Genomic DNA, 144179 nt, shown 5'->3' with positions numbered 1-144179 from the left:
TGTGAGGGCAGAGACCTTGACTTTTAGGGTTGCTTGCTCACTGCTGTATTCCAGTGCTCTGGCCACTGCCTGAAACATAGTAGGCATTCAGTGACTGTTCATTCAATGGATGAATGGGTAAATGGACCCCTCTGATCAGATTGGATCATGCATGACAAGTAAAATGTCTGACCATATGCACCCAATGAGCACAGATATGCACACACACACACACCCACACACAGTGGGTAGTGAGGGTTTGTGAGTATGACAAGGATACTATTAATTCAGATACACATGTCTAAAAGTCAGCCTTTTATGTGCCACGGATTGTGCTAAGCGTTTATGAGCATTGACTCAGTCAATACTCCCAATGTCTTGTCCTATTTTAAAGCTGATAGAACTTTCAGAGAGGCTACGTGACTTGGCAAAGTCAAGACTTAGTTAGGAGCAGAGCTGGGATTTGAAGTCAGGTCCATCTGCCTGTAACGTCCCTGCCTCTTAAACATGCTGCTTCCTCAAAATCATCTTTTCAGTCAGTCATTCATTATGTTCATCAGAACACTATTAGATTATTATTATTTGAGTATTCATGGTTGCCTTATCTCCATTACTAAATTAGAACTTCCTAGAGTGAGGGACTATGTCTTACTTCTTTATTATGTTCCAAGCAAAACCTAGTACTCTGACCTGCATATAGTAGAAACACAATCTATGTCTATTTCATTAATTAATTAATATAAGCATTGAGTACATAATAAAAGAGAAGCCAACCACAGATGACATCCAAAGAAAGAAAGAAATTAGAAGACGGAAGTGTCTTAGAGAAAGGATTCAATAACTGGTTACCAAAATGTATGGTTAAATGATTTTTGCTGGTCTAATAAAAATGTTTCTTTTATCTAGACAGGCACATTTTTGCATTTATTATTTCAGTTAATCCTTATATCAACTCTATGGAGTAATAATAATACAGAAAATTAAGGGGATGGCCTGGGAAAGAGGGCCTTCACCATTCTGTCTAGGATTTATCTGTATTTTCTAGGTAAAGAAGCTGAGCCTCTGAAAGGTTAAGTAATTTCCTTAAGGTCCCACAGAAATAAGGGGTGGATATATGAATTGAATTGTTTGACTCCAAAAGCTTAGCCAAGATGCTTGGTCTTGCCCTGTCGGCTCCTTCTGGTAGAGGTGTTGTGTCCTGACATCAGGATAGTCCTGGGAAACCCCGAAGCCCCACAAGCCAGCTACTGGAAAGAACTTCAGACACATGGACCTCAGTTTCTGTCCTCCCCAGTTGTCCCACAGCCAGAATCTTCCCTGAATCTTTCCCTCCTTGGCAGTAACAACTTCAAAGTATGGGAAAGAACACACACCAATTGAGGGCTCTTGGTTCACTGAGGTGCCCAGTATCCAAGTTCTTTGCTTTCATTATGTAATTTAGGTCTCTAGAAAACATACGAAATAGATACTGATCTTATTCCCATTTTATGGAGGAAGATGCTGAAGCTCAGGGAGGTTGAGATATATGTCTAAGTTCACACAGCTGGTAAGTGGCAGAGCTGGGTTCGAACTCAGGTTGTCTGACTTCCCGAACTCTTAAGCACCATGACTGCTTTATTTATATTTACAGTGTTTAGAAACTACCAGTTAAGGCATTACTATTGATATAATAATTATAACCACGGCAATCATGTAGTTATTGTTTGCAAGGCATTGTTCTGAAAGTGTATTCTTTATTAGATCCCACTGCTAGTGTTATTGAATGAGTAAAACACCACATTTTACTGACAAGAAACTGAAGCTAATGCAGGGAAACAACTGAAAGGGCTGGGAATTTGAGCCCAGACCTGGATAATTCCAACCCCCTCCTGGTAACCCTGCACTTACCCCTTAAATTTTCTGGCATTCCTATTTTGATGTTACCCTTACCCTTGAAGTTGTACTGCACACCTCATCTGCTCTCCATGTCTTGTACTGTGTATTTCTTGGGAACTACACTCAGGAGGATTACAGGAAAATACGAAGACTTGATGTTGATGCCTCAGCCCTCTGCCTTCTACTGCACCAATCAGCCTTGGGTGTCTGCCCTTTTCCACAAAATTATTAGGGCTCCACTCTCACAAGTACTTTAAAATAGATGGATCTTGGAAGGATGCTCCTGTTCCACCAGAATATATTTGGTTAGAAAAAGTGTGATCTGGGGCATAGTCTCATTAACAAGCAGAATGACTTCATTAAGTCAGATCTGAAATCATCCCTTCAAGAAATGACTAAGCAACAGAAAGAGAAGTAAATATATGTACAGAGTAAGAAGTGCAGATGCTAAGTGGAATGCCCTTTAGCATGTAGGTTTAGACCCTTTCGAATGTTACAAAGCCTATAAAAACCTGTTGGAAAATGAATAATTCAAAGAGATGCCTCTGGGTGTTTTCCAAAATAAACGTGTTTTGTTGTTATCATTAGAATTAACATTGTCAGAACAAGTCTTGCACATTAATTGAACTAGCAAATGCTTCTGAGTATAATTTCAGCAATCAGTGAATGGTATTAATAACGCTTAACATCTGTATGAATTTACTGCATGCAATATTTTTTCACATATATTATACTGTTTTGTTCTTACTCCAACCCATTGAGTTCTATTGGATTTCCATTTAGGTAGAAGAAAACTAAGGTTCAGATTTTGGGTTTCTTGAATTCAAATCCATTGTATTTGTTTTTCTATTACTCTTAAATGTAATAGTAATAGTAATAATAATAATAATAATAATAATGGAAATTAAGGGAATAGCCTGGGAAAGGTGATATTCCCCCACCCCCTTACAATTCTGCCTGCGTCTTGCCTGATGTATTGTCTTCTTGTATTTTACCAAGGATAATGAAAAGTGAGTTAAATAGATGTGATTCCTCCCTTCTGGATAATTACATTTTGACAAGACAATAGTGATGCCCATCTAAAGAGTATGTATCTATTCATTCATCAAATACAAGGACATAGGGCTTTGCTGGTATGTAAGCAGCTCTTGTGCAAATTACAAAAAGGTTCTTCACTTTCTGAGGTGATATGACCCTAGATAAAATCACAACTACTGACCAGCACAGCACTGGCCAAAATTTTAGCCCCGACTTGTCCCTCAAGCCGGATACCTTTGTCCAGTGCACAAATTTCACAACCAGAGGCAGAGACTCAAACTTCAGAGAAGGCAAAGACATATATAAATAGATCACTATAGTGATGTGACACATTTCATAAAAGAACTTTGAAAAAGACCTCAAAGAGGATAAACTAGGAGTTCCATTCAGAATTTTACTTTCATCTTATTGCTAAGATTTGAGAGAATCCAACTAGGCGTGCCCTTTTTCCCTGCCTCAGAGCCAATTGAGAGACAAAATTTAGAAATAAGCTGTTATCAGAGAATGTGACTTTAGGTCTATGGATAAGTAGACTTCTTCATACCAAACCCCAGAACTGGACCAATTTGCCCACCTGGTCAGTTGCAAGCAGTATCAGATGTTCACTGCATACAACCCACCTGGACCACACAGGGGCCGGGCCACGCCAAATTCAATTTTTGGAGAAGCCAGGCAGAACGTGTGCTTCCTGCAAAGTGAATTGTATGCCAGAGAAAGAGGGAAGAAAATGTTGAGACTCTCATTCCCAGTTCCCTATCCTAAATTCACAACTGCAAAAATTTGGAAGGCTGGGAACTCTAGCAGAGCTTCTCCTCCACGGAAAGAAGCACCAGATGTGAGGACAACCTCCCAGCCTGCCCCCACTGCTCATTTAACAAATAGGATGATGTATTCATTCCTATTCCCAGAACCAGACCACAAGCAGGTACCATATCTGTGCCACTATCCATTTTATCTCCATGGTACCTAGTAGGAACTTATTAAATATTTGTTTAAAAAAAATGTGTTGACTGAAATGATCAGAAAGGCTTCCAGAAAGGAAATAACATTTAGGTTGAGCCTTAAAGAATCAGTAACCAAGAAACATAAGTGATTACGGGGATTTGCAAGTCATTCAATAGGGACACAAGATTTTGCGAAAGGGGGAAAATCGGAGGTGGCACAGAAGAAAGCAGGTCATAAAAGGCCTTTTGTGCCAATCAAGCAAGTGTTGGAATACAAAGAAAAATAAACAAGGATGAGCCATGGATTCATGGAGTAATGTCTGGGTTCACATGACAGTAACTTACGGGTATGCCTCCTCCAGACCTCCTATTCAAATGCCCATGGAGATGCTCCAAAAGGTAGAAACATTTTCAACACGGTGAGCAAAAGATAAGGAAACATGGTGAAGTACATAGTTCCTGGAAGTGATACATATGGTGGGAAAAAATGAGGAATAAGTAAAACAAGGTAAGGGAGTCAGAAGTGCTAAGTTGTAGGATGGTGGGGATGGAGCAGGTTGTAAGTTTTTCCAGAATGTTTAGGGCAGGACTGCCTGGGGGTAGCATTTGAGGAAAGATTGGAAGGAGCTATGGGAATGAGTATTTAGGGGAAGTGTTCCAGGCAGAGGAACAGCCAGGGCAAAGGGCTCCATCAGGGTGCGTCTGGACATCCCAGGAACAACACAAAGTCCAGGGTGGTTGGCATAGAGTAGGCCAGGGGAGGGTGGGAGGAGAGAAAGACAGGTTGTGAAAAGGGATCTCACTACAGAGGCCTTGAGGGCCCTTGAAAAGCCTTTGGCTGTCCCTGTGCAGGAAACTGGAGACTTTGGGGTTTTAGTAGATAGGGGTGTGATGTGACTGAGTCTATAAAAGGGTCACTTGGGATGCTGTACTGAGGATAGACCATGGGGGTCAATGATGGGAGCAGTATACTATACGGGAACCCATATAGGGAGCTATCACAGTAATTCAGTTCAGAGAAGGCAATGGTTTGGGCCATGGTGGAAGATGAGAGATGGGCTTATTTTGAACCTATTTTGAAGGGACAGTCAGTAGGATTTCCTGATGGATTGCTTAGAGGTGTGACAGCAGAATCCTGGATGATAACACCATTTGTGGTCTGAAAAACCAGAAGGATAGAATTACTATCAAACGACTGAGTTTGGGGCAACTTTGAGGGAACAGGTTTAGGAGACAAAAATGTAGTGAAGTTTTGACACGCTGAGATTGAGAAATCCATCAAGCATACAAATGAAGATGTTGGGTGTGCAGTTGGACATTTGAGTACGGGGTTCAGGGGAGAGATGTCTGGGATGGAAATTTCAATTTCAGAGTTTTCAGCATGTGAGTGGCATTGAAAACCATGAGGCTGGATGAGATTATCAGGGGGATGAATGTAATCAAGAAGAAGACCAAGTCTGAGTCTTAGAACTCTTCAACAGTAGAAGAGTGAACATCAGGGGAAATAGAATGAACAGCCAGCCAGACAGTAAAACCAAGAGGGTGGTACTCTGGAAGCCAAGGAAGGAAGTAAATTGAGAAGGAGAAAGTGATCAGCTGTGTGACATGCAGTTGATAGGCCAAGTAAGATAAGGACTAAGAAGTGACCCTGGGATGTGGTCTCAGGTTAGGCATCTGGGACCCCAACCACAGTATTTTCAGTGGGACAATGGGGCAAATCAGAACGAGCTTAAGAGAAAGTGGGAGAAGAGGAGGTGGACACAGAGTATAGACACCTCTTAGAAAGAACATAGCTGCAAAGGGAATCAAGAACAGAAAGGCTTTGGAAAAGTAGGATCACGGGAAGTTCATTTGTTTTTAAGATGAAAGGGATTATAGCACGTGTATATGTTGGTGGGTTTGATCTAGCAAAGAGCAAATTGATAATGTAGGGAAAGAGGGGAGAATTGGTGGAGATAACCGTCGAGTGATTTGTTTTAGATTAAAGCCCGAGTAGCACATTTAGTGTAAGGAAAGATCTGGCAAAGAAGGTGGGAGTGGACGCTTGTATGGCATGGATGGCAGGGAAGGTTGGACATAGAGTAAAGAGTTGGGGATTAATGGGAACACTAGATAAATATATTATGGTATTTCTGAATAACCAGTGTACATATTTAAATGGAAAGTCCAAATTTATAATAAAAAATAAGATGTATATGGCTTTACAAAAATATACAATATTCTCAGTGAGGAGAAGAAGAAGCTGGCTCTATAATTCCAATTTAAAGTTGAAAAAAAACTAGGAAATAAGTGGCAAAGGGAGGCAGAAAGTGAAAAGATAAACAAAACTCCTCATGGATTCAGGGATTAAAAGCAATGGGCTCTCAACTCTGGTAATTAGAGAAACATGGATATCAAGCATATTTTACAGTTTCAGAGATAACAAAATCTGTAGTAGAATATAAAATAAGTATTTGAAATCTGGATGCCCTAAAAATCCAAGAAGTCTGATCACTTGTTCCTATAAGCCACATGGGACAGGCCAAAGCCACGCCCAGAATGAGGCCCCAGGAGTTCGAAGGCTCTGCTGGAGAAGGAGGAGCTAAGTAGCTAGGCAGCCTACTTCACGTTTATGTTTCCTTCCAGGGGACACAAATCATTTGCGAGATTTGCAAATTTGAAGGCAAGCAGGAACCCCCACATATCCATTGAGTAAACAAGGACAGGTTCTGTCACCTGAAGCCACCATCAGTGTCATATGGATCATAATCTTGGGGCATCTGCTGAGTTTGGCTGCAAGAAGTTCTCTGCTCCTTCTTAAAGACAGGAAGAAGCCCACATTCTTATTCTCTGCATTCTCAGAGAGCTCCGCTCCACCCACCCTCCCTTCCTCTCCTTCTCCCCCACTCCTACCCCTCCCTACACACACACACACACACACACACACACACACACACACACACAGCCCCACTCATTCCCAACACACAAGCAGCTGGGTTCTCATGATTGGAATGATATGCAGTCTATTTATTTTGGGTTAAGAAGAAAATGTTTATAATTCACAAAGTCAATGAATGGTTTCCTAGCAACTTCTTGTAAAACTATTGTGAAATAATATTGCCTTTCTTTCTTTCTCCTTCTCTCTCCCTTTCTCTTTCATATCCTCTTCCCGACCACCAAGGATTCTTTTTTTGTTGTTTTAAATAACAGAACACATTGGGGGTTTTATAAAAACTGGGAATCTTTCTGTAGGAAATGCATGTAAATATGTACATGTTCCCTCGCCAGTCAATTGTGATATACTCAATTCCATACATAATTCAAGGAGTTCATGGAATTCCTGAAGCTTACCCAGGTAATGACCCTGTCCTACACACAGGTAATATAACATTCATTTTTTATCTCTCTTACTCAGACAAGGAAAAAAAAATTGGTTCCAGGTGATTATCCCTGCAAAAATTTGATGGGCTCCACTCACTTCAGGACATCTCTTCCACCCTGGACGTTACACGTTCAAATCCCAAACCAGCAGTGCTCCTGCCCAGAGGGATCTGATCTGCCAGCCAGCTCTTGGGAAATGTGAACACACTTTATGATGGCCTGAGGAGGATTCCATTAAGATAAGGCAACTTGAAAGCCTTCCAAACTCAATAGAAATGGCATCGGTGGTCTCACCAGGCTCCATTCCACAGGTTCAGCCATCACTGGGCGTTGACCATCTGTGAGTGCCCAAGAGCCAAGGCCGAGTTCAGAGGTTGTGCTGCCCTGCTCTCCCTGGCCTCTTAACACAGCCTGAGGTTGACTTCATTCCTTCAAGAGGCCCCAGGGGCCTCATAAATGTCAGCTTAGATCCTTGGTCACATCAGTGTCACCAAGTGGGAACATCTTGATCAAATCCTTTATGAAATGAAGAGGACACTGAACAAAAGAAGTTATTAACAGTGATCTTGCCCTGAATATTCTTTCTCAGATACAACCTTCTGAAGTATCACTTCAAGGAGTCAATATAACGTGAGGATTAAACAGGTAGGCTCTAGGGTCAGAGTAACCTGGTTGGAAACCTATCGCCACCACATATCAGCTGTGTGACTTTGGACACATTTTTTTTAAGCTCTCTGTGCCTCAGTTCCGTCTGTAAAAGGAGAGGGATAATGCTGAAAAGTACATCTGGTATAGGGTTGTCATGTGGATTAAACGAGTCACTATGTAGAAGACATTTGAAACAGCATCTGGCAATAGTAAAGTGCTCAATAAATGTAAGCCACCACCACTCTTCCCATTTTACAGATTAAAAACTAAAGCTCAGAGGGCAAAGTGACTCTCTCAAGATCACACCCCTAAACTGGATCTCTAGGAAGTGATTCTAAGGGCTAGGGCCATAGCCACTCTGCAATGCTTCCTATCTTTCTTGAACACCAAACCCTTCAAAACGATTGCCTTTTTAAAATCAGTCTTTATGACACTGCATCATTCCTGTGATAGCCTGCCCCAAATGCAAACCTGCATCTTATCATAAGGAAACATCACACAACCCAAACTGAGGGCCGTCCTTAAAATCAACTGGCCCATAGTCTTGAAAAATGTCAAGGTCATGAAAGACAAAGCCTGGGGACTATTCCATATTGAAGGAAACAAAAGAGACCTGACAAAAAAGTTTAATACACAATCCTGGATTGGACCCAGAACCAGAAAAAAATTTTTTTTGCCACCAAGGACATTATTAGGCCAATTGGTTAAATTTGAATAAGATGTGCAGGTTAGATATAGCGTTATATCAACATAAGTCACCTGATTTTGATCATTGTAAGAGAATGTCCTTGTTACTTAAGAAAATATACATCGCAGTATTTCAAGATAAAAAGGCATCTTGTCCACAACTTCCTTTCAGGCAGTTCAGGAAAAAAATGATTGTGTGTGTGTGTGTGTGTGTGTGTGTGTGTGTGTGTAGAGAGAGAGAGAGAGACAGAGAGGGAGAGGGGAAGAGACTGATAAAATAAATATGGCAAAATGGCAACATTTGGGGATCTAGAAGATTATAAGGGAATCTTTGTGCTATTCTTGCAACTTTTCTCTAGACCTGGAATTACTTCAAAATATAAATGTTTTCGAAAAAGAAACACAAAGAACCAATCTTCTTCCTGCCAGTGATTGCCCCTGAGCCTACAAAGTGTGGGGTAGAATTTCTCTGCAGCCTCACCTACAGATACAGCTTCATTCCAGAGAAGACTTCCGTGTTGATGTTAACACAGTTGATTTGTTTTTCCAAGAGAGAAGATACTCCAAAACCACCCATTGGACCCTTAAAAAGACATTTCAAAATTAGAAGACATCATTCTCTCTTGTCCAAGAGAATGTAGCAATTTCCCACTCCTGAAAAATGTCCATGGTTACGCTCATCATTTGACACCCACTGACAAAACCCTTTTGTGTCTGCCAGATTTTCACAGGCTTCTAAAGAATGCGGCAAATTTGCTGTGCCTGAATGTGGCTCATTTGCACAAAATTCCTCAACCCCTTTTTCCATTCACACTTTCATCATCCATGCCCTTTTGTCCCATAGGCCACGTAAAAACAGCACCACAGAGTGAGCGGATGGTCAGGGCCTGGAGGACGCCACAGACCACTCAGTCAGCAACAGTGAGCACCTACCATGTACTGCCAACTGAGCCGGCAGGGAAGGAGGCAAGCCTGGCCCACCCTCACAGAGCTTCCACTGGGGAAAGGAAGTGGCCAAAGCTTGGAGGGCGTTGCAGAAGGGGGGACGCAGGGCGCTGGGGGCTGGGGGTGCTGTGGAAGGGGACCTGACTTCCCCTGCCCGGGTCCAGCGAAATCCTACACCACAGGTCGGAGGGACTTGGATGGGGAGTGGAGAGCAGAAAGAATGCTTTTCACTCATAAGAATAAACATTCGTACTTTTTTGGAAACAAAATAGCACCGGGGTAGTAAAGGGAGTGATTCTTCCTTATCTTTTTAACACGCAGGGATATATATTCTTAAACTCTGTGTGTACTTCCCCTCCTGCCTCCCGGCCAGCATCAGGTCACCTGGGCCACACCAGAGCTGGGTGACCAGTGGAAGGAGAGCACTTTGATTGGCACTCCCCAATCATGATTCATCCCAGGGCTGGGTAAGGGCTCAGCCTCTCCAGAGCAGCACAGCCGCCGTTACGCAAAGCCAAATTGTCGTCCTGGTGCCAAATTGTTGTCCTGGTCGTGGGTAAGGTAACAATGGGGTTGCTGGGTAGGAAATCAGAGCCGGCTGCCATGTCCTAAGGCAGTGTCTCCAGCTCGCACAACCCAGTTCCACATACAGCCTCAGGGCAGTGGTCCTCTAACCTAAACACATGCCACTGTCACCCGGAGACAGAAGCGTCTGCGCTTGGCATCCTTCCAGATTTTGCCCTATGTACCACTTCACCCGGCTGTTCATTTGTATCTTTCATAATGAAATGGTATCTCTCATAAGTATAGCACTTTCCTGAGTTCCATTAGGTCATTCTAGTGAAGTTTCAACTGGGGGAGGGAGACAGGGGTCATGGGAACCCCCAAATTTATAACCGCGTCAGACAGAAGTGTGGGTAGCCTGGGGACCCCACTTGCGGCCGGCATCGAAGGCAGGGCAGCCTTGGTGGGGACCTTGCCCGTTAACTAATGGGTCTGATGCTAACTCCAGGTGGTTAGTGTCAGAGGTGAGTTGAGTTGTGGGACACACACTCTCAGAGATCTGGTGTGGGAAGGCACTCATTTAATCTTTATGTGTATTGTATATTATTATCCTCAGTTTGGAGATGAGAAACGGACACTGAGAGGGTCTCACGTTCCCATGATCACATAGGAAGCAGTGGAGCCCAAACTGAAACTCGGATGGTAGTCTCTAGCACCTGAGCTCTAAATCCAGGTGACAGTTCAACACAACGCCAGGGGTACCATGTACCTGTTGTGTATGTGAATGATGTTCCGGTGTTGCGCAACATTGAGCCCCACAGCCACCTCCCTCCCCAGTGCGGGCCAGACTTGTCCAGTCCTGAATCACCTGGAGCATTTGTTAAAAATAGGGATCCCCAGGCCCTTGCCCTGAAGGTTCTGATTCAGTGAGTTTGGGGTGAGCCCTGGGGACTTTTATTTTTAAGAGGCTCCCCAGGCGGTTCTGACAATCAGCCAGGTTTGGCAAACATGGTGCTGTGCTGCACTTTGCAGCCTCCTTCCTCAGCCGCCAAATAACCGTGCCCTTCTGCTGCCCAGTTTTTGTTCGAGTACCTGCTACATCCCTATGCAGGGGTCCGGAGAGCTGGATATGGTCTCCTCGAACCTCCACACTGGCCCAGTCTTCCACTTGGAAGAATTTTAATCAACTGGGCAATACGAAACCAACGTGACATGGCCAAAGCCAAGCCCATCCACAGCCCCACTCTTGCCTCTTGCTCTTCCTCCTACGTTCTCCAAGTCAGCAAATGACTGGCCATCCACCTAGATGCCAGAGCCCAGAATCTCTGGCACATCCTTCCTGCACTTTCTCCTTCATTCCTCAACTCCTGGTCACCATTTTCTAGCCATTTCTTCCTCCTCATACAAATGAGCTCATCCTCTACTTTCTCCCTGCCTGGATGACAGCCCACTACTCTATTTTTCACCCGGACCAGCTTACTCACAAGGCTTTCTACCCTCGTCCTTTATACCTACCCCATATATGCACCCTCTGGAGGCAGATTGTATATTCCAGAGATGATTACAACAACATCTCCAATTTCACATGCTCTTCTAGAATCTTCTCACTATTCAAAAAGAGGTGGAGCCTAACTCCCCTCCTCTTGAATATCAGTACATTTTTGTGACTATTTCAATCAAGGGAGTATGCAGAAGCGATGCTACCTGACTTCTGAGGCTAGTTCCTAATGGTGACTCAGATACCCTTTTGCCCCCTGTGACACTCACTCTTGAGACCTTCAGTCTCCACCTGTGCCGCCATGTCAGCAGTCAGCTGCCCCGAGACTGCTGTGCAGGGAAGAAGCGCAAATTAGCCCACACTCAGAGACCACATGGAACAGCCCTGAGGCTACATGAAGAAAGAGAGATGCCTTGGGGCGCCTGGGTGGCTTAGTCGGTTAAGCGTCCGCCTTTCGCTTAGGTCATGATCTCGCGGTTCGTGGGTTCGAGCCCCGCGTCGGGCTCTGTGCTGACTGCCCGCTCAGAGCCTGGAGCCTGTTTCAGTCTGTGACTCCCTCTCTCTCTGACCCTCCCCTGCTCACGCTGTCTCTCTCTCTCCTAGAAATAAAGAAAACATTAAAAAAATTAAAAAAAACAGAAAGAGAGATGCCTGACAGGCTCTCAGGGGCTCCAGCCCCTTCAGCCACCGTTTGGCTGCAACCCCATGAAAGACCCCAAACCAGAATGGACCAGCTGAGCCCCTTCCCAAATTCCTGACCCAAAGGAATTATGAGAAATGACAAAATAATTGTGGTTTGAAGCCAGGAAGTTTCTGGAGTGGCTCTTATATGCAGCAGCTGCTCACTGGAGCCCTCTTCAACGGGCACACAGGGGCCAGACTGTATGAAACTGGAGAGCAAACGATTTGTTATCACTCAGTGTGGCTATTGAGAGGGAAGTGCCTTTGACAGGGTGATTTCCTCTTCGTTGAATCTTGTCATAAAAAAAAAAAAAAAAAAGCAGCACTTGAGCTTGTGCTTTGTCTGGATTTGGGCAGACCTTGGGTCAAAGAAACCACTTTGGCTGAGTTGGTCAAACACCCCCCTTCTTGGAAACCGCACCACATTGAAAGAATGAAGAGAAGCCATGGACGAGGAAGGTGAGGAAAAAGCACACCAGGCGGAGGCAGTAGTATGGGGGGCAGGGGGAAGGGTCCCTATATAAGGCAAGAAAAAAGAGCGAAATGTTCTCAGGACTGCAAGACGGTGAGGTGCCTGTAGACAAGTACCCACTGTGGAAAAGCCTGTTCCAGGGGCTTAAACAAATCAAGGTCTATTTTTCTCATTGTATTAGAATCGTGTCCATGACATGCCCACATCCCGTTGGCACCGGATGACGTCTGTGCACACCAGCCAATCTTCAACTGCCCAAACTCGCAACTGTTTAGGGGCTTTTTCCCAAGTCACAGAAGGTCACTCTGCCCTTGGGGAGGATAATTGAAGTATGTGTTCCACACTGGCTCTCACAGTCCCCTCGAAGGATGAAGCTCCAGGTACCCACAAGGGATTGTACTTCATGACTCACCCTTTATTGCCTTGGTCCCCATCCTTGTCTCCTGTCTCCTCTCCCTTTTCAGCATTTCCTGGGATTATTTACCAAATAAATGACTTACATTGTGAAGCTAATGCAGCAGAAGCAAGATGGGGAACGGGAGGAACTAATGCAGGAAAAGCAGGCAGGGACCAGAGAGGCAGAGAGGCAGGGACTTGAAGAAACAAAATCACAACTTACAACTTCGGTGGTTCTTCCAGCAGATGACCTCACCTGAATCCTTACTTCTCATGGCTTCATCCCACCAAGTAGCACCCACCACAGAGCATTTCTCTGATACTGAGACTATCGACAGACCAAAAGATGAACCAAAACAGACTCAGTAGAAGCTGGGAGTGTCTTACAAGTACACCCACATCGGTCAGCTTAATGTGAAAGGAACAGCTCTCCAAGTCAGATTCTGCTCAGTGCATGCCTCCTCCACACACTAGCAATGTGGCTAAGGACAATTTTTGTATCTTCTCTGTGCTTCCTCTGTAAATACAGATACACTCATAATGCTACCTCACTGGGTCATTTCAAAATAAAATGTACAGCATGGACAGGTGCCTAGGTCATGCCTGGACACAGTATACGCTGGGTAATAGCCAGTCCCTCTCATCTCTTCCTACACATTCACTTTTTCAAAACAGAATGAAAGATCAAGTAGAGGTGTATTGGCCAAATAATGGACTCCATTTGTCTGGCATTTCTTAGCCCAATAGCTTCACCTGATTATTTCTATGAGGCTAATACCTCATTACAATAACACTGCACTCTAATACCAGTGGGCCCATAAACAGAGGCCCCACTAAAATAAAACCATTATAATCAGGGCTCAGATTTAATCACTGGCTAGTGGGCTCCCCTGTGGTTTGACCAAGAGCCAAGCAATAGTCAAATAATCAAACTGCAGATGCTGGGATAGCAAATCAGCTTCAATTTAAACAGTGGCAGAGACCCAAACTACAGTGGGGAGAGAAAGGAGATGAGGAGGGGGAGATGCAGGCTTGCACAATGTCGGAATTTCCCTTCCCTGGCCTCCCAAGTTAATTGGCCCGTAAAATAACTGGGCTTATTAATGAATAATAGTCTCGTTCCTGAGAGGCATCTAGGTCAGGCAGTCACTCCGGGCCTGTCTGCTATTGACTCTGCTCTTAGAGGTGAAAGGGATCCCAAGGGTGAAAGACAAAGGCATTATGATCTCCATCCTACTGGTTGCTTATGGGCACGTGGCTACTTGGAAAGAGGACCCTGAATCATAGAACAAATAATGGGAGGGAAAGAGAGGCAGATCAGTTTTAGTGGGAGCCCAATTTGGGAGCCCAGTACAAGAAAAATAAGACTGGGTGCCTGGGTGGCTCAGTCGGTTAAGCATCCAACTCTTGATTTCAGCTGAGGCCAGGCAGGATCTCATGGTGCATGAGGTCGAGCCCCACATCAGGCTCTGTGCTGATGGTGTGGAACCTGCTTGGGATTCTCTCCACCCCCCCCCTCCCCGTCACTCAAAATAAATTAATTAATATTTTTAAAAAGAAAAAGAAGACAAGCTGCACATAAAGTGCATATAAAATGTGTTCAACCATCCAAGACCACCTTGCATGAGAGAGTGATCACCCCAAAACCCAAGGAGAAGTTTGAAGGAGGGGAAATGGAATGGGAAGAGTTGACAGTCTTAGCGCACTGCAGTTCAAATATCTCACAAAAACATAGGGCCATGTGAGCATGAAGCTAGAGCCTAGCTAGCTCACCTAGATAGGTGAGAGGCTCTAAAGCTTCATTAGCTTCACAGTAAGTCCACGGCAGTAGGGACTGAAGACCATGAACTCCTGAGTTTTTCCCATTTTGCTTCCTGCTGTCATTGATCAGACCATGAATGCTGGTGCTGCCTAACTTCAGAGATGGGCTGCCACTAAGTGCATGCTGAGCAGAGCTTATCCCAGGGTGAGCGTCTGAGGGAACACCAGACTCTTTCCAAAACCAAAACACCAAGTGTTTCTGATTCCTCAGGTTGCTATGCTATCCGTGAGAAACCGTGTGTTTAAATACTAGGTGCTTCATGAAATAGGTAGACATGGAAACCCGAGTTGTTTCAAGGAACCAAAACATTCAAAGGGGATTGCAGTTCAGACCCTCACCAGGCAGACTGTCAGTGGCAGGAAGCATCACGGCTAAGACGAAATTCAGCAGATTTGGGTTCAAGTTTGGGCTTGGCCGCTTGTTAGCTCTGTGATCTTAGGTAACTTACTTAGCCACCTTCGACATTGATTACCTCTTTTTTTTTAAATGTTGTATTTATTTATTTTGAGAGAGAGAAAAAAAATCCTAAGCAGGCTCTGTGCTGTCAATGCAGAGCCCAACATTGATTACCTCTATGTAAAACCGAAGTAATGATAATATCTGTTTCATGAGGTGGAAAAGGCTAATGAAGATAAATCACGTAAGTCACTTAGCCTCATTTCTGACATATAATTATAGGAGACCAAGATTCCCTGGGATTAAGAATAAACCTACTGTCCCTTTCCATTGCAGAAGGAATGTTTATTCACCCCCGCCAGTACCCAAATTCATACCCTGCCATTCCATTCACCAGTGTGGCCGTATTTGGAGACAGGACTTCTATGAAGGTAATTAAGGTTCAATGAGGTCATAAGGGTGGGTCCCTGGTCCAACATGATTAGTGCCCTTGTAAGAAGAGACACCAGAGAGCTCTCCAGCAGGTAAGGACACAAGGAGGAGGCAGTCATCCGTAAGCCAGGAAGAAGGCCCTCACCCGATGCAGATCCTGCCGGACTTTGAGCTAGGACTTCCAGCCTTCAGAACTGCAAGAAGAGAAGTGTCTGCTGTAAAGTCACCCAGCCTGTGGTGTTTCGTTACGACAGCCTGAGCACATAACACACTTTCATATCAGTCCTTTGCAGCCAACATTGAACTTTCTCCTTGCAAATGTGATCAGACCAGAAGGAAAGCACCATCCAGAGACACTTGAGGTTGGTCCTTCCAGATTGGGTTCTCAGGGTCTCTCGGTCTCAAGAAGGAAATAGACATGCATGAATAACTTCAAATGATGGTCTTCTTGCAAGGATCCTTGGAAACGTGAGGTGGAGGGAGAAATGGCCGTACACTGTACATCAACATTCTGGTGGCCTCATCTTGTTCTTTTACTTTGCGATGGCTTCAGGATGATGGCAAGAGTTGCGCACTGAGGCTCAGAAAGCAACTCAAGTGAGGGGACCCATCCTCCCTAAACCGAGCCTTCATTTGTTCTTCCTACAGTGAACATGGATTTTGATCGCTCAGGATCCCTTCCATCCTCCCCACCCCAACTCCTCTCTCTGGGGACTGCCAGTCTCCTGCTCCAGCTCCAGGATGACGACAGTCCGAAAACTTTACTTACCTCTCCAGCCACAGTGATTGCACAAGAGGTGGACACTTGACCTGAGCCAAGCAAGCCAGTCTTCACTGAGACTTTTCAGCTGAAGCAATCTGGGAAGAATGGCTCCCTGTTATGGGATTTCTTGAGAGGATGTGAAGTCATGGTTTCAAGTGGCTGTCTTCCTCTGTCACAAAAGTTAATCCGTCTGTAGGAGAGAATAAGCACAATGCAGAGAAGGAGGGAAAAGGGCAAAGAGATGAAGAAACAGAGTACACTTGGAAGATGCTTGAGGCCTGGATCCAGCTATGCCTGAAACCTATGTGGACTTCCCAGTCATGCAAGCCAACAAACTTTATGTTTTCTTTGAGCTATTTGACTTGGTTGGCTTGGTTTATTGTTGTTGTCGTAGTTGGTTGTTGTTGTCGGTTGGTCACTTATAGCAAAAACAGTCTTAATACATTTCCCACGGTCCCCAACCTGACTAGAAATTGCTGGCACCATTTGGTCAGGTGGGTTGCTTTGGGGCGGCAAATTTCTCACATGACTTCACACTCAACAGGGGCTAGACCCCCTTGCAGCCTCCTCTATGGCTTTCCAGTGCTCAGCCACCAAGTGGCTTGGGAGGTATCACACCTGCAGCTACCCACACCGCAGCATTTGAAGCAGGAGGGGCAGAGTGGAGGCACCTTTAAACCTGCAAATCCAGTTACCTGAGGGGGAGTTAGTGGAGTCCGCCAGCCAAGCAGGGGCAGCAAGGAGCAGCTAAAGCTCTCCTGTCACCCAGGCAGACGGCTTCCAAAGCTGGTACCACACGTTCAGTGTGTGCTCTGGAGAGAGAGGCAGCTAGTCTGCCGTGGCTTGTCTCCGTGCCACGGGAGGGCAGGGCAGGAGGAGCCAGCCCCCATATCCACGGGACACAGAGACGTGAAGTCAGCTTGCATTTGAAGACCATCCTGGCCCTGTGATATATGGCCAGGGTACCAGCTTCTGGAGGAAAGCATATCCCCCACATGTTTATTTGAGCGCCCAGTGCATACAACACGGACCTGCTCCTGGGCTAGCACGCCACCACCCCAGCCGTGTTGGTGATCGCACATCTGGGAAATAAGAATCCAGAGCTTGATGGCATTTCCTCCCCTTCTGACCTGTGAGGGGCTTTTACAGGATTCGGTTCCCTCCAAATTTGGAGACAGGATGGGGGGACAGGCTAGGAGTGAGTCTCTTCCATGTTTTACACGGAGAAAATGAGGTTGAAAGCAACTCGCTTTCTCAAAGCCATATTGTCAGTCCCATGCCTCACTTGCCCGGCCTCAGCCTCTCCCAGCTGTACCTCATCTTGGCCTATGGGCCCATCCACCCGCCAACCTCATGAGACTTAAGCAATCCTGAGGCATCCTGCCTGACCAGCTGGGGTTAAGGCAGAAATTTCTTTGGCACACACACAATCAACCACCTCAACATGCACACATTCTTACACACATAGCTGTACACATGAGCATACACTCACATGTTCTCGTGCATGTACATGTGCACTATACATTCATGCATCTGGCCCATCACAGCACGCACGCAAACGTCCATGCAAATACACAGCAGAAAACCATACCCACACATTCACCTATGGTAGAGTTCCGTACCCTGGCACAGTTTTTAGTCAAGTTCATAAAACTGAGGCCTGCATTCCTCCATTGAGGTGAATCACTGAGCCTGTAAATCCTTCCCCTCCAACCCCCTGATTCCAGTTATTTGATCCAGGATGAAGATTTGAGTTTTTCTTCACTTACAGCCCCTCATGGATGTTTCAAAGATACAGCTCTGTGACAGCTGGAACAAAACCTGTCACTAACATACGTGGAAATGAAACAGAGGAGCCAGGGAAGAGACCATGGACTCACTTGTGCCGAGAGCCAAACAAGGAGAGCATTGGGTGGCTTAGTGGGCTAAATGTCCAACTTCAGCTCAGGTCATGATCTCGCAGGCAGTGGGTTCAAGTTCCCTGCCAGGCTCTGTGCTGTTAGCTCGGAGCCCGGAGCCTGCTTCGGATTCTGTGTCTCCCTCTCTCTCTGCCCCTTCCCTGCTCATGCTCTCTCTCTCTCCCCCCCTCCTTCTCTCTCTCTCTCAAAAATAAATAAACATTAAGAAAAATTTTTTTAAAAGCCATAGTCTATATTCACCAAAATAGATGATAAATTCCAAGCGAATATTACCAGATCAGTCTCAGCACTCTAATAACAGAAATACAAGAATCATGAAGTAAGACATCTATTATTGTAATTCACTCCATTAACATTCAAAAATATTTATTGTATTATTTGAATACTCACTCATTGCCAATGTAGGATTGGCTCCATTACAGAGAAATGGAGCAAAATAGATGGATGAATATGATGAAGCCTATAAATACATTAATGGAATGGGAGATTCTAGAGACAGACCCACATAGAGGGAGAAACTTTAATGGTAAAGGTGACAATTTATTTTTTTATGTTTTTTTAATGTTTTTATTTATTTTTGAGAGAAAGGGACAGAGTGCCAACAGGGGAGGAGCAGAGAGAGAGGGAGACGCAGAATCCACAGCAGGCTCCAGGCTCTGAGCTGTCAGCACAGAGCCGGATGCCGGGCTCAAACCCACAAACCGTGGGATCGTGACCTGAGCCAAAGTCAGACGCTTAACCAACTGAGTCACCCAGGTGCCCTGGTGACCATTTAAATCAGAAAGGAGAAAGGAAAGACCATCCAGTACGTAGCACTGACACAGCAGTTCATTTACAAGAGGAAAAATAAAATTAGATCCTGCTCCACGTCATTCAGAACAATAGATCCCAGATGCATGAACCTTCAGCATAAAAACCCAAACCAAGAAACAGACTCTTAACTACAGAGAACAAACTGATGGTTACCAGAGGGGAGGTGGGTGGGGCGATGCCTTAACTAGGTGATGGGGATTAAGGAGGGCACTTGTCATGATGAGGAGCGGGTGTTGTTGACAGTATTGAATCACTGTATTGTACACCTGAAACTAATATTACACTGTAACTAACTAACTGGAATTTAAATAAAAACTTACCAAAAACCCCACCCAAACTGCAGAGTATACCCAATAGCAAATGAATTCAGATAACATGACACGGGGCTTGGCAATTCACACAGTAACAATGACTCCGCATTTTGAACGATAAGACTTTGGGCCCCACTTCTCACATTATGATGGGGTTTTGGTATACTAGGAGAGAACAGGGAAGAACATTCTTACAAGCTTGACATGGAGAGATGGTCTTCCTAAGAATAGGCAAATCTCAGAGACGCAGAAGGAAGACTGACATCAGAATTTAAGGTTCTGTCAAATGACCACTAAGTGAAAGTTCAAACGTGAAACACTACAAACATTTTTCAATAGAAATATCATGAATATATTCAATTATATCATTTATTATACAGCCATTTTCTGGAGTCTTAAGTAGTGGTTACCAAAAATGATGCAAAGTTGGACGTACAGGTTTGGTAAAATTTCCAAGACATAAAGCTAAGGGTCCAAAACAAGTTATAGAACTGGCTAGATAGACAGATGGATTGCATTCACAGTTAAAAAGTGAATGTGTGTGAAGGTCGCCTGGGTGGCTCGGTTAAATGTCCAACTTCAGCTCAGGTCACAATCTCACAGTTTGTGAGTTCAACTCCATGTCGGGCTTTGTGATGACAGCTTGTAGCCTGGAGCCTGCTTTGGATTCTGTGTTTCCCTCTCTCTCTGCCCCTCCCCCACCACACTCTGTGTGTGTGTGTGTGTGTGTGTGTGTGTGTGTGTGTGTTTGTCTCAAAACTAAACATTAAAAATTTTTAAGTATATGTGAAAATTATTATAAAACCTCATGAAGACTCTTAAAATTTTATTTATTTACTTTTATTTAAGAGAGAAAGAGAGAGAGAGAGAGAGAGAGAGAGAGAGAGAACCTTGAGCAGGCTCCATGCTCAGTACACAGCCTGACATGGGGCTTGATACCACAGCCCTGTAATCGTGACCTGAACTGAAATCAAGAGTTGGACGCTCAATTGACTGAGACACTCAGGCGCCCTAATGGAGGCTTATCAATAGAGAACAAACTGAGGGTTTCTGGAGGGAGGTGGGTGGAAGATGGACTAGATGGATGACAGGTACTAAGGACGGCATTTGTGATGAGCACTCGGTGTTGTATGTGAGTAATGAATCACTGAATTCTACTCCTGAAATCAATATTGTGTGCTGGCTAACTAAAGTTTAAATTTAAAAAAAACACACACAACTTTATGGAAAATGGGCTACACTCATCCGTAATGAAATGTTCATGGTGGTTATCTCTGGGCAGGAGGATGGCATCAGTGGGTGAGGGATGAATCTCGCTTTCCAGTCCATAAGCTTCTGAATTGTTGAGTGCTTACAAAAAGAATGGATTCATGCATTTCATTGTGTAATATGTAAGAGACAAAGAAAATCATAACATTTGGAGTCAGTCGGGCTATTTTCCTGACTCCTGTGTATTTTTAGCTTTGTCACCTGTGGCAACTGACTCCATCAAAATGAGGCAGTAACACCTGCCTCTTAATAATGATATGAGCACTGAATAAGATAAATTACAACTACTCTCTATTGAGTACCTACTGTATACCAGGCTTTATAAATGCACTATTACCTTTTAAAAATACTGTCAGCTAATTTTAGTGATTTGCATAGAAGGAAACTAAGGCCCAGAGAGGTGAACTAACTTCCCCAAGGTCACAGAGCTGCTACGTAGCAGAGCAGGGGGGAAACCTGGACTGTTATGATTCTAAGATCAAGCCTATTTCTCCATGTTCGCCGCTCGAGGTCCTTTTATTTGCTCTCTCAGAAGGGTGCTGGCACCGGCTTAAGCAACAGCCTGGGATCAACCAGCTCCAGCACGGCCCCCAGGCTGGACCCTATAGAAAGGGGACCAGGAATTCCTGACTCATAGCCGCAGCCGATTGCTCACAGGCCGTGTCTGGAAGCGCCCATCTCCCACTTCCTCTGAAATAGATAACAGCTATTTTAGCCTCAAATGCCCCTGGCATAAACACATGAACAGTAATAAATCTGGACTGGAAAGAAATCTCCTTCTAAAATAGCACAGCAGCCAGGGACTTGTGTTATAAAACTCTCCACCCCTCTACAGCTTGCTAGAACCCTTGCTCTGAGGACACCTCCCCACCAAGGAAAGGGAAGGAAGAAGAGAAGATCAGGTGACAGGTACCACAGTCAAGAGGGGCTAATTAGAACCATCAGTAGCAGAGGCTAAACATATGTGAAAGGACAGGAATGGCTAATTGATCCTAATTGTTTAGAGCAACATACACAGTCTGACTTCTCTCTGTGAACCTGAAGTTGCCAGTGAAGCCAAACATACCTACAAACATTAGCTAAGCCCTTTTTTAAAAAAATATTTTTATTTATTTTTGAGAGAGAGAGAGAGAGACAGAGCAAGAGTGGGGGGAGGGGAAGAGAGAGAGAGGGAGACACAGAATCCAAAGCAGGCTCCAGGCTCTGAGCTCTCAGCACAGAGCCTGATGCGGGGCTTGAACTCACAGACCGTGAGATCATGACCTGAGCTGAAGTCAGAGTCTCAACTGACTGAGCCACCCAGGTGCCCCAGCTAAGCCCTTTTAAGGACTTCCTACGTGCCAGCAACTGTTTTAGAAATCTCCACAAATTGGGGCGCCTGGGTGGCTTAGTCGGTTAAGCGTCCGACTTTTGCTTAGGTCATGATCTCGCGGTTCGTGGGTTCGAGCCCCACGTCAGGCTCTGTGCTGACTGCCAGCTCAGAGCCTGGAGCCTGTTTCAGCCTGTGACTCCCTCTCTCTCTGACCCTCCCCTGCTCACGCTGTCTCTCTCTCTCTCTCCTAAAAATAAATAAAACATTAAAAAAAAAAGAAATCTCCACAAATTAACCCATTTACTCCTCCACAACTCAATTGTTGCCCCAATTTTCTACATGAGGAAGCTGAGACACAAAGAAGTCAGGTAAGTTCCCAAAGCTAGTAAGTGACAAGCCCAGAATCACCACTTCAAAACACCTCTCAAATGCTTGGCATGGGGAAATTGTTTGCATTGAAATCAAAGAAGGAGTTGGAAGTCAGATCTGGATTTATGCAGTGCAGAGAGGTTAGCCTCAAGATGAAAAAGACCTTGAAGATGTCAAGACAGGCAGAAGTCTGTAGAGAAGAGAGCTGGGCTGCCCAGAGAATGGAATGAGGTTTCAAGCTGGTCTTCTCTGGATCAGAAGGTTCAGAGACCCAGCTGTCATCTGGGTTGTTTCTGAAAGATGTTACCCTTCTTCTCCCCCAGATGTCCCTTGGGGGTGAAGACGTCCTAAAATGTGCCTGGCCTGGGGTCCTCTGGTCCTTGGCCACTGGATCTCCTTCCCAGATCCCTTCCCACATGTCCCAGTGCTGCTATACCATTGTCCTTGCTTCATATCACTGAGACTTAAAGGGCTGAGTCTCACCTCTGCCCCACCAGCTCCAGGGCAAAATACATCTAAACTATAAACACAGAAGTCAGATGGAGGCTACACTGCCAGCTACATTATTGGTATTGACCGAATGGAGAACATGGCGGATACTCCCTGGCTAATTGGTTTCCATCAACTTTCCCTGAAGTCTAGCCCAGTGCCATCCAACTGAACTTTCTGCAGTGAAGATGTCCTATATCTGCTCTGTCCAATAGGAAGCCACAAGCCATGTGTGGCTATTGAGCAGTTGAAATGTGGCTATTGCAACTGAGCAAGTTAATTTTAAATTTGGACTTAATTTTAATTCTAAGAGCTACATATGCTTAGTGGCTACTGTTTGGGACAACACAGCTCTAGACCATGGAGGAGAGCCAGACATCATGGCAGCAAGAAGGGGAATAGAAGCATAATGTCACTTGAGTTTGTATGTGTTTCCTATTGCTACTGTAATAAATTACCAGAATGTAGTGGCTTCATGCAACACATTGCATGTGCAGAGAGATTCTGGTTGTCAGAATCTCAACACGTATTTATTTCACTGGGCTAAAACCATGGCATCACAGGGCTGCATCCCTTCTGAAGGCTCTAGGGAAGAATCTTTCCTTCATTGCTTGGCCCACAGCCACCTTCCTCCATTTTCACAGCTGCCATTATCAACACATCACCTTCCCTCTTACAGGGATGCTGTGATTACATTGGGTCTGCATAGAGAATCCAGTTCTCAACCCAGAATCTTTAACTAAATCATATTTGCAAAGTTATGTTTTGCCATGCAAAGTAATATATTCTGGGATTCTGGGAATTAGGATGTGGACATCCCTGGGAGCAGGAAGTCATTGTTCTGCTTACCACAGAGCACTACACTGGGACAGTGAGAAATGGACTTCCAGCTTGGCCTCTAAAGCCTGTCTCTGGGGGCCTGATCCAGAGGTGTTTACCCATTGGGGCTGGAATTGGAAAAGAATACAGGCTACCGGCATTAACCCTAGGGGCTACAATTTGTTCCCTTTATGTAAATGAGACCCCATGGAGTTCGGTAGTGGACAACCTGAGCAGTTGTACATGGGGCTCAGGGAGAAAGCTTCTATCCTGCAGACAGGCCATCACAAAAGGAGAGAGAGAGAAACCATGAGCAGATATACTCAATTCCTTCTCCTGGTTTGGCCATCAGATAATGCCTTCTTCATCCCTTGGGGAAAGATTCTGTGAACAGAAGTTAGGAAATGCATTACTTTCAAGTACTTTTCACCTCCTGGAAAGTGGGGTAAAAGTTCCTCCTACAAACATTAAGATAGGAGAAGGTTCCCCTGTAGGACTGTCTAGCTCAAAGTATCCAGATCCTAGCTGGCTGGAGATCCCTCCCCACACCACAAGACATACCCAATACCTCCCCACCCCACATGCTCCTGGACTGACGCAGCCACGAGACTGATAAGACCAAACGTCCGTCACTGGCAAGGATCGCCCTTTACAAGCCCACAAAAATGTCCTGTGACATTTAGCCTTTCCCCACTGTGGAGGACTCGGTGAAACCAGCATTTTTTACAGCTCTCTCTTCCTCAGTCCAGTTAACCGTACCCCAGCTCCCTTAAAGGAGAGGATTTGCAATTTTGGCCCAAATTTTACCTCTCAAATTCCCAGAAGTTCTCTGGCTCCTTTCCCATACAGCTGGGGAAGCTCCGGCTACCACAGGGGAGTTCTCTGGGAGTCCTCAGGGAGGGCTCATGGGTGCTCACCAGTGTCCCCTCCCAGCCACCAGGTAGCATCATCACTGCTGCCCCAGCAATGACATCTCGTGGCCCCTCCCAGGGTCCAGGTGCATCCGGGCCTCTCCGACTTCTCAGATGGTGATGCAGGCTGGGCCTGGTCACAACCTGACCACTCTTTGTTCCAGCTCCTCCCACAAAGGCTACCACCCTGAGCTGCCTTGAGTCCCCAGGGTCTGACAAGAGCCACCAGCATCATTCCCTTCACGTTGCCTCTCCCTTTGTTACCATGGCCTCTTTCTGGGGCTCTGCATTCAGTAGCAACGAGTGTTAAGGAGGCAGTGAAACAGAGCTATGTGTGTGACTTGAGGGAATGGGAGGGTAACTTTAGTCAGGTGGGCACAGAGACTTCTCTGAGGAATGAGATTGGATCCCTCCCTTAACTCGAAGGACGAGACAAAGCAGCCTGCAAAGGGCTTGGGGCGAGAGTGTCCCACACAGAGACCCCAAGGCCAGAGCAGGTTGACTTTTTCCGAGGAACAGAAAGAAGAGCAGTGTGACTGGCACTCAGTGAGTGAGGACAGAGGGCCCAGAGACGAAGGGGGCAAATGCAAGAAAAGAAAGTGGTCAGATCATCCGGGCTTTGTCAGCCAGAGCCAGACATTTGAGTGACTCCTAAGTTGGCAGTCTCAGAAACTGGGTAGTTGGGGTACCATTTACTGAGATGGACATGTGGGAGAGAAGAGGAATGGGCTTGCGGAAGATTGTGAGGTGGGGTTAGACTTTCCATCCTAAGGAGCCAGTAGGACTGACTGCCGGCAGCTTGCTGCTTGGGACCCTTTGCCCAGTGAGAAAGATGATTCGAGCAAGGTGCCCACTGTCTGCCCAGAGATCTCTCTGGAAGCAGCCAAATAGCCTCCTGGCTGCAAAAACAGAATGAAACTCGTAGACACACTGACAAATGACATTGCCACTAGCTTCATCAACCTCACTCTCACTAAGTCAGCTAACAAACTACCCTGTACAAAATAGTAACTCAGCCACAGTTTAAATCGGGTGGTTTTGTGCTTCTGCTGAAAACCTTCCACTGGGTTCCCCTTACATTTAATGCCCCCCATCCAGGTGTTAAGGCAACACTAGCAACCTTTCAGGCACATCCCCAAATCTCAATGGCCAAGCCCAGTAGAAGTTTACTTCTTGCTCCAGACCAAATGTTTGTGTGCTCCCCCTCCACAAAGGCATGTGTGGAGGACAGTTCCCAGTGTGATGGTGTTAGGAAGTAGGGCCTTTAGGAGGTAATTAGGTGCAGATGAGGTATAAGGATGGAGCCCCCATGATGGGATTAGTGTCCTTCTAAGAAGAGACTAGAGCTCACTCTCTCGTGCTCTCTCTTTCCTCTTCCACAAGAGGATGCAGCAATAAGACAGCCTTCTGCAAGAGGGCTGGCACCTGACCGTAGACGTCCCAGCCTCCAGAACAGTGAGAAATAAATGTCTTTGTTAAAGCCACCCACTATGGCTTTATGGGGGGGTGTTCCATCATAGCAGCTCAAGCAGACCAAGACAATCCATAAAGTCCAAACAAGTGATCCTGATGAATGGGCAGCAAGCCTCTGAGTAGTGACTCAAGAATTCAGGTCCCTGCCATCTATGGCTCCACCATCCCAAACTTGTGGCTTCTAATGCCACCATGTTGGAGAAAGAACAGCAAGCATGGCACCATTGGAGGTGCCATTGGCTAGAACACAGTCACATGACCACACCTGACTGCAAGGAAGGCTGGGAAATGTAGTCTAGCTGTGTGGCCAAGAGGGTGAGGAGGACAACATCTAATGGGCTCTGCCCCTCACATTTACAGAGTCCCTCACAATCTGGCTCTTGTCTACATCTCCAACCTCATCTCCCACAATTCTCCCCTCACCTACTGTGCTTCAGCCTTCTTTCTGTTTCTTGAATACCCAAACCCAAGCCTTCCAAGCCTTTTCCTGCCTCAGGACCTTTGCACAGACTATTCATCTGACCTTTCACTGACTGATTCTTCCCATCATGCTCACTTTCATTCAGAAATTACTTGCTAGACCCCACACAACCCCAGCCTCCTGTCAATTCCCAACCCTTCACCTGACTTTGATTTTCTTTACTCCATTTTGCATTACCCAAAACCATATTATTGTTTTGCTTATTTATTGTCTTTTCCCCTATTAAAATGAAAACACCAAGAGTACAGGAACTTTATGTTGTTCTCTACTGTGGTCTCTGCCAGAACACACAGGGGTTCAATAAATATGTGTTGAACAAAAGGATGGATATCACCAGATTGCATCTCTATCGGGGATCCCCTCTGCAGTTTCAAGGCAGCCTGGAGCAGGGCTTAAAGTGTGAGTTTTGCAACCAAGCAGCCTGGAATCAAATCAAGTTTCCACATGGTCTGGGATGATAAATTGACAAGCCTCTAAAGTCTTAGTTCCCTTAGCTGTAAATCATAATTATACTGACCTTGGTTGTTGTGAAGATTAGCAGTCATGTCTCTTAGATGCCTGAGACTTTATAGGTGCTCAATAGGTGGTAAGTGTCGAGAGAAATAAATTTCTATTTTAATTAACTTTTAAAGAGGTCCCACTCCATGCCTGTCACTGCGCCGAGTGAGTGATCGTGGTGATTGTATCATGATCATAAGAGAGGGGTTCCTATTATTCCCACTATGCAAATGAATCGGGTTTCCAAATTTACCAAATAAAAACGTAGGATACTTAGTTAAATTTGAATCTCAGACAAAGGAATGATTTTTCAGCATAAATGTGTCCTATCCAACATATGAGACACACTTTTGCTTTAAAAAATTGAAGCAGAGTGGTACAGCTGTGTCTTACCTGGAAATCTGTATTGTATAATAGATGCCAGGCATGGCCCAGTAAACAAAAGTAGTAAACCAGAATCCCAGCCCTTGAGGAATAATGTTGCCCCAGTTGAGAGCATAGGGATCAGTCTTCTGGGGGGAAGTTTGGCAATGAATATCAAGGGTCTCAAGAATATTCTTATTCCTGGGGCGCCTGGGTGGCTTAGTCGGTTGGGCGTCCGACTTTCGCTTAGGTCATGATCTCGCGGTTCGTGGGTTCGAGCCCCGCGTCGGGCTCTGTGCTGACTGCCAGCTCGGAGCCTGGAGCCTGTTTCAGTCTGTGACNCGCGGTTCGTGGGTTCGAGCCCCGCGTCGGGCTCTGTGCTGACTGCCAGCTCGGAGCCTGGAGCCTGTTTCAGTCTGTGACTCCCTCTCTTTCTGACCCTCCCCTGCTCACGCTGTCTCTCTCTCTCCTAGAAATAAATAAAACATTAAAAAAAAAAAAGAATATTCTTATTCCTGCGGCATCTGGGTGGCTCAGTCAACTAAGCATTTGACTCTCAGTTACAATCTCTCAGTTTGTGAGTTTGAGCCCCACGTCAGGCTCTGCACTTGGGATTCTCTCTCTCTCCCTTTCCCTCTGCCCGTCCCCTATTCATGCCCCCTCTCTTTCTCAAAATAAATAAATAAACTTAAAAAATACGTATTATTATTCCTTAACCAGGAAACCCCACTGCATATGAATTTCTGACATATTAGCTGATTTTCTAAGTGCTTAATATATTTCAAAACTGAGAGGTACACTTGGAAAACTATCAGTTGTTTCATCAAGAAAAATAAAAAAGAAATGATCTGGACTAATGTCCTTATGGTGGTAATCGGGAACTGCTATGGACTGAAGTGTGTCCTCCAAAATAAAATTCTGTTGGAGATCTAACCCCCCAGGACCTCAGAATGTGATCTGACTTGGGCACAGAGTCTTTGCAGGGGCGAACAAGGTAAAATGAAGCCATTAATGGGCTCTTATTCGATATGTCTGTAGTCCTTATAAAAAGGGGAAGTGTGGACACAGAGACAGACACACAGACGGAAGATGAAAGGAAGATAGGAAGAGCCACGGGTAGAAGGTGTCCATCTCTAAGCCAAGGAGAGAGGGGGACAGAACCTTCCTTCACAGCCCTCAGAAGGACCCAACCTTGCTGATGTCCTGATTTTGGACTTAACGACTGATAGGATTGTTTAGGCCACTCACTTCGTGGTATCTTGTTAGGAAAGCCCTAGCAAACTCACATAGGGACATCTTAGCTCATTTCAAATTGTGGTATGAAGCTGATCATACCACATGTTTCTTCCTCTTTTTTTTTTTTTTTTTTTTAATGTGGCACATGATTTGAAACCTGTCTACTCCTTGGGTTAAACGAATTGTGGTACAATAGAAAACTTGGCAGCCATAGCTATGGACAGAGTATTACTATGGCAAGATATTCCCATCTATTGTTAAATGAAAAAAATTTGGGGTCAAGCTGCCAAGATTCAAATACTGGCTCCATTACTTACTGCTGTGACACCATATTTAACCTCTCTCTGATTCTGTTTCCTCATCCCTAAATTGAGGATGATTGTATTCATACTTACCTCTCAGTATTTTTTTTTTTTGAGGATTAAGTAAGCCAGAACAAAAAAAGACATTAGAATATTACCTGCACATAGAAAATCCTCTATAAATATCAGCTATTATAATTAGCAGTGCAGTTTGATTACATATTTGTAAAACTCACTTACATAAATGATATAAATGGTGTCAGAGATAGAGATGTTAGAGAGATAGAGATAGGTAGTGATAGAGATAGAGATAGAGATAAATGTCCTAGGTAAATAACAGCTATTAGTTCTGGATGGTGGGATTACAGGTGATTTCTATTTTCATTTTATCTGTATTTATTAACTTGTACAAGAAGCATGTGTTACTTACATAACACATTTTAAGGAATGTTTTAATTATTTTAACAACATTGTGTCTTTTAACATTCCTAAAATTATATTGCAACACAGTGATGCAGAAGGAGCTGATCAACAACCAGTTAACAAAAGAACATTTTCATCCCTGTGACCTGAACTTGGACTTTCGATAGCGGAGAGAGAGAGAGACCTGAAAGTTTGCCATTGTCAGAGCTGGGGACTGGTTAGCCTGGGGACTGGTTAGCTTCATGGACCACAGCCCATGAACAAAGGGAAGAGCTACCCTCTGTCAGGAGGCGACCTTTTGATGACTGCATCCTCAGTATATGATGTGTGCCTCATTTATTTACTCACATATGTTCATTCTACTTACGTGTTCAAGAAGCATTTATCAAGTGTCTACCACATGCCAGGTCCTATGTTAAGGATGAAAAAGACAATTCAGATATAGTCCATGCCCTCAAAAAGCTCACAGTCCGATGCCAAAGACAGGTGACAGATGCCACACCATGAGCGGTGACAATATGCACCAAGAGCCTCAGCAACAATCCACGCAGGAATGTAAAGGCCGTCAGGAAGGCCAATTAAGCCACAGGAGCTGTGGCCAGAGCCTCATCTCAAGGACTCCTTCGGAGCCTGTCTGGTTGATTCTGAGTTGTTATGCCCCATATCAGATCCCCTGCACCCCTACAGAGGGAGGGTCAAACACTGCCCTTGACATTTTCTTCTTTAATATTTATACAACCAACTGAGGAGATGAACCTAGACATCTGAGAATAAAAAAAATTCCAGTCCCACCAAATGCAAGCATTCCATTTTCGGACACAGGTATACCCCTGCCAGGTTAATAATAGCTGATAAAAACAAAACAAAACAAAACAAAAAACAAAAAATCTGTACAGCTCTTTGCAAATTTGATAAAAGGCTTTGTAAAAGAGCCCAGCCGGTGTTGAGAGATACATCAGTGTTCAATAACTAGCAATAATAACTGGATAGCATTCTATAAACTCGCTCCAGAAGTTCACGTCTCAGGCCAAGAAAACACCACTGCTTCCCGTTATGGTCCCCGGGGCCTTGCCTTCCTCCCAAGGGCTGAGCCATCTCCTTTTAAAAGCTCACTCTGGGGGCACCTGGGTGGCTCAGTCGGTTAAGCGTCCAACCTCGACTTAGGTCATGATCTCACGGTTGGTGGGTTCGAGCCCCGTGTCAGGCTCTGTGCTGACAGCTAGCTCAGAGTCTGGAGCCTGCTTCCGATTCTGTGTCTCCTTCTCTCTCTGACCCTCCCCTGCTCACTCTCTCTCTTTCTCAGAAATAAATTTAAAAAAAATTAAAAATAAAAGCTCACTCTGGGGTGGGGTTGGGGGTGTCTGTTCTTTGCAACAGGTGCTGCCTGTTATCTGAAAGACGCCAGCAAGACCCAGGGAGAGGCTCTGAGGCAGAAGTGGGTCAGAAGAGAAAAAACAAATCTGAACCTGGGAAGGAAGGGGGAGATTAACGAGTCCTGCCCCTCACCACCACTGCCATCATCATCACTGTCACTGTCACCACCATCATCCTGCCCTTGAGATTTTATTGAGCACAAGGGCTGTGCTCAGGGCTACTGGGGCCATGGCATGAGCAGCACAGAGGAGCGTTCTGCCCTTGGGGAACTCCCAGGCTCGTGGAAGAAAGACAGTAAGGCATTTTCAGACATTTCCAGATGATGGTCAATGTTAGAGAAGATAAAGCAGGGGCACCTGGGTGGCTCAGTTGGTTAAGGCCCAACTCTTGGTTTGGTTTTGGCTCAGGTCATGATCTCACGGTTGGTGGGATTCTCCCTCCCTCTCTCTCTGCATCTCCCCTGCTTGCTCTCCATCTCTGTCTTTCAAAATAAATAAACATTTAAAAGGAAGGAAGGAAGGAAGGAAGGAAGGAAGGAAGGAAGGAAGAACGAAGGAACGAAGGAAGGAAGGAAGGAAGGAAGGAAGGAAGGAAGGAAGGAAGGAAGGAAGGAGATACGACAAGGTGATGGGCTAGCAAGGAGCTTGGTAGGGAAGAAAGTTTAATAAGGTGATGAGAGGGTGTATCGTTGTAGATTAGAGCCTAGTGATAAGAAAAAGCCATGGGGCTGAAAACCTGTGAGGAGAATTCTCAGTGCAGAGGGAGCCGCCTGTGCAAAGGCTCCGAGGTAGGAATGGGCATGGCCTGTTTGAGGAGCTGAAAGATGGTATGCTTGCACAGTGGACGACAAACTGCTGGGAGAGGGTAGAAGATGGGGCGGGAGACATACAAAGGGCCAGATGATGGGGGGCTTGTAGACCATGAAGGAGACTGGATTTTGCTCATAGCTTTATTGAGCACCTATTGTGTTCCAGACACCATCTCTTGAAGTCCTCCTGAAGTTGGCGTAATGACCACCACATTACAGATGACAACAATATGACGCAGAGAGGTTACACGATGTGCTTTATGTTGGCAGAGTTAGAACTGATACCCACATTTGTCGGACTCCAAAGCCCGGCAGCTAACCACTACATCACACTAGGTGGAACGATAAGATTTGAGTGGTGACAGTGCTTCCACGGGCTTCCCTCTCCTCTTCACACCCCCCAACTGCCTGCCCCCCCTCATTTCCCCTGCTCTTCCCCCTCAGACACCTGTGGTGTGGGAATAATTGGAGAGCCAGGCAAGACAGCCTCCCTCGAACCTGACGTGACTCTCAGAGCCCAGGACCCTGCATTGACGGCCAGTCCCGGTGCCTCCTCCCATGCAGGGCAGGAGCTCCCCTGGGGCAACTCTCTCAGCTTCTCGGGGCCCCTCTCTCCCCTCCCCCCAGGGAAGAAGAGGTTGGAGAGGTTGGAGAGGTTGGAGAGGTTGAAAGGAAGCCCCTTTCCCTTCCCTCCCCTCCTCTCTCACTTCTTCCTTCCCGTTCGTCTTAGGACCATGTTGCCCACATGGCACATCCGTTGCGCCCTCCTACGTCACGTCAGGCTCTGGCCTCACTGCGGTAGGTGGGCCAGGGCTGCCTGTGGCCAGTGGACAAATTTGTCTATTGCAGGGTTAGCATCAGAACACGCACGAGTCTGCCATCTGATCCACAGCTAGCTCAACTCGTGCTGCCTTCTCAGGAGCAAATAGTGTAGGGGAGCATTAGTGTTCAAGGGTGCGATGCCATTATTAGGCAGCCACTGCATGCCACCATCCTCCATAGGCCTCTGCTCAGGTCCCCTGAGCGTGGTTGGCACAGCAGGAACCGTTGAGTTAATAATCTGAGCTCTGCTCACCTCCCTAAATTGTTGTAAGAACCAACTGAAACAAGCTAGTGAACAACAATGTGGCCCATATTCAGAGACCTGAATAATTGGAGCATGAAACTGTGCTCATAGCCAAGGTGGGTTGTTCAGAAAAAGTCACATGAATCTACTCTCATTCTGAGAATTTTATTGAAACTCTCAAGACGAGGGAATATCTTCTAATTTTGAAGTAGGTAGATTATAAAACTGGAGCTACTGAGGGGAAATATTGTCACTACAGGCAGCCTGATTGAGAATCAGGTCCGTGGGGTAGAGAAAAAAAGACGTGGGCTTGATGACATTTTCTTAACTCCTGGATCTAGCCATACCTGAAGCACAAAACTTTTCCAATGCAAATAAATTATCTTTATTTTGATGAAGCCAGTTGGGGATGTCACGTATTGCTGAAAGTTTCAACTAATTGAGCATTTAATTTAATAATATAGTCCCAGTGCTTGAAGCCATGCCTGGCACTCAGTAGCTACTCAATATCTGAAGGCCAGTATTCCCAAGCTCATATGACTCCAGCTCGGTGATAAGGCCTGAACTGAAGGTCTTCAGGAGGCTTAAGTTAAGTCTGTGTCATAGACTTGCCTCCTGCAAGGAGCCTGTGAAGCATCTCTGATATTGGAGCCTCTGACTACCAGACAAACACTGCCTGCCACGCTAAAGTTCTGCCATTCTCGGGACACTGAAGGGGAGGTCTCACCCCTCCTTAGTCCCCAAAGCAGATCCAGTGACTTCCTTCCTCAGTTATACCTAAGTCAGGGTTTCTTAACCTTGGCACAATGAACATCTGGGCCACATGGCTCTTTATTATAGAGACCTTCCTGTGCATTGTAGAACATCCCTGGCCTCTCCCTACTGGATATCAGTAGTGCTCCTAGAACTACGACAACCGAAATGTCTCCAGGCCTTGACAAATTTCCCCTGGTGGGAGTGGGGGAGGTGAATCATCCCAGCTGAAATCACTGACCTAGACCAAAGCCATGAATGTTCATTCATTCCATTGAGTAAACTTGGTGCTGAAATGTGCAACCCAAAGCTTCCACAATTTTCAAAGCACAAGCATGTGAGGTTAGGGGAATTTAATGGACAGCTTGGAAAGCAAATTACATGATAGTGGTGAGAACAGCAATGTGGGTAAAAAAATACAACAAAGCTTGTAAAGCATTGTCATTGTCATCATCACCATCACCATCATCACCGTCATAATCACCATCATCACCTCACCATCATCACCATCACCATCATCACCATCACCATCATCATCACCATCATCATCACCATACCATCACGAGCCAGCATGTATTGTGTGCTAGCGGGCACTTTTAACTTACTGTCTTTTATAATCCTCATTGAACAGCCCCATAAGAGGCACAAATATTAGACATAAAGCACAGATGGGTAAACAGAGGCATAGGGAAGTTAAGTAACTTGGCAGAGGTCACACAGGCAGCAAAGGGCAAAGGGCATGTCTGAAATTCAAACATAGTCTGACTTCACAGCCCAAATTTTTAACCACGATGCCATATTTAGATTTTGTCTGAGATTCCATCAACTGAGTGCTGAATTTATTTGATAATAATCACAAGTGACATCTAAAGAATTCCTGAGACATAGCCTAGATAGATAGATAGATAGATAATTGATAGCTTATTGATAGATGATAGATAGACAGATAGAAGGACAGAAAGACAGATCATAGAAACAGAACTATGGAGCCAGAAAAGATCTCTGAGTCCCAACCTGGAGTCCTAGTATTCCAACAGTGCTTATGAGATGCTGATTAGAAGCCCTATTATAAAATTCCAGCATAAAAATTCTTGAAATGTGATTTCATATCCAATCAGAAATACCTCTATATCTGAATCATAGATAGCAGGAAAGAAAATTGGTTACTATTTAACAAACAGTCTGCCCGGAAGACAGTATCTCTCAAAACACAGGGAAGAAAGGAATCAGAAAGAAGTCCCAGGCACAAAAAAAGTGTGAGACCCTGCTCCAATCCTATCTTGCTGTTTCTAATGAAGGTGGGAAATTATGTGACCCCATTTGGACAAAACGACAAAACCATAAAAAGAAAAATTCCATTTTCCTAAACTCATAGTCCTGTCATAGTCCTGAGGACACTGTCAGAGGAATATGTACACATACAAATGTATTTTTTTCCCCCAATTATGTGTGGACTGAACTTTCCAAAGGACTTCTTACTATGGCCAGCTAGTTGGCCAACCTTTCTAGAAATGGAAACATTCCCCTAGAGCCTCATAAGATGATCATGTGACCAGCAGGTGGATCTGGAGAAGGCAGAGAACAGAATTTCTAGCCTCCTGCATCCTGCCCGGACTCAAGCAAGAGTCGGAAGAAAGGCTGGCTTGTCCAGTGCCCACAGACCATCCACGCAACACACGCACATTTGCAGATGGAAGCTACAAACCACACTGTTTGCCTATTTACTGATCTCCCTTATAGGAAGACTACAACCTCCTCTTTGTATCTCCAGGGCCCAGCACATTTCTTGCCATACAGTAAGCACTCTGTAAATGTTGGCTGAATTAATTCATTTGAATAGACTAAGGCATTACTCAACAATGATTAATACGAACTTACAGACCCACGGCTCAAATCCTGACTCTAACTGGAAAATTTTGGGACCCTGTCTCAGCCTCCTTGCCTTATCTATAAAATGAGTAAATTTGAAGAGTAAAAACTCTATGCCATGCTGGTGGAAAGGTAAATGACTACAGACATTTCAGAAAGCAACTGGCTAGCCCTAAGTGAAATAAAATGTGTATATATGTCCCGCTGTGTGTATATATCCCAGAGAAACCCTGGCTTATGATAACGGGTGACACTGAGGGGAAAAACAAAGTGAAACTGTGATGAATACAGTCCATGGAAAGCAATGCTGCAGAAAGAAGCAAGAAACTAGACATCCCTAGAGTAACGTGGACAGATTTCAATGCAGTATTAATATGCAAAACAGGCAGCCAGAAACATATGGAAAGACCCACACAAACTAATAATAATAAATAGAATGGATGCAGCCTGAATTTCCAGCAACAGCAAACCGGTGGAGCAGGCGACTGTAAAATGAATGAAGAAGACCTCTATATACCAACTTGGAATAAGTCCAGGATATATTGTCACGTGAAAGAAAAGACAAGCATAGAATGCTGTTTATACACGAGCTACATTTCATACAATAAGAGAAATAAGAATATATAACCTATATATGTAGATGAGTTGCTCTTTGCCAAAAATCATCACCACAAAGAAAGACCAGAAGCCAATGTTAATGATGGTTACTCTTAATGGGTATAGAGGCCAGAAATAGGCTCTATTTCTGGGGTGGGGGAAGGGATGTAAGGAAGGAACCTCTGAGAGGAATTTGTAATTTACTTTTATCTTTTCAACTATGTGGTTTACATACATAGTCAAAAAATAAACCAAAAGGGAGGGGCGGTGGGAGACAAACCTCAAAACTGAAAGCAAGCTTTTGAACACAGTGTCCTAACAGTTCACTCTGAAGTGGGCTTCAGTCTAAGGAGCACACAACAACTTGGGAATTGTGTGAAGAAATCCTAAACTTCACTCAGTAGCTCTATCATTAGTCATAATATTTGTGATTTTAAATAAAAAGCCATAGTATTGGGTGAGAAACTAAGGAACGAGTAGGATTTATAGCATGATGCCATTTGTGAGCATTACAAGCACATACACGGGTGCAATCTGGCAAGGACACACCCCTATTTGAGGATAGAATCGAAGGGAGTTCCCTTTGGGAGTCACGGGCGTTAGGAGAAAGGGGGAAATAGAGCGTGAGAGTCTTTATGGGATTAATGGTGACCATGTGCTGTGAGCTGAGAGGAGTCACTTGCAAGCTTCTTGGAGCGCGAGGAAAAAGTCAGAAGGGACATAAAATAAATGAAATGAATGGCTGGACTGGAGTAAATGTCTGGAGTAATTTCTCCTTGCTCTTATCTAAATTTCCAAGAAAGAAAAATTGGGAAGGAAATGAGCTAGCTACCTGATGTCATTCTTTTGCTCCCAGAACCCAGCACAATGTCTGGCTTGTGACAGGTGCTCATTAAATGCACACGGAGTCGATGCACATAAAATACGAAGTGTGCTTGACTGCCACACAAAAGATAATGAGAAGTAGGCAGTCCAGGACAAGTATAGTGGATCCCTGGTCGTTAGGGTCACAGACATTTACCTTTCTGCTCCGCTGACCCCATCTCACAGCTTTTGTTCCCAAGGTCATTTCATGGTCCAATATGAATGCCAGAGTGCAGGTCAGTTCATCTACATCACAGGCCAGATGAAGGGGGAGATGTGAAAGACTGAAAAGGAAGAAGAATGGTTTGTCCCCTCCCTTTTAACGAAACTTTCCAGAAGTACTAAATAGTACTTGCCATTTCATTTCAGTTGATAGAACTTAGTCACTTGGCCACACCTAGATCTAAGGGTGCAGTAAGGGAAGCTGGATAACATTGTCCCTTACCCTGGATGATGTGTCCGGCTGCAAACTGGGGTTTGTTACTGTGCATAGTGATGGTTACCAGGAATTGGATACGCGGCGAGGAGTCTCTGCCACTAGAGAAGGAAACGAGGCGTTTTGAGCAAAAACATGTGCTGGGTGTTAACAGAATTTGCACACCTAGCACATGGTCATATTGCACGGGACACACTTGTACCTAAAAAACTGTTGTTTATCTGAAATTCAAGCGAATTGGACATGCTCTATTTGGTTAGCAAAATCAAGCAATCCTATACCCTAAGGATGTAGTAAAGGTTAGCAGTGGATTGGGAAGCACATGGCTCAGTGGTAAAGAAAGCAGACTCCAGAGTCTGAGTTCAAATACCCATTGAGGGTATGACCTTGAGTCATTTCTTAGCCTCTTCCTATGCTTCAGATTCTTTTAATGTGAAATGAGGGTAATAATAGTCTCTCTTGGGATGTGGTTGTTAGGATTAAGATGAGCTCTGTGAGCAAAGTACCTAAGACAGAGTATGTCTAAACAGAAAGAGGAAGTGGGGTTTGGACAATGGGCCCCAGTCATCATCGTGCAGTCCCACCTTTCGGACGCCCCAACAGGTGGTGGTCCAGATAACACCTGTTATCACTGATGCTCTACAGCCTGTAATCATGACTATTACTAATAATGGTGATTAATCATAATAGCAGCAATCTTAATCATCTATCCATTGCACTTTGCACGGTAGGAGAACCAGCCCCCTCACATCAGCTCATGCTCTTAGTCTTCATTGCATCATCTATAAAACACCAGGGATGACAGCTGTCAGTGCCTGATATGGCTAGTGAATGCGATCCTGTGTGTTGAGTGCCTGGCGCAGAGTAGGTATTTAGCAATCCGTGTGCTTAATTTCTATACTCTACTGCATAGCCCTAGATGTGAAACAAATATCAAAGGTTTACATACTGACCACTTTACTTTGTATATATGAGCATTAAATGCATGTTTGTTTGTTTATATGTGTATCGAATACATATGTATGTATTAAATATTTACCAGAAATAAATGTCTAAGTGAACCGATTCTTACCAGTGTCGCTAGTCACCCTCCTAGATGACTTTTCTTGGGGTTCCCCTACTGGGAGATCTGAGCGTGGCTGGTTTCCATGTAGCCTGGCCCTCACACCAGTAACTCCAACCTCTTTTGATCAATGGCCTGTACCTGGATGTGCTCCGGAAACTCCAGAAATGAGGGCTTTTTGGTTCTTTCTGGTGTTGGCCTGGGTTCAGAGTGAAGGGGCAGAAGGAGAGAACTGCCCTAAGGTTGCCAGGCGGTGCCCAGGGAGCTGGATGCCCCACTGGGATCCCATGGCCCGTGAACGCTGGGATCTGTGCAGTCCTGCCCAGGCACAGTCCTGGGGGAGTGAGATTCTCCAGACTCCATCTCACTTCCTTTGCAATGTCAGGTGGGGAAGGACAGCGAGGGGGAGAGAGAGCTGATATCTGGTGTGGGTGCGCAGGACAGAGACAGCTGAGCTCTGCTGATGGTGTCTCCAGAAGGGGCTCAGTCATCCCTTGTCTACATTTGAGGTTGACAGAGGGCAGGCCGTGTCACAAAATAAATGGCATCAAAAGGGGACCGACTCAGTATAGATATTAGGAAGCATATTTCACCAAACAGGGAAAATAAAGTTCTGCCATGGTCAGGCCTCCCAAGCAAACAGGACAGGACTGTGTCTGCCTGATTCAATCCATCGATCCAGAGTCCTCTGAGCCAAGGACTAAATGGGATCCACTTGGCTGTTCTTGCCTCAGAAGATACCTGAACCTTGACTTTCACCCAGCAGGGACATTCCGTGTGATGTGCTCAAGACTTAGATGATCTGGGTTCAAGTAACTTTACTTCCTCAAGGGGCCTCAGTTTCCTTATCTGTTAAATGGGGATAATAAGAGCTTCCTGCTGGGTTAAATGAAATGACATAGAATGATTTGTCATTGGTTGTAGGTCATTTTTTGGCATCCCAGCATCTGAAACTTCTAGGTCTATGACCCAGGCCAGAGCAGGCAGACGCACCTGCCCGGGATTTCAAACCTCAGAGTGAGTATCCATAGAAGCAGGGAAGGAGAAGAGGCCATTTGGGCAGTTCTGACCTGGATCAACTAATTTTCTAGAGCAGCCATGCCCCGTGGCCAGAGGTCAGACCGGGCTGAGGTAGCAAAGCAGCCAGGAAGGTGTGGTAGTGGGGGTCTCCTCAGCAACCTGGCTCTGTCACCTGATTTTGGCTGAGGTCTGGCCACTTGCTTTCTTCACAGTCTCAAGCCTTTGGTTTGCCAAGCCTTGTTTCCCAGACTTTCTGGAAATTCTGGGAGTTGTCATCTAGCCTCTTCCGCTGAGATCAACTGGGGCCCTCTCTGGTGCTTGTCGCTCAGGGCACCGTCCGGCCCAGCAGTGGGAAGGACTCACCACAGTGCCTGGTCAGGAGCGGGTGCACAGGATGTGCTCAGCTCCCTCGGAACTGGTGTTCTGCCTGTGCGAGTTTGCTAGGGCGGCCACGGCAAAGTACCGCAAATTTAGGGGCTTAACACAACAGCCATATGGTATCTCACAGCTCTGTAGTTCAGACATCTGGCTTGACGGGGCTGACCTCTCTGCTCAGGGGCTCACAGGGCCATAATCAAGGTGCTGACACAGCTGCATTCCTTTCTGGAAGCTCTAGGAGAGAACCCACTTCTGAACTCATTCGCGGTGTTGACAGAACTCAGTTCCTTGCAGCTGTAGGACTGGGATTCCCGTTTCCTTGACGTGCAGCCTCCTCCATCTTCAAGCCAACCATGGCTGGCCATTGAGCCCTTCTCGTACTTGTAATCTCTGTGGCTGTCCCTTACCTAGCCTTCCTCGGCTGTCGTGAAGAGTTCACGTGATCGCTCTGGGCCCACCCAGATGCTCCACGGTCTTCTTATCTTAAGGTCAACTGATTCTCACCTAAATTACATGTGCCAGTTCCCTTCTCCCATTAGGGCTGGAATCTCGTAGGGGCCCCACATGTGCCCACTGTACCCTCATTCCCAAAGCCACTCTGCAATGCGTCAAATTCCCCTCCTTGCTAAGAAGGTCGATGTCACCTACAGAATGTCTTCAAGTGAGGTGGGATTTTTTTTTAGAAAGACAACTCCAGAGGCTGCCTGAGGGAGAGAGGGAGAAGCACAAAGCAGTTGGGGAGTTCAGCTCCTGTGAGAGAAGATGAAGGTGAAAGTCAAGATGGTGGTGGTGGAGGCAGAGGCAGCCTGGAGATTGAGAGGAAGAGGGGAAGGAGGAGGGGAGGGGAGGGGAGGGGAGGGGAAGCAAGGCTGGCTCCTCCCACATTTCCATCCTGCACATCTGGTGCCATTAAGCAAAATGGGAATCCCGCAGGACCGGAAGCAGGTTCCCTGCGTGGGAAGACGGGGTTCTGATTGGAACGCAATGAACTGTAGAGGCCTGAAATGTATCAAAGTGAAAACGCATCCCCAAGCCCTGGGATGATGCAGGTGAAACTTGAGAACACCAGAGCTAAAGGAAAAAAAAGTGAAAGCAAGTGAGAGGGGAGGGGGAAGCCGGAGAAAGTGCAATCGAAGGAGGAAGGATGAGACGCATGGCGAACATATGACCGCTCTGCTGGGGAGTCAGATGCTTGCTGCCTGTGCTCCGCCACTGTGATTTCAGGTTCCCATCTGCGGCAGCACCGTGCGCGCGTCCGCCTCTTCCCGGAGCACAAGGCTCGTGTGCTTCCCTGTGAAGCTGCAGCCTGCTGTCTGGATTGTGCGGGAATAAATGCTGCTTTGAGGCTCCGCGGAGCTCCAGATGGCACTCCGGAATTCCCGCCCACATGCCGTCTGCTTCCCAGGCCCAGAGGGTCGTCACCACCTGAATGCCCCTCCATTGCCGCCTACCTTCTCCAAATGTCCCGCACAACAGCCACTTCTTTACCTCCCTCTCCTTCGCCCTTCCTCTCTTTCCTCATGTCCTCCCCCCCATCCCCCACCCCACGATAGGATGGAAGGATCATGGGCTCTGGAATCTGACAGACCTAGGTTACTACCTTACTTAATAACCAGCTGTGTGGCTTGGAGCAAGTCACTTAACCTCTCTGAGACTGAGATGCTTCACACATGGAATGGAATCCATAACACCTGTCTCAACAGGCCTGTGCATCTGCTTGGTAGCTTGTCTGACACAAAGATGAAACCCTGTTGATGTCAGTCCCCATCTTCATGTGCCTCTGCTGGATATCTCCCACCTGCGCGCCCCCCCCCCCCCCCCCCCCCCCCCCCCCCCCCCCCCCCCCCCAGATTCACTCCCCACCTCCCCCTAGATTCACTCTCCACCTTGCTCCACCTTGCTCAAGGTGACCTGTGGCAACTATGCCAACAGAGATCCCTGCCTTCTGGCTCCAGCTGAAGTTCAGCCGAGGAGCTCACCAGCAGAGCCAAGTGTGGCCAAGGTGGTCATTTCTCAGCTTCCTCCCTGCAGGGTCATGGTCAAGCAGAATTCCGCGCACCGGTTCCAATCCCAGCGACGACCCTAAACACTCCTGCCCACTGCATCTTGGTACCGGAGGTGCCAGAAGAGCACGACATGGCCAAGTTCTGAATGGAGCAGTGCTTTACATACACAGAGAAGAGATAGAACAAGGTCAGCTTCAATGGTGGCCATGGGTCCCCCGGGCCAGTAGGGCTCTCCCAGCGGCTGATGCAGGGAAATTAGCCTCTGGGCACCCTTCTGTGTCACAGCAGAAGACAACTCTCCTCTCCCCATGGAGGATGGATCATTAACAGCACGGTTGGCCAAGTGCCGTGTGCCATGCGTGCTTTGGACAAGAGGATCCATCCTGCCTGAAACAGGGGAGGATATTCCATACAAGGCGATAAGCCTGGCACGGGCTGTGGAGGGTCCCTATCTCCTGGGAAGGAGGTGTTCCAGGGCTGACAAGGCCCGTTCTTATGTGCCAAGTGGGGCTTGAAAAACTGCACAGGAGACAGCCTTTTCCACGGGTCACCTCCGGCCAGCCGCTTTGCCTAATGACAGCTCCTGTCACAGAGGCCTTCCTGACACAGCTGTGTCCTTCTAGAGCCCAGGACCCACCCCATCCTCACTCCTTCTCCATCACCTCTGGGTCCTGCTGTTCCCTGGCATCCGCGCCACTCCCTAACCATACCGTCAGAAACCATCCTTTCATTAAAACCTCCTCAAGCTATCCCATTTCATGCCAGAACCCTGCTGGTGAGGAATGAGCGAATAGATGCCAAGGGCTTAGGACACTTACTGGCATAAACACTAAAGAAGTGTTAGCTCTTATTGTGTCATTTCATCAGGTCTTCATGAAAATTCAATGAGATCATTTTTATAAAGTGCTCAGTAGCATGTCTGACATAGAGGAAGACCTCCAGTAATGATGGTACCAAGAGATCGCTTCCTGCTCCTGTTTGGACAAAGGAGGGGGAATGTCCTTGCCTCTTGACACAGGGAATATTGGTAAGAGGGGCACATGTCCCTACCTTTAGTCCTCTCTCCTATGGTGCACAGTGATCATCTGCCTGGTCGGACCAGAAGAGGGACACAGGGCAAGGTCTCCTGGGGCCATTTGGCGTCACTCTTTCGCTTACCATCTGCCCTCAGGAATTCCAGCTTCTTCCCCTGGTCCCAGGTGAGACACCCTTCACTGGGGGGAGGCTGTGTTCATCCAGCTTCTCTGCCTCTCACTGCCTCACTTAAAGAGAGAAAGAGCAAAAGGCCCAATATGGCCTAGGGCCCCAGCCAGCGTCTCTAATTCTTCTTTATCAACAATAAAGCTAAAAATCAGTCCAACAACCTGGATGGGTTTCTCAAAAGACTCAGAGCCTAGAGTAGAAAAAGTGAACTTATTCATTATCTTGTCAATCTCAAACTGGAAGTTGATTTTGCCTTGTGCTTATTATCATGATTCTAGTAGAAGGTAATTTGCCAGCAAGAAAGAATCAGCCTTCGTGGTGTGGCTTCGTGGGGACATAGGCCACACGTGCCTACTTTGCAAAGTTTGTCCAACCTGAGCCTTCCACGCAGCCTACTTCACAGTTTGTGTAGTTGGGGCTGAAGATGGTATGTGCTTAAACTTAATCTTCCCTAATATGGTCAACACTGTGGGTATTTGTCATCCTATCCGGCTACCTAACATTTTTAAGGCATGTGCTATTTCCAAAGAAGTCTCCGTCTTGCGAGGCATGGTGCAATGTAGAGGTTACTATAGGGACCAGATAATCACTTCCTTTGCCACCAGAGTGTGGGCATACCACCTCATCCCCACCAATTAGACAAATCCATGCCTAGCTTTGACCCAGGTGCAGACCCCCACAGGAGATCTATTCTAGGATAAGTGGTGGCAGTCACCTCCAATTTTCAGAGGCAGCCACTGTACAAATCCTATGTATTAGTGGCCTGTCCCCAGCATTACCTTGTCAGATGCTGGCAGTGCAGGGGTAAATGTCTGTGACCACCGGGGCTGGCTGGGAAGGGGGGGTCCCCTCCTGACAAGTTCTACAACAGAATTCTGTTTCTGCACCTATAGTCTCAAAGTCTGGCCTTCCTGAAGGTTCTGTGTTTGCTGAACAGCCTTCTATAATTTCCATTTCTGCATAAAAGAATGAGGACTTGTGTCTGAAGTGTCTAAAGCTAAAAACTCTGACTAATATAGCCATTGAGATGACAGCCCTTTGGACCATGAACAATGTGAGGGCAGAGGCCAAGTTTGTCTTCGTCACCACTCTTCTACCAAGAGTTTCTTTTGGCGTTTGATTCCATGTTATGCTCAGAAACTGTATCAGTCAAGAATCCTTCGGTTGTAAGGGACAGAAACCCAAGTCAAACTAATTAAGCCAAAAACAAAAAACAAGGACTAAGTCTCATAATTGTAAAGTCTTGGGTTAGTATTTGCTTTAGGGACAGCCGGACCCAAGAGTTCAAATAAAGTTACCGTATGCATTTAATTTACTTTCTTAGTTCTGTTTGGTTCTCTCTTGGCTTCATTCTCAGGCCATCTTTCTTACCATCTGGTGATAAAACTGGCTACCATTAGTATCTCTAGGTTTACATCATTCCCATGGTCATTCCAGAAAGAGAAGAAAGAAGGAAAAAAATACAAAACCCTCTACTGCAACATCTACACTTAATCACCCACATGGTACTGATGGGCTCTATTTGGGTTTTGGAATAAACCCAGGACGATTCATTGGGTCCAGGAGAAAAAGAAATCTAACCAGTTAGGATGGGTGAAGAGCTCATTCCTTCAGGGTAGAAGGTGATGCCTCGCTGGAGCCACTTTGCATTGGGAGGGGTTGATCCCCACAGGAAGTGATGCCAACCAACAAAAAGAGCAGATTTCTACTCTAGAGCTCTAAGTGACAGAGTATTATTCAATAAAAGCTACTAGAATGGAAACTAAATGGGTTCTTCTAAGGCTAATACATTTCTCGGTGTCTCCCTCTCTCTCTCTCTCTCCTTCCCTCCCTTTCGTTCTCTCCCTCCCTCTCTCTGTCTCTGCCTCTCTCTCTCTGTCTCTCCCCACCCCACTCCCATCTCACAGAGGCATTCAAGCAAGAGATCTCAAACAGTCCCTGTGCTGCTAACAGAGGAAAAGGACCATGAGGATCAATCGCAGTTATTACTCAGGGGACAGAGCTAAAGTCTCTTGTTACATCAAGAGAAAAAGAAAAATCATGAACCGAAGCATAAACGTCCCGATTGTAAGGACCATGATTGACGGGCAGCAAAAACCTCATCATTCTCAGCTAGACCATACTCTTCAGGAAGCCTTCAGTAAGCAACCTGCTACTGTGACCTGAACAGAGCTGAGAAGCAGTGAGCTGTGCTACCGCAGTAAAGGCTGAAAGAGAACAACAAAAGTTGTTTCTGATGTCCCTTGGTGTCACCTTCTTATCCAGACACTGAAATTGAAGCACCACAATGAGCCAAGTATCATATTCTCAAAAAATCTGCCAGACATTCCTGCCATTTCAGCTTTATTGAATTACTATGGAGTGCAAGTTTAGAAATATAAATCAAGGGGAAGCAGGAAGTGTGTTTATTTCATTAACCCATCTAGCCTTCATCTGAGGCCTGCCGGTGCCTGTCTGGTAAACAACCTTGCAACCTCACCCTGCACGTACATTGCATTTTGTTTTCAGGCAGCAGCAAACCAATGATAGGCTATCGCTTTGTTCCTGCCCTCCGCAAAAGTGCTTTCTGCCCGATTTAGTTGCCCAGATGGAGTGCAGAGCTTTAAGATGAGAACATCTCTGTGCCCTTTTGTTTGTCATTTCTTGGTCTCCCAGGCAGTCGCTGGAGAGGCTTGCTTTTCACTTCCATTCCAATCGACCAGCCACAAAGAGGAAGAACTTGTTCCCAAGATGGGCCACACACATGTGGAGGACACGCATGAGCTCAGATGACCTTTGGCACAAAATGTAGTGCTCTATAGAGGGGCTGCGTGTGCAAAATGCTTTATAGATGGCAGGGGTGATGAAGGCAGAGATTTTTTGGTCAAAGCAATAACTTTGCATGCTAAGATAACAGAGTTGAATTAGGATGGGAAGCCCCCGGGTCAGATGGACTGAGTTCAGATTCAGGCCGTGCACTTACCAGCTGCATGACTTGAGCCCATGACTTCCCTTCTCCAAGCTTCCATTTCCTCAGTGGTATTGATGGTTACTTCCGGGGACTATTGAGAGGCAGCCCCAAGTACAAAATGAGCATGGTAGGGACCTGTAACCTATAAGATATCACTCACCTTGGTTGTCATTATGACACCCAGACCAAAGAAGGCAAGATCCTAAGACAGCTCAGCTTGAGGCAAAATTTCAGTCTATTCTTGCCACTCTTCTTGTGAGAATTCCCTTGCCTTTGCCCCACCCCCACCCCAAGCACTCCCAAGGGGTCCATGTTGTTCTCCATTCTTATTCCCAATTAGCACTTAATAAATCTCTCCTGAAACATCAGTGGTTGGGTAAGCTTCAGCTGACAATGGCTTAAAGTGTGATTCCTCCAGGGGTCCTGGCATTTATTTTAAGAGGGAAAGAGGCCCTAACTCCCCCCCTAACTACTCAGAAGCTCCACCAGAATCCAGGGAGAGACAAACCTAAAATGTCACCATCTGGGCCCTTCCCACATGCTCATGTTGAAGGTTTGGGAGAGCCAGCAAGGAGAGGCGGAAAGACAGTGAAAGAAAATCTCTAGGAGTTCCTCCTCCCCTCCCCATGTGAAGAGAAGCCTAGCACCTGGAACACAGTAGGTGTTCCATAAATAGGTCTTGAATGGATGAATCATTGATAGAATTGGCAAATGATTGAGCAAATAAATGAGGGCTGCCCCACACTTTCTCCACTCACTCACAGGGAAAAAAATAAATAAAAGCTCACTTTGGCAATGGCACCTCTGAGAAGCAGCCCAACTGTAAGAGCAAACTCCCTAGCTAATCCTTTTTACTGAAACTACCAGCAAACAAAATAACCAATTTGCTTTTCACTGATGTGATTTTTACCTGACTTCTTTCTGGAATGTGATATTTGAGAGAGGGAGGGAGGAAGGAAGGGAGAGGGAGAGGGGGAGAGAGGGGGAGGGGGCGGAGAGGGAGAGAGAGAGCGGTGGGAAGAGAACAGGATCTTGATAAGACTGAAAAACATAGGGGCACCTGGGTGGCTCAGTTGATTAAGCATTGACTTCAGCTCAGGTCATGATCTCACAGTTTGTAAGTTCGAGCCCCACATGGGGCTCTATGCTGATAGCTCAGAGCCTGGAGACTGCTTTAGATTCCCTCTCTCTCTCTCTCACACACACAAATAAATAAACATTAAAGAAAAAAAGAGTGAAAACCTAGGCTTCGGTGTTTGTCATATCTGAGTTTAAGACTCAGTTCTGCCATTACCATCTCCGTGATTGGGCAATGGCATAATTTCAACTTTTACTTTTGTCTATGAAGGAGAAACTCCCATGAAGTACCTCCTAATCCCATTGTAAAAACAAAATACAAGACCAAAAAGATTATATTAAACAATTGTGCTCAGACATCAGGCAACAAGCAACCTAGAACTATGATGCCAAGTAGAAAAGAAAACACAAAGTAAACCCTCCAATTGTACCAGCTTAACCTGGGGGAAGTTTCTGGTGAAAATCTTTTCCCCAGAAAGAGGAACCCAGAGATCATGGAGGCCATGGGCAGCTAGATTTTAGGGCACAGAGTACTGGAAAGGAGGGCACTATACAATCAAAGAGCTCCAGAAATCTGCATAGTGACACAGAGCCTTTAGCTAAATACTAATCTGTGCATGTGTAGGGAGAAAGCCCATAAAGCTGGGCAAAGGAAAATAACAGGAGAAAAAAAAGAAGAAGAGGAACAATCATTGGGGAGCTGTAAGCTGAACAATTCTCAGAGCTCACCCAGGGCTGGAAATATTCAATTTCCCACCTGCCAGAGTACAGAGACATTGCTGAATGCATATGCATACCAAATGGAACTTTTAGAGATGAAAAATGCAATATCTGAAATACAATGTCACTGGGTGGAATTAAGAGCAGATTAAACACTATCAAAGTAAAGATAAGTGAATTTGAAGACATTAAAAAATCCAAAACAAAGCACAAAGAGGAAAAAAAGATTGAAAAATGTCCACTTATTGTCAAAATTGTCAACAAAATCAAGTGGTATAACATGTATGTAACTGGAGTTCCAGAAGGAGAGGAAGGAGAGGAATAAATATTAAAAGCATTTGAATACATGATGGCAATTTTAAAAACCCAAATTTGGAGGCACCTGAATGGCTCAGTTAGTTATGTGTCCAACTTCAGCTCAGGTCATGATCTCATGGTTTGTAGGTTCTAGCCCCACGTGGGGCTCTGTGCTGACAGCTCAGAGCCTGAAGCCTGCTTCAGATTCTGTCTCCCTCTCTCTCTGCCCCTCCCCCACTCTCACTCTGTCTCTCTCAAAAATAAAAATAAAACATTAAGAAAATGTTAATCCATATTTTGATGAAATCTATTAACATATAAATGTAGGAAGGTCAATGACCCCAAAGAATGATAAACACACACACACACAAAACATGTCAGAGAAATCATAAAGAAACTGACAAAGGAAAAAATGATAAGTAGAAAATATTAGATGTTGCACAGAAAAGGAAAATGTCACAGAGAACACAGATTAGAATTCACAGACTTCTAATCAGGGGCTGTGCAAACCAGAAGATAATGGAATGATAACTTTGAGGAACAAGAGACAAAAATGATCACCTAAAATGTTATAATCAGAAAAAATATCTTTCCAAAATAAAGTTGGAACAAAGATTCTTATTTCTAACAAAGAAAACCTGAGAGAAGTGGTCACCGGTGGATCTTTACTAGAAAGAAATGTTGATGAAAGTTCTCCCTGAAGAAGAATGATACCAAATGGCAGCTTGGAACACAGATGAGTGAAAAAGCAGCAAACATAAAATTATGTGTACATATGACAGATATTGCCTGATTTTTAATTTTTAAGATACTTCTATTTATTTATTTATTTGTTAAAAAGTTCATTTTAAGATCTTTTAAAATGAAACCAGCAGTAATGTACAGCCTTCTCAACAAATTGCTCTCAAATAACTGAAGATCTGTATGCAAAAGGAAAATAAAACTTAACCTTTTCCCACATGGTAAACAAAAGTTTACCTTAAATGCTCAAATGGAGCATACACTGAAGTGTAAAAAATTCAATGTGAAGCTACTAGAAGGAAACAGAGACAATCTTTGCAACACTGGCGTAGGCAAAAATTTCTTTGGACATGAAAAGCACAAACCATTAAATATTTTATTAAATGGATTCTGGCAGGATTCAAAACATCTGCTTTTCAAATCCCTCTGTTAAGAAATAAAAAGGCAAACAAACAGAATGGGAAAAATACATATCTCATAAAAGCATGTGTCTAGTATATATAAAGAACTCCTATGACTCAATAATATGAAGATGACCAACCAAATTTCTAAAAGGGGCAAAATACTGGGGAGGAGACTTTACGAAGGAAGATATTCAGTCCAAAAGCACCTGAAAAGATGCTCAGTATCATTAGTCATCAGGAAAATTCACATTAAACCTATAATGAGATACTACATACCCACTAAAATAACTAAAATTAAAAGACTGACAATGTCAAGTGTTGGAATGGATGCAGAGCAACTGCAACTCTCCTATGTTTTTGGAAATAATGTCAAATGGTACAACCACTATAGAAAACTCTGTGGTTCTTTTAAAGTTAAGCATACATGTAATAACCATAAAATCCAGCAATTCCACTCCTAGGTATTTACCCAAGAAAATGCTAACACATGTCCACAGAAGGAGTTTTACACAAATGTTGAGAGAAGCTTTATTCAAAAGAACAAGTTGTGGTATGTTCATACAGTGGAATACCACATAGCAATAAAAAGGAATGAACTACACGGGGCACCTGGGTGGCTCAGTCAGTTAAGCATCTGGCTTTGGCTCAGGTCATGATTTTATGGTTCATGGGTTCAAGCCCCGCGTCGGGCTCCCTGCTATCAGCACAGAGCCCATTTCGAATCCTCTCTTTCTCCCTCTCTCTCTCTCTCCACTCCTTCGCTACTCACCCTCTCAAAAATAATAAATTTTTGAAAAATGCTTAAAAAGAAATGAACTACAGCTATTTGCAACCATATGGATGGATCTCAAAAGTGTTGGGCTGAATTAAGAAGCTGGACACGAAAGAGTATGTGCCATACACTTTCATTTATATGAGATGGTGTCAGAAGACAGGTTAGTAGTTTGCCTAAGACCAAAGGTATGGAGAGTAGACAAACTGGGAAGAAGTATTAGAAAGACTTTTGGATGGTGAAAATGTTTTCTGTGTTCACTGTGGTGGTGGTCACATGCACGTATTCATTTTTCAGAACTCCTCAAAACTAAACTCATGTATGTTTTATAGTATACGAATTATACTTCAGTAATGCTTGTTTTAAGAAAGACACCCTTTTCATAATTATACAAATAATGGAATAATAACAGCCTCTAGCATTCTAGGCTGTAGTGATGAGAAGAGAAGGAAAACGTGTGCAAAATACAGTAAATGCCAGAATAGAAAGTGAGGTTTCCTTCCCTCCAAAATATTCACTCAGAAAAGGGATGGTTGCCTATTGTGCTGTTCACCAGGCATTTCCACTGTCCCGGAAGAGGATTACATTTTTCTGTCCCTCTTCAAAGGATGGCATTTCCTGTCCGTTTTCAAAGACGAATATGTCCGTCTGTCTTGTGCTGGCCCATGAGATGTGAGCACTATGCTGGGTGTCACTTCCAGTGGAAACGTAAAGAGCCAGGGTGCATTTCCCTACCCTCCCTGTCCAGTGGTGCACTGAACACAAGCGCAAGTCAAGATGCTCTCTCATTAGCTCCAACTTAGTCTCATGGGCAGCAGCAGCCCATGATTCTGGATCCCAAAGGGATCTGAGCATGTGATTATGAGTTATTTCTCTGAAAAAGGGAGCCAATGTTTCCCAAGCCTCCATGACTCTTTATTTTATCACCATGGTGCCCAGATTTACATGTTTATGAGAAGCCAGTCTAAGCAGTTTCCACTGCCAGGAACCATCTGTACCCCACAGGGACTGAACCCACAACCGTGGCCTCTTAGGAGCTGACCAGCAGGCCTGGTTCAGAGGTCTGCATCTGGCTTTCTGCTCTGCACACATTCTTTTGTCTGGGCTCCAAAGCCTAATGGCTGAAGCTTCTGGAATGCCCCGAGGCACTGCCGCATCAGATGTTTTTCAGCTTCAGTGATTCACAAATTTCTATTTGAAGTACTTTCTCAGGAAGGCTGTATTTTTGGAGCCCCTTTTCTCCTGCTGCCTCCAAAATGAGCTGTTCCCCACCCTCAGTTTCTCCTGACAGGGAGGTGTTCCTCTGGAAGTCTGATTTGAGGCCATGCCTGTATCGTCCCCTGCTCTAGGTTTTGAAGACGTGGTGGTGCTCTGCTTTCTGTGATGGAAGTTTTTGCAGTGCCTGATGCCAAGCAGGTCTGTGCAGCCGGCCTGGCATCCTATGTTTCCATGTGGCTCCAAAGCAGTTGCTTTGAGCTTTCAGCGCTCCTGTAGTGGGGCTCCCCTGAGACACATCAGCACAGGAAAGAGTTTATACAGTACTGCTGGGTGTGTGTGGATACACGGCTTTGGACAGAAGAAATCTAGCCAATGAAGGCCTACTGCCCCCCTCTACTGAGTTTGGAGCCACAGAATGCATTCAGAATAGAGAAAGACTCATTCCTCCATCCCATTCCATTCGAGAGGAGTTAGGAAACCTGAACCACTCTATTAATTTTATCTACTGAGATGAAATCTTCTAGAACCTGGCACCATATTTGTTTGGAGAGTGCATTGACTTGGGCCAGTGTCTTCATTCCTGGTTGTGTCCATTTAGCTCCTGCAGGAAAATGACATTTACATGGACAAGGATGGTGACAAGAAGGATCTTACAATCAAGGAGTCTGACTTAAGGAAGAGTCATCCAGGGACACAACAGAGCAGTTAAGAGCTTGGACTTAGAATCTAGCCAGCCAGGCTTGAATCCAGCTCCACATTTAATAGTTGGGTGACTTAGGCACTGCATGTTTCCAAAACTGTTTCCTCATCTTTAAAAATGGACATCAGGGGACATGAAAACATTAAAGGAGCATTAGAAGAGATGATGCATGTAAAGGGTAAGCACACTGCCTTCAGCTCAGCAAGCACTCCATTAATACCAACAGAAATGACTTTTCTTTATGCTGGTGAGAGACCCATTGTTATGTGCCCATCTGACTCCATTTTATTTTCCACTTTTTAAGTATTGTAGGCTCAAAGACTATCCAGAAAATTAGGCTGGAGTCAGGTGACTGAGTTGTGGCCAACGGGAGGAGGGTGCACATGATGTATCCACATTCAAACCTGACCCTTAAAAGGTCTTCACTGGTGCTCTCTCTCTCCCTCATTTGCACAGCTAGAAATGGAGGACCCCAAGATGGCGGACCCACGGATGGAGGAAGCTCAGATCCCTGTGTGGAGAAGACATGACAAAGAGAGCTTCCCCACCTGTTTCGGACTGGGTGACAGTAAGAAATAATCATTTATCATATTGAGCCACTGACATTTCAGGACTTGTTACTTTAGCATAACAAAACCTATCCAGACACATTCACAAGTGAAAACTAGCACAGGAGGCGGATGGGGAAACTAGCAGGTCAAGACACAATGCGTATTCCCAGTCAGGTAGAGATGAGCACCATAAATTTCTCACTAGGAAAATAATTGTCACAATTTAAAAATATTGATTGCCACTTCCCCCCACAATTCCCCACTGGAACGAGACAGTTGTGATAGCATGGGGCAGTTTCTGTGACATGAAAACCTTAGTCTGCACTTTCTGGTCTTCACAGAGCACTACTGTTACTCTACTCCCATGCCCCAAACTTTGCATGATTCTGTGGATTAAAAACATCTTCTCCATAAATTTCAATAAATTGGCAGTGATTTTCTGCAGTGGAAACTTATTCTTATTTAAAATTGCGCGTCATGGCATGTATCTCATCTGGGGACCACCTGTCAAGTGAAGCGGCCATTTGTAATTAAGGGTACACAAAGTCATAAGTGATCATGGCCAGTCCACGTTAGAACTTGACCACATATGTTTAGCAAAACACTACACGCCCTGGACCATGATTGTCCCATGCCAATGGACCAGAAATTAACCCTATAAAGCTCTGTTTTGAAGACCCCAGGGCCTTTGCATACACTGTTCCCTTTGCCTAGAATGCTCCCTCTTCACAGAGCTAGTTCTTCCAATCTCTGCCCAAATGTAACCTCTTCAGAGAAGCCTTCCGTGACTTCTCTTTCTACAAGAGGAATCCCCTCCCTTAATTCTCTATCTCTGCACGCTATCCATTTCCTTCATAGCAATTATTACAATCTGTGATTGGGGAGGGGGCGGGTATTTATTTGCTTGTTTATCATTCATTATCTCACTAGATCTAAGTAACCATGAAAGGCACCCCTTTATCACTAAAATGCAAGATATAGGAGCTAATAAAATCCTCTCAGTGTTTAAACCAGTTTCAGCTGGATTTTCTCATGTTATAACTGATTTGACAGCTAAAATCTTCCCAACAAATATATCTCCTCTGTAGAGTTTTATATTGTGGTCTTCCCTGACACTGTCTGTATGAGTTAGAAATCTATATGCCAAGCCCTGGATTAGGTACTTTATTTTATTTAATTTTCACAATCACTCTGAAAGTAAGGGATTATTTTAAATAATCATTATCACATTTACCAAAATAGTATTATCAGTGCTATTTTACAGATGAGGAAATTGAGGCCCAAACTGAGTGACCTTGTTTTGTTAGCTTTGCGCCACATCATCACTCTCCTACATATTGTGATTCTGAACGAGCTCTCTTTCAAGTGTACCACAAGGGTAAACACCTGATCCAAGATGGGGCATCAAAGCATCTCTCCATCTGGACTCTGACCAGGCAAGAGGAAGACACGTGACCCCAGCAAAGCCAATCGCAGCCCTCCATTGGCACATAACTGCTAGGATAGTAAGCATCTCTCTCTGACTCTAAGATCACACAGGAAAAGGACCTCATAACCCTGCGGCTCGCAGGAGCTATCTTGCTCCATGTGGAGAGAGCCTGCCTAAGAATGAAACCCACATCCAGGGAGAGTGAGTGAAAAAGAGGCCAATGGCATCTCTGGAACCCCGGCATCCAGCTGTGCCTGAGACATAGCTTAAGGACTCATAGTCCTCAGTTACATGAAGCGGTAACACGGTCTGAGCTGGGTTTCTGCTACTTGCTGCTGAATAAGGATGAACTGAGCACCATGTAGAAGCTCCATGAATGTTAGTTCCCTCAATCTTCCTCCTTAAGTGACCCTCCTCCTCTTTAACCTCGCCAACCTATCTGTTGACAGGTAAACCGTGCCACTCCTATTTCCTCCCTGTCTCTTATATGTCACATTTAGCACTGCCTCTGGGCCATGTGCATGCTAGTCCCTCTACGTGGCCACAGAATTGTGTCTTTACAAAGGGACTCACCTGTCCCCTTAGTCCCTTACCCTTCAAATGACTGACAGGTCCACAGCGAGAATTAAGAGCCAGGAAAATTGCCTTAAAATGTCCCATTTTAGAAGTGAGTGAATGTTGGTGTGTAACAAAAGGGCTATGGTTCCCCAGTCATAATGAGTTTTACACTCAAGGCAACTTCATAGAAATTCTCTCATTCCTTCCTCATGGATCTGTTAAAGTCAGGTAAAGGTAGCAATTAATATACCCATCAGACAGATGAGAAAACTGAGGCACAGAGACGGGGAGCAGTTTGACTCATTAGCAATCATCAAGTCCAAATTGGAACTGGGATTCTTCCTACCTCAGCCCAGTTGGAGGCATAGACACATCCTAATTTGGCAGGTCACGTCATAAGCATCCATTCTCCAACCCTCTACCATATCAGGTACCATTTTAGCTAATTAAACTTCATCAGATTGGGTTGCCGGATAAAATACATGATCCCCAGCTAAATTTGAATTTCAGATAAATAATTCTTTAAGCATGAGCATGACCCAAATATTGCACGGGACAAACTTATACTAAAACATTATGCACTGCTTAACTGGATATCCTGCAGGTTTATTTGCTAAATGTGACAAGCTACATGAGATGTTCTCCCAGTAGATCAGGTAAAGGTATAAGTTGCAATTTCTTTGGAAAGCCTGACTTTTCATGCATTGATCCCCAAATACTGCTATTCAGCACAGAGCATGACTCGGATGTTTGTTACAATAGGGTTTGATGGCATTTGACATTGTAAGACTGGGATCCACCTTTCCTTGTTATTCATCCCTCTTTCTAAGAGCTTCCTGGAGGGTCTAGTCACACAAGAAATAATGGCAAAATGGGACTCAAGATGCCATCTTACCATAGGCAGAGCAGTGGCCTTCCCCATTAGGAAATATGGCCCATGGATCTTGGACTCTGAGCAATCAGATTAGCAGTCTGGCTGCCCTTAGAACAGAGGGGGCTTCTGAAGAAGGGGAGGCAGAGGAGCTGAACCGTGAGGAGAGATCGCGGCTTTCCACGCTGTCTCTAGGCCAGGTTGACGGAACCGGGCCAGCAGTCTCTTCTGGAACCCAGAACTGAGAATATTTGGAAAGAATGGGGCAAGCGAAGGTCATAAATTAGGGAGAAAGCGAGGCTGTACAAGGAGGAGAAGAGGAAAGCTGGTGTGCAAAGAAGGGCAGAATAGGACGGCCTGGAGTTCTCTTGGCTCCTATTTCTCCAGTTCTGGTTCCAGCTGCGCAACCAGCTGCATTTCCTTCTCCAAAAACTTCAAATAAATTCCCCTTCTGTGCTGCAGCTAGCTTGGATGGGTTTCTGCTACTTACAGCCATTCTGTCACTTAGTTAACTAAGAGGAAAACAACCAAATAAAGAGGCAAGGTCCCAGTTCAGTTCAGCTCATTGCAATTTATTTAATTTAAAAAATAAAAACGGAAACAAAACAAAACAAAAAATGAAAAACAAAACAAAAATCAGTTTCCAATGAAAACACACACACTTTGGGTGGTTATCCAGCTTGTTCCCCCTGTAGGCTGTTCTGGGCTCAAACCAATCAAATGAATGAAAACCAATTTTGACTGGAGCCATAAAGCATGTTGCACCAATTAAATTACACCAATATATTATTATAATACCTTTGAAATGCCTTTCAGACCAATAAATAAAAAAAAGACAAATTCAAATAAAAAAGTCAACTTTTTATTACCAAAAAAAAATAGAAATTAAATAAAAGTCACAACACGGATTTAAAAAAAAAAATGTGCAGTCAAGTTTCTCTTTCCCTCTCTCTCTCTCTTTTTTTTTTTTTTTTTTTTCTTCTAGGAATGATACCATGCCAGTAAATCCCTACAGAACATTTCCAGTTTGGCAATAAGCAGTCAGTCGATCATTCACATTTGTACTCAAGACAGCAGGCCGGAGCAATGCTCACCTGAATGTCCCCCCGCCCCGAAAAGGGCTCCCCATCATCTGAAGAAGCGGCACCTCATAACAGGGATGGAAAGTCAGAGAGCACGTAGCATTTTCATTTCGCCTAAGGTCTTGAAGCACTTCCTGAAAACTGATCATGCCTTAAAATTTACCTGTAAAAAGAAGTATAATTCTACTCCTTTGGCAGATGTGTAAACGAAGACACCCAGGCCCACAGAGGCAGGGAAAGGACCAGGAGAGCTGGCATGCAGTCCCCTGCTTGGTCCACCAGGTCATGAAAGTGTCTCTCACTTGTAAATTCACTGGAAATGAATCAAGCATGACTTCCTTGGTTGGGGATTGGCTGGTAGGGATGATACGATTTAATGAGGAAGCAGGGGAGCTGCTTGTCAAGGGCTTGTCTCTCTATTCCAACGTTTTCCTTGAAAGGACAGAGTCACCATGGGCATCTAGAATCACAGGATGTTAGCAGGATGTCGGAACCAGGCAGGGCCTGAGAGACTGGCTAATCCACTCCTCCAGCCTTCGCTAAGGGGAGAATGTAGCCCTCAAAACACTGCAGGTGCCTAAGGCCACCAGCTGGTTAGCAGCACACCAGGACTCAGCTCAGAATCTCTGCCTCTGAGTGGAGGGCTGTCTTTGCCACATCCACTGTCGGTGTTTATTGACAAAAGAGAACACGCATGTGTGGGGCTTTGGGGGGAGGAGGAGAAGCAGAGTGATTTTCCTCAATAGTGTCATTTTAGGAGGATGGAAAATATTAAACAAATACAATCACTTGGCAAAAGGAAAAAACACATCAACCAGTAGGTAGGTGTTATTTATACCTTAGTCATACTGACAGCCATCAACTAGGCCGGCCAGCGGCCATGCATGACAGACCAGCGCTGTGGCAGTATAGGCTGTTCAGGAAAGGTTGCATAAAATGGGACAAGGAGTGGGGAGCTCAGAGGCCTCAGGGTGCCCCCCATGCACCCACAAGTCCCCCCCCACACACACAATTTGGTATCTACAGATTTTTTTCCCTTTGAACCTATACTGAAGTTCAGGAAGGAGGTGGAATTGAATGAAAGAAAACCAAGAAGCTTCCCGTAATGCACCACTCAGCTCACCCGGAAGGCATGCACAAGCCACAACCCCAGAGCAGGGGACAAATGTAGCCATCTCCTCAAGAAAAGGGCAGTTTCATTCCAATGAATGTTCTCAGTGCCTTAAGGTGAATTCTTTCTCATCTCTTTATGAACTACTGTCTATTAGTTTTTCCAAAAATACCCCCCAAGACTAATCCTCCTTATATGTCTATGTGGCTACCAGAGGCCGGCCATCTTGAATCAAAGGGTTCAATTTTCCCAGGCCAGTAGGATCTGAAATCATCCCAAATACCCCCAAAGAGACCATTAATTCCATACCCAGTATCTGAAGATGTCCCACTGAGGGACTGACATCTTATCACCTGTAATCTGGGTGTCTAGAAGTTAAATCCCTAGTTACATTACTTTTCAACTTAAGAGTCCTACCATATCTCTTTCCTACCTCCTCCAAAACCATCTGGATGGCTTCTTGGGAAATGTTCCCTCTCCCGTATGCTTTCTCCCAACTCACTCTGCTCTTTCAACACCTTATTCGTTTGAATGGATACAACTTTCTTTTCCCTCAAAGCCTAGGAGTTCAAACCCATGACAGAATACTTAGATATGGGGTGGAGGGGGGTACCTTCCGCCTAACTTTCCTTTCCTCATCCAAATATCCCACCTACCCACGAACTCCCTAGAAGCAAATTCATCTGCCTCTGCAAATTCTACACTTGGTGGAAGGGGAAACCATCTGCTATTAGAAAACAGGGTAAATGGTTGAGCCAGTTACTCCTATGAAGAGCATCACATCCAATTCATGCAGGTGAGAACCAAGAGGCAGCATTCCAGTTAAGAGTGAGATGTTAAAGAAATCAACAAGTTGCCCCCTTGCCGGTGTGGAGCAATTTCCATTCATCTGCACAAAGACCACAGAGGGTCCCAAGCTCTGTTACACACCATGGTGTTGACCTCTGACACCACCAACTTGTTCCCTGTCCATCCTCGGGAGGCTGTGCTGAAGAGCAAGGCAGACATCAGGAAAGAGGTGGCAGACCTCTTTTTGGGCAAAAAGCCCAAAAATCACCACGGGCTGACTCTTCTAAGTCCTTAGCAGTGTTCAGAGCATTCTCTCTCTGACCGAGGCCCTGTCTTCCATTCCAGGCAGAGTAGCAAATTAACAAAGGTCGTACTAGCGGCATGAAGGACACAGACCCTACAGGATGCCTTGACCCAATACTCCCAGGGCTGAGCCAGTCCAGGACGGCAACTACATGGCATGAGCGCTACCGTCCCCTTTTCCCAATCCCATGGCACCACTGCCATTCCATCACAACACTCCTTCCCATTGTGTCTAGGCTACTCAAACCAGCACCCCCAGCAGCCACTATCAACGAATCACCGTTTCAAGTTCAGGTTGCTGAAATCTACTTGCCAACCCCATGCAGTCAGACCACGCCTGCTAACTGAGGAGGAGAGAAGCAAGCTCTGAGCTCACCCCAAGCAGATGGCCCCAGTCTCTCTTGCCCCTCTTCCTGAAGCATTTGGACAAGGTTTAGGGAAAGCATCTCCCATATGCTTCCCCCCGCCACCCTCGTAGCGCTGGCCACCACCACCTCCCCGGGACAGCTGGTCCTCTGGGAGGTGCCGCAAAGTAAATGCCAATTAGGACCCAAATTCTGACTGGCAGTCGGCAGGGCTGGCGGAGAGCCCACTCCTCCCTTTCAGGTGCCGGCGCAAGGCTGCAGACTTGGCCAAGCAAGATGGCACCAATCCTTCTTCAGTCTGTTGTCACGGCCAGCAAAGAGGTAACCGGCTCACAGGCACACGTCATCGCTCCGACTCCTCTCCCCAAGCCCACCCACGACCCACCCCCTGTGCCCCGGGGAGCTAGTTAAGCTTGTTGCAGATCTCCAGCGCTTTCTTGTAGACCTGAGTCACATCGTCCATGTCCACGAGGAGGGAGAAGCTGCTGTCCCCCAGCCGGTTCCGGTACCGCTTCAGGTACTGGGGCCGCGGCCGGTTCTGGAGCCCCTCGAAGTCCTGGATCTGGAGGAAGTTTTCAGCAGAGACGCAGCTGCGGATGCGCTGTCGGGCAGGGCGATTCTCCTGCAGATCCAGCAAGTCGAAGGAGTCGCTGGACAGGACGCTGTCGTCGCTGATGACGCTGTCGGGCCGGCTGTAGCTCCGGGAGAGGCCTTCGGCAGGGACTCCAGGCTCCAGCAAGGATTCCAGTGTGGGCGTTTCGGGGCTGACGAGGGCCGGGTCCATGGTCCCTGCTGAGTACTTGCTGCTGTGTTTCAAGATGCCCTTCCTGCGGCAGGAGAGGCTGTGAGACGTGCCCCTGGCTGGGGCTGGGGGGCTGGGGGACGGGATGCTGCTGCCCAGCCCATCGTTACTGTCCAACAGCTCTGAAGACTCGCTGCGCTCAGGGGACGAATAGTACCCTGACTCTCTCTGCTGGGTCTTCTTCAAGATGCCCTTCTTGGGCATCGTGGCTGACTGCTTGGGGCTGAGTTTACCTGGCGCCTCTGCCTCGGGGGAGCTGGGGAGGGGCACACCAGTCCGGCACAAGTCCTGCTCCATCTTGAAAGCAGAAGGCAAGGCAGGGCTGACCACGCCTTCGATGAAGCCCGTGCTGTGGGAGCGATGTTCACTGTTGCTCCGCTTCTTCAGGATCCCTTTGGGCCTCTTGGAACTCAGCTTGGATGCGCTTTCGGGCACCGAGTCCTGGCCGGACTGGGCAAAGTCGTTCTCTTTCTTGGACTTTTTCAGCGACCGCTGCCGCTCCAGCATGACCTCCGAGGCCCCGGGTTTGGCCAGGCCCTTCATTTTAGCTTCGGCCTCAGCCTGCAGCCCCGTGGAACGGTGATGCCAGTCGATGATGCGAGCCAGGAGCGGTGACTCGGAGCTGTGCAGTGCGTCACAGTCACAGACACTGCTCTTATAGCCCCAGTTCACCCACCAGTGATTGGCGATGTCCTCGATGGTGGCCCGGCGATCGGGGTTCACCATGAGCATCCACCGAATGAGCCCTCGAGCATCTGTGGGGACAGAGAAGAATGATATGTTACCCGGAAGCCTTTGGCCTTGACGGGGCCACCGCTGCAGGGGTAAGGAGACACGCTCACTCCAGTGGGAGACTTGGTCCAGCACCACTAGGGAGCAGGAGCCAGCGTCTTCCAGACAGTACATCGAAAGCATCATCAGGATGCAGAACCACAGGCCAGTGTGCTGTCACATCCTGGCACGTTTTTCCATAGAAGTAAAGGAGTGTCCCAGAACTAGCACGCTCTCCATCAGCTCAGATCTCCATGAAATGGGGAAGTCCAGGTAACCAGCACAGATTCCAGACCCGAACCCAAGCAGGGCCCCGCCAGTCCTCTGGTGGGTATCATCTTACCAAAAGGGAAAACAGGTAGAGGTTACCATGACTTTTCTCTAGACCTCCAAGGTAGGCTTGTGGAAACACACAGTGCTCAAGGTCATGGGGAAAGTGTGTCAGCAGGAAAAGGAAGTTCAGGGCTGAGATGGTGAGAACAAGTCTCGTCACCAGAGAAGGAAAGACAGAGAAGGGTGGAGAGGGGCTCACATCTAGTATATCTGGGCGGTGAGAGGGGCATCCCCAAGGCTGGCCTGACTCCGGGCATTGGCCAGGTTCTGAGACCCACACCCGGTGAGCTCACCTCCTCTCCCTCTCTGACATAAGCCGTAGCCTACCCAGCTGTCAGATGCGAGAGCTCATCTAGATCTGCTCTCCGCTTGCAGCTTGGCTGAGACATTCCATGTGCAAATTTCTGCTGCCAGAGAATCAGGGGAAAGGCCCGAAGGGATGCTGAGGAGGCCACAGGAACCAACTGACTCTCACAGCTTGTAAATTGACTTTTAAGATCAAACTGTGCTCCCCCAATGGGAGTTGAATTAGATCCTGGGAAAGCCCCACCTCCTCTCAGCCGCTCGTGTAGGCTAATGAGTAGCTTGGTGGGGGCCAGGGAATGAGACCAGGGGTGAGCTACATCCCTGAAAAGTAACAGGATGATCGTTCCCTTCAGACGTTCAGGAAATATCTTCTAAATTCCTGCAATGTGCCAGGAACCGTGTTTGTGTGTTGGTTAGCCGATGAGGCAAATAAGACTGCCATGAGAGTCACCTGGAAATTTCTAGGAAAAAAAAAAAGAAAGAAAACGGACTGGCCTATTTAAATAAATAAATAAGCATATACATATATGTATAACACAACCATCAACAGTCAACCCTCATTCGTCACAGATTCAGTATTATCAGTTGTCTTGCTCACTAAAAGATATTTATAACTCCCAAACCAATTCCCGGGAACTTTCCCCGTCATTTATATACATTCGCAAAGTGGCAAAAATCTGAGTCACCCAGCATGTATGTGTGTTCCCAGCTGAGTTCAAAGGAGGCGCTGACGCCTTGCCTTCTCATTTCCACTCTCACACTATAAAAATGTGTGCTTTTACAGACTGTATAGTCCATGGATTTCATATTTTTTTTTTGTGGTGACTTCACTGTGTAGTGCTAAAGTACCGTCTATGGTTCCTAAGTTCCAGAAAGCTGTGATGTACCTTATGGAGAAAATATGTGTGTTAGATAGACTTCATTCAGGTCTGAGTCATAGCGCTGTTGGCTAGGAGTTTGATGTTAATGAATCAACAAAATATTTTCAATGAGGTGGCTTTAAACCAGAAATATAAATAAAACAAGGTCATATACTGATCAGGTGACAAAAATGTTGTGACCAGAGATTGAACCCTGTATTTCTCCTCAGAGTCGTGCTTCATTATTCACTAATTCAGTGTTCATAGCAACTTTGTAGAACATAACTACTGGGAAGAATGAGAATAACTGTGTGTGTGTGTGTGTGTGTGTGTGTGTGTGTGTGTGTGTATAGCATGTCTATCTATGAAGGTCCGTGTTAACTATATTTCAAACATGGCCACCTGTACACACACTTTCCATCCACACATGACCTTCTCCTATCAAGAGAAGAAGCTTATTATCATGGCTGCTTTGACCCACAGAACACGGCAGAAGTGACGTTATTTGGCTTCCCAGGGCTGACATGAAAAAGGCCTGGAAGCTTCTTCTTTCTCTGTCTTAAGAGTCCTGAGTTGTCATGTATGAAGTCTAGGCTTCCTCCTGGGGAGAGAGGCCTGGGGAGGGACTTCGTGGAGGGGAGCCCATGCGGACGAGCACTGAGCAGCTGTCCTATAGCCAGACTCAGCCCAGTGGCCATCTGAACACAACTGTCCGAGAAACCCAAGCATGGCCAGGAGAGCTCTAGCCACCCCAGGGAATCGAGAGATATGGTACCTGGTTGACTTAGTTGCTGTTTAAACCACCAAATTTTTTCTTTTTATTGATTACTAAAGGTTTTATTTTGTGATTCAGTTTTATTTTGTAGGAAACATCAGGAACTGAATTAAATTTATTATCCAAAGTAATAAAACAGATCAGAAAAACTTCATGAAAGAAGAAATATCCAGAATCCTTCATGACCCAGCTCATCTATTTTCATCCTACACATACAAAGAAAAGAGCTAATTCAGAAACCATTAGCTAGACATGTTTTGGTAATTGTTCATAAGTAAGAATATTAGAGACCCAGATCCTTCTAAACCCTAAGTAGCTACTGTTTCTGAAGATGTGTATGGTTCTTCTCCTGCTTTGGATAAGTAACCGTAATTCAGGACAGAATGCATTATTCTCTCAGGGTAAATTTCCCCTGCCTTTGTATATTCAGCTCAGCTGACTTTGTTAGCACTGTCTTTTTCAGGAAAAATTTTAAAACTGGATATATTTAAGGTGTATAACATGCTGATCGGTATGCATATATATATACATATATAATTAAATGATTACCACAGTCAAACCAATTAATTCATCTCCTGATACAGTTAAACCATTTGTGTGTGTGTGTGTGTGTACGTGTGTGATGAGAGCATTTAGCAAACGTCCAGTATAAAAAAATAAATAAATAAAACAAACCACCGAATTTACTTGGAGTGGTGGGGGGAGAGTAGAGTTGCGACAGCAATAAATAATGAAGCCGTTATCATGGCCATAGCACATGCCCCGGGGAACAGCCGTGAAAAAGAGCTCATGGCATGGAGTCTAGTGAAGGTGGTTTATATGACTGCTAGAAAGGACTTCATAGGATATCTCTTCCAAAATTTAAAAAAAAAATTTAATATTTATTCATTTTAGAGAAAGAGAGAGAAAGTAGGGGGGGAGGAGCAGAGAAAGAGGGAGACAGAATCCAAAGCCGGCTCCAGGCTCTGAGCTGTTAACACAGACCCTGACCCGGGGCTCGAATCCACAAACCATGAGATCATGACCTGAGCAGAAGTCGGACGCTTAATGGACTGAGCCACCCAGGTGCCCCTCTCCCAAAATTTTAATTAACAGTGGAGAGACTGAATCCAAATGTCAAGGGACTTGCCCAGGTTCACGCAAGCAGAACTCCCAGCCTGCCTACTGTATAGAACATTTGCTCTAGAAATTCCATTTGGGAAGGTTTGGGCAGAGCAGCCTAGCCAGCCAGCCTTGTCAAAAGGCAAAAAACTGAAGAGGAGAAAAGAGAGGGAAAGCAGGAGACGGCTGACAGACATTAAAACAGAAGCAGCAAGTGTGAGTGGGGGCAGGGAAGCCAACCACTCCCGCTCAGCCTCTGACCCTCCGAGGGCACGCACCTGAGGGCTGCGTGGGCTCCCGGTACTCTCCACTGCTGATCTGCCGAATGAGGTTTTTGTGATCGAAACCATCGAAGGGCATCGTTCCATACACGAGAGTGTAAAGCAACACGCCCAGGGCCCAGCTGTCCACCTGGAGCAGAGAGACGGGACAGAGAGGAGCTCAGAAGCAGGTTCCGGGATGCCTTCCAATCCATCGGCCTCACAGCCTGTGAGCAGCCACCCACAACGACCCCAGGAACTGAATGTAGCACCTGGCACACAGGTTCCCAACCCCACAGCCTGATAGGCAATGCAGCTGGGGGCTGCTTCAGAGCCTGACCTTTCCATTTCCAACAGAGACCCACAGTACCGATCTGGGTGAGGACTTTCTTAAAAAGATTATCTTCTCAGAGCCTCAGTATAATGTTGTGAAGCAGGGAGGGCCTGGGTTATATTCAACCCCATTTGACAGATGAGACTACTAAGGCACAAGAAAGCTAAATGATATTTCCCCAGAGCCCCTCTCTGCCAACGTGATGGGTACAAGACTGGGCCACAGGACTCTTCACTCTGAATCCAGGAATTAATTCCTTCCTGCACCTTCTTCAGATGGATCACGGGCTGCAGACTCAATTGCTTACGAGAGCCAGGCATGCAACAAACATGAACAAAGCAAGAGAGAATCTGGGGTACAACATGGTGTGCTGGGGATGGAGACAAATTATACGATGCATTGATCCACCTTAAGGAGGCAGCCCCCCCTTGGCAAACTGCAATTGAATAGTCATGTATGCCCAACACTGCTAGATCTGGTTTTTCAGGAGAAGTCAGAAACCAGACTTTGACATGAAATCTCCCAATTATTAAAGGTTTGGTCAACTTTCTTTTAGAAAGACTAATGTGGCCAAATAAAGCCTGCTTGCTGGCCAGATCACAGGCTGCCAGCTTAGAAAGAGATCATCGCAGATCAAGGAAGCATTTATTACCTCTGATAAATGTAGAGTGGCAAGTTTTTAGAGTTTTGTAAGTTGAGTCAGATGCTCCTCCCTTACAGTCTTATTTTAGAAAGACTTTCCTTTCACTACAATTGGTAGGGGGCCTTGGCATCCTTCTTTCACCCTCCAGCCCTGCCTTAAACACTCTCAAACAGATAAATATTTGGAAGGAAACATTTCAACCCACTGAGCAGCTGCTATTTAAGGGATAACGAGCGGATGGATCTCTCTGTAAAGAGAACCATCCTTTTAAAGAGAATAATCACTCACAACTCATGCATTTTCAGAATAGCATTTACACATATGCATCTCTCACAGTGGCCCTGAGACCTTTAGGCATATAAGGAAATAAATGCATTTCTCGTAAATTAGAAGGTGCGATTAAAATTGTATCTCCTTAGTCGAAAATACATGCTGTCAAAAATATATGCTGAAAGATAGTCACTGCAGAGTTAGGGGTTTGGGGGGTTGTTTTTTGATTTGTTCTAACAGAGAAAAACTAAAAACAATTTGTCTTAATCTAGGGAAGTGATTAAGTTATGGTATATTCATACAATAAAACATGTCGCCATCAGAAACCATGCTTTTAGTAATAACAAATTCAGAAAATGTCACAATATGATTTTAAGTTAATAAAAAGCCAGATACACATAGGTACACACATATACATAATGACTGCAATTAGTCTTTTGAAATGCAGAGATCTACATTAGAGAAAAGTCTATAAGAGAAGTTACAAAAATGTTAAGGTAACTTTATTTTCTGGATTTCTCAAATTTTCTCCCAGGTGTCTATATTATGGCTTTTATAATCATATAAGGAAACATTTTCTTTGCTGGCATGCCTTTTTGTTTGTTCTTAAGTATTTCTTAGATCCAATTCTCGTCCTCCCTCCTCCCTTTCCTCTCCCACATCCAACCCCCCCTCCCCCCACCACACACACCAATAGCTTGCTCACCTCGGGCCCCCGGTAAGGTCTCCCATTGACAATCTCAGGAGAAGCATAGAGTGGGCTCCCACAAAATGTTTGCAAGAACTTGTCCTTCTGGTACAGGTTGGAAAGCCCAAAATCAGCAATCTACAAAGAGAAGCAAGACCCAGAGAGGCAGGTTAACATTCCAGTGAGTGTCTCCATTGGATCATCTGAGCGCCTGGGCAGGCCTGCCTGCTGGGTCACCGTTTTCTCTCCAGTCCTTAGTCGTCATAAAGAAAGCAGTCCACAGGACTGGGCCAGTCACTTCCCGCTGCAGTCCCTGACACCCACCATAATCTGTCACATCTGCCCACCCCCTGCTTGGACTTTATCTTCACTGCAGGTTAGACCTGCCCTGAGAAATAGCCACAAAAGCACAGCCTTGATGTTCCTGATACACACTGAAGTTCACAACTATTAATCTGGAAATTGTCCATCTGTGGCTTACCTAAACTCACTTTGCATCCACAGAGCATATCACACTTTGGAAAACCCCGACCAGTGCCGCTGATACCCCGACCTTTTTATCTGCCCACACTCTGACCAGAACCGTATTTTGCCAACTTTGTGACCCTGGATGAAATGGACCCAGAGCCCTGGGTTTTGAGTCATCGAACATCAGCCCAAACTCTGCCACCAGCCCTCTGTGTGACATGGAACAGGTCCCTTAACTACTCTGAGCCTCAGTTTAAGCACCAGAAAATGGGAACCCAGGATCCTTTCCTATTCTAGATCACAGGACTATTGTCAGAATTAAAAAAAAAAGAAAAAAAACAATCAATCGAGATGAGAACATGAAAGTAAACCTTTAAGTCTTCAGGCTCCACACAAATGTTTTACCTAACCCTGATTCTCTGGTACTGCACATCCCTCAGAATCACTGTCTTCTGTCCTTGTTTCATTCACCCCTGTGGCAGTCCTCTGTGTGTGTATGTGTGTGTGCACGCGTGCATAAAAATGTATATCACATATATACACACCCATATATAATATATGATGTACATTTATGTATGTGTGTATACACATACGTCATATGTATAAATTCTCCCTGCCTGTTAGACTCCGAGTCCCCGAGGCAGGTGGCATGTTCCACACCTTCCCTCCCCACCCAAGAAATTCTTGTCATGCCAATAGGCAAAATACTTTGAAAAACACAAGATAATTAATAGAAAAATGAAGAAGGAAAAGCAGGAGGAGAAGGAGAAGAGGGAGGGGAAGGGGAAAAGGGGAAGAAGGAGAAGAGGAAGTTAGTCACCACTTACTGAACAACCTCCAATTATCGTGCACTGTTCTGAGCACTTTCCCGTCTCTAATCTCATCCAAAACCCCATTTACACAACAATGCACATGTACTGCATGCCACTGAATTGTGCAGCTAAATAATGGTTAAAATGGCAAATTTCATGCTATGGATATTTAAACACAATTTTTTAAACAGGTGAGGAACCAGATTTAAGGAGACAAAGTGATGCATTTCAGGAGAGCTGACTAGGAGGTGGCAATGTAGACCCCATACGTCTAAAGCTTCAATCCACTGCATGCAAAAGACTGCCCCCCGATAATCTGCAAGCTTCACCCTAGCCTTCCGAGCTGAGCTTCTGTCATTCTCCAAGCCGATTTCCATTTGGGGCTTATAAATAGGCTGAGTGATTCACATGCCCAGAGCGCAGCCGGGCCCCAATGGCACGGAGGCTCTGTCTTGAATGCAGCCCCCAGAATAAGCCTATTTTCTAAAAGTTGTCCCTGAATGAATGAATGGAATGTCATTGAAAGCAGCTGGTGTATAACCACGCTCAGAAAACGCATTCTCTGGGCTCACATTGCACTTAATTGCCCTGAATTCCATTTTCTTATCAAGGCCTCCGATTTGCTTGCAGGAAGTTGGTTGGAAGCTTATGAAGTGTGCCCTGTCGATCAGAGAAGGAACGGAATGGCTGGATGCCCTGGAGCCTGTTCTGAAGTCCCAGGGCTTCGTCCTCTGCAGCCGAGGTCGAGGCAAGGTGCAGACACAGCACAGCGTGTGTCCTGAGGAAAACACACCCCGTTCCTACCCTGCGACGTCCGCGGTTCCCTAATACACGCGTGAGAGGCACCCGCCACCACAGCGTGCAAATCCCTGCATGCACACACTCGCACCAGAGGTCTCCACGTCTGGGAGCCCTTGCTTTCTCTGCAGCCATCCTGAGAAGCATGTTTATGTTAGCGACCACTCCCATCCTCTTAGACTGATGTTTATCAGCCTCTCTCAGTAAAACTGTCATTGCCACTGACAGAAGATTAATAGAAATGTAGATTAGTCTGTGTTCTTGGCACTTCAACGGAAAAGAAATATTAATCTACACACACACACACACACACACACACACACACACACAGAGTTCTCAAACCCTGAACCACCTAGACTTAGGCTCCAGCTCTAAGATTTCATACCATAGGGAGTGTCTATCGACTGTAAGAGCAGAAATGGCCACTGGTTATAAAACTTCTCAAAGCCTCAATTTCTCATCTGTAAAATGGAGGTAGGGAGGCACCTGGGTGGCTCAGGTGGTTGAACGACCCACTCTTGGTTATGGCTCAGGTCATGATCTCATGGTTCGTGAGACTGAGCCCTGTGTCAGACTCTGCTCACAGCAAGGGATCCTGCTTGGGATTCTCTCGCTCTCTCCCTCTGCCCCTCCCCAGCTCATGCTCTCTCTCTCTCTCTCTGATAAGTCAAGATAAGATAAGATAAGATAAGATAAGATAAGATAAGATAAGATAAGATGTTGGAGCAGTGCCCACTTCCACAATGTCAAGGTGAAAATTACATGACAAAGAGAATGTGAAATGCTTAGAACAGACATTGGCCTCCATAAATATTTGCTCCCCACCCTTAAATCTGTATCCATAGCTTTATCAACCTCAGGATACTCAAAACAAAACCGGCTTTCAAGTTCAAGTAACTATTTAAGGCTTCTTTTCCAAATACACTTTTTACAAGTGAACTGAACTAAATAAAAATACGAAGTAAAATAGCACAGAAGATACGACGGAAAGGCAGAAACCATTAAGAGAGTGGAAGAAAAGAAATTTGGGACATTTGAAAAAGCTGGAATTTGGGAAATACTGATTTGAAACATAATAAGATGAAAATAACTGAATTAAAGTTGTATTTTGCTGACACACCAGTAACCTTTGGAGACGGGTAACTACTTTGACTTTTTGCTGGTGATGGGACTGTTCCCCTGCCCCATATTGGCTCACAGTCACATCCCCACACTGGGCTGATACCCTGTTCAGCCTGGGCCCCAGAAAAGAATCTGAGAAGACAACATGCAGGTCCTTAATTTTTGGAGTTTTCATTATTATCAAGCCCTCTTAGTGGTGTGCCCTGCTGGATAAAAATCAAAGGTAGAAAGATGTGGTAGGAAGTGATTGTTCACATTTCCAAACAATTAGCCTCGCTACAACACAGATGCACCTGGAAGACTCTCAGGTACGTGAAATAAGCCAGACACGAAAGGGTAAATATTGTATGAGTCGCCTTATACGCGGTACCTAAAGGGGAGGGTGGCGGTTAACCCCGGATCTCTGTGAATAATCGCTGTGAGCTCACAGGATGAAAAAGGAAGCATCTGCTTGCTGGTGGGTAAACGCTGGGGGAAAATGCTGATGAGGAGGATCATGGAAGCAATGGTCAGATGGTCATTTGCAGTGTCTGAGAGGAAAGGGAGTGGGCTGGACAGATCAGAAGAACCTGGGGCTAACTGTGGACGTGGCACTAGTGGGTGATGGTTGGGACCTGCCAAGTCACTCAGTTGCCTCCCCTGCAAAATGGGAATAATAATAGAACCCACCTCAGAAAGCTGCATGAGGGAAGAACAGGAATGAGAAACCCCTGGAACAGTCCTGGGATGACCGACTCTAGATTACATGATGCGGCGCGTGGTTTGGTCTGCTGAACAATTGTTTGCTAAGAACAAGTGCCCACCAAGAGCCAAAGGGAAATTATCATCACCCACTTCCAGAACAGGCATGCTCAGAGTGAGAGACTGTTCTGCACGAAGGAAGAAATACGGGAAGAAGGGTTTGAGGGTCTGGGTTCAAATCCCAGCCCTATCTCTTACCAGCACTGAACTTAGGTAGCTCACTAATCCTTCCCAGTTCCACTGAGGTCTGTGGACCAGCAGCTTCCACACCAGCTGGGAAATGACCAACCCCAAGCGATCTGTGAAAGTCCTAAACTGAGGGCACCTCCAAGAAGCAACTTCTCAGGGAATGCTAATGAGCAACCCATCACGGCTCACCACACATTCGACGGGGCCATCCCTATGCGGCTGTTCTGGCCACCATGACTCTGGCAGCCTGGTCGTCGTCTACCAACAGCACTTGAAGAGTCCATCCCAGGAACAACTGTCTACAAGTTGCCTACAGACAAGGTAAGGCAGACTGAAGCAAAGGCCAAAAATAGTGCCTTTGTGTGATGCTTTCCTAGATATGGGGCAAAGCTGGGTAATAGCCATAGAGGGTAGAATTTATCAGGTGCCTGGGTGTTTATAGAGTTGAATGGCCTTAGGTTTGCAGCCGGCCGCATTGCTAATATTAGCTGCACGAGCCTCCTCATCTGTAAAAGGGGGATAATCAGACCCACCCCAGTGGAGACACTCTGAGATCCAAATGATGTAAAGCATGTGGCAGGCTTGCCACAGGACTCTGGCTTCTAGCAAAGGCTCAATGAAGATTACTTTCCTTTTCCAGCCTCCATGCACTATCCTTGTGCTTGCTGCTCCTTCTCTGTAGAAGGCTGTCAGCACGTTTCTATCAAACTCCTACCCATCCTTCAAAACCCAGTTCAATCACCACTGCCTCAGCAAAGGCTTCTTGGCCCTTTTATAATTAACAGAATCACTACCTCCTGCTCAGCACTTCCCGAACACATTATACAGGTACTATGAGGCACACAGCAGGGCCATCTGGTCTTGCCAAGAAAGGAGGATCAGACAAGCCTTCCTGAAAGAAAAGGCGTGCAAGCTGAGACTGAAAGGAGAGGTAGGCAAAGAGCTGCGGGAAGAGTATTCCAAACACAGGGAACCATGTATGCGAAAGCCAGATTCTCCTCCCCACCAGACAACTACACTCTGTATCTGTCTGTCGCCTGTGTCCCCAGCTGGAATTCTAAGTCCACTAACGCAGCCCCTTATCTTCCTCATTCACCTCTGTATCCTTCTCACGGCTCATTATGCTGGTTTAACAACCGTGAGATTGTGAGCTCCAAGGAGACAAGGACCTGGCCCTCTGACTCGCTGTTAAAGCCCAGCATCTGGCATGGGGCCAAGTACACAGTAGGAACTTAGTACATGTCTGTGGTCCAATATGTACTGCCCATAGGACACCTGCAATTTGCTGAACGAGTAAGTGCAGGAATAGATGAGTGAACGCAGCCACGCGTGGAGACACGCATACACACAAACACACACATAAATGGGTGAGTGAACAAATAAACAGCTTAATTAATGCACGAATGCAGAGTTCTCACACGCATGTAATCAAAGCCCGGAGGCCATATCCTGAGCTGCCCCGAATGGCCTTGTTAAGCCTCAGAGATTTCTATCTCATCTTGGCCCTGGCCATTCAAAGCTTCTTTTCTTGTCCAGAGCCGCTGAGGGTCCATTGTCATCAGGGGCAACAGGCCATCTCCCCTAGGCCCCTCTACTCTGAGCCCTGGGAGCTCACCAAATTCCCAGCCCTCTCTGAGGAGGCGAACTGACCCCAGTGCTTGGACCTCCTCTGTCCTAAGGCATTTTTACAGGACCCTTCTATGGGAATTGTCGGCATTCCATTCTCCCAGAGAGTGGGATGTGAATCTGGCCCATTTTTATTAATTGCAAATTAATGCTATGCCGGGTGTCTATTTTGGTAGACATAGGCTTACTCCATAGAGGCTTTAACAGGCCTCTCCGCAGTACGGAATGCAGCCCAAAGAGGCACATTGCTCTCATTCTTTCTGCCAACAGACTATGTGAATATTTTTAGAAGCCACGCCCTCTCACAGTGGCCAGATAAATAATTTCCAATGCCAGATGTGCCCTTTGCGAACCAACATCAGGCAGAGAAGAGGGGAGAATGAGCTACATGGCTCACACAGCGGCATGCGACATGTTTAAGCCAGTAGATGTTTGGAGGCTTCTCGGGCAAAAGCCCCCGCTCCCCGGCTTTGAAATCCAGGAGAAGGAACCACAGCTAGGGAGAAACCAGCAGGGCTCCGAGAGGGACCCGGCTGCTCACACCCCACTGGCTTTTTCCCTCCGGTCCAGACGCCAATGCCATGGACTCTCCGGAACACGGAGGCTGGCGTGTGGCCACGTGTCTGCTGCCTCTGCCACCAAAGCCCTTTCTAAGTATGTTTCCAGCAAAGTGCTTAGTCAGGAACAGAGGAGCCAGGCAGATACAGCCGGAAGACAACTCAACACCAGCTGAAACATATTTTTTAAAAAAGAAAGAAAGAAAGAAAAGAAACCTGGGGAGTGCATGTGAAATGATGAAAAAGAATTTGCCCAGAAGTCAAACATGGGAGTTGCAATCCTGGCTGTCATCCCTTCAACCCAAATCCAAACAACTTAAGGGTACCCGCCGTGTGGCAAGTGCTGGGCCACGTTCTGCGGAAACAGAGACACAGGAAGCCCCCTCGGATTCACTGCGCGTGATCGCGTGAATCTAGGGCGCATCACCTAGACCTCCTGAGCCTTCGTCATGCAGTCAAGAGGGTCGGAAAATGACCCTCAGCGTTCTTCAAGCTCTAGGATTCTCAGATTCCAGCAGCAGCCCTTGAACAAACAGAAGGAAGAGTTCATGTTGGGGAATGGGGAGGTTTGGTTTCTGTCTTGTGTGTTTCACCTTGGGCAATGCTGGGAGTAGAGACTCTTAAGGAAAAGGCAGGGAAAAAAACCATGACCGACAGTTCAACTTTTATAATGTTCTATGTGTCTGCTATTCACCTCCAGATGGACAGGGAGTGCAGATATAAGGGCTAGGGCCTGGGGGGCCTGAGGCCCAACACAATTGCCCTAGGTTCATGCAAATGAGCCATTCCCCCGGGCTCCTGCCCCATTGTTCCCAGAACAATTGCCTTCAGAATTCTAACTATTCTTCTCCTCCATTGGGAAATTCTATGACTCCATAGGAAGCTATGTGCCTTATCACTTCTGGGACTACATCATGGGACCAAGAGGTCACACTGTCCCACAGAAGCCAATCCCCAAGCCAGAGGCTCGCATTCCAGGCCTTGTAAAGACTCCATTTCATTTTGAGAGCTCCCAGGGCAGGTGGCAGCAAGAATCCACTGAGAAAGTTACCAGGGTGGAAGGCACAAACCCTTAGAAGTGTGTCCCTCAGACCAGGACCCAATTCTCTAGCGATGGCCCGGCCCCCACTCGCCAGATCCCAGGCACCTTCCCAGCAACTGACTCCCTGTTCAATGTCCTCTCCGGTGGCCAGCCATTTGTGCAGGTGCTTTGGACACGAAGACTTGAGGTCTAAAATCCTCACATTTGCCACGGACTCCCCAGGACTGGGCACGAGGCATGGCACACAGTAGCTGCTCAGGAAATACTCAGTGAAAAAATGGACAAGTGGACTAATGCCCCACAGACAGGACCGGCATCCCTACGGGACAGATGAGGAAACTGACGCTCAGGCAAGTACTTTATCCAAAATACTGCCATTAGTTAGGGGCAGAGTTGCAATTCAAATTCCAGGCTACTCAACTCGAAAGCTGCCGCTCTGACTCGCTGCACGGTGCTCAGCAGTATATGAAGCTACACACGGGGTATCTTGCTTGGTCCTCAAAACAAGCCTGTGAGCATCACAGTTACACCCGTTTATAGTTGCAGGAACAGGATGAAGTGGCTTTGCTGATGGCAAGCAGCTAGTAAGCCGCACAGGACGGAATTTTCCAACCACACAGCTAGTGCTCCTACTAGAATACTCCAGCCACTTTGCCAGAAAGGGAGAGACCTTGAGATGGCACTGCCTGATCCTAGGAAGAAATGCTTTGACCAGTAGTCCCCTCCTTATTCTATAGACTAACACAGAAATATGTGACCACGGTCAACTACTCACAAAAACCAAATGTCACCCTAACGTGGCTTCCGGAAGCCTCTCGTAGGATGATGCTAACTCATGGTCGCCGCCATGATGTGCAAACAGAATCCAAGCACCAAGAAAGGAAACGGTCTCCCTGGGATGCACCCCCTCCAATGAAAGCAACAGCAACAAAAAGAGAGGACGACGCAAGGTCGTTCCCATGCTTTGTCCCTGGACGAGGGATGAGCCACTAACGTCACCAGCGGCCAATTAGAGGGATCCCCTGGTGGCGGGAGTACTGAGGCCATTTCATAATGAAACCCATGCGGCGAGCTCCGTTTATTTTGAAACCGTATTTGCTTATTTTGCAGACGTGATCAAAAGGACATTCAGAGCACTCAGCAGGAGGCACTTGAACCCCCTTGGACAGGAGAGCCTGCTTCAGCTCCAGCGGCAGCCAGCAATAACACTCTCCGTAAAAGTACACCCCATCCCTTGACGGTATGCTCCTTCCCGGCAGCACACACCACCGTCCTGTCCGTCAGCTGCCCAGTCCCACAGCTGGCTGTTGGGGGGGGGGGGGGGTAGGAGGCAGGAGGGAGACAGAGGTGGCAGGGCATGGCTGTGACAGAAGGGTGACAGAGAAAGAGTTCCAACTCGTACATAAGCCGGGACCCTGCTGGCAGCTCAAGCACCCAGGAGTCACACAGACCTGGGCTCACGAGCCAACTCCACCACTTACGGCTATGTTACCTTGGGCTGCTTGCTTAACTTCTCTGTGCCTCATGTCCCTATCTGTGAAATGACGCAAATAACAGTGCCCATCTCACAGGGCTGGGAAGATTAAATGTAGGCGATATCAGGCAAGTTGCATATTAGTAACATATGCAACCTGTTACTGTCCTAAGTGTTTTTGTGGTGATGACTGTAGACCATGAGCTTCCTGGGGACAGGGAGTGTATTTTAGTCATCTTTTTATCCCAGTGTGAAGATCGATGTCTGGCATACGGCTGGAGCCCGAGAAATGCTTATTGAATTTAACTGTTGGAACTGAACTGATGGCTTAAGCCCCATGACTCCCCACCCTTGCCTGCCTGGGCAGGACTCGGTGGCCGCCTGGTGTCTGACTTCTGGGCTCCCCCAGGCTCTGCAGATCAATCAACCAGACAAGATTTTTACCTTAATATTGCAGTTGTCATCAAGCAGTATGTTTTCCAGCTTCAAGTCCCGGTGGACCACACCGTTCTGAAACGAGAACACAGGCAGGGGACTGAATGGGATGGCTGGGGCGAGACGAAGAAAGAGGGCACGGGAGGGGTGAGCAAAGGGAACGATTTGACAGATTAAAGAAATACGCCAGCCCGGTGGTCTCTGCCTCCATCCTTCGGGGCCTTTCTCACTGTCATGAAGCTCCCCGCCAGCCAGTGACCGGGGACAGGAGAGCATTAGTCACTTGCTGTGTGGTTAAGGGAAAAATGACTGGAATCCATTCTCCCCCAGAGCCTGTAAAACAGCAGGGGATTCTTTGTCGGAATGTAATTCCACTGTGTGAAAGCAATATAGTCGCAGGCAGGGACAAACAATGTCTGTCTGTGGTGCGCTTCCCAGGGAAGAAGCAGATTTCTCTGCTGGAGACTCAGAAAGTGGGGCTCACAGACCGGGCTGGCTTGTCTGCCTGTCTGTCTCTGTCTGCCTCTGCCTGCCTGCCTGCCTGCCCGCCCACGGCTGGAAAGGGGACTCGCTCAGTCTATTCGGACCCATGAAACGAATCCAGATCTGTTTAGAGCAGAACAGAAACACCCCCATGGGTGTTTCCTGAGCAGCTGGGAGGGAAGGTTCTGTAAGTCCGTCTCTGCTGGCAGGACTCAGGTGAAGGGTGATGGTGGGAGGGGCCAATGAGACCCTAGCCCCTGGACCGGCCAAAGCAGGTTCCTGCCATACTATGTGACTTTTCCATTCAAGCCAAATCTAGCAAGGCTGGATGCTGAGCTGCAGGGACAGCCTGCTGACAGCCTGCAAAGGGTAAAAAGGAGTCATTAACCAGTTAGGCTGCTGGTCTACACAGCAGTAACAACTAGGACTTGGGATCCTTTGTCAAACCCAATCTTTTAAAGGGATGGGTGAGCGTGGGCCGAGAGGTAGGACTGAGACACCAGCTACTTTGGGCTGTGTGGACAAATAGCAGGGAGTAAGTTTTTAGTATCGTTCAGCATAAAGGGCACTTGCAATTGAAGCTGCTCTTTTAAGCAAACCAACCGGCTGGAAGTTCTTCGTCTTTCATTCAAGATTTCTTCAGGGGTGCCTGGGTGGTTCAGCCAGTTAATTCAGACTCTTGATTTCAGCTCAGGTCATGATCTCACAGTTTTTGAATTTGAGCCCCCCATCAGGTTCCACATTGCCGGAAGCTTGGGATTCTCTCTCTCTCTCTCTCTCCCTGCTCCTCCCGTGTGCACTCTCTCCCTCTCAAAACAAATAAATAAACTTTAAAAACAAAAGATTCTTTAGTTCAGAATCTGCATGTTTATGGTTGGTGCTTTATGGTTTATTTTCCTTTCTATTTGACAGTACCTAATATCTCCAATAACACTGACTGAAGAGACGAGAGTTGTATTTCTACTACTCTTTTTCTAACGCAAACCTTCAAGAGTATGTTTTGAATTCAGAAATGCACAAACCAAGGCTCCTGGAGGAAGGATACAGCATACAAGGTACCTCATTTTTTTTCTAGTTTTAAATATTGGGAGCAGTTTGGTTTATATCATTGCATTCCTAGTTTTCATAGGAAGATGGAATAAGTCTGATAAAGCCCCATTCATACAAAATCCCAAGTCTTCACCCACTTCAAATAATGAAAATATGATCTGTAGTGCTTTACAGTGATGCCTGATGATAAAGTACAAAATACTGTTTGGTCTGACTCATCAGTGCCTTTGGATTCAGCAAAATGAAGTCTAACAGTGTTCGTGTGGATTTAGGGTTTTAGATTTGAATAATCTTTTTTAAAAAAATTTTTTTTAATTATTTGAGAGAAAGAGAGAGAGAGTACAAGCAGCAGAGGGCCAGAGAGATAAGGGGACAGAGAAGGCTCTGTGTTGACAGCAGAGAGCCTGATACGGGGCTCAAGCTCATGAACAATGAGATCATGATGTGAGCCAAAGTTGGACGCTTAACTGACTGAGCCACCCACGTGCCCCTGAATAATCATCTTCTAATTACTTATAGAGCCACTCTCAATTAACCAGAATATTTAACAAGCCAGAAGGCCCCATGTGGCAATCATTCGAATGAAGGCACTGACTCTATGTTGGATTCAAGGCACTATTGTCCTCAAAGTGAAAGACTGTTCCTGAAATGAATAGTATGGATAGGATGGGGTCATGATTAACATGATTAATAACAATGATGACTAAAATATGTCTTGGAATTATCTGTAGACTTCATTTCCTTCTCCAGAGACAAGGGGTAGCTAACTTGGCTGTATCATGAGCACATCCCATTAGGCATGTTGAAATAAAATGTACGTGTAGGTATGTAACCTTTGTGAATGTAACCTATGTGAGGAAAGACATGAGGAGCACAGGAAAGTTCACAACCAGTGGCCTAGTAACTCCACTTCTGGAATTTCTCTTAGGTAAATCATTCAGATGAAAGGAAAAGGTTACTATATAAAGATATCGATCACTACAATATATTAACCAGAAATTGGAACCAGCCTGAAATGTCCAACAATCACAATAATTACAGAGAATTTTTAGTAATGTCGGAAAATGTTTAGATTAAAATAAAGTGAAAAGGCAAAGCACCAACGTAAAACATACATGCACTGTGGTGCTCTGGATCCTGGAATAGAGAAAGGCCGTTGGTGGAAAAAATTGGTGAACTCTAAATAAAATCTGGAGTTTTTTAATAACAATGCCTGAATGTTTAGTGTCTCAGATTCAACAAATGTACTGCAGTAATGGAAAATGTTCCCATTAGGATAAAAGTGAATGAGGGGCAAAGGGGAACTCTCTGCATTGTCTTAGAAACTCTGCTGTACCTCTAAGATTATTCAAAGTAAGACAGTCGAGTTAAAAAATAGATGTTAGGAGTAGAAGGGAAAAAACTGGAAAGCAACGAACAAAAATGTCAATTGTGGGCTATGCCTGGATTCTGAATCATGGGTGATGGTGATTCTCTTCTGTTTTGTAAGTTCTCCATGTAGAGGACAATGAACAGATATCACCTGTATACCATGAAAAGGGTCACGTGGCGCCATCAAAACCACCTGTGGCCAAAGCTCTGGCGGGGCGCGGCCGTACCTTGTGACAATAGTGCACCGCGGAGACGATCTGGCGGAAGAAGTGTCTGGTGTCCCGCTCGCTGAGGCGTCTCCTCTCGCTGATGTAATCGTACAGCTCCCCCTTGCTCGCGTACTCCATGATGATCACAATCTTATCTTTGTTCTCAAACACTGTGGGGGGGAACAGCAACACACAAACACCCTGTTTATCCAACAAGCTCACTTATGACTACAGAGGGTGCGAGGGAGGACGGCGGAGATGTCACTGAGCAGGGGCCGAGAGCTACCGGTCAGGTCACCCGTCAGGCCATTCCACGTCACGAGGAGCTGGGCTAGTGCTCCAGCCACGTGGATGATGACAGCACACTACTGTTACTGGACTCGCCTCTGTAACCCTAAGGGAAAGGTGCCTCTCTTTTCTGAGGGCCCCTTGCCCTTGATCTGGATCATTCTCCTAAGCCCCGCCCACCAGAACAGCCCCCTGTAAGACAAACAGCTACCATCTACTAACCATTCGATACGGACCAGCTACCTAGACTTCAAGAGCTACTCTGAACCCAGAATGGGTGGCTGGACTTGTCACGTCTTTGCTCAAAACCTTCTAGACTTTTCCATCTCAATCAAAATAAAACCCAAAGTTCCAAATGTGGCCCACAAGGTCCTGTGGACCCTTCCTAGCCCTATTCTGTGTATTCTGTATATTTATTAATTTAATCACCCCACTAGAATGTAAATGAGGGCTGGTCTATTTCATTCACAGATGTACCCCCAGCACTCAGAGCACTGACGTGGGAGCTCAATGAACAATTATCGAATGAGTGAACTCAAAACTTCCTAAATGCATTGTGAGTGGTTACAGTGAATAATTACGTAGCCCTTACTATGTGCCAGGCTCCTATAAGGTTTTGAGTACCTAACACGTACTGACTTAGATCTTGCAGCAAACTTTCGGGGAAATACCAGTAATTGGAAAATGAGGAGACTGAGGCCGAGTGAAGTTTGGAGACTTGCATAGTTTGGCTGAGTTGCCAGACTGGACAGGGATGGGGACCCGTGGTGCCACAGCCTGACGTGGTGGCATGTCAGAACCATGGCAATCACCCCCCCCCCCCCGCCCCGCCGCAAGCTGGATTTCCTGACTCAGCCCCTTCCCATTAACCCCCACACCACCATGGAACTTGTTTTCCAAGATGCTTGTAAACGCTTCTCTCTCCCCAAGCCTGATACTCTAGCATGATGTTCACACTGTTGGACTAAGTCCTTGGGAGGGAGCGCCAGGCAGATGCCCATGAGCGCTGGTTAGGGGAGGCCACAAAGCACAGGCACTAGGTCCTCAACACCACCTCCACCAAAGCCACTCCACTGCTGTCTCTTTCCTACTTTGGGCGTTCACAAAGATGTCCTTTGAGCAAAGACAAAATAAATAATAATTGTTTTTAAATCCATCACTCCCAAGGGGCATGGTATAAAACCTCTGTAGGGTACCCAAGACTGTCCCTGAAGAACCCCTGCCTACATCCCTCCCTCCATCTCCTCAGCATCTACCATTCCCCATCAGGTCCCTGATGTCCCCCAATGCTGGACCATTTGCTGTTTCTCACAATTTCTCCCTCTCTCTCTCTCATTCTCTCTCCTCCCTCTGCCCACTCTCCCCTGCCAATGACTGCTGTTTCCCACCTCCTTCCCTCTGCCTTTACTCCTCCCTGTCTTTCTATTTTGGAAACTCCAGCCCCTCTATCAAGATCGAATTCAAATATGGCTTCTGTTTTGTGTCCCTCTGCTCCTCATGGTGGCTACTCAATACATGTATCGCTTTCAAACCGTATACATTTAGTTGCTGATTTACATTTACATTTCCTCTGCCTGGACTAGGAGTCTGGACTTTGAGACATAAAGAGTTTAGTTTTGATGGATCTGCCTCTTACTTGCTCTGTAACTCTGGGGGGGATTGCTCGTCCTCTCTGTGCCTCAGTTTAGTCAACTGCAAAATGTCCATAACATTAGTAAGTACTTCTTAGAACTGTTGGGAGTGTTTATTGATATTGGGTTTGTTACATGCTTAGAACAAGGCCTCCACTTACGGCATGCGCTCAGTGATATTAGCCATTATTGTGGCTATTGATATTATTGGGCCCCAGGGCCTTAGCACTGAGCCAGACTCCTAGACACACTCAGTGAGAACAGAACTGAACTGGAACATGCCCCAGGCATGGGTCGTCTGTCCTCCCACACCTTATCACTGGCTGTTAGAAGCCCAAGCCACTCCAGTTCCTTCTTGGCTCCTTCAAGTCCAGCCAAACATCTCTGATAAAATGAAGGGGGAAGGAGGAAGGCAGGGGGGAAGAGGAAGGAGAACGGCCAGATAAAATTGGCTGCTCCCACATCTGCCGGCCTCGGGGTACCCTGCAGCCTTGGCTGCTGCCAGGGATTTCGGCCTGTCGTGCCCTTTTCATTAACAATAAACTTTGGAAACTGGAAAAGCTGCCTCGGGAGGCATGGCTCAGGCTCCAAAAATGATGGAGCGATTAGACCCTGGACAGGACAGCGGGCTTTCTAGTTTTAAAAAGAGGGGAAGGAAGAAAGAGGGAAGGTTCTCTGACAGGGAAATAAAGAACGAGCCTCACACCCCTCCCCCACAAAAGTCTGATGCATTCCCCAGAGGAGGCAAAGCCACTGGTCCCCTTAGTTGACTGTCAGAAGGAGCGGGTCATTGGCCTCGTGCAGACAAAGGCCCATCCTCCCCTTCCAACCGGCCGGCTTGGCATCATGCAGACATAAACACAGTCACTTCAAGGGTCCACCGCACCAGACATTTCCCTACGCAGCTTCCATCAGTAAGTCCTACGAGGCCTCCCTCTCAACTCCGTGCCGATTTCATCCTGTCTGACGGCCCCGGTCACCCCTTGCTGCCTCCGGCCTTTCCCTCCTGCCCCTCAGCTGACTTTCTGTATTTAGAGGGAGGCCAGGGAACGGTTCCAGATGCGTGTGCCGTGGGGCCTTCGTCCTGCAAGGGATTCTGGAGGAAAACGAGTGTTCTGTAATCAAACGGAGGCAAAATGTGTGGAAAATGCTAATATTCGATCGCCCTAGAAGAGTCTGGCAGGTTGATTCCCTCCTGACATCCCGAGGAGCTAACCAGGAGCCAGGCTGGGAAACAATGGGTGAAGGAGATGATATCCAAGTGATAAAATCGACCCCTCAACTGTTGCAGGTGGGGCTTGCAGGCAGCCAGGTGACTGAACTGTCCAAATGGCCACGCTGGGCCCTGGGACCCCCACCCCGCCCCTCCTACAGGAAGCGGCACAGCCAAGCCTCAGGGTCAAGGCCCTGATTGTAACCCTAGATTAGCTAAATGCAAACAACAGTTCCAGGCTTGGTACCTCAACGACTCATCAAGGAGGCCACACGATGTTGATGTTACCTACGAAGCTTCTAGTCCCTCCTGGTAACAGAGCACTTACTGAAGGCCACTATGCGCAGGCGCCGAGCTGATAAGTATTTTGCAGGAGTTACATCCTATGGCTTTGGTCCTATGAGCATCCTCATGGTACATGTGACAAATTCTGGGTTCGTCCAGGCCAGGGCCACAGAGAGTCTGAGCTGGAGCCAGGCTGAGGCCCAGTCTGACCACACACACCGTGCTCTTAGCCACTCCACTATCATACACATACGTGAACCCCCTGAACCTTGGTCTCATCAGTCAAACACAGGGCACTCCATGAGCTCACGGGTCTTGCTCCTTCGGCGTGGTGCCTCGGCCAGTGCTCAATAAACGGGAGCTACCCTCGGAATTACCTCATCTGTCTCTTAGCCAGCTCCTGCAAAATGAAACCCTATGACTTTGCTCTCCCCGCTGCCATCACTCTTTAAAATGTGTTGTGGCTGCCACAGAATCACAAAATTTTCAAGCAGGAAGAGCCTTAGAGATCAAGTACTATTTTTTTTCCAGAATAGCCCAGGATTTCTAACATGTAAGAAAGAGCAGGGCCTTGGGAGTCTGTCCTGAAGAATAACCAGCTTCCGCGCCCTTGGCCCCAGACTCCTTGCTCATGTTAAGGTCGCTATCAGTGAGGTGATAGGAACTCTTGGCCATTCTTCTGGCAAAAAGGGCTGCTTCCCTTGGGCACTTTTACAACTGGTTATTTATAAGCCCAGAAATCTTGTCTGTGTTTATGTTATTAGTCACTAAGCAAAGGCTTATTTTCCACCAGTTGGGAAGGGTTTCCTTTCTGAAAAATGAAAGCCTGTGTCTCTTGGCCAGTCTTACCCAGAAGCCCAGTGGCTCCAGAATGGTAAGGAAAACTATGGCCCTTGACATGCCAAGCCTACCAGGAAAATCAAAACCCTGAATAGAAACTTAGCTCAGCTCGAGTCAGCCCGCAGCACCGGGGCCATGTCCATTTGCTGCAGATCCAGGATTTAAGTACAACAAGACGCTTCTGTAAAGTACCCACAATGGGAACGGCACCGGGGGTACTGAGAGAAGACTTCACCAGGTTAAGATTGGCCAAGGCAGGAGAGCCAGAGGCAGCTGCATGAGCCAGGGCAGACAGAGGAACAGAACCAGCGGCAGCTGGCAGGTGCTAGGAATTAAGGGGCGAGAAAGGAGAGGAGGGCTCTGAATGAGCCACAGAGGCCTTGAATGCCCACAAGGAGTTCTGTGGAAGAGGAGTCAGATGTGCTGAAAACATTGCCAAGAACAATCATAAGTAGACGGAACAAGGCACAGGACAGCACCCAGGATACTGAGCCTATGAAATAGCCCAGAGCTCCCTTCCTCTCAGGAGCCTTCCCTTCTCCTTCCTCAGATGGCTTATTTGTGACAATAATAGCTAACACTTATTGAACAATTACCGCATGCCATGCATTGTCATACTTAATCCTAACAATCCTATGAGGTAGGTATTAACATTACCCCTACTTCATAAATAGGGAACCGGCACTCTGATGGAGAAACAACACGGCTGACAGACTGCAAGGCTACGTCCGCCATGTTGAATATCCTCCATGATGAATATCAGTCAATACCACACATAAATTTTGCCAATTTTCTAAAAATAGAATCATGCAGTCTATATTCTTTGTGTCTGGCTGGCTTCATTAGCTCAACACTGTCAGAATAATCCATGATTGTTCCATGTAATGGAAGACTGTTCACTCTTGTTGCTATAGAGTGCTCCATTGTGTGACTATGTCAGGACTGTATCCATTCTACTGGTGATGAGCATTTGGGCTGTTTCCAGGTGAGGGATTATGAATAGTGTTGCTGTAAACATTCTTGTGCGTGTCTTTCGATGCTCGTCTGTATGCATTTCTGTTGGGCAGATAACCAATAAGGATTTGTTCCCAAATTTATATGACTTAAAAGCTTCTGTTCTTCCCACGACTCTCTACCACTTTCCACCATCATCCATTTACTTTCCCTGCATAATACTCAATAAAGAGCCTCCTTCATTAAACAGACCAGCATCACTGTTTTTCTGAAAATGCTTTCTTATCAATCTGGAGCATTTTTTGCTTTGTGTTAAAGGAGATACAAAGGCAACATAAGGTACTGTCTTTGCCCTGAGGAGCTCCAATCTAGCTGAATACAACTAGTAGTGTTTATAAAATAAATCAAGTGCTAACCTGTGTGATGCACACTTTAAGTGCCTAGATGATCAGAGAGAAAAATCTGGGAGATAACTCGAATGGCCTGAAAAGATTCCTAAAGAAACAACCATGGAACTAGACCACCCAAATGCCTTGAGTTTCGCTCTCATGAGATGGTTTTACCATTGTTTCCGCACAGACTTGATATCCAAACTCTGTCCATTCTCTTCTACTGTCCTGCAGAAAGGCCTTCTTCCCAGACACCAACTTGAATGATTTCTCTTGTTTTCTGTTTATTTTCCATTTCAAGGGAGAGTGGGGATTGGTTGCTATAGCAACAGCTACTTCTCCAAATTAATTCTGAATTTCATCAGATGTTCAGTTTGACAGTCCAGCTCTGCCTTCTGATTGTCTGGCTTTCACAACCCCGCTAATTACCCAATTCCTAACGACTCCCTCCTGCTGCCCCCGGGGGGAATAACACAACTTGTATAACTTGAGAAAATGCGTATTACAAAACAATGCTCTGGCCTGGGAGCAACACTGATGAGTGAGGAGGTCTTGGGATTTTAACCATCCACCAGCCATTTTGGAACCAAATACACAAGGCCATTTGGGAAGAAAACAGGCTTGGGAAGGGAGAGGGTGGGAATCATTTTACAGGATGCTCCGCGGTGAGCAGGTTACAAAAAAATGGAGGATGTCTTCCTGGTTTACGTGTAACCTCAGAAGAGGAACATTAGTTTCTGTTGGTTTTAAGCAAAATGGCCAAGGGCCTTGGGTGCCTGGGTGGCTCAGTCAGTTGAGCGTCCGACTTCGGCTCAGGTCGTGATCTTGCAGTTTGTGAGTCTGAGCCCCGTACTGGGCTCTGTGATGTGGGCACAGCTATGGATCCTCTGTCGCCCTCTCTCTCTGACCCTCCCCCACTCGTATTCCCTCTCCCTCTCAAAACAAACAAACAAACGTTAAAAAAAATAAAAGGCCAAGGGCCTAGAGTGGACCAGTCAGGAGTCTCCTCATGCTTTTGCCTTCAATTAACTCCGTATCTTAAATTAGTTCATTCTTTCCATGGGGTTGCCTTCCCGCATGACAGCATTTTTACTGCTTTCCTAAAACCTCAGACACACCGTTCCACTCCTCAGAAGTGTGCTCTTATAAAAGGTCCTAGGATCCTTTTATAAAATAGGTAGCTTATTTTTCATTTCAGAAATGGAGTGATCTTTCTTTTTCAAGAACTGTCTGCAAACTAATTAGGTCCTTTAGTCAATACAAGATCCAGAACTAAATTTCAAGCACCTCATGGGCTCATGGCTTCATAAAATGGTCCTCTGATCCCTTAGGTCCAGAAGGCGAGAGCAATGAGAACGAGAAAATTAAACTGGGCTGGCAGCTCTCCTGCAGTCAATGAGTTGGTCAGAGTGGAATCAACGTGTTTCCTGGCTTAGACAATGAAAGGCTCTTTAGTTCACTAATTGTCTTTTCTTAAACCAAAACTCTCTCTGGATGTCGGCTGGCACGCGCAAGGAGAACTATAGCCAACCAGGCCACCCACTACTAGCAGTGGACCCCACAGAAGGCAGAAGAAATAGTAAGAAAGTATATAAGCTACCTGCAGAAGAGGGGATGCAGAAGTCTTGTCAAGAACTGCTCATTCCTGCTAGGACCATCAATGCTATTTGGGGGCCCATAACAAATCCTAGGAGATGCAGGGGATGCGGCCAGGATAAAGGAAGGAGCTTCATGCGAGAGGGAATCAATGGCACCATGTTGGTCCAGCCATTGGACTCCATCCTCCTTCCACAATCACCCCTGGGGGCATTTCCGTGGAAAGAAGAAGGGCTATGAGGTGATGTGTTCCATCAACCATCACCACACACTCATCAGCCCTGCCCCACGGTCTCCCTGATCATCTTCTCTATAGCCCTGTCTGGGCCTGTTTGTCACACATACACTCACCCAATCCTGAATCCGAGAGAGCACTGACAATTGATTAGAACACCTCAGAGCCATCCCAGGCTGATGCTAAGGCTCTTGTACTTGACACACTGAACTTCCAGAAAACAGCATGCTATCTGGCAACGAGTATAGCAGAACCTCTCTCCATGGTGAAGACCACCTTACTGTTCCCCTCCCCCACAGAAGGCTTTGCTACCGGGGCTCAGCCCCCCCTTACCAACAGTCAGGGTGGAAAAGTCAGCCCTGCCGTTATCACCCCTCTGCTTCTAGCCATTGTCTGCCCCCCCCCCCCCCCCCCCCCCCCCCATGTAGGGTTCAGGACTGTCCTGTCAACTCTAAATTCTGGTCCACCTCATCATGCAACACAGTGTCATAGTTAAGAACCTGACTCTCTGAGCCAGGCTACCTGGGTTCAAATCCAGGCTCTGCCACTTACCAGCTGAGGGACCTTGGCAAGTTTCTGAGCCTCAGTTTTTTCAGAAGATCACCCATCCTCATTGTGCAGATATTCACAGCACATGCATATGTGTTAGCCTGTGACTAGTAGGGAGCAAGTCTTAGTCATGCCTGAATCAAACCCAGGACTATGAAGGACATGTATTGGCAAGATTTGCACCTGAGGTCACATGTGTGCACTTGAGGGATGAGAGGGAGGTAGGAGAACAGAGAAATAATAGACTAAGAGTCAGAGACATCAAAGGACTTGCAGCAAAGCCTGAGGTAGAGCCAAGCCTAGCTCTCCTAGAGAGTCTAATCTTCAGACCCCAGTGGTGTTCCAAAGTATGGATCCCAATCTCAGAGCTACACCTGCCAGATGGACCCACTGTCTAGGCAGTGAGCCTCCCCTCTACCCCATGAGCCTTCCTCAATGCCTGCTGCTGACACAGAACCAAGTTAACAGAGCCATCCCACTTAAGTTCAAAAGATCCTATATTAAACAACAACACGGTTCCATTTTTTTCTCTTTAAAAATTAACTTCAAGTACAAGTGGTATTATTTGAGACATTAGAAAATATTGAATTCCAGGAAACCCAAGAGGGCGAGGCAGGACAACCACGGAGTAGCATTAGTTTTTAGTTGTTGTATTTCTAATCTCCAGTCTCTAGAAAAATGACTTGGGTGTAATCAAATGAAAACAATGAAAATAATACACTTGAAGGTCAAATAGCTAACTTAATAGGAAACTCATTAGAAACGTGGCTGGTCAGATTCAGGGCTGAAGAGCTCGTTCATCTGACTAAAAGGGAAGAGAACTCTGGTGCTGTGTTATTAACCAGGGTGAGTCCTGACTTTTGGATCCCGTCTGCAGAGACGTCATGTGGAACTTGCGAATCTGGCAGCAAAGGCAGTGTGTTAAAATGCTCAGCGATTCGCCATGGGTTCAAAAGAGTAAACACAAGCATAATATACCACTTTGCCAAGTTCAACAAACTGTTTCATGGGGCTCCGAGTCCCTGATGAGGGCAGCAACCAAATGGCTAAGTAAGTAAACCCAAGCCCAAAGGTATCGCTCACTGCTCACTGGTAATCGCTGCCAGACACACGTTCTTCTCTGGAATTTACCGATGACAAATGATCAGACTGAGACGAGTTTCTAGAGTAGGGCTCATTTCCGCGTGGTTGCAGGATTAAGTCCATATTTCTCAGGCTGGCCAATTAAATCTGAATCGTCAGGGGTGAGGCTCAGACATCAGCATTTTTTACATATGCCCCATGAAATGTCAGTTTTTACCCAGCACCCAGAATCACTGATGTAGGCGATCTGGCCTCAACCTTCTTTTCTAGCACCTCCCAAAAGCAGGTGCTACTCCAGCCATGAAAGGACCTCTGAGAGCCCTAAACATCACATCAGAAATAATCAATAGTCTTTATTGAGCATGTAGCTGCCACTGTACTTAGCAATTTTACTCATGATCAGGTGGAATCCTCACAACCTTATCTAGAAAGTAGCGATCTACTGACCCAGTATTATAGATAGCAGAACTGAGCCTCAGCGAGATGAAGTCACTAGCCCAAGGTCACATAATAGCAACTAGAAGAGCAACTGGCTCATTCAAATAGAAGCCTACTTGGGACAATAAAATATATACTCATCCTACTAGCACAGTACCTGGGGCTTAAGTACTCAATAAATCTTTGTAAAAGTAATGAGTGATCAAATGAATGAATGACTACACGAGTGAATAAATGAATGAGAACACTGGATAGAATTACTGACCAACAGCCCTTATGAGATCAATTCAGCTGTCACCTGCCTTCAGAAAGGCCTCGATCAGGATCTGCTTGCTGCCTGAGAAAGCTGGATGAAGCCACTTGAACCTGAGAGGAAAAATGTGAACTGCTTCGACTGTAGGCATTTCCAAATAATTGATGCTAGAAATGAGCCCTGCCTTGGCTTCTGAGCTGCTGAGCTGCTGTTTCTCTCATAGAGTGGTTCTCCAACTTGAGAGTGCATCAGAGTCACCCAGAGGGCGGGTTATGACCCCACCTCCATCAAGGGTGGGCCCATGCCATGCTGTCACCGTGGGTCTGGGCTCCCTTTGAGAACTGTGGCTCACATGCATTACTGGAGTTTATCAGGGTCTTGCCATTCTCAAGGGGCTACTTTGCAGGGGCAGCCATACTTTGGGACTCCAGGACCTCTGCTGTGTCCTGGGGACGTGCATCCTGGCCCCGGCCCCAGTGCCCCTGGCCGTGAGTGGAGAGGGAGGTGGGGGTGAAATGCTGCCCTTGAAGCCTGCAGCGCGCAGTACCGCCTATGGGCTCTTGTACACACCGTGTCTCTTGGTTTCTTCTCTGCATCTATGGCTGATTTTTTACGGCAGTGATTCTCACCAGGAGGCAAGAATCATAAGCCCTTCCAGAAAGATCTATCAAATTCTCAGGAGGCAAATGTAGCTTGAAAAAGCATATTGTAATGTACGCATCTAGGAAGGTGGAAGGAGCTTTTAACTCCTAGAAAACTCACTCAAAGTGTCTTTAGGGTAGGAATTCAGAGAATTTTCTAGAATACAGACTCCTTTACGTCTTTTCCTGGGCAGCAGGTCTAAGGCTCACAAGACACATATGCTTATCGAGGAAGGCACGTTTGTTTGTTTGGTTTTGCTTTTTTAAGTTTCAGAAACTCTTCCAAAGGTATGAGATCACAGCTGACCAATGTCCAACAGGCTTCCCACATGGTTCCAGAAAGTCAGGACTGCCCTTACCTAAGATAGGAGACATGATGAAAGGGCTGGCCCCATCTAGTATATGGCAATGCAAAGGGCCAATGAGGCAATGTAATCTTGCAGGGTCAGGAAGAGATATTTCCAGAAACAAAAACCAAGGGCAGACAAATGAAGGCACCAGGGAAATCTCCCCCACTCACTCCACACACACCCAACCCCCCCCAATGCCCTTTCATTCTCCACCTCTACACTGAGGGGGGCTGTTACCAGATGGGGTGCTAAGTTTCCCTAAAGTGTTGTGAGGCAAGTCATTCATTTCTGGTGGTTTTGCAGATCAGGTCTCCTAGGCTTTCAAAGGGGAAGCCAGGGCGAGACAGCATGCCTTTGATGTTTGCACTCTGGGTCTTGAAATCAGAACCTCGGGCAAGAACAGTTTTTATCTCTTCCATCCCAGGCAGCCGAGTTGAAAGCTCTGGCGGGCACTTCCTTTTCAGCTGTTATTTCCATATTGTCAATTCCCACCCTGCTGAGAGAATGGAATTCCTTTGACTGGAAACAAGGGTCCATCTCAGACATGGTGCCAGAGCTTTCTTCCTTTTCTCTCTCTATTACGTGATTACCCTTAGTATCACACACTAGAAGGTGTATGTCTCTCCTCTTTTATTTACTTAGCATTAGAAACCAGTTACAGCTGGTGTTGACACAGAGTTGACAAATTTGAGGGTTAATCACCTTCACCCACAGGTCAGTGGGAGAGTAACCCCAGGGTCTAGTTTGGGAAGGAAACATTTGAAAGCAAACACTTGATCTTTGAGTTTACCAGATCTGGGCCCCACGTTTCTTCCTGAGATGTCTGCAGAAATATTTTCTAAAATACCCAAGAAGTCGGGATTTAATGCTCTCACATATTTAGGGCAGCAACCCCTCTGAACGCCAGGGAATTCTCTGGATCACGGGCTCCAGAATAACGCTTGCCCCTAACTAGGGGCATCTGCAGACCACTAGATGCCCCAGCTTGGCTCAGGAGCACTGGCTTCAGAGTACCAATGACTAGCTTCAGCTCTCAGGTTCACCAGCTGTTTGCTGGTGTGACCTTGGAAAAGGTACTTAGCCGCTAAGACAAAATTTCCTTACCATAAAATAGGACTGTTAACAGTTTGCATTACGTGGACATAAGGAATTAATTGAGATGATACAAGTACACATCCTAGCACAGGGTAAAACTCAGTAACTCCTAGCTATTATTAGCATTACTTTAAAGTGTAAATAAAAACTATTTTCTTCCTCAAAACCAGTGGCTTTGCCCTATACCTGGTATGAAAGCCATAGCCCTCCTTTAGTCAACGTGGTCAATATCGGGCTCTCCCCAGCCTCCTCCACCACCCTCCTGCTCACTCACTCCTCAGCCTCACAGACCCTCTGTCACTTCTGTCAACGCAAGGTCCTTCCCTCCTCTGAGCATTGGTTCTTCGCACATGCTGTTCCCCTTGCCTGGAATGCCCGTGACTTCGGGGGACTCACCACCTGATCCACTGAGGCTTCAGCTCAGTAGCCACGTATCTGTTCACTCACTGAATGTCAGCGCCGTGAGACCAGAGTTTGTCCTGATCACTCCAGCATTCTTAGCGTGCCTACAACAGGGCCTGGCATGTAATAAGCATTCGATTTGTACTCTTATTTTTTTAATGAATGAGTTGCTTTTTCTCTGGAACTAGTATTTGAATATCAGTGGGTAGTGCAGTCCAAGATAGTGCCTTCCCCTCACGAAAGCCCAGAGTTCTAAACATACAGGGTTAGATACATCATCATTTTGCCACGTTGCTACTGCTGCTGCTGCTACTACTGGTGTGTGTGTGTGTGTGTGTGTGTGTGTGTGTGTGTGTGTGTGCACGCGCGCGCACACACTTTAAATGATAAAAGTCTTGGCTAACGAAGAAATTGTAAGGATCTTCAATAGTCCTATTCACTTGGCTAAGGTCCAAATAGCCAGTTACATGCCGAAGCACTGATTTTTCATTCAGCAAATCTGTACATTTCTGCACTCAGCTAAGGCTCTTGATTGGCCTGTCAGGCAACCAATCAGCTTCTGGGGATAAGGTTCCTTTTCAACATTGTGATTGGCCAAGAGACCACACACTCAGGTCTCCCCACCATTGTTGCCACCACACTGCCCCATCACACCCCAGGGTTGAGAGGGATTGAAAAGGCCAGCCTGAGGAGGTTGCCTAGGGCACAGAGAGCGGCCGCAGAGCCGGCAGAACAAGACACAAGATCAGAAATACAGGGCGGAGGCCCGGCAGAGGGAAAGACAAATGGGGTAACTAGCCTGTGTGCCAGAGCCACCAGCTAGCCATGATACCCATGTTATGAAGTGAATTGGGTCCCCCGAATTCGTAGGTTGAAATCCCAATGCCCAGGACCTCAGAATGTGACCCTACTTGGAGACAGGGCCTCTATAAAGATAATTAAGATTAAATGAGAATATCAGAGTGGGCCTTAATCCAGCATGCCTGGTGTCCTTATAAAAAAGGGAAATTTGGACACAGATGCATACAGAGGGGAGACCTATGAAGACTCGGGGAAAAGATGGCCATCTATAAGCCAAGGAGAAAGGCTTGGAAGAAAGCTACCCCCTGACACTGGTACCCGGAGCAGGGACTTCTAGTCTCTGGAACAGAAGAACAACACATTTCTGTTGTGCAAGCCACCCAGCCTGAGGCATGCTGTTGTGGCCACCCTACCAAACTAATACACCCAGCAGGTTCTAACCTCCAGGGTCTTAGTCTCCACAACTGAAAAATGGGACGCCTGGCCTTCCCACCTCACAGGTTTGCCATAGGGAGAAAATAAGGCTGGACGTGGGGGAGCTTTGCAAACTATACAGAGTTCACAGATGGCATCAGGAGGTCTAACTTCACTCTCAGAGCCCAGTCCTGGGGTCCTGGGCAGCAAAGCAGATAAAGTCAGAAGACCCTGGAGACTGCGGGGTCACAGGTGGAGGTGTAGGGGCTGGAAGAGCATCTTGGCGATTCCTGGTTCCAAACCTCCCGGGAAGGGAGGGGAGCTGCCCTCCTCCACAGTTATTTAGTGGATGTGGGAGAAACAGAACTTGCGTGGGAGAAGGGAAAGAGAACAGAACAGAAACCAGAGATTTCTAAGAAATTAAAAGCCAACCCCCCCGCCCCCACACACACACAGTGATCCACATTTAAGTCCCTAGGAGCTTTCTGGATAAAAACAATTCATTTTATTTGTATGGTACTCTGCAGGCCACAAAATACGTGGTGGCAGGAGAGGGTTTTTGTAACCTATTTGAGGTCAGGAATTCTTCTGACAATCTAATGAAACCTACATACCCTCTCCTCAGAAAAAACTAACGTATGCAGCACCTAGCATCGAAAACATTACATACCAGCACAGTCCTGTCCTGCAAGGATGAAAAAGATCTGTGTCTATGCCATCCAATATGGCGGCCAAGCCACATGTGGCTATTGAGCCCTTGAAATGTGGATAGTGGGGCTGACAAACTGAATTCTTAATTATTTTATGTTAGTAATTCTAAGTTAAATATCCATGTATGGCCAGTGGCTTCTGTATTGGACAGTGTAGTTATACACTATTCCGGGGGCTTACAGACACCCTGTAGTTCACCCACTGACCCCTGCCATGGGACCAGGTCACAGGAACCACTTGTAATGAATATATTGTCTTCACAATAATTACCTTTTTTGAGCTTATCAGAACATGGATCATCTAATTTAATCCTGTCAACAACCCTGAGAGGTAGAACTGCTACCCTCATCTTATACTGATGCCCTGAGAAACCCCCCAACTTGCTCAAAGTCTCTTGTTGAGGCCAAAGTGAAGGATTTGGGACTAAACCCCAAGAGTCGGATGTGAGAAGTCAGGCTCTTTCCTGACTCCCTAAAACCTATTGAGAGGGTTTTATGAATTGAGGCCCAAACTCCCACCTGCGGCTTTGATGGAAATTATTTCTAGTCACCAAAGAACTTTAAATTATGTGGTACCCAGCTTTAAAGTTATAAGCAAAGGCTTCTCTTCTTGAAGCCTCCAGCAGGGGCTGAACTGAGACCAACCTGACCTTGATAACAGAATGTTCTTCCATTAAGGTGGGTCTCTATCCTTCCCTTGAGAGTACAGATTCCTACTCTCCATTCTACCTGCAGGATTCCCAAGGCCGAAGTGAGCACGATGCCAGGGAAGAAGTCAGGCTTCTCTGTGCCAGACCCCAGTTATCACAGACTATCTCCAAAAAAAAAGAGTCTGCAGACTTCATACTGGGCTCACACTCTCTCTGCCTTCCTGACAAAGAAGGCTCCTCCTCTGAGCCAAGGAACCCCAAGCACAGCACTGCACACAGAGCGCGGCACCCACACGGGTCCACACTGTAGAGGTCATCCTTCGCTGCTGCCTCCAGGTTTCCATGGTAACCAGGTCACGTGGAGGAAGAACACTCAGAATTGTATAAAACTCACGCTCACTTCTAAACTCTAGAAATTCGCCTCATTGGCAGGCAGATTCAGATTTATCAACGTAGAATTCTACTTTTGCCAATTCTGCCTCAAAACAAAACAAAAAGCCTTCAAGGCCCAGGCTGTATGTCATGGAAACATCTAGGCACCAGGACTCCATAGTGCTGGATATGTTGCTTGTATCTCAACATAATATTTTTCTATCATGCCTTGTGTTGCGCCTTGAAAATGAGTTCTATAGCCTATTCCTCTGTCAGTTTTTTTTTTTGTTTTTTGTTTTTTTTTTTTTATTTCTAGGAGAGAGAGAGACAGTGTGAGCAGGGGAGGGTCAGAGAGAGAGGGAGTCACAGACTGAAACAGGCTCCAGGCTCTGAGCTGGCAGTCAGCACAGAGTCCGACGCGGGGCTCGAACCCACGAACCGCGAGATCATGACCCAAGCGAAAGTCGGACACTTAACCGACTAAGCCACCCAGGTGCCCCCTCTGTCAGTTTTTAACCACATTTAACACAGTGCTTAACCAGATACAGACAGTAGGCCGGTGGTTCCCACCTTTGTTAAAACACAGACTGCTGGGCCCCACCCCCAGAGCTGCCCATTCAACAGGTCCTCAATGAGGCCCTGGAATCTGCATTTCCAACAATCCTAATTTATACTAATGTTACTGGGGGCACCTGGGTGGCTCAGTCGGTTAAGTGTCCAACTTCGGCTCAGGTCATGATCTCATGGTTTGTGGGTTCGAGCCCCGCGTCAGGCTCTGTGTAGACAGCTCAGAGCCTGGAGCCTCCTTCAGATTCTGTGTCTCCCTCTCTCTGCCCCTCCCCCACCTGCACCCTGTCTCTCCCTGTCTCTCAGAAATAAATGTTAAAAAAAATTTTAATAAAAAAATTAAAAATACATTCCGATGTTACTGGCTCAGAGACTGCACTGGGAGAATGACTGCAAGGGATGTTTGTGGAGTGAATAAATGATTGAATGAATGAAGATTTCCCTCAAGCATCCTATCGTCAAGGGCTCCAAAAATGAGCTTTAGAAAAATCAAGATAAAAACTGTTAACCAATATTTACGTCTAGAGGAGCAAAAATAGAAACAACAGGGGGGAAAATGGCAAAAACCAGCAGAAAACCAGAAGAAGGAACACTTAGAACAGATACCAGAAAAACTTTCAGGTTACCATCTGGTTTCCTCTTAGCCATTACTATGTAACTTATTATGATCAGACCATAATTAAAAACATTACGAGTCTACCAAATTAAAAGTAGGTTCATTTTTCTGACTCAACTGTATATTAAAAAATATTCTGGAGAAACACTTTGACTCAGTAAGTCCAAGCCTAGAAAATTTCTCATAAGAAAAAAAAATTATTGGGGCGCCTGGGTGGCTCAGTCGGTTGAGTGTCCGACTTCGGCTCGGGTCACGATCTCGCGGTTCGTGGGTTCGAGCCCCGCGTCGGGCTCTGTGCTGACAGCTGGCTCAGAGTCTGGAGCCTGTTTCAGATTCTGTGTCTCCCTCTCTCTCTGATCCTCTCCTGCTCGTGCTGTCTCTATCTCTCTCTCAAAAATAAATAAAATATTAAAAAAAATAAAAGAAAAAAAATTATCAGCAATGAATGTAAAAATGATTACAAGGAGGGTCACTAAAGCCCTGTTTATAATAACCAGAAATCTGAAACAGCTTAAATATTTAAGAAAAGGAATTAGACTCATTATATTATGATACGCCCATAAAGGGAACACTATAAAGTCTTTTAAAATGTTCCTACAAGGAATATCTATTGACCTAGAAAGAGATGCATAGTATAAAACATGAAAAAAATTTAAGCTAAAAATGGTATAAATAGTACGAACTAACTCTGGATAAAAGTGATATACAGATATAGAGAAATAGATAAAATATAAATAAATATAGCCAGAGTGATATTAGAGCTGGGGGGTTACAACTGAAATTATTTTTATTTATTTTTTTAAAATTTTAAACGTTTTTTTTTTTTTTTTTGAGAGAGAGACAGAGTGCAAGCAGGGGATGGGCAGAGAGAGAGGGACACACAGAATCTGAAGCAGGCTCCAGGCTCTGAGCTGTCAGCACAGAGCCCGACGCGGGGCTCGAACCCACATACCACAAGATCATGACCTGAGCGAAGGTCAGTTGCTTAACTGACTGAGCCACCCAGGTGCCCCTGAAATTATTTTTAAATTTCAACTTTTGTATTTCAATAATTTCTGCAATAAATGTATATTGCTCAAGTAATTGTTTTTATAGGATATTTCAAAAGAGAGCGAGAAGGAAAAAAAAGAGGGGCTATGGGAAGTTTATGCTATTTCTTCCCAGGAAGGACCACCACGTTGAAGCACAAGCATTTCTGAAACGTTCCCAGCTCTGCTCTTCCACAAACACCAATTACGGCTTGGACTCCATTTGTGAAGCAGCTGCCCCACCAGGAGATCCCTCTTCTTTCCTCGTCCTTCCCGGACCCGCTCAAAGCTAATTCCCAACTCAAAGAGCCTAACTTGGAATAACTCACGACTGTACCACCGGGGCATCTGTGTTGGGGAATGACATTTACAATGGATCCAACATGACCCCAGTCACCCAGCAAACTGCCATTTTTCAGACACCATGGCTGTCTCGCATACTGGCTTTTAATAAGGCGGGTTGCCTAGCAACCTCCAAGGAACTGGCCAGAAGGCGGAAGAAGGCACCAGCCTGAGCTATTTATGACCAAAGTGAGCTTTGTTCCGTGTGTCTGGTTGCGTTCAAGGTAACCAAATAGGAGATAACACCCAGCTATTTTTGCATCATGAGGAAAAAATACTTGGCTCTTGCCCAGAAGGGCAATTACCTAAAAATCTTGGCAGGCCCCATGGTATGAGAAATGGTAACTGATACGCGGGTGAAAAAAAAAAAAATCACTGACCTTCGTAAATACTGATGATATGAGGATGGTTGAGGGATGACATGATCTCAATCTCTCGTCTGATGTGAACCATGTCTTGTTCATCCTTAATTTTGTCCTTACGAATGGATTTTATAGCAACCTATAAAGTCAGGAAATGAAATGTTACTCAGAGGACTAAACAGATGCAAATCAGCCATTGGGGGAGTTTGGAAAATAAATACAGATGTTACTTGTTGGCAGAACCGACAATAACCAAAACAAAGCTTCGAAATGCCCCCTGTCATGCCTTTCATTTATAGCAAAAACAGCCTTCTCCTGACAACAGAAAACATCAGGTTCCAAGAGCCCGGGGTTTGGGACGCTGGGTTGGGGTCAGGTCTTTTTATTTTGGTGTGTGTGTGTTTTGCTGTCATCGTTTTTCCATAAAGCAGAGGCCACTTCACGTGGCCAAATCCATTTACTCTAGGAATCCTGATGCTTTGAAAAAAGGAAAGAGAAGAGGTCGGTTTACAGGGTATTGATGATTAAACATGGATGGGTGAGGTCATCATGGCTCAGCCCCAGCGGGCAGCGGCCGCAGCAATGGCTAAGAAAAGCCTCACTGCACGGTGTTTTCGAGGCCGGTTCTGCTCAGGTGCAGGGTTTTAAGACTCCAGCCTCTGCTCTGGTTGTGCAATGGCTCACAGGCCACATCCCTCCTTCATCCTTCCTCTGGCCCTGGGCACCTTCCATAGCACGTGACAAGACAACAAGGCTCTGCTATAGAAAGATCAGGACGAAACAAAGGGAGTGACAGCCAGACTCCCTGCCCAGCCCCAGATGCTTCCCGTGCCAATGTCTGCAACTGCAAACTGTAGGGGCTGCCAGGGCCAGCGCGCAGAGCAATGACTCAGAAAAAACACAGAAATGAAAAGGCATTAAATGACAATGGGAATCTAATAAGGAAATATACGTTTGCCAATGGATTCATCTTTGCTCCTCAACAAGTTGCTTGGTAATTTAGTTTGCCCTGGCTCTCAGGGAGGCAGAAAGTACTCTGGTGGGGAAAGGTGTCCACGGGTAACAAGGAAGCTTTCCAACCGATCTGCTGCCAGCTCCGACGGCCAGCTTCGTCCCTTCTGACGCGGCCCTCCTGTGACGTCAGCTCTCACCTGGACCACCCTCTCCTAGATGCAAGGCATTTAGCCCATCCCTCTGGATCACAAAGGCATGAAGTGCTCTGGAGAGGCAGCGTCCTCATTGCCAGCAGATCACCGCCACACCTCGATTATGACAGGGGGGTGCCCTGTCGGTCTCAGCGGGGATGTACTCACATCTGGGAATGTTCACATCCTCTGGCTCACACCGGGTCCGCACCAAGCACTATACATGGAAACTACAATCAACCCATCTATGCTTCAACAAGAATTGGGCAGCTGTTATTATTATTCCTATTATTGTTTTTGCTATTAGCTGCTCTCCCAAGAAACGAGGTAAATGGACCAGCAGGCCCACGTATCTATCTCCCTTTGCAAAAGCCTCCCCAGCTGTAGGGAAATCAGTATTTGTGTCGTTACTTGGCTCTAGACTAGTGAGGACCTCATTCACTGCTTTATCTCCAGGGCTTAACTCTGTGTTGGCACACGGCGGGCCTGAAAAACCCTTAGTGTGGGCAGGCAGGCAGGCAGGTGCTAGGTAGATAGAGGGGGAAGGAGGAAGGAGGAGAAAGGAGGAAAGGAGGGGGAGGCAGGGGTGATGTCTGTGGGTAGGTGATGGGAGCCCAGACCAGAGAAGTGACAGTGGAACTGGAGCAAAGGAGGACCACTCTAGGCAAACACCACCACGAAGACGTGCCCAGAGGCCTAGTTTTTCTCTGGCATCCTCCTGCAAGGGCAAGGGAAGAATGGACAGAGAGGACTAGAAACACGAACGCCGTGCTGTAAACCCAGGGAAAGTCACCATCCTCCCCTAGACTGGGAGCAGACCCCGAAGCCGGATACGAGGGGGCTGCCCAGAGATGAATGAGATTCCAGCTTCAAGGCCCCTTCTCACCAGGGTGCTGGGCTCAAAGCCACCCCAGGCCCTCCTGAAAGCCCCATTCAGTATGCAGCGAGAAAAGCCCCCTGTGCTGACGTCAAATGTAAAGATATGGCTGGAAGGCTTTATTTTGTCTGAGCAGGGCCTGCGATCTTGGGAGCTTGTTCTCGGAGGAAGCAGACACTGAGCACACACAGGCCACGGAGGATGTGGGTGGCTATTGGACTAACTCCTGCATTCTTCCGTGCACTAAAGATGGGCCAGGGGAGAAGCCACCCCTTTGATTATGCAGCAGGCTGAACTTGGCCTCAAGGAGGCTCTATTGTCAAATGACAATAGCAATAAATTCTTTTCCTGTCCAGGGTCAGGGGAGGGTAACCACATTCTGGGGGGTAAGAAAATAAGCCCACTTGTCAGTTCCCGCCAGCAGTGGGGCAGGAGGCTGACTGCCTCACGGCCCCGCTTGCCAGGGGGGGTGTTTCCAGCCCCACATGAAAAGGAAAGTTCTCACATTCTAACAAAATCCCACTCAGCACTGAGGAAACGAAAAGGGCTCCGTAAATGTTAATAACCCGCCACAAAAGTGTCCCTCTTCCTACAATGAATCTTCTATTGAAAATGTAAAAGAGGGCTCATTCTGCCCCCTCTTTCAAAGGGTTGGTGGGAAGGCCATCGAAGGCAGACTAGAAATCACTTAGAAACATGCAATTGTCAAGGCCAGGGGGAAACTCTTGGTTCAGCTCCCAAGGGCAGTGAGATGACCCACCCAAGGCCGCAGGGCCAGTTAATGGCCAACCATGGACACAGTAACAACCACAGTAATAATAGCAGGTGGGGATGGAGCACTTACTATACGGTGCGGACGTTGTGCAAAGGGCTCTACATATCACGGATCTTTACATCCTTATTCAGGCTTTGGCTCCAGGATCCCTTAGGGGGACCCTCCCAGACCACTTTCCGGGACAAGGCTGCTCCTGGCCACCTCCCTCCCTCCACGCCTTTCCTCACTTTATCTTTGTGAGGACATTTTGCACCATCTGAAACGCTTCTTGGTTTGCCACGTATTCAGCCTGTGGCCAAATCCAGCTCATGGCCTGTTTCTCTAGGACCCAGAAAGCTAAGAATGGTTGTCACATTTTTAAAAGAGTTGTTTATAAAAGGAGAAAGAGATCTATAAATGTAGCTCCTATAATGTAAGGTGGTGCCTGCTTCACAAAGTCGAAGGATAAAGTGAGCCAGCACACGGCGAATGTTCCATAATGGTCAGGGATGAGGCTCTGAGTCCTGGCTAAAACCACCCATTAGCTGTGTGACCTTGAGTAGGTGACATAACATTTCTGTGCTCCAGTTTCCTCATCCATCAAGTAGGGAAAGAAGAATACCTGCCTCACAGGTACCCTGTGAGGATTAAATGTCAGGTGCTTGGGACATGCCTGGCCCAGGATAAGTATTGAATAAATGGCAGCATCTTTAGCCTAAAGAGAGTGCCCCCTAATAGGGCCTTTGGGCCTTCCTTCTTTTCATTCTTGGAGCACACTTGAATTCTTCCCAGTTCCTCATGGGCCAGCAAGTGACGGCCTAGGGAATGGAGATACGTAGGTTCCCCTAAGTAAATAAAGGTCAGGAGAATCTCTCTCAGGTCTTTAAACTGTACCCTCATCCGAAACGTCAGGAAGCTCATGATCACTGTGGCGTCTGAGTCTGAGGCCAGACAGAGGGATGAAGCAACTGGGACCTCAAAAGCAGCCCCAGGACTATGCCTCCCCCATCTCCTTCTTATGGTCACCCGTGCAGGCGAGCAGGGGAATAGAATAGTCAGAAGATGGCCTCAAGACAGCCACTTCAGCCTCTCCGCATCTGGACTGTTCACTCACTCACTCCTTTTGGGCACCTACCAGGTACCGAGCACACTGCTGGGACTACACAAAAGGGAAAACCAGCAAGATTCTGCCCCAGCCCTCAACGTTGGGGGGGGAGGGGAGGGGAGAGAGCAGGGGAGGGGGTGGACACGGGCAATACGCAGAAATTACACAAACGATTATGCAGTTTTCCTCTTTGCCATGAAGAAACAGGCAGAGGCAAAGAAACCCTCTCTCCAGTTTCCCTCCATCGTCACCCACAACGACAAAGAAAGATCGAGGTAAGGAAAGGGCCCAGCAGGAAGAGATGACCAAATGTCTGAAATCATACACCCTCCCACCCCAAACATTCCAACTGGTTCCTGCATGAGCCAGAGAGATGTCACTCCGCCTGCAGAGTGACGGGAACTCACGCGTAGTAGAACCACTTTCATAAATGTTCCCAAGTCTAGACAGCACCCTGTGCCTTATAAAATGGTCTGCCTTTAAATAAGGCCACCCTATCATTTAATGTTTAAACCGTATGCAGCAGCGGGGCTGGCCGCGGACCTGTGAATTCTGCCCTGCGGTGCCTGCCTGTTTAAGAGGCAGACTGAGCCCGGCCAGTCCCATCCCTTGTTAAATGTAACAGGCCCAGCCTCCTCTTCCACGGAGGCAGTTTTTCCTTTTTGCAATAATCACCATTAACCACCTGTTCCGCAGCCTGCTGGGTGTCCTTTGCCACCGCGGCTGCTGTGAATGTTAAGAGCTTGGTGACCGGGTGGGATTCTGGGAGGCAGCCAGGTGTGGCGAAAGCCGGGCTTTTACTGACTAGCTGACCTCGTCCGGGGAGCCTGAACATCGCAGATCTCAGTTTCCTCATCAGTAAAATGGGGCTAGCAAGGCCCACTCTCACTGTAAGCAGTGAGAATAACGTAAGTAAAGTGCCTGGTGCATAGTAGGTGTTTACTGAATGGTGGGGGCTATAAATGAGGCCTGGCAGATACAGGGTCCTGGACCATGTTTTAGGGGGGATGAACCCACAGCAAGTCATCTTACGGGCCTCTCCCCTCCCCTGTCCGTACACACCTCCTCTCCTTCCCCATATTTGTAATGAGGCAAGAGCAGGTTAAAATTCACATCTAGCCTGCGAGCCTGCAGAGAGCGGGGCAGCCATCCGTCTTCCCGTCCTGCTTTGGGGAGTGCAGGAATTTCTGGGCAGGCTCTATGTTTGCCAGACTCTGACCAAGAGACTCACTGCCCTTTTGCCTCCATGGCCACCTCCCAGATGCTCATTCACTGCCACATGTCAGCCTGCAGAGACTGCCCTAGAAGAGTGTTTCCCTGACAGGGGCCACGGACAGCTTGTTAAAATGCAGATTCCGAATCCAAAGATCTAATGTGGGGCCTGGGGTTCTGCACCTCTAGCAAGCTGCCTGGTGATGGTAGTGATGCAGATCCAGGGACCACACTGTGAGTAGTGAGATCTTCATGCTCTTTGGCCGGGACACAGCAACATTTTAAGATCAGTGGCAATAATAATAGCGGTAACTAGCATTTATTAAGGGTTAACTATGCGTCAGGGGACCTTATCTCATTTAATCCTAACTACAACCTCAACTGACACAGGAGGAAACTGAGGCACAGAAAAGGCAAAATCTGCACAAACTCATACAGTTTGTAAAAGATCGAGCTAAGACTTCTCCTGGGGCAGCTGAAGCCCACAACCTGCTGATTCTAGAAGCTATGGATAAAGCTGGGGTGGACAGCAAACATGACAAGTGACAGAAACTCTCAAAGCTCAGTGTGAAAGGACCCCTCCAAGCACATGAAGTTTTATAGGGTCATATGTGAGGTCTCGGGGGGCAGAATTGGGGGGGGGCCTGAGTAGCGGGGAAGAAATATGACCATAAACACGGCATTAGCCTCACTTAGTAGGAACAAGCTTGCATTCTAATCCTGGCAACAGGAGCTGGCAGCTTCCCCGCCATTCACAAGGTGTGATCTCATTCCCGGCCACGTTCCACGGGACCAGCAGGGCACCGAGTCAGAGCCTGGGGATCTTTTCTCACCAAGGGGCCTGGAGGCCGCTCGCAGTGGAGTTGAGCAGCCAGACGAAGGCGGAGGCCGGTGTAGAGCTTCCTGCTCTTATCTTGGGGATGCTCAGAGTTCGGGGCAAGGCACAGGTCCACACTGGCCACACAGATCCAAAGACACCAGGATCACCAAACGGCTCCCATTCAGAAAGGCTGTGCACAGTCATCACCACGGTGATGCCACCCAGGAGGCCATCCTGCAGCCAAAGCCCCTAATTAATTAAATGACCCCCAGCTCTTTGTGAGGAGCCCGGCCAACTCCAGACAGCACTCGAGCGAGTTGCCATGATGCAACCGGCCCCACAGGGACCTGAGCCAAGTCCTCCGCGGGGCCCATGGGCCTCTTCCTCTCCGGCCTGTTGATTCATGTCATTACATGGATGTTTTTTCAGACAGAAGCAGGTTGGAAGCCAAGAGTTGTAGCAACAGGCGCTGAGGAGATGCGCCCGACGCCAGGGAGCACGGCGCGTGTAAGGAAGAGCTTTTTCTTCAAAGCACGGCATCGCCCGGGTACCACCACCAGCCCTTGAATCCTGCAAAAGGTTCTGAGAACACAATCCTCTGTAAGTCAGTTCTCCATCCTCGATTTCCCAGAACTCCCCACCAGAGGTGAGGTGTCCTCAGACAATGCTGATCTTTCTTCCGCCGTGAAAAATGTGTTCTATTTCCAGAATTTGAACAGCAAATCAGCTGTTTATCCGACGGGGCCCGGGCCTGCTCAGGAGGAACCCATAGAGGCCTGGGATGCTTTTTATCTACATGCACAAGGCATCCCTTGCTCTCCACGCCCCCTCTTCAAGGACTGGGCTAAGCGTGTCATTATTACATGGGGTGGTGCCACAAGGGAAGTGGAATTCATGACTCGGAAATCATGGGCACGTTTACACTCCTTGTACTGTGCCGGGGTTTGTAAACACCAGATAGTGGTCATGGCTGACCAGGCAGGAATCGAAGGCAGGGGGTAAAAAGGCCAGTGGAAAGTTAGCAACAGCGGCCGTGGCAAAAGCAAGCAACAAGCCAGTTCAGAGCACATAATCTGATTGTCTGGGAGGACAGTTCCTCCCTCAAAGGGTGGGGAGCGAGCACACCACCTGCATCAGACCCCAGCAGCCCAGGGGGGCTGGGGGCACTGACTGTCAAAATATAGCTTCCGGACCCCACCCCAGATGTACTGAATCCCAGCGTCAGCAGGTGCTACAAGCTTCTCAGGTGATTCTGCCGCACTTTGAAGCATGAGAACTGCCTTTATGTTAAACCGGAGTTAATGTCGCCATGTTGGCACGTCTTACGCTGTAACCCAAGCACTGAGCACTCATATTAAACATTAGATGACAGCGGGGAGCCTGGGTGGCTGAGTCGGTTAAGCGTCCGACCTCGGCTCAGGTCATGATCACAAGGTTCGTGGGTTCGAGCCCCGCATCGGGCTTTGTGCTCACAGCTCAGAGCCTGGAGCCTGCTTCAGATTCTGTATCTCCCTCTCTCTCTGATCCTCCCCTGCTCACGCTGTTTCTCTCTCTCTCTCTCAGAAATAAATAAAACATTAATAAATAAATAAACATTAGATGATTAATGAAAATTAACGAACTGCCCGTCTATACAGAGGGGGACTGAACACTAGCCACTTCCCCAAGGGGACTCTGCGACCCACATTAACTTAACCTCTGGCAAATGGAAGGTCTGCTCCCATGCTGTGAGGCCCCGGAAGCTGGCTGCTAACGGGTTACTTCATGCTCTGCACACAACCTGGGGCTCCCCCACCTGGAAAAGTAAATGTCCCCAAAGGAGGAGAGAGGAAGTAAGCCCCAGAGCCCGCGTTCTGCCTGCTCTGTGACAGAGGCTCTAATGACCGGCCCCTAGCCCCGCTGCATGAAAAGCCCTCTGCTAGCACAAGAGATGCTGCACAGAGCACAGCAGAGTCACAGAGAGATGGAATATGCAGGCCTGTTTAGCTGGAACTCGGGCGGCCAGGCAGCTGTTTATTTTTGGACTTTCACGTTTCCGAAAGCCAAATGCAACACCAACTCAGAATTCTAAAGTGCAGCTGCTTTTCTTCCAGATTCCAACCGTCCTGGGGAGGGAGAGGAAGGGCCCGGCCGGAGGGTGGAGGTTGGACAGCTTCGACCGGTAGCATCCAATCACTCTGACACCGTTCGCAACCCGGTTTGGATAAAGCTTAGGGTTGTGTAACTTGTATTTATCAACCTCCGAGCCCAGCAGAGCTGCGGCCAGAACTGCTAAGAAACCACATCAGCACCTTGGCCTTGCCCTCAGTCACGGCAACTTGGCCAGGCGCCCCTGTCCAGTGGTACTCAGGCAAGCCTGTCATTGACTCAGTTTCTTCATCTGCAGATAAGAGTTCCAGCTCTCGTCAGATTGTTCCAGATCTTATCAGATTGTGTGCCGGATGGAGGGCTGAGGAGGCAAGGAGTCACAGGGCACGAGGTGTAATGATCACTGTTACATCAGATGTTAGAGCTGCGAGCACCTCAGAATGCTCTATGCCAAGCCCCTCATTTCACAGGTGAGGAAACTGAGTCCCAGGGAGGTGAAAACACAGGCCCATGGCCACGGAGTTAATAACAGCACTGGAGCTACAGGAAGAATCCAGAATCTCACTTTGGTCTGGGATGAACAATCCGGGCAAGGAGGGCTAATCAAATTCCAACACAACTAGCAGCAGGGCTAAAACGGCCACCCAAACGTTAGCCATGCCCGGGTGAGGCAGGCCCCAGAGCAGCCAAGCCCCAGACCTGCTGCGTTAGCAATTTGCCAAAATGGAGAGTGAAGGATACTCCCAAGCGTGCTGGCAAATTAGGGCCTGTCTCACGGCACGGACACTATCTCACCTCCATCTAAAGCCAGGGGACTGTCCTCCCACAGACATGCCCGCGGTCTTTAGTCCAACTCGGTCCAAGCCTTGTTCCAATTTCTGAAGCCTGATTTGAGATCACACGTGGAGAGGCATGTTGGGAGGTTTCTATCCCATTATTTCTTAATTCACTGAAAACAGTGCTTTTAAATATTAACTTCAGGTTGCTACTGAATCACTCACCTTGGAAACAACGCACAGGGGCCACAAAAGACCTAAGAAACACAATCAGTTATCCAAAGAAGGGGCAAAAAAACCACAAATTTGTCACTTGAATTTAGCTGATCCAGGTGAGCAGAACAAAGAAAAAAAAGTTTTTTGAATTTCTTAAGATGGTGACGTATATAGAATGTGCAGCAAAAAAAAAAAGTGTGGCTTTAAATTATATTGCGTGTTTTAACTGTAGATGATTTTATAAATAAGTGAAAGGAAAGATTCTTCAGACGTTATTTTTAATCCCGACAGAGCTCCTATTCGGAAAGCTGAATCATGGCAATCAGAGTGTGCAAAGATACACCGGACAGGTAAGGAACAGTGGATGAGCTACAATCCAGATGAGCTACAATCCGTCCCCCTGGGGGCCTCGTTCGGCATCTCCTCACAAACCAGTTTCTTTTCCTTCCAAAGGAAGCTCTCATTGTCCATTACCCAGAGAGTGAGCAGGCTGGGCCCTGCCCCAGAACCCACTGCACAAGCCACCCAGATGCTTCCCAGCCCGCTAATCACCCGCCTCCAAACCCGCCAGGCAAGCCCGTCACAGCAGCACCTCCAGCTCTGTGTGCCCAGCCCCAGGCGATGTCAGCCTGCCCCCAGGGGCACGCTCGGTCCCCAGCCAGCATCTCCGGCACCCATTAGGCAGGTTACCTCCATGAGTTTCGTCCAACACCCATCACTCAGTTCCTACCCTCACGGAGTGGGGCACGGGGCTGTGGTTCTTACAGGGACCCAAAGAACAGCCTGGGCGGAGACCGTGACGCTTCTGGACACCTGCGCTTGTCATTTTCTCTGCCGGGTCCCTCCTCACCCTATCGCCTGCAATTAGCTTCTTCAGCTGACCAGCTCCTCCAGATCTGTCCCTACTAGGAGCCCCCATAATGCAGGTATAGGTCTACGTTCTGAACCTTGGTTGCCATTCACACAGAGACCATTTCCGTTTTTCTCACTTGACCTCCAGTGCCTTGCAGGCAAAGATCTGTGACCCTGAACATTCTGCTAGGTGAAATAAATCAGATAGGGAAAGGCAAATACTGTGTGAGCTCACTTACATGTGGAATCTAATAAAGCAAACCTCATAGAAAGAGAATACGCTGGTGGTTGCCAGGGCCCGAGGGGTCAGGAAATGGCAGGTGTTGGTCAAAGGGCACAAACTTCCAACTCTAAGATGAATAAGTTCTGGGGACCTGACGTGCAGTGTAATGACCACAGTTAACAATAGTGTCTTATGTACTTGAAAGTTGTCAAAGAGAGGAGATCTTAAATGTTATCACCTTGCGTTAAACCGTGTGTGTGTGCATGTGCGCATGCAGACACACACACACACAATGATAATTATGTGAGGGGATGGAAGGGTTAACTAAGGGTTAACATTTTGCAATATATACATGTATAAAGTCATCACATTCTACAGCTTAAACTTACACATGTTATATGTCAACAATATCTCAATACAGCTGGGGGGTGGGCAGAAAGAACCCTTAAAAACTGTCAAACCAGGGGTGCCTGGGTGGCTCAGTCGGTTAAATGTCTGACTTCGACTCAGGCCACGATCTCATGGTTCGTGGGTTTGAGCCCTGCGTCCGGCTCTGTGCTGACAGCTCGGAGCCTGGAGCCTGCTTCCGATTCCATGTCTCAGTCTCTCTTTGCCCCTCCCCCACTTGTGCTCTGACTCTCTCTGTCTCTCAAAAATAAAAAATGTAAGAAAAAAAATTTTTTTTAATGTCAAACCATAGCCATCTGCCACTGATTCTTCTTTTCTTTCTCTTTCAAGTGTTGAATCCCTACTTGTCCTGGAATCACTGAGCCAGACCTTGTCTCTAAAATGGAGATAACATGATAGTAACTTAGAAATGCAGCCTTCAGGGAGTGATTAGGTGGTGAGGGTGAAGACCTCAAGAATGGGATTAGTGCCTTTAGAAAAGAGACCCCAGAGAGCTCTCTGGTCCCTTCTGACAAGCGGGGACAATGTGAGAAGATGGTCCTCTATAAACCAGGGAGGGAGCCGTCCCCAGACACAGAATCCCCAGGCGCCTGATCTTGAACTTCAGCCTTCGAAACTGTGAAAAATAAATTTCCATTATTTACAAGCTAATAAATAAACCAATAAAATGGAGACAATAATAGTACCCACCCAGAAGGGCTGGGAGATAACTTACAATGGCTGAGAGCAAACCTAATAATTACTGGTTATAAGTCCTGACTCGGGCCAGGCACTGGGCACCACACTGTTTCTCAACCTTTCACTCATTAAATTCTTGCAAAAATGTCATTATTTCTGCTTTCTCCATGAATATAAATGGAGTCTGAGGGAGGTGAAGTAACTCGCCCGAGGGCACACAACTAATACGGAGGATAGCTGGGTCTCACTAAACCTGGAAACCGTATTCTTAAGCTCTGCACCACAGCCACAAAGCAAGTGCCTCAGTGCCAGGCCCATAGTGGGTATCTGATAAACATACGCTGCATCAGAGTCTCTGAAGATGCCACCCTACCCCCACTCTAAGTCTTGTTTTAAGCTGATGTTTAAATGCTTCCATCCTCAGAAGCACATCCGTTGGTGTTCCTTGCTTTTCTCCGTGAGCCAGGCCAATGCACTTGGGCAAGACGCAGAATTAGGAGGAGGGTCTGGGAGGTGTGTCCCCCAAATGATGCAATCATGAGTCAATTCTCTAGCAAGCAATTTTGGGAAATCTGCTCCAGATAAGGTGCTTGTCCAGGCCCTGCAGAACATGACCCAGACATCGCCTTCAAGTTGCTCATGATCCAGTTGGAAAAGGAGGTGGACATGGGCGCTCCTCCCTGTCCTGCACCCATTCATCCTTCTAATGGCAGAAACACACTGACTCTGCTCTGGGGATGCCCTTAGGTGCAGTTTTAAAGAGACTGTCAGTGGAGATAAAGCACCCTCCCAATGCCAGTGAGTGGAGCCATGGGCCTGTAATTTGGCTAAGAAGATGCTCTTTCCCCAGAATTGAATTTTGAGTGGTTTGAAAATGGCTGGGGCATTCATCCCAACAACAATCTCTGAAGAGATCATCCATTTGCAGTGCCTCCTACTTACTCCCTCGAGGCTTCTTGGGTTTTTTTCCTTCCCCCAGCCTGGTCCTGTGGGATACACCAGACCTTACGAATTCATTTTCTCCTTAAACGAGTCACAGAGTCCATTTCTGTCATTAGCAGCCAAGGCCCCTAACTTCTACAGGGAGATGTCAGTGCATTGGTGTGAGAAAGAGAACAAGGTAACAAAGTAGGCAAGCACCCGTGGTGTTGTGGGCTAGAGAAGCCAGGGCGGGTGGCTGGGAGCAGGTGGGATGGCGGATGGGACCAGAAGATACACAGGGTTTGGCACAGACAAGGAGACTACCAGTCAAGATACTTTGCCCTCCTCGGGTCAATAGGTAAACACATGACCCTAGAGTTTGGCCAAAAAGATGCTTTTTCTAGGACTCTAAGACCCTTCCCTGAAAAGCGTCTTTCTGTGAGGTCACAGGTGAACTGGTGTATGTGTGCCGAGGTGGGGCCTCTTGAGAAGCCCTCCCATGCATCACCCTCCCCCACATCTACCTCTGCGTCTCACTCACACTCCTAAGTAAGACCAAAATTGAGTCTCACTTTACTCATTCATTTTTCCATCCCTAAAAAGGACACATCTCCACTGTCCCTTTTGCTCACACATAGTGTATGCCTTACACTCAGTCACCTCCTCCATAAAATGGGCCATGTCTCACTTGACTGGTATGAGTCAAGATGCCATCCTCAGGAACCATCCAGATGTAATTTTTACAATAATCCCCTCTTACACCACAATAAAGCCGTATCCTATTACTGTGCAGCTTTGTCTTTTTTTTTTTTTTTTTTCCTGGACGATTGGGGGTTCAGTAAGGATCATTTTGACCTATTTTGGTTGGAAAAGTCTAGCCATTATTCTCTGCCAAAGAATGTTCACATCTATAAAATATTTACCAGTTGTTGTAGACCGAATTGTGTCCCCCAAAATTCACACATTGAAGCCCTAAACCCCAATGTGACTATATTTGAAGGCAGCACCTTTAAGGAGGTAATTAAGGGAAAATGAGCCCATAAGGGTGGAGCCCTGATCCAACAGGGCAAGTGTCCTTATAAAAAGAGGAAGAGACCCCCCCCAAAGAGCATGCAGACACCCACAAAAGAGCTGTGAGGACACAGTGCAAAAGTGGCCATCTGCATGCAGGGAAGGGAGGCCTCACCAGACACCAAACCCTGCCGGCACCCCGATCTTGGATGTCCAGTCTCCAGAACCATAAGAAAATTAATTTCTGTTATTTAAGCCACATGGTGTATGGAATTCTGTTACGGCAGCCCGAGCACATGAATACGCTAGTCCTCGTCTATGCTACCTAGATCGCAGTCAACCTATAACCCAGCTAAAGGGAGGATCGTTCATGGTCAATACCACGCAGAGCAAACAGAGCCTATAGGACAGAGGCCCTCACTGCCTCGTTCACCCCTGTGTCCTCAATATCTAGGAAAGAGTCTGGGACAAAGGAGACACTGCATGAATATTTGTCGTGTTGAATTTAATCAGACATGATGAATATAATGTCATCTTAACTTCTGTAAGGAGGAGAACATCCATCCACTACCACCAAGCTGGCCCAGGATCTACAAGCTGCTAATGTCAGACAACCTTCCCAGACAATATCCCAGATTCCACTCCAGTCCACATCACCTCTGTGCCTGCGGGTAAGACCACAAACCCCTGGAAGCAACACCAGGGAGTGCAAACGACCCCCATATGCTATGTTAGAAATGCTGCCCCACTTTACTGTACCCTCCCCACCACACCGTGCAACAGGCTACTCGTTTCGCAGGACTGGAAAACTGAAACTCAGAGAAAGGGACTCCCTAAGCCCCCACTGGGTCATAAATGCAACATGCAAGGGTCATCCCAGGTCCTTGGATTTGGTGGCCGGGGCTGCCCCTGCTGGGTCACACCTGTTCCTACATTTCATCAAACCTCCGGAACCATGGGGCAGAGAAGAAAGAGCCTGAGGCCTGGCATTGTGACTCTCCCTTCTCCAGAGGTTCGGCCTTGGGGAGAACTAGCTCGGATATCAGACTGTTCAGATTTCGTGGACGAGCCGGCCAGGGAGTAATCAGAACAACTTGAGTGCGCGGCTAAGCGAGGACAGCCCTTCCTGGAGCGAGCCTCGCCTTTATGGCAGCACTTCATAAGAACTTTTCCCTTACAACAAAACTGTCAAATCCAGCAACCACAGGCCAGAAACATCCCAGCTGAACCCCACCAAGCTGCTTTCTGATGTACTGTACACACAAATACCAATATTCCCCAGATGTTCTCTATGTAAAACATTTGGTTTGAGACACAGCCCTTCTTTCCCAAAAACCCTTACATTTGTTTAATGGACTCATACAGTTCAGCTAAAATGTCCTGGATCAGACATCTGAGGCCAGCCCGGGTCTGATGCAAGCATCCCATCTGCAGAAAAGACGAACAAGTAAATAAGACAGTCTTCCCCAAGATTTACACTCCCTGCGTCTTTAAGCAGGTCATAAAATGTAAGCTATGTATGGATAATAATGCAAGTTGCTTTCAAGTGTGTTTCTGAGTCCATCTCGGTATTAATCTAAGACTGATGTTCAAACAGAGAGGGGGTCTGGTGTGCCGAACAGGATGCCACGTTCTGCTTCTTACTCCCGCGGAAAAGAAGTGTAAAAAGCTGTCCTTGGAGCACCCTTGAGGTAAAGGTAAGGTCTTTTCCTGGCGTTAGTTATTCAAATACAGCAGTATCTCCTTCATTCCAACGCCACTTCTCCCTTAACCCACACTCTAAAACACAGGGAAGACATGGTGAAATGGAAAATGTCCTGGACCCAGCTTGGCCACGTGCTCCCTGGGTGACCCAGGCCAGCCCTACGCCCCCCACGATGGTTCATCCTGTCACATGAGAAAACGGAAGTTCACAAAAGTCACTCTCAGGGCCTGTTCAGCTGTGAAGATTATACGAGGAAGGGAAATAAACCCTTAGGAAAGCCACCCAAGAAATGTCATCGAATCCATGCACTGAGCCCCCACAGATGGTAACCCACAATTTTCCTACTAATATTTATAACAAGCGTGGTCACAGCAAATCTTTGGGGAAGTGGAAAAATGGAAGTAGAAAGCCGCCAGAGGCAGCCCCACTGATAGAATCAAGACAGGATTACTAACGTTGCCTTTCAGCTTTAACTTGTCTGTGTCGTCTGAGCTTTCAGTATTGGGCACGCATTATTTTTTCTATAGGGAAAGAAGAATTTTATCATTTAAAAAGGTCACAAAAAGCAATGAAAGCTGATGAGGGAGAAGCCAGACAAACTACAAATTGCAGACACGAGAATTCCAAAATAAAGTTCTGAAGATCATTTAGGAGAAGTTCCCCAAAGATATGGAGGGGAAAAAAAGGTCTAACTTTCAAGGTACTTTGTTTTAAGAAGGAAAGAAAGCACAAAAGATTTCCATCATAAATGGCTATAATTTTTTTAAAAGCTTGGCTCTTCAATGGATGAGCTTCAATTACCTGCAAAAATACACTAAGATTTCTCTCTGGTGGTTTAGTATGTCCACTTACCCAGTGCATCAGATTGACCCGTATCCTCCATTTCTTTGACTGGGACTGAGGGCCGGTTGGACACCAGGGACTCCCTCTGCTCCCCCTACACCCTCTGTTAAGCCAATTCCCCACTGTCATCCCCGCCAAGATGACTACCCCAATATGGCGGCCTCTATAGTCCATGGAACTCCTCATCCTCCAACAAGGCCAGCAAATCGTGACGTGATTATAAGCCCTTCCATTCTAGGGATAAAAAGCCCCAGATGGCAGATTTTACTCTCTCACTGCCAAGAAAAGGCAAAATACAATAACACAGAGAAAATGCCCAGCAGTGTGCTCAATGATGCTAAGTGCTCCAAATTACTTTTATTATTATTGTCAACAAATAGGCCTTACGCAGAGATATGTGTAAGAAAATTACAGTGAAACCTTCAAAATCTTGAGAGGTCGAGAGGACAAGGTCAGAGGGTAGAGGGAGAAGGGGCTGGGAGAAGGGGACCAGCTGTGGCCTCTTTCAAGAGGACATTTCAGGTCACCCCACTAAAAGAAATCCCTCCAAATGTACTTCTGTAGCCCCCAGGGAATCGATTTTGCAGCATGGACTTATTTCCCTGAAATAAACAGACACACAAAGGTCGCTACAACTGGGGCCTAGAAAGAAAACAAGCCAGCTGCCGATTTACGGGCAGCCTCTGATGCAACAGAGCAAAAGGTCCCGGCCCAGGTCCAGTGGGATGGCCTCGGACACACCAGTGCTCCCTGGAGAGAGCATACCGGGGGGAAAGGCTCAGGGAGGGGACTTGCCTTCTTGTGGGGAAGGTGCCCACTTGGCCAGGCGCTGATGGGGGCGTCCTCTCAGGAGTGCAGACTGTCTCTCTGCAGTCAGCATGCGCCGGCCACGGGCTCTCAACACAGTGCATGACGGTGACCTTGGGGAACTGTTCAAAAGTGCTGATGCCCGGGCCCCATCTCCAGAGAACTTTCGAAAGGTTATACTACTGCGCAGCCAGGACTGAGAACAAGTGGTATAGTGGGAATTGCCCTCAGCAGAGTCGGATGGACCAGAGTTAACCCAGGTGCTTCCTTGACCCCCGTGGGCAGATCAGCTACTGTTTCTGATCATCAACTTCTTTAACCGCAAATTGGTAGTTAACATCACCCCATGACAAAGCTGCTGCGAAAGAAGACACCTGTCAGCTGCCCTCCTTCAGTCTTACAGGAGATGCATATGGAGTGCCTGTGTCTATCTTTCTATCTAAGTGTCTATCTTTCAAGATTCTCACAAGTGAGTCAAGAATTCTGGGCCGTTCCCCACCCTAAGGGGTTTCCTGAATTTCTAAGTGGTTAAAAATGGTGAGGAAAAGGCCCCTATTTCACACACACACACACACACACACACACACACACACACACACACACACACACAAACGCACGTACGCACAGAATCCCTACCAGGTGAAACAGGCATATAGTGGAACTATGTAAAAAACTGGGAATCACAAGCGGCAAAACTAGAGGGAACACATAGTTTGTAGGATCTGCTTTGCCTTCTCTGTCCAGAAGAAAACCTATCCCGGGTGTGACACTTTCTCAGGAAGCCCCTGCCTGTCCCCCGTGTCCCCTGTTAGGTCAGGTGCAAGTCTCTTACACCTGCAGCACCGTGCAGGGCTGGCACGTAGTGGGCTCAAGGGAGTATCTGCCAAATGAATGAGTTACTTCTGCTCCTTGAGACCAGGAATGGGAATTGTAGCTCAACAGAGCTCATGATACCCACACATGTTAATCCCCTCAACAGGTATTTCATAAACACACCTGAACTTTGATTCCAAGCAACTGGCAGAAAAGGATATAAAGACCCATTCAACATTCAGGAGGCAGGTGCTCAAAGCCCAGTGATTGTGAGCAACAGTGTCACAGACTTTCAGGGTCTGAATCCCACCTACGAGGACCACAAATGTGGGCAAGGACTTAATTTTCTGTCCCTCGGTCTAACCACTGTAAAATGGGAAAGGTCACGGTGTACACCTCTTAGAGTCACCACGGGGATGAATTTAGGTCAGCGATTTAATATGCTTAAGCTACAGCCGGGCACGATCGCTGCTATGTAATTGTTTGCCATCATTATTATCCAATGGGAGGCTATCAGGCAAAGAGACCTCAAGCTTCAGGCCCAATATAAGAACCCAAAGGTCTCAGGGCACTTGGTTATGACACGAGAAGGTGTGCACTGAAGAAAGTGGGGCGGTGTATCCAGATGAATACAGCAACTAGCTACCCATTATCCAGAGCTGTGTTTTTCAAAGTAGAGACCACGAACCAGCCCCATCCCGTTCGCCTGAGCTGCTGGGTTAAAATGCTGAAGATTCATTCCCGGGTCCCCCAGAGTCCCACCCCAGCCATGCTAGATCTGACTCTCTGGGGTAGATGCCAAGGATGTGCATTTCGACAAGCACACCCAGGAGATTCACATGACACTGCAAATTAAAGAACCACTGGATTGGCTAAGCTAGAGGATCCGAGTCTGTATCCCTCCTCCCACCGAAGCCTCCCACAATGCCTGATACACAGAACCTGCTCAACAAATACCAGGTGAATCCACTCAATGGTTACACCTCTCTTAAGTGTTGGTTCAATTATTTGAAGTCCCACTATGTGTAGGTTAACACATGCAAAGCAATGCTTCATTCTAAAAATCTTTACTGGGTGCTTACAACATACCAGGCAGTGTTCTAGACCCAAGATACAGAAAACATGATGAATGAGGTTGCTCACAGATAATTACAGTGACAAGCACTGCGTATGGAGCTAATAACACCAAGTAAGGGGTGGCACGCTGCTCTCATTTTTTTTTTAACATTTATTTATTTTTGAGAGAGAGAGTGCGCACGAGCATTAGCAAGAGAGGGGCAGAGAGAAAGGGAGACACAGAATCCAAAGCAGGCTCCAGGCTCCAAGCTGTCAACACAGATCCCAATGCAGGGCTTGAACTCACGAACCATGAGATCATGACCTGAGCCAAAGTCGGACGCTTAACCGACTGAGCCATCGGGGCGCCCCCATGCTGCTCTCATTAAACTCCGCATCTAGAGCAGTGCTGCCCTTCAGAATTTCTATGATGATGTGCTCAAAAAAAAACATTTTGAGCACTGTCCAATGGCAGGCACTGGCCACAAAGGGTTATCAGGCACTTAAAAGGTGGCTCGTGTGACTAAGGAACTGAAATTTTCATTTTAATTGTAATTAATTTTAACAGCCACGTGTGTCCTAATTAGACAGTGCAGGTCTAGAGGCAGGACAAGAAATGTAAACGGGAAATGATAACACAGGCAGTATGTACTAGGAGGCGGGGAGGCGGGGTGGGCGCCTAGAGCACCATGTGTTATCAAATGCCTCTCACCCAATTACCAGATGCCCTAATGTTCCCTGGCTCCAAGAATTGAAGGAACAAGGTCAGGTACAAGGCATTGTGCTCAGGCTGGAATTTTTATAGCCCATGATCAGTTGGAAGAGGTATGCAGCCCAGCCAAACCCCAGAGTCTGCGGTTCAGAAACACACCACCGCCCGCAAAGCCTGCCCACAGCTGCCAGAGAGATCTCTCTCCACCCGTCACTCTGTTGTCGGTCGGTCATTCTGTCCTTGGCTGGAACGTCCCACTGGGGCCAAGACACTGCGCGGATTTTATGAGATTTCTCCGCTTCAAGAATAAGGACGAAGTCAAGCCTCCTAAATTCCACCGGAAAATTGGTGGCTAATCCAAACATTTCATAAAATTAGAACTCATTGTAGGGCTGAAAGGAATTCAGGCTGTGCCGCCACCAGAGAAATGCAAGATATTTGTTATAATTTTTTCCTTCGTGAGCTGTTTTAAGAAGCAAGTGCGTTTTCTGCTTGAAATAAAGAAGGCATGCGGGGTGGCGGGGGGTTGGGGGGCGGAGGGGCAGCGTTTTTGTTTTTGTTTTGTTTTCTCTGTGGTTTGCAAAAAGCATCACCAGATGACAAATGGCGGAATCCTGCCTGACTCCCTAATCCCACAGCTAGCAGAGATAATAAACCTGCTTTCCCAACCTCGGCTGCATCTTGTTTTTATAGAGACGGAGTCTTTCCTGGAACATGGTGCTTCTGTGCCTTAATTTTCTTCTTGGGCGTTAGCTTCAGAACTTTCACATGCAGAGATTTTAGTAGCAAGAGAGAGATCTGAATCATTCATTCAGGCACGCGTGTGTGCGTGCACATCACAGACGTTTACTCGCCAGGCACTGGGCTAGGTGTTCGGGATACACGGGTAAGCAAAACCGACGAAAACCTCCTGCCCTGGCAGAGCCTGCATTCTAGCGAGGGAAGACTAACAAGGAAGCCTCGGTGACTGCCACTTCAGACGATGTGGGCACAAGACACAGACTCACCGGAGGCAGACTCTGGAAGAGACTGGGAAGGGGGCTCCGGGAGAGCAGGAACCCCATTCTCTGACCGCACTCTCTATCACCCAGAGCAGAGCAGTGGCTGACACACAGCTGGCCCTCGACGAATAACGAATCCTGACACAAAAGTCTGTCCCAGAACCCTCATCTTACACACAATTTAGGTGCACCTGCAGCAGGGACAGATCTTGCCCCAGGTCACACTGCTCCAGTTGTGGCAAGAATGGGACAGACCCCAAGACTCCTGACACTATGCACTGACTCATAACACCCCCAAGCCATTCGGCAAGCATGTGTTGCATTCTTGTGTGTGAGGCCCTGAACTAGGCACCCGGAGAACATAAACGAGAAAGACAACCGAGATCATGGAAGAAAGTTCCTCTAGCTACCATGTTCACAAGCTTGGAGGCCACTGCTCTGAGCCTGGGTTCAGTGGGTGTTCACCATCCACTGTGGGGGGGGGGGTAATAAAAAAACAGAGCAGAAGGCTCCAGAAGCTTCCAAGGTCCCATACCCATGAAAGGCCAGGGAACCCAGTGATTATGACCATGACTCTGAAGTCAGATAGCCCTGCCCTACATCCCAGCTCTGAGACTTTGGGCAAGTCATTTGATGTTTCTTTTATTTTTTTTTTTAATGTTTTATTTATTTCTGAGAGAGAGAGAGATAGCATGAGCAGAGGAGGGTCAGAGAGAGAGGGAGACACAGAATCTGAAACAGGATCCAGGCTCTGAGCTAGCTGTCAGCACAGAGCCCGACACGGGGCTCGAACCCATGAACCATGAGATCATAACCTGAGCCAAAGTCAGACGCTCAACTGACTGAGCCACCCAGGCGCCCCAAGTCATTTGATGTTTCTAAGACTCTTCTTCCCCATCTGCAAAATGAACATGCTAGAGGAGGGGAGAGAAGGCATGTAAAATACTCATAGTAGTGCCTGGCACAAACCTGTCACTCAGTAAATGTTCCTGCTATTAATACTGTTAGGGAACGGACCCTCCATCTGCTTTGGACCTTCCTACACATTCGAGAAGGTGGATGAGACTCAGTGGAGATTTCCATTTAATTCCTCCCCTCTCTAGGATTTCTGCTATCAGCTGCTTGCATGCCCATTCACAAACTTGTCCCCTCCCTCAACGTCACTTTCTTTTTTTAAGTTTATTTACTTATTTTGAGAGAGAGAGAGAGAGAGAGAGAGAGGCAGAAAGAGAAGGAGAGAAAGAGAAACCCAAGCAGGCTCTGCACTGTCAGTACAGAGCCCAACATGGAGCTGGAACTCACGAACTGCGAGATCACAACCTGAGCAGAGAATCAAGAGTCGGACGCTTAACCGCCTGAGCCACCCAGGCGTCCCCTGGACGTCCCATTTGATTCTGCCTGTCACACAGATATCGTAGGATCAGGAAGAAAATGCAAGCTGGGGTTCTCCCTAGAGCAAGCACATCCTTGCCTTGCCTTTCCATTCAAACATATCTACATGCTGGGCTCGGAGCTCACCTAGTCAACGGATGTGAGCCTCTTCCCTCCCACCACTTCTGCTAGATGAAGGAGAAGTTCACTTTCAACTCTGCTAAGAACCATTACAAGGTAATTATCCACCTAGGAGGTATGTTCTACTATTACCATCCCGTTTTCCACATGAGAAAACTGATAGGTTCTTTGAAGGTGAGAATTTTCTATCTCACACAGAATCTAGCACAGAACCCACCTCGCAGACATGCTTGAAAAAGCAGTGCCTGCCTTGAGCTGAAGGAGAATGTATACAGATCTGACGGGACCAGAGAACGGGGAAGGTAATGACCTCCACACGGGAAGACTCTCCTTACACTTGTCAAAGCCTGCACCAGACAACCGGAAAAGAGTTTTGAGAAATAAAGAGACTTCCCTTCCCCTGCAGCAAGGAGTCCGTTTGGCCAAAAACCAAGCAACAGGAAATGAAATCTACATTTTACCAATGCCCTTCAGTGAATCCCAGCTTTCTCCTCCTGAGAGCCTGGGAACAATCTGTCTCAGCCCCTCGATTTGCAGGTAAAGAAACGGGTTCAACACTAAGGTAGCTACTTCAAGCGACACACAGCACCCAGGCTGCCCAGGGGCCAAGGACAGCCAACACCCTGGCCTGCCTTTCCCAGGAGGGCTCCTTCCAAGAACAACACTTAAGGAGTGTTTATTGTGGACCACACACTTTTCCAAGACCTCGACACACGGCCCATTTATCCTCACAGCCACTCCCATGTCACAGATGGAGACACTGAGCCAAGCTGACCATTTCAAGGTTACACAGGAGGTTCAAGCAGGCTCTCAAACCCACGCCACCCCCATGCCCCCTTTCAGATCCAGAGACTGGATCGTCCACTTCCTTTTCACCGTCCTGTAGAAGACGCAAGAGTGTCCCCTGGCAGTCATGTCCCCTGGCAGTCAAGCAAATCATACCTGAGTTGAGCCCAATTCATGGTGGGAAGGCAATGGCCAGCAAGGATTCCAGACCTGCAGCAATCAGAGGTCTTGGTGGCTTTGGAGTCACCTGAATATGAGGAGCTTGACACAAACAGAGGGAATGGGGAGGAGAGGGAGCCCTTAGGAAATTCTAACACAAAGAAGCAACTCCCTCCTTCACCCTGGGAAATTGCCCTAGGGCTCTCAGACACTGGAACCCAGCTGCCCCCCTTCGCTCCCACGGAAGGGGAACCCTACCACAGATGCCTCCGAGCAACACCTTCCCCGGGAAACTTCATGCTGTCTCGGTATCTCTGATGAAAGTAAGCGACGTGGAATTCTCCTCTTGAGTTCACAAGGCAAATCATGATGGTGTTTTTTTCCAGACATACATTAACTCTGCACTCCAGCCGGTTTACAATTCTTAAAGCCCTTGATTTACAACCCAGGGAGAAAATGTTTTGCAAATCTTGCAAATGCACTTTGCATCTAAAACTTGCCTCCTCTGCAGAGCTGATCACCAGGGCTTCTCAGATGGGGGGCTGGGGTCTCTTGGAAAGATGGGAAAGTGTGGGAGCAGCCCAAGGAGGCAGGGGGGAGGGGCAGCTGCCCAGGGTGGGAAAGTCTCCCCCCCTCCCCTTCTCCAGCAGGGGTGCAGAGCTGCAATAGAGAGGCACCTACTTGATAATGCTAGGCTCTCCACACCTGTCCACACAGTGGTGAGGAGGATGGTGACCCAGAAAAGGAAGAGGGTGGGGACCCAAGAGACCTTTCCTGCTGCCTCCCATGGTCACAGAGCCCCCCTTCTCAGGATTGCTGCTGCACTCCCCATTCATTCATTCATTCATTCTCACTGAGCACCTACTATAGGAAGGGCACCAGGCCACAGGTCAGAACGCACCCCTGCTTCCCTTCTAATGGGGGAGAAAGAGGAGGGCATACACAGACAAATCATCAAACCCACACAGTTTATATGTTCTTTTTTTTTTAAAAAATATTTATTTATTTTGAGAGAGAGCATGCCCACAAGAGAGGGACAGAGAGAAGGGTGGAGAGAGAGATAGAGAGAGAGAGAGAGAGAGAGAATCCCAAGCAAGCTCCATGCTGTCAGTGAAGAGCCTGACGGGGGGCTCAAACCCACAAACGGTGAGATCATAACCTGAGCAGAAATCAAGAGTCAGACACTTAACCGACTGAGCCACCCAGGCTCCCCATAGTTTACATGTTCTGAAGGAAACGGACAAAGGGCCGAGGCAGAGGAATAAGGAAATGGGAGTCTGGACACCCAGGTAGGAGCCTTGAAGGACGTGGCAAATTCCATGTTTAGTCCCCACGCAACCCATGGCCGGGTTTTAAGCAGAGAGAGTCAGGATCCAAGATAAGAAGACCACCAGGTACCCTATGAGGTCCTTCTCACCAAAATAGTGACACCAGCTCTTGTTTTCAAGAGCCTGCTAGGCGCCAGGTTGTGCATCCAAAGCTTCCAAATCCTCTCTCTCCTACCAACCCCACTTGGTAGGATGCTGGCAACCGTACTTCCTAGACGAGGAAACAGAAGTTCAGAGACAACATGCGGCTTGCTCGGGATCCTCCAGCTGACTTTGAATCCCAAGTCCATCTGATCCTACAGCCACGATTTCTTCCTCTGCACCTCTTTGATACACTACCTTGCATGTTCCCAGATTATTCCAGATGTATTACTCACACGCCCCAACTAAGTTCTCAGGATCTCGGTGGCAGGACTGGTCATATCCTCCTCTGAAATCGCCAACAGTCCTGAATGCTTAGTACGTGCTCATTCAACACATCTGCTTTACCGCTAGACTAAAAGGAAAAGAAGGTATGTCAACCCCCAACATATGTTGTGTCTTTATTATGTGTTTTTACTATGGCGTGCCTGAAGATCACATTCAGCCACAGAGCAGTGATGAGTGGTGGCTAACAAGGAGAACACTGAAGCCACCCGCCAGGTCTGCCAGGTACGGATGTGCAGGGCGCTCAGTGGCGGAGGGTCAAGTGAAGGGCGACCAGTTCTCCTAGAGCCACCAGTCTGGGGGCTGCTTCAGGCCGGGAGGGGAGCCTTTTCATATTCACTTGCCGAGAGGAGACCGTTTTCTAATTCAGACAATGTCCCCTTTTAGGGCAGCAATAGCCCCAGATGCACCCGCTATGCCTCTGTGCATCTGCTCCGTGCGAGGCACGGGGCTAAAGGCTCGGCCACATCACATCACCTTCTTGCAGCTTCTCAACAGTCTGGAGGATAAGAGCCATCATAAGCCCCAGGTGAGAAAACAGAGGCCTCAAGGAGAATAGTAACAATTGTCACTAATGTCACACAATTGTCGGGTGGTATGATGGAATGTGGCTCCGGGTGTTCTGGCTGCAGCCTGCCACACAGGCCACTGCTTCCTACTTCTTGCACAACATCGGCATGAGAGTTCTGTGGACCCACAGATTGGGATCTTGACGGCCTGACGTTTATGGGCCTCCGCCCTCCTCCCTTACTCCCCGCCCACTCCCTGGAGCCCCTGCTTTGTTGCTGTTTTGTTTCTTTAATGATAGCTTCATTGAGATATAATGTTCATACCAAATTTCACCCGTTTGAAATGTACAATTCAGGGACCTTCGGTATAATATGCCCAGATTTGTGCAACTGTCATAATTTTAGGACAATCTCATTACTCAAGAGAGAAACCCAATGCTCATGAACAGCTACTCTCCATTTCCTCCCAACCCTCTCAAGCCCTAAGCACCCACCCATCTACTTTCCATCTCTACGGTTTGGCCTCTTCAGGACATTTCACAGAAACGGGATCATGCCGTATATGATCTGTTGTGACTGGCTTCATTCACTGAGCATAACGTTTCCAAGGCTCATCCGCATTATGGCACGTTTCAGCATTTCATTCCTTTTTACGGCTGAGTAATAACCCATAAGTATTCCATAAATGCAATTATGGAATGGATCAGATACAATATTCCATAAAGAAAAAGAATACACCACATTTCATTTATCCGTTCATCAGCTGATGGACATTTGGGCTGCTCTTCCTTAGGGCTCTTCTGGATCACACCCCTGGGGACATTCGAGCCCATGTTTGCATCTCTCCCGGGGAGGCCGATGAGTGGACCTGCCCATCCCCATTTTAAAATGCAGTTAGAAGTTTACCGAAGGGCCCCGCTGTGAAGTCAACATCTGGCTGCTCCTGGGCTGCTTCCAGAGAATGTTATCAATACAGCCAGACGCGGCTCACGGGTGGGTCATCTGGCCGAGCCCCTCCTATGCTGGGGCCTGGGATCCTCTCATTCCTATACTGTGTAGTGTCGTCTGGGCCAGCGCGATGATAAATGCATTCTGCTTTAAAACAGATACTTCACAAATCATAACTTACAGATGCTCCAGGACTTTCATGTGGGAAAGACAAATGAGACTTAGGCTGTCTGACTCCAGAGCCACTGAGGACAGGAAGCCATGGCCAGGAAGCCGACAAGCCCCGGACGGACGTCTCTCTCCCTAACGAGTGCATGAGCACATGTAACAGAAAGGGAATCCGTGCAGAGAATGGTCGGCCTGACTTTGCAGACTTTGCTGTGTAACCGGCCATTCATTTCCAGCCATTGTTTTTTTTTAGTTCCCAGCAAATCAGAAAGCTCCTGGAGGTCAGACAATGACCTACAGCCTTTCCATCTCCTAAGATCCTCCCTTGCTCAAGGCATTCACTTCAGTTCCATCCTACAAGACTTTGTTGAGGACTGACTATGTGCTTGGCACTATGGGAGGCAGTGACAGGAGCTAATAAGACAGGGCTGTCCAACAGACAAGATACTTTGCCCCAATCCTCCTCTTCTGCTGCTTCCCAGAAGGATGTGAGATGTCCCGTGTGATGTGGGTACATTTCTATCTGCAGGCAGGGAGGTGAACCAGCTGACCTCTCTGGACCGGCGAGGGATTCCAGAATTGGAGGCTACTCAAGGAACAAAGAACTCAGTGTGTGTCCAGGTAGAGAGCTCCCTGACTTGACTCATGGCCCAAGAAGCAGACAGTGTGCCAGAAGCAGACATATTAACGCGGTTCCGATCCTTATCTTCTCATACCTCAGTTGTTGCGAAAACCTCCAGGCTACCCTCCCCGCTCCAAGCCAGCACACCAGACTGCTGGGCTCAGAGCCCCGCTGTGACCAGAACCCAGCTCAGCCCACCTAGGGGAAGAGATTCGGTCAAGGTCTCTGCATTCACACTGCCTGGGCCCAAACTCTGGCCCTGCTGCTGCGTGTGACCTTCACAGTCACTGACTAAGTTTCTTTGTCTAGAAAATGGTATGATGACAGGCTCATTATGAGAATTAAATCAGTTAATATGTACGTGGCAATGTATCTGGCCCATGCACTCAGAAAGTATTAGCTGCTATTACTATGATCAAATATTATTATTGCTACCCCCAACCTATCTTGTCAATCTTGCCTCCCGCTGCCTCCCAGCACAAACGCTGCATCCTAAGCAAAACGGCCTGTTCACCCCAAAATCCCCCTTTGCCTGAAAGTCGCTGCATCTCAGTCTTCTGAAACCCAAATCAAGGGTCATCTTCAACATCAACTGCCCTGGCCAATCCTCCACTATGCCACGGCTCCTTCCGGAACAGCACAGAGAAACCCCCACCCCCACCCCCGGGAAAAGAAACACCCCATGGCTGGTCTTCTGACACCGTGAGCAAAGAACCACGCCCAAATCCAGAGGCTGTGCATTGTGCAACATAAATAAGGTTCTCCATTCCTGTAGCAGCGGTGGGTTTCGAAACAAACTACTTGACATCTTTAGCTGTATGACCCTGGGCAAGTTACCTAACTTCCCTAAACATCATTTTCCCAATCTGTTAAATGGGTCTGGCTAGAGTGCGCACCTCTCAGCGTTGTTGCGAGGGTTAGATGAAAGGAAATGTCTGTAAGGCAGTTAGCACAGCATGTCACACCCCAAGCTTTCAAAAATATCAGCCAGGAGTAATCATAGTAGCATTGGCAATAGGCAGAGGGGGTGTTCCTGTCCAGGATTGAACTCAGCTGAATGTACTAAGCTTCAGTGAGCTACATTTCAACGTGAAAATCACCTGATATAATCCAGTCCTACACAAAAGAGGTCTCAGACCTAGTGACTGCTCACTGCCTCTTCCACCAGATGGGTAGCCCGGTGGGTCTCCATCATGCCTGTGTCCCAACAGTGCACACAGAGAGAAACCCAGGGGAGATGGTAATAAATCTTGGTTGAACTGCACAGAATTAGCTCAAAATCTGTAAGGACATATTATCTTTGCCACTGGACTATGAGCTCTTTAGGAGCGAGTATCACATCTTGCTCTAGTAAAGGCTTATTAAACAAGTGATGGAATGATACCAAACTGAGAATCGGATTTGTTACACCTAGCTCGGTTACTTCCTGGCTGTGCAGCTGCAGAGAAGTCACTTAACACTTCTGTGCCTTATTTTTCCCATCTCCAAGGGGAGAAGTTTGGACTGCACGTTTGCCAATGTCCCTTTACTCCTTGAAACCAGGTTTGGACCATAGTTGCCATATGGTACCCCAGCCACTCCCATGTGACAGCCACACTCTGCCCACTGACCCGCCACTCCCATGCCAGACCCCTCCCAGAGACCTCACCCCCTGCTCACACCACACAATGGACCGCTCAGGAGAGATAACCTGGTGCAGAGGGAAAGTTGAACTTGGCCCTTGATGGTGAGGTACTCACATGACACCTCTCCTCAAAATGTTGTTTGTTTTTGGGTTTGGGTTTTTTTGGCAATAGTCTGAGCAGCCTGAAGGTCCAGGCAGTTTGGCTCAGAAAAAATGCATGCCGTGTTATGCCACAGGGCTCCACTCAGCAGCCCTGCCCCGAACTGTATCAAAACAAAAGTTGTGCAAGAAACAAAGCCCAAATTCAAGGCTGTAGAAACGCATTCAGATCCTATCACAATCTGGCTAATTGTCTCGGCTTCTTATGGGCACACTTTTGTGTTCACCTTGCATTCCCTAATTAACCTGAGAAGTCGACTATTTTCCTACCACTCTCTGAGAGATACAAGACTAATTTGTCCAAAGGGCCATGACTCTCTGACGGTCTTAAAATCTAAATGAAAGTTCACGTGAGATGAGGAGAAAAAAGAATCTGCTAAAGGAAGGAACTAAATTGGTGAATTTCCCTTTTTAAGGCTTTCAATAGATGATTTTATTCAATTATTACGACAGGTCCATGAAACTGGTACTCATGGCAGCCCATTTTACAGATGAGGAAGCTGAGGTTTCAAAGTTACATAGCCGGCACAAGGTCACAGAGCTGGCAAAAAGTCAGGATCTGGATGTTGGCCAGCCCTTGTGCGAGAGCGCTTCCTTGTCGGATGTGTTCATCTCTGGAACAAGCCACTTGGAGCCCTTGGGTCATGGACACCCTCAGGCAGTGGCCACAAACCACATTTGGGAATCAGCAGGGAGCATGGCTGGACCAGGCCAGGCCGGGCGGGCCACCCCGAGCTCTGAATCCTGCAACTCTCTTCGGAAGTGGCTTTCGCAGAACGTAGGAGATGGTGTTGTGCGGTGCTCCATTTGATTCAGAAGGCCCTTCCAGATTAGATTAGTGCAATTAGAAGCCACAACATTTTCATTTTTAAAGACTTCTCTGCTTCAGAGCTGCTTCCCATAGGAGCCCTGATTCCAGAGTATCTCCCTCCCGGGACACCAGCTACTCACTCTTGCAAAGCAGGTTCAAGCCCCCACTCCCCTTGAGAGGACGTGGGTCCGAATGAAAATAAAACAGCACTTCAGATGCTACCCGAAGACTGAAAGGCAGACCTGAGACAGTGCTCTCTCGGCTTTCTTCAACCACACCCCCAAAAGCAAGGTGTAGACATTTAGAGCATCCTTAGAACCAGAAGCAAACTCCAAGTCCACACTGCAGATAAAAATTTCTTGCTGCTCTTGACAGATTCTGAGTCACCAAGCACTGTACAGGCGAAAGCGACTTGCTGACCAGTTTTTTTGTGTGTTTGTTTTACTTTCTGTTCGGCCAGGCATAGGGAATTTTCCACCTGACAATTCCTGTTTCTCACTTAAGTTCTTACACCATCTGTGAGCACTGTGCTCAGCAGGGGGAGGACTCGGGGCCAAGGAGGCCTTCCCATCACCCAGCCTCAGTTTTCCCATCTGGTTAATGCAAGGTTCTTACCACATGATTCTGCTAACATTCTAAGCTTATCTATGAAATAGAAAGCAGTTTGAGGATTTCCAGCTTCTGAGCCGGGATCTGCTACCGGACTCAAAATCTTCACATAATTTTTTAGTAAAACAAGAGATTTAGCTGAAATTAATAGCACAATGGGAAACAACCAGGGCTGGACAATAACAGAGCAGGACTGGTCTTCCCGGCTAAGAAAGGAGCCTCTCCCGTTCTCAGGGCGCCCCCTACTGGCCGTTCGACTAAATCCCGACGGAATGTTCACAGTTTCTGCAAATAAAGGGAAAGACACCCACCAAAAGAGAAAGGCAGGCGCGCGTCTACTGATGCAATCCCTTTCACTCTAGTCTCGTCTACGGATCAGGCAACAAGATGAATGCCTGACAGGAGGCCCCAGGGAAGCTCAGAAAGGTGTCTGCTATAAGACGAGATTTCATTCTTTCAAACAGCGGCAGCTCCCCAGCATTCGGGCTTCTGTGTCCCCAGACACACCCTTACCACTCAACCCCTCACAGGCTCACATCTCCAACCTGCAGCTCCAGCCACGTCTGTTTTTCATTATTCCGCTTTCCAACTTCCCAGCGCGATTCTTCAACAGCTATTAAGACAACACGAGCAAGGAGCGAGGCTTAGTTCTTGCTTATTCAACATCCAGCCTGGGGAATATCACCTCAGAAGAAAAGCATGAATGAAGTGCACGTTTCTCAGCCTCTTCTTCCACCAACCTGAAAGTGCGTTCCTCAAAGGACATCTTTACAACCGTCTCTTTAGAATTTTCAACCTACAAAAAAGTGGCACCTGCCCAGAATGAATTCTGAACCCCTTGCTGGCTGTAGGATATGTTTATTGGGGACGCCTTTTAAAACACAATGCACAATGTCTCAAATTTCCAATTAACCTATAATAGACTCTTTTTTTTTTTTTTAAGTTATAGAATACAGTTGGATCAACCCAAACCGTGAAGCTTAGGATGGGGGAGTTATCCAAGTATCCAAATATTTGAGAATTTAGGGGCTGAACTTTCTGACTGGTACCCCCTCCTCCGCCCAGAACTGTTCCTGTACGGATTGAAAAGAAAAATACCAACATCAACCTACCGCTTCATTCGACAGTTCATTTTGCTTTTTCCCTGTAGTCATCTGTTAAGTTTATAAGCAACTCTGGGCCCCAAAACTCGCCGAAAAGCGCACACAAGGAGTATCATAATTAGTTCCCGACTTTGGCCTTAAATCGATTAAAATACATCTGATATGCTTCAAATCAAAGAACCATGTTAATTTTCTGCCACACACCGCACAAAATCTTTCTGCAACAGTCTCTTTGAACCCAACCCTCTAGCCACAAGCGGTGTGGATTTCAAGGGCCTGTTCTGCAGAAAGGAAAAACGACAACAAACCAAGTTCAGGACAACGCAGAGACCCCAAGGCACTCAAGGCGCTCCAAATGGGCCCGGGACCCAGGAAGGGTTTCAGCTGTCACAAAGAGTGGGGCTGCTGCGCCAGACCCCTAACGCAAGTCAGTAGCCCTGCTACCAGGACCTGAAAGGCAATGGAGTCGGCTGCAACTCAGCATCGGGGTGGCTACCCGTGCCCTGGGCATTTCAGTCCACCCAGAAGCGGGAGGCAAACTGTCACCACGGCGCAGGCATGCAGCAGCCTTCAACTTCTGCTCCCAGACCTTCCCTCTTAAAAACAAACAAACAGAAAAATAGGCAGGAGTCCGCCCTCCCTTGCAGCTACAGCAGCACCAGGGTGATGGGGAGTGGCAGTGGCAGTGGGGGTTCGCATTCATCGACAGGACACAGGGCTTGGGGGGCCACCTCCCCGCTGAGGATGCGGGTCTGTTCGGAGTTAGAGCAGCGAGGCATTCCAGGGCTGGGTCTGAATGCGTGCCCGCGAGGGAGACCTCCACGGTCCCAACGTTGCAAAGTGTTTGCAAATCATAAACACTACTTTGCTGCTGGGAGAAAAACCCCCAAAATATGCGCAGACAGGATGTAACAAGTGTTTCGAGAGAGAGACACGCCTGAACCACGGGGAGCTGGGGAGAGAATGAGTCTGTCTGGGGGTTCCCGGGAAGCCCCTCTCCGAAAAGAGAGTCTCGGTGCCCGAGACCCCCGCCCCGAGCGCTCCGGGTCGGCAGCCGCGTCCCGCCCGCGCCCCCCGGGGCTGCCCCCACTCACCACTCGGCCCGAAAACCTCTCGGTGGCCCTCTTGACTTTGCCGTAGGTGCCTTTGCCCAGGGTCTCCTGCAGTTCATAGCGGTGCTTCAAGTTGTGCTTGTGGTGATGCCGCTTCACCCCGTGCGGCTTCCTGGGCTCCGCGGCCGCCGCCACCGCAGGGGCTGCGGCTGCCCCCGCCACCACCTCCGGGGAAGAGCCCGGCGCCCCCGGCCGCAAGTCGGGGCCGTCCCCGGGCGCGGGCGCAGCGGCCCCCTCCATGTCGGAACGCGGGGCTAGCCGGGCTGGAGAGGGCAGGACCGGGCACGGCGCTCGCGGTGTCGGGGTCCCCGCCGAGGAAGCCGGGGCGCGCTCAAGGTCGCCCCCGCAGCATCGGGGAGGCGGCCGGATCCCGCTCGGTCTGCGGCGCGGTCACTGGCGGCGGCGGCGACGGCACATCTAGCGCCCCCGGCGCGCACGGTCCGCGCACCGCCCCCCGGCCGCGGCGAGCTGCGGAGCGTCAGGCGAGGTGGCGGCGGTGGCAGGGGAGGCGGCGGTGTTTGCAGGAGGGAGGGGAGAGGGGTGGCTCCGAACGCAAGAGGGGGAGTGTTATGTGGGGCGCCGCGCCCCCCGACCCCTCCCCGGGAGGACGCGCAGACGGGGCGGGGGCGGGGGCGGCGCGCTCGGCCGGCCCCGGGGGAGGGGAGCGAGGGGCGGCGTGGCCGGGGCTTCCCCACCTCCCCGCCGCCGCCCGGGGCCCGGGGCCACCCGAGCTGGGAGGGGGATGGGTGCGTGTCGCGACTCGCCCTTTGTGCCGCGCGGGGTAGGCCGCAGCGGCGGCCAGGGAGCTTTGTCCTCGCTCGGCCGGGCCGGGGCCCGGGGGCTTCCGAGCCCCCGCGCCCCCTCCCCGGGCTCGCCCGCCACAGCTACGCACAGCCCGCGCCCGCCGCCGCCGCCGCCTCGCGCCCTGGCCGCTCGGCCTCCCCGCCTGCCGGCGCCGGGGCCGCGGCGGCGGCGGCGGCTCGCCGAGCCCCGGGACCGGGGAAGCGGGAGCGCCCCGAGTCGGAGGCCCCCGGGACCCGCTCGCGATCCGGCCGGGGGCGCCACGGGCCCGGGCGCCCCTTCATTTTCTTTGAGGTGTCGCCGCGGCCGCCAGGCCGGAGACGGAGGAGAGGCTGGGGGAGGGGAGCAGCGCGGGTGTTGGGTTACAGGCGGTGAGTCACGGCCCCTCCGCCGCAGTGCGCACCCCTCCCGCCCCGCGGGGGCTGGCACCCCGCCTCCGAGGCCCCCTCCTCCGGCTGCGGCGGCTGCCCAAGAGGGGGGCGCCTCGACCCCGGCCCCGCGCCCTCGCCGAGGAAAGGCGGAGTCGGGGAGGAAGGGAGGCCGGGAGGCTGAACCGGGGGCCCGCCGCCGGACTGCCTGCTCTCCGACACCAGCCGGGGCTCCCGCCGCCTGGGAAGGGAAGACAGTTGGGGGCGTGGAAGAAGAGGCGGGGCGCCAGGGGCGCCAGGACCGAGCCAGGCGCCCACCCTGCGGGCAAAGGCGGCCTTCGGAGGTGGGCGAACCGGGGACCTCAGACAGAACGGGGCCGGAGCCCTCTGAGCAAGAGGCGCCCCGCAGGCCTCTTCGCCCCCTTGGGCCTTGGGAGTTTTCCTCTAACTGAAAGGGCCAGATCTTGGAGATGGTAACGGTGACTGTACCCCGCAGGCCGACGGTCGGGGGGAGCGGGGTCCCAGAGCGATGAAGCTGCACCCCCCACACACACACCCCTTCTCCTAAGAAGCTGCGAGGCAAGAGAAAAAGAGGTCCTGGGGAATTATTATATGTATAATGGTGGTATATGTATATACCAGTGTACCAGACTGGGGTAGGCAGCGTGAGGCATGAAGAATGTCTGGTGCATTGTACAGACCGCCTGCTTGTTCGTTACTTTTTCATCCGCGAGCCACTCTCGCCCTTCTTCTCAGGTTCACCCCTTCTGGGTCCCTGCTGTCTTCCCCAGGTCTACCCCTTATCACCTGACCCTGGGCTCCTGCAACAGCCTGTCCTGCCTGGACGCCCCCTCCCTGCTGCCGGAGAAATGGCCCGAAATGCTGCCGTCGTCCACACTCCAGCGCTAGGCGTCCTTACCTGTCCCAACTTCTGTCCATCTTCTGGTGATGACATAAACCCCTCTCTGCCCCTTCCTGCCTTCCCCAAGAGCACACTGGTCATTGCATAATACAAACAGGAAGGCCATGTCTGTTCAATTCTATTCTGTCCTCCACACTTGCAGGCCCCCCCCGCCCCCATCCTGAAATTATATTCTGCTTATATATCATCTCTAGACATTGTGCACGTAAATTAAAGAGTCAGAGTGAGCCAAGTATGGGTTGATCCCCCATGGATAGGCTGTGTGACCTTGGTCAAATGACTTAACCTCTCAGCTTCTGTTTCTTCTTTTTAAAATATGGATTTGCAGATCTGTTTTACAGATAAACAGACTGAGTACTGGTGATGAAAACTGTTCGCCAAACATTTCCTGGTTCTTCCCCACCCCCACCCCCCATTCCTAATGGATGTGGTAGGAATCCACTATCCTATATGACCCGCTTGGGCCATTGGAATGAGAGCAGAAGTGATCAGCATTGCTTTCAGGTAGAAACTTTTAAGGGCCAATGGGCAAATCCGCATGCCTTGAGAATCTCAAAAGCTCAGTCTTGGCCATCTTATGGGGACAACCATGGAAATGCAGAGACAGAGCCACCCAAGGCCAGTATGGGTCTCTGTAAAGATGACACAGAGGCCCAGCTAACCTGCATTAGAAAAGTAGTGTGAGGGGCACCTGGGTGGCAACTTCAGCTCAGGTCATGATCTCCCTGTTCATGAGTTCGAGCCCCTGTCTGGCTCTGTGCTGACAGCTCAGAGTTTGGAGCCTGCTTCAGATTCTGTGTGTGTGTGTCTCTCTCTCTGCCCCTCCTCTGCCTGTGAGCAATCTCTCTCTCTCTCTCTCTCTCTCTCTCTCTCCTCTCTCTCTTTCTCTCTCTCAGTCACTCTCTCCTCTCATACACACAATAAATAAATAAATAAATAAATAAACAAACAAACAAAAAACATTAAAAAAAGAAAAGTAATGTAAGCAAATATTAAACTTGGGCTGTGTTAAACCAGTGGGATCTGGGGTTTACTATAACAGTGTAATGCAGCATTCTGGCTAATAGTGCTGCTTCCGAATGCTTGCGACTTAATCAGTATTTGTGGAATGAATAGCACCTAACATATTCTGATACTATTTTATGATAGTAAACCGTCCTCTCTGAGGTGGTTGTTACATTCCCTATTTTCAATTAAGGCCACAATTTCAGAAAAATGAGTTTGCCTGAGATCGCACAGGTCATAAGTAGCAACGCCAGGATTTAAAGCCTACCTGTGCAGGTCCAAAAGCTCATGCTCTTCCCCTCTACATACGCTGTGCTACCTCCCCTTAAACGGAAAGGGTGGAAACACCAGGTTCCAATGCCTGACACACTGTCATGCCCAAGCACCGGGAGTTCCTCTCCAGACCAAATTCCTACAGCATTTATTTGAGCCACACTTCAGCACAATGTTATCACACATTGTGCTCAAGTGTTTTCACATAGATAAAGCATTTCCTCCAACAAGATCCCAGGCTGCCTGATTAAGAGCTTGAGTTCTAGAGTCAGACTGCCTGGGTTCAAATCCCTGTTCTGCCACCAGCCATTGATGATCTTGGACAATTCTTTTCCCTCTCTATGCCTCCACTCTCTCACCTTCAAAAGGGTGGTGGCTCCCATCGACTCATCTTGCAGTGTCCTCCAGGCCTGAGTGTATGGATGGACAAGAGGCTACTGACAGTTAGGAGAAGGCCACAGCAGCTTGTGACACTGGCTGTGATGTTCGCGGGATGGGCAGGTGGAAGTCAGAGGGGGGGACTCCCTTTCCCTATGAAACTCATAAACGGTGAGCTGCGGAGATGAGCACTACCACCACCAGACTTTCTATAGGCAGACACCGTAATTCCTAGTGATTTACAGCACATTTGATTGTCCTCTGAAGAAAACCCGTCTTCTTTAAGGAATTCAGTGCATTGTAGAATTATTGACTTTAATTGCAGCTATATTTCCAGATATCTTCCCTTTTCCCTAGGCAATTCAATACTTCACCTGGCACATACCACAAAGTTCTGATTTAGCAAGTGCATTTCGCCACCTGTTTTGGGGGGGCGGGGGGGGGGGGCGCTTAAAAGCATCCACACAGTTTTCTTTCATTTGCCAGGACGGCAGGTGCTAACTGTTACCTCAAGAGCACAGGTGATTTTTCAGCATGAACTTTAGGGTCTTTAAAATCTGAGTTCCCATGATTCTATATTGAATATAACCTAATTATATCGTGGTCTCTAAATGTTTTATGTAATATATCATATTATTTTAGTGCATTTGATAGCAACTTTTTAAATAAAGGTCAACACATGCAAAAGTTCCTATAATTTATAACAAAGTATGTGATTTGAAGTGTCTCTGTAAGGTTGGTGACCTATTTGCCTTTAAATTTCTACCCAGATATAAATTCTGATTTCTTTTCACTAGTTTCTATCTCGTGGATAAATTGTGTGACGAGCGTTTTCCAGTAGTTTTCAAAAAAAAAAAGAAAAAGAAAAAGAAAAAATCTTTGACTCTCAGAGAAAGTTTCTAATAATATGATTATACTTGAGATGAAAATTACATCCAGGTGCACCTGTGTGGCTGAGTCGGTTAAGCATCCAACTCTGGCTCAGGTCATGATCTCACAGTTCACAGGTTTGAGCCCCACGTCGGGCTCTGTGCTGACAGCTAGCTCAGAGCCTGGAGCCTGCTTCCGATTCTCTGTCTCCCACTCTCTCTGACCCTCCCCTGCTCATGCTGCCTCTCTCTCTCTCTCTCTCTCTCTCTCTCTCAGAAATGAATAATTTAAAAAAAACATTTAAAAAAAGAAAATATTACATCCAAATTGTCTAATGGTCTTTGAAAATGCTGAACTGGTAGCTTTTTTGAAGCCAGGTATGTAGAATCATTATTTTCTCTCTTTCTCTAAACAAAGCATTATACATTCTTGTCCAGGAGTTAATATTTTTTCTCCAAATAATTAATGTATGACCCTAAAACCTTTCACACCATTAAAGCCCAGTGCACCAATACTGCAGAAATAGCAAACAAACAAAACACCCACAATTTCCAGGTTACATACTAAAAAAAAAAAAAAAAGAATCTAAGCAACATTTTGCTCCACCAAATATGAAAAAATATATCTGCAGTGCTCCAGGAATGATGCATGTGTGTTGGGTAATAATCTCACAGGTTTCAGTAATTTCTGTTGAATATCTATTTCTCCAAGGAAGAGAAAGTAGATGATTTGGGACATAAGATTTGTCTTCTAAGAGAGGTACTAATAAATCCAGCAAAAAACCCCACAATACTGAAAATCAATGAAGACGCTCTAACTACTAGACTTGGGGGTGAGATTTATTCAATATTTCTTTGTTACATTGAATGGACTCCGCACTACCTGATCCATAACCAGCAATAGGCCATATTACTTATTTATTAAAAAAAAAAAAACAAAGGGTAGTGGCTATAACATGGGCGATGTCAGGGATGGTAACAATACTATGCGTGAGGGCCTGTGTGAAGATTAAAGGATATAATATGTGCACTCAATAAATCGTGGCTATTAATATCATACTTGTTTTTATTATACTTATTTTTCATCTTGCGTGACTTCTACTAGCTTTGAGGCAGTCAAAAGCAGTTTAATCATACTACTTGATTAGACTCTGATTCCTGGCTTCATTCTAGTTACATGACAGGTTATAACATCTGATGTTGGAAGCATGAGATCCACGCTGTCCTACAACTTATATTTATATAAGGCTCATTACTTGTTCTTTATTACACTTTCTATTTTCAAAGCAATTTAGAAGAAACTATGCTTGCTTTCTTGTGAAATATTTGCTCAGAAAATATAGTAATAACAATATCATTCATCCACTATCTACTGTCTGCCAGGATCTTTCTATGTATTACCTCTAATCATAAAACCACAAGGTGGACATTATGACCCCCCATTTGGCTGTTCAGAAGAGGGAGCCTCAAAGAGATCAAGTTGCTTATGACTAGGCAGTAACCGCCTCAGTCAGAATTTGAACCCAAGTCTCTGACTCAGGTTTTGTTCCAACCCCTATTCCAAGCTACATGACGTCTCAGTTCACATCAATGCCTATGCTTTGGTTGACACTGGTCTGCCATTTTTCTAGGTGAAGTATTGGAAAGTTACCTAAGATTGTTACATTTCTAACTTAAGGATATTGCCCAGTAGATGTCTTACATTAAAAAGCCACCCTAAAAATTACGCATTCTTCACTGTGACAGAAGATTGCTAGCTAACCACCAAATATTCATGCTCGTCCTTTCACAGAGGAACTGAGAGACGGCTGCTCGGCTGGGAATATATTTCCCAGCCTCCCTTGCATCCAGGCCTGGCCATGTGACTAGTTCTTTCTAATGGATTGTGAGCAAATTGATGTTCACTTCTTCCAGGCCAAGTTGTTTAAAAAAAAAAAAAAAAAAGCCTAGCTGGAAGCAGAGGTCTCCAAGACCCCAGAGGATAGTGGAGTCACAGATAAAAGAAGCCTGTGTCCTCAGGAGCGCCTGGTTGGCTCTGTGGGTTAATCGTCTGACTTCAGCTCAGAATATGATCTCGCAGTCCACAGTTCGAGCCCAGGTTGGGCTCTGTGCTGACAGCTCAGGGCCTGGAACCTGCTTCAGATTCTACATCTCCCTCTCCCTCTGCCCCTCCCCCACTCTCACTCTGTCTCTCTCTCTCTCTCAAAAGTAAATAAACAGCTGTGCTGACATCTCAGAGCCTGAAGCCTGCTTCAGATTCTATGTCTCCGTCTCTCTCTGAACCTCCCCCACTCATGCTCTGTCTCCTCTCTCAAAAATAAACATTAAAAAAATTAAAAAATAAAAGACAGTGTCCCTGAATCACCTTGATGAATAAAGCCATCATCACACCAGGACGTTGGACTGGTACACGAGTGAGAAATTATCTTCTATGAAGTCCCTGAAATTAGAGGGTTTATTACTTACAGCAGCTACTACCGCCCTAACTAATACATACAGCTTACACTACATCTGTATTTATGTGTGAAAAGCAAAATGGAAGACCATAACAACCATCTGAAGACTTGGAACCGAAAATGCCACTTTTATATGTTCCCTCTACTTGCTTTTTTAAGGAGAAAGCAGATTATTTCAGGCCAAAATTCTTCTTTTAATTTTTCCTGGATTACACATACCAGGGATCCACTAAGTGCCATATTCAACAGTCATAACAGATTTACTCATTCAACAATATCTCTTAACTTTCTACTCTCCTCCAGGCATCTGAGATGGGTCCTGTCTCACCCTCATAAGGCTCCCAGCCTGTGGGTAACAAACACATTTACAGCATTTAACTGACCACCGGCCACCAAACTTCTTGGGAGAAACCAGGCTCCTTGACGGTGAAACAGAGAACGAAAATAAAAACTAAACTTTACTCACAAGGCAAAACAGAAAGCTATGATTCTTCCCCCGCTGAGCAGCTAGAGAAACAGGAAGAAGGGTGGGTACGAGCCCAGGGTCCAGTGTCAAAACCAGCTCGGTCCAAATCCTGGCTCTACCGCTTACAAGATGTGTGATCTTGGGTGACTTCACCTCTGTTTCTCAGGTTGCCTCGCCTTTCAAATGGGGACGTGAATAACACCCAGCTCAAAGGGTTTTTGTTGAGGATTGATTGGGCGAATGCAATGAACAGCCCGGGATGGTAGTAGCACGCAATAAAGGTCTGCTGCTAGTATGATTTGCCACCTTCCCTATATTATTGATATATTATATTCTGTTTTGCGCCTGCCAGGTCACAAGGGAAGGCCAGGAACTGAATTATAAATAGAATCAGTTGCTATTACAGGGGTTCAACTGAAATAACCCAGGCTGAGAGTTCCTTTGCGATGTTTCTCACCTGTTTGGTGATGGAGGGCACAGGGGACCCCATTGGGAAGGAAGAGCATCCGCTTGGGCATCCACCATAGCATGGGGACAACCAACAGGAAGAGGTAGGGTTTCTGGCCCCTGCTGTCCCCGGGGGTGCTGCCTCGGGCAGGTGCCTTCGACTCTCTGAGGAATGACATCATCAGGCAAGATGACCTCTGATGACCCTCAGTGCTAACAATTCTTGATTCCTCCTGGAGGCTGCAGCTTCAAGCCCCTTGCCCATTCCTTCTTTTCCTCCCTTCTCCGCTCACATGTGCAGATGATGGAGCAAGAAGACTCTCCAGTGGCTCCACTGACTTAGTTTCCTCTGTCCTGAACATCGTACTGGAAAAGAAGACAGCTCGTCTCTGAGGGCATAAAACAGTGGGGATTCGTCGGAAAGTTCTCTTGTGGAGAAAAGAAACTGAAGAGGGACAAATTCCCCATCAACAGGGAAAGCACTGGCAGGAGTCTAGAAGCAGGAAACCACACCTTGCCACCCTGGAAAGTAGAGAGGAAATATGTCACATGCAGGGATGCACTGGGGTCACGTGGGACAATAATTCTCATTGGTTATAATAGAACAGACTTTGGATGTCACTGGGGCTACATGAGGTGGGGGGGTTCCAGGCAGGGGGCGTAGAAAGAGCTCATTTCTACATTTTGCTCCCTGGATGGGTGCATACACTCAACCATATTCGCTAAATGTTTACCGTGGGCCCATCACGATTCTAGGTGCCAGAGACACAGAAGTGAACAAAGACAAAGTCCCTGCCTTCCTTAGGTTGACAGATAAACAGTGAGCCACTGACAAATGTATTACCTTTCAGGTGACGGTAAGGGCTGGCCAGTAGACTAAAGCAAGCAAAAGAGGGAGAAAATGGAGACAATAGTAAGGAGAAGACTTTCTGACCAGATGAGGCTTGAGCAGAGTCCCTAAGGAAGCGAGCACGTGTACAATCTGGATATCTGGGGGCTAGATATGGATACCTCAGGGAAGAGCTTCCCGGGCACAAAGCCTTATAAGTGCAAAGGTCTTGAGGCAGGAATATCCTTGTCATGTTCATGAAAGTGAGGGGGTCATTATGAGTGGAGTGAAATAGAGAAGAATAGTATGTGTTGAGGCCAGAGAGTTACTGAAGAACAAAATCCTGCAGGCTTTGTGGAATGATGAAAGACCTTTGGGTTTTATACTGAGTCAGGCAGGAAACCATTGGTGGATTCTGATTAGAACAGTGACATAATCAGACTTGGGTTTGAAAAGCCTCCCTCTAGCCATTGTATTAAAAATAGATTTGAGGAGGGAGGGAAATCATGGGGGCAGGGGACTATGAAAAAGGCTAAGGGAGGCACTTACAAGGACCACAACGCCTCAATCTCCTCAGTGCCTTCCTCCTTGTACTCACCACGGTTCATTCCTAAAACACATGTCTATCTGACTCTGTGTCTCTCTTCTAAGATTCTGCTGATCTCCTGTGGTCTTCGGGACTAAGTCCAAACTCCTTAGCCTGTCTCTCAGGGTAGCATCCCAGGGTGACAAGAGCATTGACTTTGGCCTCAAAAAGACCCAGATTGGAACCCTGCCCTTGGCGCCCACCACCTACGTGATGCATGCAAGTTGCCAGAGCTCTTCGACCTCAACTTGCCCACTTTCCTCCTTGTCTTGAGTGTTATTACTTGCATCTCAACTCCATGAGGGCAGGGACTATGTTTATCTCGTTCCTTGCTGTGTACTCAATACCCAGAACAATGCCTAGCACACAGTAGGCACTCAACAAATATGGGCGGAGTCAACGAGTGAGCTAATGGAGGAAAGAGCATCTGGCAGAGTGGCTGGCACACAGGTGCCCAGCAAACATACCTTTTTCTTGTTGACTAATGCTCACTTCCCCTTCCCTGCAAGGTCCGACCCTAACAATACTCTTCCTGATTTGTACCCACACCAACTCCCCCCACCAAGGATTATGTGTTCCAGGGGCCCCTCGATTTCATGCCACTGCAGCCTTACACATCTCGTACCCAATGCTTGAGATGCCCCCTTTCCTGTCCTCCAGATCACAAATTTCTACTCACATTGGAGACCTAGCTTAAGATGTCACTTCTCCTCTGTTCCTATGCTAGACAGAATGAAAGGCTCAGTTCTCTGTCCCCAGAGTACTCAGTTCCTGGGTCTATTACAGCACTTACCTCATGGTACTACAATTATTCAGTTATGTGTCCAGCTCCACCCCATCGCCTGGGAACTCCAGGGTAGCCAGGGATAGAATAGCACTACCCAATTAGAAATAAAATGTGAGCCACGTATGGAATTTTATCTTTTCTAGCGACCACATTAAAAACAAGGTTTAAAAAGAGAGAGAGAAATTAATCTTAACGATGTATTTTATTTAACAAGGACACCCAAGATATTATCATCTCAATATGTAATCAATATAAAAACACACTGATGAGATATTTTACCTTCTTCCTTTTGGTATGAAGTCCTTGAAACCCATTGTATATTTTACACTGACCATAAACCTCAATTCGGAGCTACATTTTCAATGGTCAAACGGAAATATATCCCAGCAAAACAATAAAGTTGTATTTCATTAAAAAAAATATTGTACACTGCTCCAGAGTTTTTTAACTTAAATTATAGTTAATTGCATAAAATTAAATTTTTCATTCCCTGGTGACAGCCTCATTTCAAACATCCAATAGCTACATGTGACTAGTGGCTACTGTATCCAACAGTATAGCTCTGGATCTTATTCTTCATTTGGATAGAAGTATAGATCTGGCTTGTAATCTACGAACACTGAAAGGATGGATGGATGGATGGATGGATGGATGGATGGATGGATGGATTTTACTAACTTTACCCCCTCCCTAGTTTACCTTCCTGTTTCTTACTCTAGAAATGCAGAGCCCAGAAAAGAGAAAATGAATTTAAGGGAAAGGTGAATCCATAGAAATCTTCCAGGGGCGCCTGGGTGGCTTAGTTGGTTAAGCGTCCGACTTTCGCTTATGTCATGATCTCGCGGTTCGTGGGTTCAAGCCCCGCGTCGGGCTCTGTGCTGACAGCCAGCTCAGAGCCTGGAGCCTGTTTCAGTCTGTGACTCCCTCTCTCTCTGACCCTCCCTTGCTCGCGCTGTCTCTCTCTCTCTCTCCTAGAAATAAATAAAAACATTAAAAAAATTAAAAAAAAAAAAAAGAAATCTTCCATGGGCTCCAATTTCTCAACTCGCCCCTTGGATCAAAGTTAAATGTCATCAAAGTTCTACCCTCTGATCCATGGAGCTCGGCAATTCAGCATATTCAACTCTGCTTAGATGTCAAAGCAAACTGGAGTCTTTCCTGACCATTCTGTTTAAAATTGCAGCCCACCCTCTCCTCCTCCATTCCAATACTGGTACTCCTTACCCCTTTACCTGTTTCCTTCTCGACCATCGCATTTACTGACATGTCATATGTTACACATTCTAGTTATTTGCTGTGTTTGTCTGCACAACCATGGATTCTTAACAATACGATGCCCTCATAAATCCCCAGTACCTGGCATATAATAGGTGCTCAGTAGTTATGCATGGAATGAACAAATGGATGGATGGATAATTTGAGTCCCAGCTCTTTCATCTGCTGGCTCTATGAGCCTAATAAATGATTAAAGATTAGACCTCAGCTCCTTCATCTGTAAAATGAGTATAAGGTAATACTTGCCTTACAGAGTTGTCTGATATGATCCCACAGGGTTAACGCTCACCTTCTAGGACTAAGATTATGTCTATGCACTAAAGTACAGTACCTACTGGTCAGCACTGACAAATTTGTAGCTGTTCTTATTCTATTTAAATAATAATATTAGATCCATTCTCTCAGGGCTTTCACAACCAGGGAAAACAATTACAATTTCCCAAGTAATTCTGTCCCAAACAAACAAACAAAAAACTAGGTCAGGAAAAAATAGGCTTGGGATGTAGATTTCCTCCACGATTGCCTATATTTACCTGTCTTGTTTTTATTTATACTTCTAACCATGGGATACAGGTCCCTCGGCCCTGCCCTGCCAAGACGCAGGGCAGCTCAGTGTCATGCCCTGCAGCCGCTAAGTGTACTGTCACCAGGGACTTGGGCTCTAAAAGCAGGCACGAGAGACAGGGCATTCCGCGCGAGTCACCAACCTGCCTATGACGACAGAAGCCGTTGCCCCGCCTGCTCTGGAGCAGTCGCCCAGGTCTCAGATGGCCCAGGACCTGGCAGCTGGCGCTGCCCAGGCGGCCAGCTGGTGAGGGATGCGTTAGCTGCCTTCCCGGCAGATGAGCCACAAGCCCCAAATGCCTTTCAAGGACTCCCTCTTCCTGTTCCCTCCCCAGCCTCATCCTCTGACACCCTTCATCGAACAGGCACGCTTCCAACCGGCCCTTCCCTTCATGACACTCTACATCCACCTGTTCATCCATTCAACCAGCACGTGTTATTTGAGCATCCGTGGGGATGCAGTCACTGTGTCCGGGCTGGGGATCGGGGGTAACATAAGACGGCCCTCTGCTCTCTGGAAGTGTCTAAGGCCTCCCACTGATGTGATGCTTTACGGTTTACAAAGCACTTAGGCATGAGTGGTCTCTCTTAAGTTTCCTAATGGTATTTTACTTGGGATTAGGTATTTTTTTCACCCCCACCTCCCATATTTCAGTGGTTGTGCTGAGAGATGGAATGCCTTGCCCAAGGCCTTGCAGTGCATGAATGAGGAGCCAGGACTCAGATGTGGGTATTTTGCTGACGCCACGGGGAGGATCCAAGTGACATCGCGTCTCACAAATGGCAGTTCTGTAAAAGTCACAGAAAGTCAGCTCACTGGAAGATAAAGGCCATTTGATTGTGTATTTAATGGCTCCAAAAAGAAACTCCATGTTATACATGGGGAGGAGAGAGTTTCTTCCTCCCCCATGGCAACAGAAGGGGGCACCTAGGAAATGTGCAGGTATTTGGAAGGATTGGGAGCCTCCAATGCAGGTGCCTTGCTCAGGATTCCTGGAATCTCTGAATGCAGAACCCAGATGGCCCAAATTAACGCAGTGTGGACAAATGCTGGAAATGCATGCACGCACGTGAACCACACCTCTTTTCCCTTGAAGCACCATTTCTGGCATCCCTATCTTGATTCCTGAAGTTTTCGGGGAGAAGCATCCAGGTGGCTTTATAAGAAAAAAAAAAATCTTCCCACAGCACCACCAAGTGGCTGAGTCTCTGCCCAATAAACACTCCATAAAACAGAGGCTCACTCCAATGAGCCAGGCACAAAATATCTAATAACCAGGACCGAGAAAAAGAACTTGGCAAAACCGAGGTGGGGTGGAAACATTCAGGGGAGACCCAGGAGGCGTGGCTGCCCTTAGGACAGGAAGAAGGCAAGCAGTCAAAGCTCTTCATCAAGAAGCAGTTTGGCAGAAATTCACAGACTATTACTATGGCAAGTGGTCAACCCTTCCTTTTTAATAGACGGGAAACTAAGGCCCAGGGAAGCTCATGTTCGTATTGAGTGACATAAAGGTGATGATATATTCTGTGCAAAGCTCATTATCTGTGCGGTCTTAGTTAATCCATACAAGTCTAGAGAGAGACATTACTGCTCCCCCATTTCACAAATGTAGAATAGAGCCAGCACACTATGGCCTCTGCCTGCTTTTTGTGCCTTACACAAGCTAAGAATGGTTTCTACATGTTTAAACCATTGGAAAAATTAAATAAAAGTAATATTTTATGATATCTGAAAATTATATGAAATTCAGATTTCATTGCCATAAATAAAGATCTGCTGGAACACAGCCACACCCATTTATATATGGACATGGATGGCCTGCTTTTAAGCCATAAACACAGAATTGAGTGTTTTGACAGACTGTATGATGGTCAAAGCTGAAAATATTTACTAGCTGGCACTTTACAAAAAATTACCAGCTCCTGGGATACAGACTCAAAGAAGTTGAGGAACCCAGGGAGAAGTGATACGATGAAAAAAAAATAGAATCTGAAGTTACAGGACCAGGTCTGTCACTGACGGTGTGTTCTGCAAAATGGGAGTTAATAATAAAACTCTCTATGGGGTTGTTATGTGTGTGAGTTAAAAAACTAGATGCAAAAACTCTCTGGATTGCAAAATGTTCCATATTTGTGGCCAATGCTTGTTTATGAGATTAAAGCCACCTTAGGGTCTCAATCTTCCAGCTCCTCATCCTGTACACTTTCCACTATATCACATAGTCTCTCCAGGCCTCAGTTTCCTCATCTATTAAATGGGCGTAATGATACCTTTCATCATACGGACATAGTCAAAATGAGAAAAAAAAAAAAAGAGCGTGTTTGTGACAGTCACTCTTAAAATATTTTGTTAGCCTCCAGGTTTCCATCTCCTATTTATCATGAAATGGAAGGCCATGAGCTTTCAACATCCAGATTAAGGGCCAAAATGAGGAGCTGGGAAAAAGACAGAACAAGAAAATCCTGCCTGGCTTTGGCTTGGCCTCCTGCCCTTTCCAAAAGAGCAGCCACCTCAGTGTTCTTTTGAAAGGGCAGCTGCTTGGATTCTCAGCACCTTCGAAGGGCATTTAGGGAAATCAATGTGTCTTCAGGGTACTTCCATCCACTCTCCAGCCTTACGTTCCGCATCTCACCTCTGGCCTATGGTGACGAGCAGGCTTGCTCTCGACCTGCGGTCCCAGACGCTCACAGCAGGCATCGTGCAGGGAATGAGCCCGAGGGACCAGATCCTGAGGCAGACAGAGAGCTGACCCTGGCAGCCGGCTGGGTGGTTAAGGAAGGGAAGCAAGAGTCTGCTGTTGAGGCAGGAGATGGTGACCAGCCCACTCCGAGCACACCTGACTCCAGCAAGCTACAGCAATTGTCCAGAGTCTGGGCTCCCAAGGCCTTTGCCTAAAATGTTACAGCAGCTGTCACCAAATTACTTGGGTCCTGGGCCCACCTGCTGGCTCACGTCTCCATTTGACTGTGTGACTCCTTAGCATGCAGCTGCAGCTGCATCTGTCTACAGCAGGCCCAGCCAGGGGCGCCTGCGTGGCTCAGTCGGTTAAGCGTCCGATTTTGGCTCACGTCATGATCTCATGGTTTTGTGAGTTCGAGCCCCGCATGTGTCTCTGTGCTGACAGCTAGCTCAGAACCTGGAGCCTGCTTCAGATTCTGTGTCTCCCTCTCTCTCTGCCCCTTCCCTACACACACTCTCTCTCTCTCAAAAAATACATAAACATAAAAAATAAAAATTAAAAATAAATAAAATGAAACAGGCCCAGCCAAAGTTGAAGCGAATGAAATGCAGAGAAAGTCCAATGTAGGAGAGGCCATGTATACAGAGAATGAAAGCTCTGGAGTCAGATCTGGGTCATATCTCAATGCCCTTTATTACTAGACGGGTAACCCTGGGCAAACTGCTTACCTTCTCTGGGCCTCAGTTTCCTCTGTAGCTACAAAATGGGACTAATACCTAACAAATGTAATTTGAAGAGGATTGTATGAAGGTGTGCCTCATTGGGGAGTAGTGTCATTTTTTACTGTTGTGGCAGCAATTTCTCCTCAGGCATCTTGGTAGCCCTTTGTCACTCAGATCAAGACTGCAAAGAACCACTTGCTAAATGTGAAAGAATTGGGGTGCCTGGGTGGCTCAGTCTGTTAAGCATCTGACTTCCACTCAGGTCATGATCTCACGGTTTGTGGGTTCAAGCCCCGTGTCAGGCTCTGTGCTGACAGCTAGCTCAGAGCCTGGAGGCTGCTTCGGATTCTGTGTCTCCCTCGCTCTCTGACCCTCCTCTGTTCATGCTGTCTCTCTCTCTCTCAGAAATAAATAAAACATTAAA

General features: G+C 47.1%; 1 protein-coding gene and 1 long non-coding RNA gene across 2 annotated transcripts; one reads left to right on the top strand and one right to left on the bottom strand.

The window, feature by feature from the left end:
* Positions 1-59196: 59196 nt before the first annotated feature.
* On the bottom strand, positions 59197-128837 carry NUAK1 (NUAK family kinase 1). Its single transcript, XM_039230413.1, has 7 exons — positions 128309-128837; positions 96446-96566; positions 78342-78493; positions 75220-75285; positions 65965-66084; positions 64030-64162; positions 59197-60360 (listed from the first exon to the last, which is right to left on the bottom strand). Exons 1-7 carry the CDS (start codon positions 128564-128566, stop codon positions 59207-59209), a joined length of 2004 nt encoding a protein of 667 aa, XP_039086344.1. The 5' UTR covers positions 128567-128837; the 3' UTR covers positions 59197-59206.
* LOC120230706 lies at positions 74420-78315 on the top strand. The gene is made up of 3 exons (XR_005528126.1): positions 74420-74541; positions 76606-76748; positions 78233-78315. It is a non-coding gene; the product is annotated as an uncharacterized LOC120230706 (long non-coding RNA).
* Positions 128838-144179: the final 15342 nt, after the last annotated feature.

This window comes from Hyaena hyaena, unplaced genomic scaffold (assembly GCF_003009895.1).
Source record: "Hyaena hyaena isolate Hyena2069 unplaced genomic scaffold, ASM300989v1 scaffold_46, whole genome shotgun sequence".
Taxonomy (NCBI): Eukaryota; Metazoa; Chordata; class Mammalia; order Carnivora; family Hyaenidae; genus Hyaena; species Hyaena hyaena.
Note: the sequence above shows the minus strand (reverse complement) of the source record. Positions and strands in the feature narration are given on the sequence as shown.

Bases quoted from the DNA above. Each gene is read 5' to 3' on its own strand.
- NUAK1 (XM_039230413.1), bottom strand. From the start codon at position 128,566: ATGGAGGGGGCCGCTGCGCCCGCGCCCGGGGACGGCCCCGACTTGCGG. The intron at 75,286-78,341 runs GTACGGCCGCGC...TTCTCGTTTCAG, and splicing joins CGGTGCACTATTGTCACAAG to AACGGTGTGGTCCACCGGGA. The intron at 60,361-64,029 runs GTGCGTGCCCTC...CTGTCCCCACAG, and splicing joins GGAGCCCACGCAGCCCTCAG to ATGCTCGAGGGCTCATTCGG.